The 144,179-nt window shown below is 45.1% G+C and overlaps 5 protein-coding genes and 1 long non-coding RNA gene across 9 annotated transcripts; 4 read left to right on the top strand and 2 right to left on the bottom strand.

The window, feature by feature from the left end:
- Positions 1-10,965: 10,965 nt before the first annotated feature.
- LOC134467245 (serine/threonine-protein kinase SBK1-like) lies at positions 10,966-27,954 on the bottom strand. The gene is made up of 4 exons (XM_063221153.1): positions 27,764-27,954; positions 19,556-19,835; positions 15,274-15,476; positions 10,966-13,720 (listed from the first exon to the last, which is right to left on the bottom strand). The coding sequence occupies exons 2-4, from the start codon at positions 19,734-19,736 to the stop codon at positions 12,770-12,772; spliced, it is 1,335 nt and encodes a 444-aa protein (XP_063077223.1). The 5' UTR covers positions 19,737-19,835; positions 27,764-27,954; the 3' UTR covers positions 10,966-12,769.
- Positions 27,955-41,821: 13,867 nt separating this feature from the next.
- On the top strand, positions 41,822-54,490 carry luc7l3 (LUC7-like 3 pre-mRNA splicing factor). 3 transcript variants are annotated; one of them, XR_010038487.1, is made up of 13 exons: positions 41,822-42,045; positions 43,403-43,469; positions 43,573-43,612; positions 45,869-46,013; positions 46,350-46,427; positions 47,564-47,668; positions 48,513-48,674; positions 49,328-49,680; positions 51,096-51,310; positions 51,662-51,861; positions 52,088-52,183; positions 52,747-52,829; positions 53,839-54,490. XR_010038487.1 is itself a non-coding variant. In XM_063221144.1 (11 exons), exons 1-10 carry the CDS (start codon positions 41,947-41,949, stop codon positions 51,826-51,828), a joined length of 1,431 nt encoding a protein of 476 aa, XP_063077214.1. In that variant the 5' UTR covers positions 41,822-41,946; the 3' UTR covers positions 51,829-51,861; positions 53,839-54,490. The 3 variants fall into 3 exon arrangements, 1 of the variants encoding a protein (XP_063077214.1); XR_010038484.1 differs by lacking the exon at positions 52,747-52,829; XM_063221144.1 differs by lacking the exons at positions 52,088-52,183; positions 52,747-52,829.
- A 1,207-nt stretch (positions 54,491-55,697) lies between these two features.
- On the top strand, positions 55,698-102,017 carry radil2a (Ras association and DIL domains 2a). Of its 2 annotated transcripts, none has more exons than XM_063221126.1 (16): positions 55,698-56,384; positions 57,463-57,795; positions 58,160-58,398; positions 61,049-61,467; positions 65,908-66,669; positions 66,877-66,914; positions 68,384-68,613; positions 69,204-69,316; positions 77,552-77,768; positions 80,642-80,814; positions 87,724-87,868; positions 90,271-90,437; positions 91,864-92,248; positions 98,065-98,201; positions 100,016-100,155; positions 100,586-102,017. In XM_063221126.1, the coding sequence occupies exons 1-16, from the start codon at positions 56,254-56,256 to the stop codon at positions 100,683-100,685; spliced, it is 3,729 nt and encodes a 1,242-aa protein (XP_063077196.1). In that variant the 5' UTR covers positions 55,698-56,253; the 3' UTR covers positions 100,686-102,017. The 2 variants fall into 2 exon arrangements, with proteins under 2 accessions (XP_063077196.1, XP_063077203.1); XM_063221133.1 differs by having other exon boundaries at positions 55,699-56,384; positions 98,068-98,201.
- Positions 102,018-108,567: 6,550 nt separating this feature from the next.
- On the bottom strand, positions 108,568-110,365 carry LOC134460439 (uncharacterized). Its single transcript, XR_010037104.1, has 3 exons — positions 110,327-110,365; positions 109,515-109,541; positions 108,568-108,917 (listed from the first exon to the last, which is right to left on the bottom strand). It is a non-coding gene; the product is annotated as an uncharacterized LOC134460439 (long non-coding RNA).
- A 2,223-nt stretch (positions 110,366-112,588) lies between these two features.
- On the top strand, positions 112,589-119,652 carry ankrd40 (ankyrin repeat domain 40). The gene is made up of 5 exons (XM_063221115.1): positions 112,589-113,123; positions 114,100-114,248; positions 114,364-115,080; positions 115,683-115,864; positions 118,403-119,652. Exons 1-5 carry the CDS (start codon positions 112,990-112,992, stop codon positions 118,541-118,543), a joined length of 1,323 nt encoding a protein of 440 aa, XP_063077185.1. The 5' UTR covers positions 112,589-112,989; the 3' UTR covers positions 118,544-119,652.
- Positions 119,653-130,378: 10,726 nt separating this feature from the next.
- Positions 130,379-133,224, top strand: wfikkn2a (info WAP, follistatin/kazal, immunoglobulin, kunitz and netrin domain containing 2a). The gene is made up of 2 exons (XM_063212842.1): positions 130,379-131,230; positions 131,627-133,224. Exons 1-2 carry the CDS (start codon positions 131,033-131,035, stop codon positions 133,172-133,174), a joined length of 1,746 nt encoding a protein of 581 aa, XP_063068912.1. The 5' UTR covers positions 130,379-131,032; the 3' UTR covers positions 133,175-133,224.
- The last annotated feature ends 10,955 nt before the right edge of the window (positions 133,225-144,179 follow it).

Genomic DNA, 144,179 nt, shown 5'->3' with positions numbered 1-144,179 from the left:
TATTATGAGAATATTTCTAAAGCATTTTTTAATGTAAAAAAGGTCCCCCATGTTTGTTTCAAAACAACATATTTGGATGCAACTAACATAGTTGAAAAATCAGGTCAGTAGCCTTCATATGCACTTTGCTTTGATGCTGCTACAGTTTCAAGAGGACCTCTTCCCTATTCATGAACAGACAAGAAGTGCTTGAACAAGATGAATGCTACTTGGCTTCTTGTATTTTAGTATATAGTTTGTGTGAGCAGTGATTTAGTGACCTAACATCTTGGAGGCTGAAGAGGAGTGGGCAAGATCTGTCATGTCTGAAAAAAATAAAATGGGTATTTGTTGAATATGTTAAAATGAGGAACTAGCAAGTTTTGCTTCTGAGATATTGGAAGGGAAATTAGGCCAACATTAACGTTTCAGTGTTTACCTGTTACATGAACATTATGAACCCAGAAACGTTTTTTTGTCTTTGAACAGTCCATGTGCCGACATGTAGTACAGTAAACAGCTCTGCATGAACATGAACCATTCTCTGTTGAGCACTTTGGTTCCAAACATGCGGTAACTGGTGTGGGCACCAGCACCGGTACAGTTCTTGTTGACATTAAAACAGTATGTGTCGTTGAAAGTTAGGCTTTGAGTATCCCAGTGGTGTCCCTGCGCTCACAGTACGCTACTGTACCTGTTCCCCACCAGGCCTCCCCTGCTGCTGCTGCTGCTGCTGCTGCTGGCCTAGATGTAATCTGATGTGATGTGATGATGAGGACCCTCATGCTACAACACTGCTATCCATCTCCTGCAAGGGTCGCACCCTGCCTCAGTTAACATTAATTACATGTGCCATATTATCATTTTTATCATTTAAAAATTCTCTCATGAGGAAGGGAGGGGGGGGGGTGGCTGCTGCTATTTTTACCTCTTTTGAGTTCTTCTGGGTAGTTTAGTTGTTGTCCACTGGGGGGCGTTAATGAGTTGGTGGTACTGCAGCCTCGTGGCCGTTTCACCTAAAAAGGCCTGAAATTTAACAGATGGCAATTTTTGTCAGATTTTCTACCCGAGGTCCAACCTTTTTTAGTAAGAGGGCTTGGCTAGGTAAGTCCACCTTACTGTCCTTGGTGAATCCTGATGATACCCTAACTCCTATCCAGTTCTCCCGCAGTTGGGAAATTTAAACATTTTATTTTGTAGTTAACAAAAAAGAAAATATTTTAGTAGAACTACTTTGTTCAGGACAAGAGGTAACAGACCCTTGTTGTTTTAGATGTCTACATTTATTGTTTCACACATGCAATTAGTATTGATTATAAGTGTAGGGCTTATGTGTGATCATTGTAGAATGGTCCCATTTCGAAAACTTCAAAATGATATTGGCATTCCAAGCACTGGTCATCTGTAGGTCTACACTGCACTCTGCTTACAATGACAAAGACAAGTGTCCACAAAAACACCCTTACTTTGGGCAAAATGTATCATACCCTTGTTCTCCTCTTGATGATACTGATGGTTTGTGAACTACCACAGTGCTTATCTTTGTAAGTCCATGCTTACTCTGATATGTCAGCAGCTCCTTTGCAACATTGATTGTGTAGACATTTCTTTGTTTTCCCTTCTCTTGTGGCAGTTTTCTTTTCCAGTTCTTGCATAACATAGAATGTGTGAATATCTCAGGTCTCCTCTCCTTGTATTGCCTTGCAGGGTTCGTTTGGTTTCAATTAATTCCTATTCTGCTTTACAATTGGTGTTTTTTGTCTTGGTTGACGACATTGGTGAATGGAGTTGATCTGTGAGCTGAATTGGTGGGATTGTATTGATGAGTTGAATTGGTATAGGAAATCTATTATATAAAGTGCCTCTCTGTCTGTTTGTCTGTCTCTGTCTCTGTCTCTGTCTCTGTCTCTGTCTCTCTCTCTCTCTCTCTCTCTCTCTCTCTCTCTCTCTCTCTCTCTCTCTCTCTCTCTCTCTCTCTCTCTCTCTCTGTCTCTCTCTCTGTCTCTCTCTCTCTCTCTCCCTCTCCCCATGAGGGAGAGGGGCTGTTTGGAGAGGAGAGCAGAAGGTGCCAGGATGCTCTCCTCAAATGGGGGCGCTAAAACAGTCGTCCCATCTGGGGCCGTGTGGCGTGGGGTGCGACATACTTTGGGAAGGAGACAAGTCCCCATATGCTCCTCTCCTAGCTCCCCAGCATGTTACTTGTATGTTAATCCTTTGTCAGTATTTTGTCTTCCTTTATGGACTTGTTAAGTTTATAGTGTTCATGAGGCATTTTATGACTTTTCACCACAGCTATGATATGCACAATATTGCTGTCAGTGTGGTGTTTTATTGCCCTTCAAAACCCCAAATACATGAGCTGTTTGATTCCTAAATCTCTAAGGTTTTTTTGTTTCTTTGTCATGCTGCTGTCCATATTTTAGCTCTACCCAGAGATTCATTAGTCGTTTCCTCCACTCTGAGAACTCTTAGTTGTTCACCCGCCTCCCCCACTTTGCCACCACCGTCTTCCATCGCTTTTTGCCTTATGACTCATAGAGACCCGTCCCGACCCCCAGGTTTTCATGCAGTGCGCTAAGGCTGCACGAAGGAGACTTTCCCTGCTATATCGAGCATGCAGGAGAAGAAATGGAGAGAGAGAAAGAGTGAAAGAGAGGGATGGAGAGACGTATAGAAGGAAAGATTTTTTTTTCTTAGCTGAGTGCAGCTGCATCAGGAGGAGAGTGATTGCCATTGACCTGTGGTGATTGCATACCCCCCTCCCTCTGTTCAATCTCTCTCTCTGCCTCCTTCCCTTCCAATCCCATTCTCCCTCCCTCCTTCTCTCAGCCTCTCCCCTGACATTCTCAAAGCAGCACAGACAACTGTTCTTGTTTGACTATTGAAGCTAACAAACCGTTATGTCATGTCTGCGAACATGTTCAGGATCCAGCTCTTGCTGTGTTGCATGCTTTTCATTGAAGCACGTTGCAGTTTCAATTATATTCTTTTTTCATTAGATTGCAGATGACGCGAAAGAAGAACACAATAACCATTTGTGTGGTCCTGATTTGTGTGTCTCCATAGGACCATAGCATCGTATGGGAAGTTGCAACACCAAGGGAGATTCCATATGTTCTCTGGGGGAAATAATATCCTCAATGAAGCAGTCACTTGTTTTGACCGCTTTTTCTCCACCAAGTGCTGCGATTTCAAAGGGGTTAATGTTAATTATATCTCTGTTTTTATGAATCTCCCTATGGGAAGCAATCTTCCCATTTTTCACCCCAGCAAGATTAATGTTCTGTTTAGAGGTAGTCATCGTCACCAAATTTAACCTTCGCCTCATACATCTTTTGAGATTAATTTCACAGTGTTAATTCTACACTCTGAGAGGTAGGACCAACAGTCTCTTGGCTAATTTTGACTCAGCGTGTTACATGAACACTGTGTGTAGGCTACACCCAAATGAGTGAACTAGCAGCACTGCTGCGTGCAGAAGCAGAAGCACTGAATATTCACAAATGTGTGCATGCATGACATTAAGTAATGCACGACTTTATCCATGCATACTCAAGCGAGTATAGGTGCACCGCTGTGACCTCCCCAATGCCCTACGAGCATAACAGCAGCCTTTCTTGTCTCTTAGGTAGACATGATTGTCTTGGGCTTTCATAAGGATGTGGAGTACACACATTTACACAAACACAAAGTACACAGTCTCAGGGGTGCATGAAAAGTAAATAGGCTACATAGAGACAATGACCTGTCCCTTACCCCTTTACCTACCACAATCTAAATTCTACCACCTCCAATACATTCCTCCACACGATATGGGCAGATGGGAGCTTGTGTGTTCTTGTGTGTGTGTGTGTGTGTGTGTGTGTGTGTGTGTGTGTGTGTGTGTGTGTGTGTGTGTGTGTGTGTGTGTGTGTGTGTGTGTGTGTGTGTGTGTGCTTGTCTTCAATCAGGGCTACTGCAGGCGAGTGGCATTTGCTTGTTCTGAGGACAGCGAGGCTGCAGCTCGTGGTGGAGGTTGGTTAGGTGGTTCTCAACCTTTTTTGAACGAACGGCCCCTTTTTTACCTCATCATAAGCCTCCCTTAGTATAAATAAGTAATTAGACTAATGCACCCCAAAGACAACTGACCACCCCCCACCTCAGGTGTATTCTTCTCGGGTTCCCCAACGTCCCCCCTGGTGGGCTGTATAGCCCCCTTTGAGAAACACTGGGCTAGTGGAGGAGAATGCCAGCAGCTCCAGCAGGTCCTGTGATCATCTCTGAGCGCTGGCTGGCTGGCTGGCTGGCTCTCAGGCGAGCGAGCTAGCGAGCCATTCTCCACGGACTGCGTTTGAAGTCCTTTCTATCTGGGGGCTTTTTTTTGTTGCACGGATGCTGCGATGAGTCACTGGCTGTGTTTTATGGTGAATGTTAACTGGGAGGGGAGGGTTGTTGTGTGCAGGGTTCTGGCTCCTGTAGCCGGCAGCAGTGTACACTACACTGCAGCATCCCTCATCTCATCTCATCTCATCTCATCTCCTAGCCATGGGCTTAATTGATCATTGTCACGGCTAAGGCTGGCAGTATTCCTGTGTGTGTGTGTGTGTGTGTGTGTGTGTGTGTGTGTGTGTGTGTGTGTGTGTGTGTGTGTGTGTGTGTGTGTGTGTGTGTGTGCGTGTGTGTGTGTGTGTGCGTGTGTGTGTGTGTGTGTGTGCGTGTGTGTGTGTGTGTGCGCGTGTGTGTGTGTGTGTCTGTCTCTGTGTCTGTGTGTCTGTGTGTCTGTGTCTGTGCATGTGTGTGCGTGCTTGTGTGTGTGACGCATACACACCACAGGAGTCACTAATATGATCAGTGTGCCTCAGTGGCCTCAGTGTTGTCGTGTCCCCCAGATTATTTTCTATATATCAAGCACACACACACACACACACACACACACACACACACACACACACACACACACACACACACACACACACACACACACACACACACACACACACACACACACACACACACACACAATAATAATAATAATAATAATAATAATAATAATAATGATAATAATAATACAATAATAGGCCTATATTATGGCATCTATTAGGAGACCTAAGGTGATACAAACAATGTAGGCTATATATAGCCAACAGTACATGTATAAAATGGTCTAATAACCTATAGGCCTATATAGACACATGGATGAGAAATCCTGCCTATGTGGCAGTGAATCACTTTGAAGTGCTCGCCATAGCGGATCACTACCATCCTAACCTTCTGGTGTCACAGGCCTAAGGTTAAGGTACTGAGAGAGACGGTTGTCTTTTCATTTGTTGTAGTGTCTGCACATAAGTAAAGTAGGCTATGTTTATGGTAGAGCTTGATGTTGCATTTTTTCATTACCAGTCTACACTGGATTTGAATCAGAGGGAAACAAAAGGGAAGACTTGGCTAAGCCAGAAGATGCATTTGCTCAGTGTATCCACCCCAGCGGTGTCACCGTTTCAGAGGGGCATGCTGCTGCTGCTGCTGCTGCTGCTATGGCTTGATGGATATCACTGCCTAATCAACACATTTCAACATGAAGACTTCAACAACCCCTCACCACATCCCAGACCACCTGCTCCAAGCAGGGACGGCACTAGCTGACTAGACGATCGCCTAGGGCACCAAATGTCATCAGGGCGCCATAGCAATGCCCAAAATTTAGCATAAACATACACGAAATAGGTTATATGCAGCTATTGTAGATCTCTGCTGGATCATATGCATGGGACTATGCTTACTCATGTCAATTTCTAAATGAACGAAAAGCCAAATTATTGCTTTGTATATTTACTGTCCATAAAAAAGGAGGCAAGGGTGCTCTTCTTGCGCACCAAGCTGATTAACCGGCACTGGCTCCAAGATCCGCCCGACAATGTGATGCCTTTGACATGGGTGTGAAGCTTCACCCGTGGCCATGGCCAATGACAGTCTATCAGTGTGAGGTGTGTTGCCTTGCCCAGTGGTTTTCTAAGTGGGGGCTGGGGATGCCTGGAGGGGGCGCGACGGGGTGTTAGGGGGGGCCGTGGCAGGTTGAAAGGAAAATTATAGCAAACCAAAATGGCCTCATTCATGCAACAGTGCACTCTGGAATAATTATTACATTTAATGGTGTAGTTGCATGGATTTAGGGGTGCACTTATGGACTTATGAAAGGGGGTGCATAGACAAAATATTGTGGCACAACCCATGTCAGGGGGGCCTTGGCTGGAATCTGGTATATGGGGGGCCTTGTCATGTTTAAGTTTGGGAACCCCTGGCCTAGCCTGTGTGTGTGACAAGTCATGCGATAATAACTATGCAGGGCAATCGCGCCTCAGCCTCTCTCTCCCCCTATACTTGCGCCTCATCGAGCACATTTCTCTCCTGCCTTGCCCAGATAAGCACTAGCTCTCTGAACCAGTGTCAGATACTGCACAATCTTCCTCTCACACATCCCAACATTTCCCTCTTCCCATCCCTTGTTCTGAATTCTTTGACTACCATTCAGGCCTTGGTGCACACTGCAATTGTCCACTAATATTCTTTACCAACAGCGATGGGTAGAATGGATTCCTTAGTTACAATCCAGTGCCACATATTCCAACATTGTTGACATTGTTTCACCCATAGATGTGTATATAAGACACGTCTATGGTTTCACCTGTCCAATTTAACCAGCTGATCATTCAACCAGCCAATCGCCTGGCTGAAATGGACAGGTAAAACAAAAGGTTATTTGGAATATATGGAACTAGATTTTAATGAATCTGTTTTGCCCATCACTGTTTACCAATGAACTGAAATCATTTTGCCAAAACCGTGGTCAACAGCATAGTAAATAGCAGTCAATATACTGTATAGTAAATAAGCAGTTGTTAAATCGGGGTATCACTTTGTTGAAAGGAGGTCTGGGTCTATCCTCCCGTCGTGTAGGCTAATCAAAGCCATTCAGGAGCCCAGGAGGATGATAATGCCTAGTTTACAGCCAGCCAGAACTGTCCACAAGCTGGGGGCTCTGTGCACCGCCCCCACACCTCCTCTCCACATTTCCTCTTTCTCGGCCGAGCAAGACTCCTACAGCCATTAGAACTATCAGTAGGCAAGTAGTAGACAGTCAATTATAATCTTCTGACTCGACAGCAGTATCCACATCTTCAAAGGTGGAAAATCTTAACAAACTCCCTTGAGCGATACTCCATTGAACTCCATTGAATGATTAGGCAGGGTGGCTCCTGGCTTCAAACCACCACTCTACCCTCACACACCTCAAGCTCTAGTAGTCATTAAGGTCAGCTGTTTCAACTTCCTTGGCTGTGCCATTCTTTAGAACTGAGTTACGCAGCCAAGCCTGAAATTAGGTAGAGCCAACAGAACACACCATTGAACTACATGCATCTTGCCCATATTCCAGTGGCCACTAATGACAATTGACTGTCATCATCACTTCTTAAGTGATGAGCGAGGTACACCAAAGTGCCTTCCTAGCAACTGTATTTCTATACTGTTGATATGGCTTTAATAAACTTGAACCTGAACTTGAACAAAGGCCTTTCAAGAGTCCCTTCCAATGACTGTGCAGCCCTAGCCTGATTATCATCGACTTTTAAATCTCTTCAAGACTTGGTCTGACCAAGAGCATATCAATTAACATTTTCAAAATGACATGGTTGACCCACCTCCCTTGGTTTGCTAATGGTTGTTCGCTTCCCGACAAAGTGGGAGGAGTTCCCGATTTTTCGGGTGCTCAGAAAGTACTTGCATTGCTCTTCACCTGACGAGTAGCAGCGCTGAAGGTGTTGCGTCACTAGGAGGGCACGGCCTGGCTAGTGCAGCCCGGTCAGCCATCTGATTATTATGATCATCACTGTGTCACATTGGGGAAGGTTAGGAAGCTTAGCCCACTTCTTAGCATACTGCCACTGTGATGCAACCAGATCTGGTCTGGTAATCTGGCATGCAGGGCGTTCCCCAGAGGGCCCAAGTTCCTCAGGGGCCGATGCGATTGGCTTTTTTGCATTTTCTCAGAGACCGGCCAATTTAGAGGGGTAAAGCAGAAATGTGCCTGGGCCCTTTTTATGGTCCTTGTCCTGTCCTGGATGCAACTAATGTCCACCACTCTGAATTTAAGCAACAGCCTGCCTGCTTATTCTCCAGCACCCTCCACCACCCCCTCTTTCCTACGCATTGCCACGGGAGATTTCTCACAAATCAAGAAGAGACAGAACAAATGCAGACAGAGGCTTGTGATTTCTTTTTTTCATCTTTAATGAGAGGAGAGGAAAGTCTTGGAGAGGAACATGTTGGCCATTGGATGGCTCTGCAGTATTAGACAAGAGGTCTGTAGTGACATACTTTGTAGTTTTTTTGTTGTTGTTGTTCTACACACTACTCCACACACCACACAACGGCACATGAAGAGTGGATGCATCAGAGAGAGAGAGAGAGAGAGAGAGAGAGAGAGAGAGAGAGAGAGAGAGAAGGAGGTTTCGTAACATTTTTAAATAGCACAGTACACCATGGCAGATTTCTCTTAAAACCATTTTTTGTTGTTTTTTTCTCCCTTTCTTTTTTGTCCCACAGGGACTGCTCTGGTACATGGTTTTAAAGAAAGAAGTGAGTTTTTTATGTCCATTTATTTTGAAAAGAGAGCTTTTGTGTGAGTCACTGGATTCCATTTACGATGACTATTGCACAAAGAGGTGGATCCACAGTCTGGAGCTGAAGGGTGAACTGAAAGGTTGAAGACGAAGCTGAAGAGAGGGGTGCTGGCTCTACCAATGCTACAATAAAAGACCTCACCACCTTTAGACAAGAAGTCTATGGATTTATTTTTCTACTGTCTTTTCTTTTCTTCAGAACAGTGTTTTTTTTTCAATTCATGCAGGTAGTAAAAACAAATACACAGTTTTTAATTTTAAAAAATGGTTCTTTAGACACCCGATAACAAGAAGAATAGCCATACTCCTAGCTTTTTTTTGTTTTTGAAGAGGTTCTCCACTCTTTTTAAATTTTATTTCCTAGTTTGTTTCAGTGTTCGTACATATCCATCCTTGTCACATTGGCTCAGCCTCAGATGTTTTCCTGGTAACTGAGGGCACAGATAGAGGTCCAGCAAAGGTCAAAGGTTATCCCGTCGCTTTGGTGGTTGAAACGGTGGCGTGGCATGACCTCCTTGCAGCAGGGAAGAAATGAAATATCGTCTTCTTCATTTTTTTGCGAGCCACCATCAACATGCTCGCTCTCTCTTTCAGTACAGTAAAAAAACAACACCAGCATACCAGGTAATAAATAACCAGTAAGCAACCCTCACATCCAAAACATTATATGGTGACACAAATGTTGTGCTACACAGCAACAAAATATCATCACATACTAAAACACCATAGGCATGAGTACGGCTCATTTTTAACCATGCAATTAAAAAAAAAAACGCTGTTGGTTTCACCACAACCACAGAAATCATAACCTCACTTAATCGTATAAAATAGCCAATGTGGACACATCGGAATGAGAAAGCAAATGAATGAAAAGGTGTCTGTCAGTTCCTTGGCTTTAAAGAATGTAGACTTTTCTTGGAAAAACAAGAGCCTCCCTCACTGAGACACGGAATAAACAGGGAAAATAATTGGTCAGTGCAAGAGTGATTAACTGCAGGTCTTTGGGCTGTATTTTTTGAGGGTAATGTAGTATTCACCTGTCAACAGGCTATACTGACCACGTGCCCAATGCTCCTGAAGTTAAAAGGAGAGTTTTTTAGGTGTCTAGCTATCATCAGTCTTCATTGGCTCGTGACAGCACCTAAGCCAATAAGAGGAATCTGGCCTCCAGCAGACTGCCATTGACAAAGTGTAGCACACTGCATATTAGCTTACTAGCCACCAGTTAATTTGATTTTCTTGAAGACAATTTAAGAACATGTTTCAATTTCCAACTCATGTCGATTATGGTTCAAGTCAACTTATTCGAGTCAATTAATTTGTTTAACCATCAATAATGATTTTATGTTAGGGTAGGGAATGTACCGAATCCAAAAATCAGGTTCGGACGGATTTCGCCTTGTTGACAGGTTTCGGATTCAGCTAAACCTTAAGCAGTGGATTTGGTATGTGGCAGAACTTTAAAAATAAGGATTCGGTACATCCCTAATATAGAGTTATATACACTGTTTCAACACTGTTGAATTCCAAGTGTGTTGCACTTCATTGAAAACAGACTGACCTGGCCTTGGACACTACAACATGACTAAACTTTTCAATTGGCTTGAGTTTACATTACTCTACAGTGTTGTTTCTTTAATGCCATTTCTTTTCCATTTGTTGATGCAATAATGACTCATATAATTTCCTTTGATGGCAACCTAACAGTAGCCTAAGAGGCTTCACAATATCATGCTGACTGCAAAGGGATATGGATGTCATCTAAGTCTACCATAGACAGATCAATAGACTCAATAGGGGCCCATGCATTTATTAAACAGTAATCATTTTCCAGAACAACTGTGTTGTATCGGAGTCTCATAAATGTTTAGAACGTTCAAACATTGCATTTCAAACCACCCCATCATCAGTAGTGATTTTTGGCCCGGTATACTCACAAGGCACTAAAAAAGTCCATTGAAGTTCATTTTCAAATGTTATTAGATGTTATTGGGGCTATTCACCAGCTGTGGAATTTGCCTACAAACAGGTTTGAAGGAACTGTAATGTTATCCAATCGTTTGTAATTTTGTTAGGGTGTTCTTGGGAGCGTTTGGCATTAGGTTAGGCTGCATTGACAGGGTTGTTACACTGGATGACATTAACTGATGAAAAGGGTCTCGATTAACTCTAGATTCATGCAATACATATTATTCAATATTATAACCTTTACATCAGTGTACAGAGATTCGCAGAGACTTTCATCCATGGGGGCAATATATGCACGTTTTCTTTTTCAACCCATTTGGTTGCAATTTTGACAAGGAAGGAGGAAATGTGCAGACAGAGAGAGAGAGAGAGAGAAAGAGAGAGAGAGCAGGAAACTGAAATAGCAGGATGCTTCGTACAATCATGAAGCCCAGAGCGAGAGAGCGAGGCAGAATAATAATGGCCCCTCTACTCAGCAGATGGATGGCATGGCCCTCCACAGGTGTCCTGCCAATCTGCACGTCTGTGACAGGCAGCATTTCCTCTCCGCCTGCTTCCTTGGCAAATGGCAACCCAACAGGCCTGCGTACAGTACACAGTTCTTATATAATTCTAAAATATGCATGGGTTAAGTTTGCGTTGAGTTTGGTGGCTTTTGTACATAAAATGGGACTGGGCCAGAAATGTAATCTTTGTACGTTTTGTTTTAGTTAATGGTGCGGTAATGAAAGAAAAGAAAAAAAAGAAGAGAAATGAAAGGCTTGGTGATATACCTGAGTAAAAAAAGTCAACTAAAAAACCCAAAATTAAAATTATCCAGTGTACTTGGTGGAGTACATCATCACACACATTAGTCCATGACACTCTGGCATTAGCAGCTATGAACGGCCCTCTCATGTCCTCAATGGCCCCAATGGTCATTGGCCGAACTCTGTGACATCTTAGAAAGAGGACTAATCTCAACACACTTTTCTGCATTAGCATAAATTCAAGGGGAGAAACACACCCTCTTGGTCTCCAATAAATATTGACCCTTTGTTTCCCCATATGACTGGTCAGTAGCCTACTAGTTATTTCTTTCCACAGCTGAGATATAGGAGGCGCTAATTCAGTATTGCACTTACGCGGTGGCCACACTCTAAGGGTATTAATTTCTTGCACAACACAGATCAAAATGCTTTCAACTTGGCGCTTCGAAAAAAAAAACTGTCACGGTGGTCACGAAGTTACAAAGGTTAGCTTTTAAAAACTCAGCGCTACTGCATACAAAATGAACTGGCCACAAATGAAGGCTGAGATTCCAAGTTTTGAATAAATAAATTATGCAAACCAAACCGAAACTAGTAACAAAACCACTTGCATGAGTTCTTATCCACAAACGCGCAAGTATAGAAACACAGTAGTACCACTGATCACACTGCATTTACAAATAAATGATAATCGAGCATAACTTAACAGTTGATTGAAAAGTATCCCCTAAGCACAGTTTTTTTCCTCTGTAGAAGTTTCTCCATTTTTCTTCCATTTTTGGCCCAATATCCGTTAAAAATGTTTGAAGGTCTGCCTGTTTGGTCTTGCCTGCACTGCACAATGTGTGTTTTGACATATTGCTTTAGAGTTATCGAGGTTCAGGCCAGATCAACAACACAATACGGTAGTGGGCAGCAGTCCAGTTAGTCCATCCAGTTGTAGTTTTTGAGGGGAATGCAATTTGGTCTCCATTATTTATTATTGCTATTATTATTATCATTATTATTATTTATTAGGTATCATTATTATTATTAGGATGTTAATTCCATTTCGTGGCCTCCTTTGCACATAGGGTGAATGAGCTGCGATTGTCTTCCTCTGTCTGTCCTTCATACCCTCATCACAGGGAGTTTGGTTGGAAAACAAAGTGAAATGTCTCCTCGGGTTTATCTACTGTAGTGTGTGTCACACATCCATCTGTGTCCATCATCATCATTTCTGAGTTCTTAGACACACCGTCTCATCTGTCTTTTTTTTCTTGTTATCACTACGCCTCCTTCTTCCGTTTGACCGCGGGAGTGGTCAGCTCGTCAGGCGTATACTACAGTAATCAGCATCTATCTGCTTCACAGCTTTCCTAAAGGACGAGGAAAAAAAACAAAATGGCCGCCAACCGAGACTTTCTGTAGTTTCTGTTACACGCAGATCTCGATGGGAGTGGTGACCAGGATTCGGCCACCGCTGCCACCGTTGCCGTTGTTGTCGCGAGCCGAGGAGCGCTCGTAGCCGCCGTTGGAGGCCGGCGAGCTATTGGCCGAGGAGGACGAGTAATGGGAGGAGCCTGAGACGCTCTCCATGACGACGCCCTTGTTGCTCACCATGGCCGACAGGTTCTGCTGCTTCAGACGCTCCACCAGCTCGTCCTCCTCTGACGACGAAGAGCAGCTGAGCTCAGCAGGGGGCCCGCTGCTGCCCCCCGCAGACGAACGGGGAGAGGAGGACGAGTGCTGCCCGCCGCCCATACCCGCCCCCACTGAGGACGCGGAGCACTGTGCCACCTGCGCGTTGGACGCGGTGACCGTCACCACGCTGGGCACCACATTGCCGTTCTCAGTGTCCAGCATCCAGTAGTGGTCGAAGTGCGCAAAGACGTCCTTGACAGAGCAGCGGCGCTCCTGCGGGATGGCGAGGAGGCGGCGGAACATGCGCAGCGCCTCGGGCGTGAAGCGCCGCCACTGCGAGGGCACCTGGGCCGAGCGGCCACGCTGCCATCGGGCAAACTCCTCGTAGAAGGCGTCCGAGGGCAGGGCCTTCTCCCAGGGGAAGTTGCCCGTGAGCATGCAGAAGAGGAGGACCCCGAAGGCCCAGACGTCGGTGCTGGGCTCCACCAGGAAGCCGTCTCGGCGCGAGGCGTCGCACAGCTCGGGGGCCGTGTAGGGGATGGTGCCGCTCACGCGCTTCACGGGCGAGCCGGCGCGCCGCGTCATGCCGAAGTCAGACAGCTTGACCTTGCGGCACTCGCGGTCGAAGATAAGCACGTTCTCCGGCTTGATGTCGCGGTGGACCAGCTTCCTGCCATGCAGGAAGTCCAGACCGATGGCCACCTGGTGCACACAGCGCTTAGCAACCGCCTCGGGAAGACCCACCTGCACATAGGCACAGCAGAAAAGCAGAAGAGTGGCAGTCAGGAAACGTAATCAGCATTGCATAGTTTTACACACTCAGTCAACTCAGTATAACTTTAATTTTAACACAGGGCTTTGTGACCGCCTCGGGCAGACCCACCTGGACATGGGAACGAAACAAAAGAGTGTCTGTCATGAAAGGTTGCATAACTTAATTCAAACACAAAAGAAAAGTGGAAGAGAAGCAGGCAGGAAAAAACAGCACTTTGATTTTAACACAGTTTAATCTGGACATGAGAACAAAACAGAGGAGGACTGTCAGTCAGGAAAAATAAATAAAATTGCATTACATTGCACTTAGCAGATGTTTCGGACCCCATTTTTAACGTCTCTACAAGGAAGCATGTGGCAAATGTTCACTTTTTTGTCCAAAAAAAAGAGGTTCATATCAGCCCACAGATGCATTATTTAGGGAGACCCCCTGGCAATGAGAATGAAACAAAAGAGTGGAAGAATGTCGGGAAAGATGAAATGATACATCTAAAAATATTTTGGGTCCCTCTGGGTCCACATATACATTATTTGCCATGTTTTTGAAATATTTAAGCACATATTATCTTAAATTTTACATTTTGATAAACAGAGCACATGGCGTACATGCACTGCCCTGTACAATGACAATAAAATAATTTGGACTGAGCTGAACTGTGTATACTGTATATTGTATATGGCCAGAAAGAGACCACGGAATAGTCAAAGAATCTAGCACAGAACAGACATTGTACTCCACTATTAAATTTTATTGTCACGGCATACAGGTATAGGGAAGCCACTGTATTTCAAAACCCACCCTAATCTAGGAGTGTGCCCCTGAAACATGTTTCATAAAAAGGGAAACTAACAGACTAGGTCTCTGAATTGATGGTATGACTAGATGATGTAACATCATCTACTTTTAGCAATTTCACCAGGAGCACGTACAATGGCACGACACCATTTCAGGCAAAAAAAGAAAGAACTCCTTTCCAGCCTAATTCTTTATACTTTTGACTGTTGAAGTTCTTGTCGTCTAGATATTGTATTGCACGCACGCACACACACACATACACACACACACACACACACACACACACACACGCACGCACGCACGCACGCACACACACACACACACACACACACACACTCACACACACACACGCACACACGCACACACACACACACACACACACACACACACACACACACACAGATTTTGACAGCCTGACATTAATAGAAACGGAAATTGCACAAGCTTCTGCTGATGTTCTCAGAGATAAACTCCTGGGGGGGGTCATAATATCAGAACCCCAATTTTATAACCTTCCAGCCTTTGAGTGATGGGGACTGTGACAATGTAAACTGTGAAATGTATGCTTGATTGAACTTACATAACAAATCACTCACACACCAACACATGCACAGACACACAAACGTGCACACGCACACACGCACACACACAAACGTGTGCATGCACACACTCATGCATGCACACATGCACACATGCACACACGCATGCACAGGGCTTACGTATTCACCTGAGGTGGGATGATGTCAAACAGGTCCCCTGCGGGCGCGTACTCCTGGGCGAAGATGTAGTAGTCCTCGGTCTCGAAGGCGATGCCGTACATGTTGATGATGTAGGGGCAGGGCGACAGGTACAGGGAGATGCTGTACTCACGCAGGAAGCTCTTCAGCTTGGTCGTCTTCTTACGCAGGTACTTCAGGGCCATCTTGGTGCCTGCCGAAATGAGACACACATTTATTTTATTTATTACTATTTATTACTACTATATAGCCCCTCAACACATACCGTTCCACCACTGGAAAGTTGTAATAGTCACAGAAAAAAACTCTACTACCATAGTCCTACACCACAGTGCACAGGACCTTTAGTAACACATTACAACTTAGTCATTGCCATTCTGATAACAGCTAATTTATAATAGGGGCCATGGGGTTAAACGAGATGTACGATTTCATATTGTGAAGATAGCATATTGCTCTGCAGTTCTGCTCCATAAATGCTTCAAATCAACTCATATCTGATGAGGTGGAAAGTCATTAAAATTAAAACGCGTGGTTTGCTTTGGGAAAAAAAACTAAATTTAAGGTCACTAGCTCCACTCTGACGGTAGAATCCCCTTGGGGTCTGGGAGGGTTGTAAAGCCAGTGCTCTGTTTTTAAGAGGCCAGCATTTAAGATCAGCTGGATAATGACTTCTCTACACTCACTGCTGCTGGTGAGTTCTCTCTCTCTCTCTCTCTCTCTCTCTCTCTCTCTCTCTCTCTCTCTCTCTCTCTCTCTCTCTCTCTCTCTCTCTCTCTCTCTCTCTCTGTCTCTCTGTTCATTTATTTATAATGTAAAGATGCCAGCAGCACAGGATGGAGTCCTGGAGCCACGCCAGGGAGCCTGAGCATCATGTAGTGGAAAGAACAATCCAGAACATCTCCTGACAACATGCTGTGTTTCCTCACTAAATGATGACAAAACCAAGGAACTGCGTAGATAGGATCTATTCCAGGGCTGCAACATTGGTTTAAAAATGACACTGGTAGAAAGCAGTGCTTCCATGTTTTGACTGTCTGCTTTCCCCACGAGTTTGATCACAAAACGCAAATCCCTGCTATAATGACGCTGCACCCTTCCTCCTTTCAATGGAGGGAAGGAGTTAGAAAGTGATTGTTTCCAGTGTTTCCAGCTCGGCCTTTGTTGTTCAGCTGTGAGGTACGGCACGGATGGTAAATCCAGTGCCGAGCTGAAGACAGGCGAGGTGTGCAAAGCAGGCAACAGCAGTCAGTCATGCTCTGAGCCACTTAGCACAGCGGAAAAAAACAGCCAGCCTAATGCAGACCCGTCAATCATTTTCCCTGTGGGGTGTCAACGCTTACAACGCTTAGTCATAAATGCATAATCATCCAAACATGTATACCGACACTGCCATTTTTCTTTGTGCAACAAAAGGCATTTCCATAGTATGATAGATTAATTACTAGTAGATGTTTGGCTCAAATTTGATAATTAGCTCAATCAAATTTTACTTGTATCTTGCTACTTCACAGCACTTCTATAACATACCTGAATTCATTATGTTACATTACACTACACTACATTTAGCAGGTGCTTTTCTCCAAATCACCTTACAAAAACAGGGCAGGAACAGCAATACAAAAAGTGTGCATGGGGAACAGGGTGGGAATACTGCGAAACAAGATAAGGAAAAATGCAGATTTGCACAAACACGAAGTTTTTTTCTGCAACGCCTGCCATTATAAAACTATTACACTAAACAGGGAGTGGGTTGCTAAATTGAACATGTAAATGTAAGTAAGCATTCAACATTTGTTTTATTACCAACTCCTCTCACAAAGCTATAATTTATGACACAGTATGGCCTCTATTATTACTATTACAGCACATTACACAGCATGAAGGATAGGGGTACATAACGAACATAGGCATTACTAAGACCATAAATACCCCTCAAGGATAAAATGTGAAAATGCACTCCATGCCTGAAATGTACATTATCCGGCCAATTCAAACCTACAGAAGGCAACGCAGTGGGGTGCTCAAGAAACAGAGGGCTTTGCTTCGAAAAAGCGGTGTGTCTTTGTGCGCTCGCTAAGTCGTAAACAAAAGGCTGCTCATTTGGTATTGGCAGCAGATGCTTAGCTCTCTCAGCGTTTACCAGAAAAAAAGGTGAAGAATAGACTATGGAAATTGCGTTCACTATTCGCTGCATCTTTAGGTTGCACGGCGGAGAGAGTGAGGGAGGGTTGTTTCAGCACATTCACGGACTACATAGCGCCTCTACAACAGGTCTCGCTCCAAAGACTTTAGGACAGATGGGCAAAGAATGAGGAATTTGCCTGCAGATCCCCAGCACCCTACTCAGGATCCTGGAGACTCAAGCGTGCTCATTCTGCAGTCTGAGCACGTCTGCACACTTGGATACATCCAACTGTCACAAAGTGCATGACAAATTCCCCTACATCCTCTTTTGCACACATGGGAGAGGAGAACTAAAAGATCAAAGCACAGTGCCCCACAACAAGTTACAGATGCCAAACACTATGCATTTGGAAAGACAAAATCTGCATACGTATGTGCTTTGAGTTTTCTGAACCCGATAGCCCACTCTAAATTGGCTCTGGTCCATTGCACTCAAGGTTGCAGTCTTCCCCAAAGGATCTTCATACAATACTTTTAATACACAGAGCCTCTGTTATAACCATATTGTCACCAAAATGGTAATTACCAAGTCGTAATTGGTTACTTAAGACTCTCTGCATTGTCGTAGCAACGTTGTTATGATGTAGTTGAGTTTTTTCAGCTAAGAGTGCATAGGCCCGTGGATGAGCCCATCTGTGGTAAGAGGCTACTGGACAGTTGCCTGATTATCATAGACTTGCAATCGAGATTCGATCTGAAGGTGTTGCGTCACTAGGAGGGCGCAGCCTGGCTAACTGGACAGTATTAAATAGTAAATACCACTATTATCCACCTGGTACAGTGCTACATATACCTCAGCATTCTTCACACTGAATGCCTAACATTCACCTACTGGTGTAGCAGGCTAATCCACCAATCAGTCCCCCAGGGCCAGGATGTGACTCAGCATTTTGCTCAGCAACACATCGACCCAACGAGGAGGAGGAGGTGGAATAAAACCCTCAATTCTTCCCATGGCTGAGTGACTGCTCTACCCCCTAATGTCTCCTCTGCTTCGTTTACCTGGCCAGGAGAAGTACAGATCAATCCTGCAATACTTCTTATTGGTGGCTGCCTCCCCAGCATCGCCACAGCAGAGGCACCACACACACGACCCTGCTCAACTTTGATCTTGGCAATCTTTACCTGTAGTGAATCAATTGGAACACACATCTAGTACTCTGTCTCTGGGCTTAATATAGACGGTTTCATGGAACGTTTGCTTGTTGCTTGGTGACATGATCTGGCCCGAAGTCTTTCCGGTCTGCTAATGTTTTGGTAGGCTGTAATCTGTCAGCACTGCCAGTATAATTATAAACTGTTTTAATATAGGTAAAAAAATTACTTAAGTTTGATTTTAATGGTATTGCGGTAGGATGCACCTTTACTTCTGGTACCAATCCGATGACAAACGTGACATGAATAATTAATGTAGGCCTACACGATGCGTCTGCACAGCTTACCAGAGAGGGTTCATAAGGAGTTTCTTCCGGAATCAATATGACGTAAGGGTTCTAAGCTGCCATATCTATGAGTTAACATGCCCCTCAAGAATGCCGTTCAATGGGGAAACATTTAAAGTCACAGAATTGATCCCACTTTGTTGCATTGCTGACACGTAGAAATATTTCTCTTCACTACCATATTGAGAATCTTTGGAGGCGCCACACACAAGCTCGCTCATCTTTGATATTCTCTACCAATAGGATTAGCTGGTTAAGTCAATCTATTGGAACACATATGTGGTAGGAAGACCTCATACTTACTGCACTTGGGATGTCTTCCTTCACATCTGTTCACCTCTGATCCACAGGTCCCACTCTGCCCCCCATCCCTACCCCCAGGGGCCCACTAACAGGTAACACAGTATACCTAAATTGGCTTTAAATCCCTCTCTGATCGGAACAAATACAGTATGTGGCAGGGCTTTATACCTTCTGAACCTGGGATGTCTGCCTTAACACTAGGAGCTACAGGCCACACAGGTCACACAGAACCCTCCCATCTCCATCCCATCTGACCAGGTAGCACAGAGGACCTAAATTAGTAAAAAAAAAAAAAAAAAACACAAAACGTTTCGTTCCTTGATCCATGCCTGCCACTCACCTCTGATCTTGTGGACGACGAGGTCCACCTTGCCATAGGTGCCCTTGCCCAGCTCGCGGATGACCTCGTAGTAGCGGTTGATCTCCAGCTTCTCCATGTTCTGCGCCGCGATCAGCTGCAGCTCCTCAAGGATGTCTGTGGAGCCACGCGAGGAGACGCGGGGAGAGGAGGACGAGCTCATGCTGACCGGCCTGCTGGAGGAGGTGGAGGAGGAGGAGGAGAGGGAGAGAGGGAGCAGGAGAGAACCGAGGCTGGCCGGGCAATCTGGAGGATTTGGTCACTAAAGGTGGAGAGGGAGAGAGAAAGAGAAGGGAAGAAAGTACGTGAAGTAAAGTATGTAAGTAAAAATTTATTTTTCTATTATTTTGTTCCTGTGGTTTCCAAATACATGTTGCTCCCTATCCTCATCCACATACTCACACAGTAGGCTACACACCCTCACACATAAACTCAGACATAGACACAGGCACACAGGAAAACACACACATACACACACGTACACACAGAGAGACCCTCTTATCAGAAAGATCAAAGTGACAATGACTGGAATTATCTGGGGCGAAAAGAAAAGTGAAAAAAAGACGTTATGTAACATTTTGCATCCTGTTCCACTTCCTACTCTGCGGAAACCCCTTTCAAGTCGAAAGATCACACGCGTTGTCGCTCCCTGACAGAAACAGAGGCACAACCCATGGAGAGAACACACGACCAGAGAAAGCGTTTGAAAAACAACAAGGCTGAGATTTCTAAAAAAAAAGGGGGGACAGGGCTAATCAGAAACCAACATTTTAGCATGACAAAAGCAACAGCAACAGCATCAGCAACAGCCCCGCTCCCTACGTCCCCGTCTCCTGTGCCTTTTTTGCACTTCATAATGCCCTCCCGCCTGTGCCTGCCTACACAGACGGACGCCATTGGCGTGTGCTGTGCCAACTTTTTTGGCACTTATGTAACAGCAATTAACATTTGCCCCCCAACCCTTCATAAGTCAGTCAATAAAGCGCTGTGGATGTGTGCCCAGCAGAGCGAGCAATGCTGAGCTATACACAGGCGCCCGGTGGGAAGGCTACACACACACTACCTCATGCTGCACGGAAGTGGCGCCGCAGGGGAGAGCAAAAGTGTGACTTGTTCTCAGATGCTCCCTGGGCGAAATCTGGTGGCAAAGCATAGGGGACGGGGAGTTTAATGACTGGGAGACTAAATGAATCATTTTGGACATTTCATTCCTTTTTTTCTTCATAATATTTGTTTGGGTGTTCTACTCATGTGTCTAACTCATGCAGGGAGATGGCATTTGTAAACGCTTAGAGATTCATTTATAGGCCTAACTCTTTTTAGATAAAGCCTTTTGCTAAACAGATAAGCCATAACACAAAGATCGTTATCTGCTTTTCCCCCCCCAAAGCTTCTTCTTCACCCCACAGTACTGTCTGACTAGCAGAAGAGATCTGGCTCAGATTAGGCCCGGATCTGGTGCGTCTCTGGCAGAATGCAATCAGAACACGTTTGGTAGTCAGCTGCCATCCGGCATGTGGCAACAGGAACTCGTTAGCATTCTGTGCTCTCAGGAGATGGAGCAGAATAAACCTCACACGTCTGGTAGATAGCGTTGTTGATGCATTGCCAGTTCTCACTTTAAAACAAGACAGGATGCATGGATGGCACATCCTGCCCTGACACACCGTCTGCCTGACTGTGAAGGTCCATAAATGTCTGTGTGCATAGGAGAGTGTCCATATGCACCATGCGCGATTACCCTGTCCAAGTACCCTGTCCGAGAAAAGGGAAGGAGGGCTGGGAGAGAACAAATGAGTGTGAGAGTGTGTATGTGTGTATACTCTGTAAGCGTGTGCATAATGTGAATGTGTGTATTTGTACAAATATGTGGATATTGTGTGTCTTGTATGTGTGTGTTTGTGTGGAAGAGTGAGAAAGGGAAGAATGGATGCGGCAGTTACAGAAGGTTGGCTATTGAGTGAGTGTACTGTATGTGTGTATTGTAAGATAAGAAGAGATCAGATAACATGAGCCTTTATGTATATATGAGTGCACATGTCCATGTGTGTGTTTTTCAATGAACAAATACAGTATGTGGGTGTGCTTTTGTGTTGTGTTATTTTCATGTCCATTCACGCACCCAGTTAAAAAAAAAAAACATTTCCCTCAGGGTCCTATCCGGTGAGGTCAATTAAACAAGTGAGAAGGTCAAGCGAAAACAAAAAAAAGATCTTTACGCATGCGTTGATTCACACACACACAAATTAACAGGCTGAGCGAATGCACCATCGCCGGCCATCACATCTAAGCCGAGCCGAAACATGAAAGGAACCGTGAGTTTTGGTCTCACAGCTCGAGGCACAATAATTAGACACACGGCTTCTCCTCTACTCCACTACTGCTGCTGCTGCTGCAACGCTGACGCAGCCTGTGCAAGCAAGCAGGCAAGCAAGCAAGAAGACACTCGTTCCTTCATTCGTTTGCCTCTTTTTTTTCCTTGCCTGGGATTATTATCGCTACTGTCCCCAGGAGGATCTTGTGGGAGTTAGAATTGAGCGAGCAGCTTATCACACATGGCTGTTTATCCTAATCGCCTGGCTGGTTTTATTGTCCTGCGAGAGAGAGAGAGAGAGAGAGAGAGAGAGAGAGAGAGAGAGAGAGGGAGAGAGATAGAGAGAGAGAGAAAGAGTGAGAGAGGGGGGGGTGCAGTGTTGTGCTTTTGTTTTGTGTTGTGTTGCATGAAGCTACTTTCTCAGCCACGGAGAGGAGAGAGCTGAGTGGTGCAGATGGAGACGTGCCACACGCAGACAGAGCCGTCCAATAGCTCTTCAGGACGCTCAGAGCCGTCCAATAGCTCTTCAGGACGCTTCTGCACAAGCAGTTCCCTGGCACCATGCAACGCACTATAGGGACCTGAAACACTGTTGAGCTGAGAGTTATATTGTTTTCGGCTACTGACACGGGCTGTATCTGATAAGGCCCAGGAGAGGGAAAGGAGATCTCTGGTGGTGAGAAGAAGGGTGCGGTGAGCGAATACACAGGCCTCACTTCCCACGCGTGCATACACAAAGATAGGCAAGCATGCAAACAAACACAAATGCACAACAACACTCACACACACACACACACACACACATGCACACACGCGCGCACACACACACACGCTGGCACGCACGCACACACACACACACGCTGGCACGCACGCACACACACACACACACACACACACACACACACACACACACACACACACACACACACACACACACACACACACACACACACACACACACACACACACACAGGCTAGATGTTGAAAAAGTCATCCATCTGATAGCGGAAGGAACCTGTTACAATAAAAAAGAGCCATGGACGACACAGCATCCCCTGGCAACCAATGCATCCAGCCAACTCTTGTCTGATGAAGCGTAGGCTACCCTACATAAATCTGCAGTTGGACGCACAAATCACTGTAATGAACACACTTTGCCACGTGGACAAGAATAACAACATAGCCGGCCGTGTGGTCAATATCACACATGAAAGACCCACACACAACAACAGCACTCTCCGATTTCAGCAAAGCATTCATCTTCACGAAAACCCGCTCTGCACGGCAGGCACGTGCAGACCATAGTTGCCCACGGTGCCCGAGCAACGGCCCTTTTGCCCACATTGGCTGATATTGCCCTTCCAAGGGAAGGTAAAATAATTTGGCAATTATAATTTCATATTTCAATATCATTTGATTTCTTTATAATTCATCATTTTGATTGAAGTTTTGTACAATAAAGACTTAAGTCAGTCATACAAATTCATCAGACCCGTCGAGAATGGGCACGAGCGATGTGAGGTAGGTAGGCTACGCAACAACTCCGGTGGGGAGGGAGAAGGCACGCAACAGGCGCTTTGAGCGCCTATAAGACACACGAAAGATTTTGAAGATACCTGGGTGTCGGCTAGAGCCCTACACACAGTCTACATATTAGGGTACAAAATATGCTCACAATCAACCTCTCTAATACAATGTTGAGTTTAGAACTTTTAGTTATCATACATCTGACAGCCAGCCAGCGCCACGTTTAGGTAGCAAAAAAAAAACCCGACAGCCAGCTGTAGATATGCCTCGGAAAAATAGGCTAAGATTTCATGTTTCAATTGATTTGCTTTGCAATTCGTATTTTTGATTGAAGCTTCCTAAATTAAGTTTTCAAATTCAGATTCACCTGCACCTCGAGAGATAGGCAAAGGGAGAGGCAGCATGCGCGATGCGGGGGGCACGCGCAGCTCTACTTGGGAACAATGCATGCGACCAGGGCAGAGACGCAAAATATGTCGAAGATGTCGTGGGAGTAGAGCGACTGCCCTGACGGCCTGAGGTGAGCTGGAAACACAGCAGACTACACAGTATTAAACTGCATGATCACAATTAATGTCTCTTAAAGCCGATCTCGAGTTTAGGACGTTTGATCCTAAATAATCTGACAGCCGGGGTGTGCCACGTTCAGATATTGGGGGAATACGACAGCCAGCTATCTTGCTTGCAGTCAAAGTTTTACATGGCTCAGGTTGTTTTGTGGAAGGCTAACCCAACTAAGAAACATGCAGATGACATGTCGTTTTATCAAGCAAGAGAGAACTTAAGGGGGTAGGCTAGCTAAAGGAAGCACATCTCTGCAGAGTTGGCTGCGAAAAAAATGAACAGGTGCAGGTGAGGCAGAGAATCTTTTTCAGGATTGTAGAGGTTTGATCTTGGTGAGACCGCTAGGCAAGTGCGTTTTCTTACGCTGATATAGCCTATTCTCCGACCCAAAGATAGGCTACTGTTTCCACTGTCAATGTCCATGTAATTGAAATAAATCCACTCCACGTGATAACTGACGTTTACTGTTCTTCTCAAGACATAGGCCTACAAAATGTGCATGAACTAACTAAAATATCTGTAATGAAAATAAAAGGTTACAAAGTCTGCGAGAAGCTCGGAGCTTCAGAGCAACATATGAGAACTGGTGCTCCCACGCCACGGTTCTTTGCAATCTGAAATGAAAGCCGGCTCGTCCATTCTTAAAGCGACAGTACACATTTTTAATATAGGCTACAAAAGACCCAACAAATGACCTAAACCTGTGAATTCTTATTGTTTTAGCTTTCCTATATAATATTCATCATTTTAATCATGGAATATGCCTATTAATTAAATTTCAAATTCCAATTAAATGATCTTTTTAAATTGTTTTAACTATTTCTATTTATTATAACTTAAAGTCTACTTTGGCTGCTACAAGGATTATAAAGATGACAGTGGGTTAATTGATTAAGCATCCTCATATTTAGCCTATTCATTTACTCATCATTTCATTTCATTTAAGATGAGGATGACTCAGAGCCACAGACCTCTGCACATATGGCAGGTAGGCATAAGACTGATCATCTCTGTGACTGATACAGGTTTAAAAACTGTCAAGGCTTTTTCCTCATAATTTCATTTTAATGTAGGGGCAGCCACATACCACACATGAGGAAATGTGGATCAGGAGACATTTAGGGCAGGTGGGCATAAGGCTGATCATCTCTGATATGATTAATAGGTAGGCCTACATGTTTAAAAACTAGCATGTTATATCATATGGTACGCATATTCAGGATACTATACAATAAAAAATATTAATAATTATGACAATAATATACTACTTCTACTAGGCCTACTACTACTAAAAATAATAATACCCATGGTGCAGTTTCCTAAAAATTCTGAAGGCCGCTCATTGTTGATGGGTTTTTTTTTTTTGGGGGGGGGGGGGTTGCCCTTTCTTCAGGTTAGAGCAACTGCCCTTTGAAATTCCTGTGCACGTCCCTGCTGCACGGTGTCCTTGAACTGAAAGAGAGAAAGAGAGAGAGAGATAGAGAGAGACACAGAGAGAGAGAGAGAGAGAGAGAGAGAGAGAGAGAGAGAGAGAGAGAGAGAGAGATCACCTGCAGGCTCTTAGCCCAAATGAAAGCCTGTATAGAGCCAAGTGAGTGTGTGTGGGTGTACAGTGCTGTGGCAGTTCTCCTCTATGGTTTTCGCTGCCTTTTTATTGCATTCTTTGCTTCCCTCTATGGCTACAGAAAAGGAGAGAGATCGACACACAGCCTGCTTTCCTTTTTCTCCTCAATCATCTAATCTCTCTCTCTCTCTCTCTCTCTCTCTCTCTCTCTCTCTCTCTCTCTCTCTCTCTCTCTCTCTCTCTCTGCACTTTAACAGCTTGCCTGTAATAAAAATGAAGAGTGAAATGATGAAGCCTTGTAATTAACCCAAAAATAAAATAAGTTCCCTCTCCTCTACCTTTACAGACACTGGTGGAACACAGAAGATAATGTTTCAGGACAATATATTTTAAAAAAAAAATCTGATGGTGAAGATGTTTCATGTCTCAGGTCCATTTTGAGGGCGGTTTGTGAGCTGCACGTGTCAAGTCGTGTGGTGTGTTTGATCTGACTTGTCTGCCAGCAGGTCATTCGTAAATGGCTTGGCACAGGGCTGGAAAATAGAAGATTATTTCGGGCAAAATATCTGAATGAAAAAGATCTGACTGTGATCTGACATGTCAGGCATTACGTGTGACTTGCACGTGTGGTGTAATGTGCTGTGTTGTTTCATTGTGACGTATTCTCTAACAGGTTATTTGTAACGGGCTCCTTGCCTCACCTGGAGGTACGATGGTGACTAATCAAATTTCAGCAGAAAAAAACCCTGAACTGCCATCTACAGTACACGGTCATGTGTCACAGCCATGCCCCTGCTAGAGTCAAGACTCGGGTTTGTCCATGGGGCACGACACCAGACCATGTCAGGTCTGAACCAGACCTGTGCCAAAGATGGACCGATTCAGCCAGGTCAGCCACTCACATATCTACCACAAGCAGCAGTGAAGTGAGTCATGTTGTGTCTGTGTCGGGGTGAGTCCCTGTCCAATCTATCTTGTTATTTGCTGCTATTTTTGCCAGGCTGGTTTCTGCTAGAGAGGTCCCTCTGACCTGTGTTGTATTTTTCTGTCGGGGTATATCCGTCTCAACACTCAGTCCAGAGCCTGTTGTTCTCTGAGAACTTGTTCCACAGTATGAGATGTCTGTCTCTGTCTAAAAACACTCTCAATTTCTGTCAACCTCTTTTCCTCTTTTATCCATTTAGGTCTGCCCCCCCCCCCTCTTTCTCACAGGTTTAAGTTCATCAAAGGGAAGCTGGCCACTAGACGTGCTCATGTTTGCCAACACTGCCATTGTGTGTGTGTGTGTGTGTGTGTGTGTGTGTGTGTGTGTGTGTGTGTGTGTGTGTGTGTGTGTGTGTGTGTGTGTGTGTGTGTGTGTGTGTGTGTGTTGGGCTTTGGAGAGCGATCAGTTGAGAGGCTCTCTCTCGGCCAGCTGACCACACTCCCCCCTCCTCTCGTTCCCTTTCAGCAAACAGAACACAGAGATAACTGTTCATCAGGTCTGATAGCCTACTGGAAGGGCATTTGGGCAGGGTCTGGAGAAATAGCCAATTGGGCCAGAGAAAAGACAGCGGAGGGAGAGACGGAGGGTGGCATAGAAAGAAAGAAGAAAGAAATAGTGAAAGAGCAGGAGTGGCAGCACTTCAGAAATAACGGCTGTATATAAAAAACAGAGCAAACACAGCATTTCACACACATGCAATACACCCAAATGGCATGTTCATGTGCACCAACACCCCTGCTATAACACTGGTATGTATATGTGTGTGGACCTTCAGTTTATTGAGGCATGCTTCAAGCATACATGTATATATACATATATCCACTCATACCTCAGAGAAAAACACCCCTTCTGTTGCACCAGTATAAATCGAACATCATTCTCTTGGTAGAAACAGAGTCTCTCTATTGCCTTGCGCATTCCTCTATACTGCCTTAAAAGGATGTACACCAAACCATAGATGCAATATTCCTATAAAATGCATGTCACATTAAAACCTGAATGACACGACTGGTTTATCTTAATTACTGAGGGAAAACAAACTGAATTGCCCAGGCGAGCGGCACATTCGTCCACGGCTTAATGAGGCACATACATTCTTCCTTGTTTACCACAACAACGGGCTATCTATTGTGAAAAAAATGATTGCAACCTACAACCACGCGAACGGCACACGCATAAATAATATTTAGCCTCGTCAGCCAATAAACCGCATATCATTACGTGGTAAATACTCACCTTCCGAGTGGATTATGGCGTGCGGGACATATTGCAGTCACTCCGTTTCGCAAAAAAGTGTTTCAGTCGGTGCGATGGATATCCTCGCGCTGCCTCTGGAGTGCACACGCTGCTTATTTATCCGCGTTGAAATGCTGATGAATTACTGCACGCCGTAAGACGTGTGTCACCTTGCACGGTGCTGTCGTTTCACTGCCTCAGCCAGGATTATTGCTGTTGCCCTATTGTCTCTAGTTTCTGGATGCCACTAATGACAGCAAGAGGAGAGGTTGAGCTCCTGCCCACCGCGCCTGCTAGCCAATTGGAGGTCCGACCGAGAGAGCACCAAAGCAACCAGTCTGTCGGGGAGGGGTCCTCTGTCTCTATACAGATTTTCCTGTTGTGCCTCTGCGCAAAAGGAATCTGCAAGATGCGGGACGCATCACATAAACACCGTGTTGGAAATTCGTTTTCCAAACATCCCCATTATTTCTAATTCGGAAACATACATTTCACCGCAAATAGATAGGCCTAACTGTTGTGGAGAAAGGGTTTTAAATAATGGCAACCAGGTAGGCCTAATCGTCCACTCGTAGAAATAATCATTACGTTTTCAAAAACACTCCCCACTTTTACGCAAGCAGTCACTATGTTGGAAAACCCACATCTACATAACTATCAACTTTGACAACGGACAAATTTCGAGGTTGAATAACCTACATTAGGTAGCCTACATCCATAGAGAGCCTCCACATATCCAGTGGATGAATGCAATGCCAGGCCAAACAAACATTGCGCGCAAGACTGATGACTGCCCTTATATCTTAGCCTGGACAGTCCCTGCCCACAAGATCAATATGGTTTTATCAACAGCTGCAAACATAACGCCTGATCACCATCCCCCATTGCAAAGATGAACTTTTTATGTAAGGTCCAGGTAGGGCACTGCAATGATGCAATGCAATGGATTAAAATGCGCATGAACCTTACAATTTTAAATTAGAAACATTTCTGAGAAGTAGTAGCCATACTGGTGTCATATAGAAGCCTATATTAATTCTTGAGATTATGTATGTTTGCAAATTGGTGTGGCAGCGCTTATTGTATGCTGCATTAAGAGCCTGCGTAATGAACTGTGCCACCGGGCTTGTCCTAAAAACCGTTCTGCGTGTGGGCATCGGCTAAATAAGGAAAGGATCATAACAAACATGTTTTGAGCAGTCATTTGGATTCAATATATACATATAAATAAACTCGACTCTTTTAAATCTCCTCTTCAAAGTCGGCACACTTTTTCCATGGGACACTCAATAGGATAGCCTGAAGATAAATTGGTATGATTCATCTTCGACCCGTTCTCTCCCCTCCCTCCGACGCAGGACCTACGTCACCGTGGCGAATTTGTATTCAGTCCGTAACAGGATTTTCCACGTGTTAACTGAATAGGACAGTTCTTCCAGAGATGCTGGACGCTGCGACAACCTCCAAAATTACATACAGCAGGCAAGCAATAGTGCGGTGGGATAACGTTCAGCGCACACAATGACGGGTGCGGGTTTTTGATGATGGGATTGGTGCATCTCTAAAACAATGGGCTGCTGATGCAATATAACACACTTTGTATAAATTATAAGTTGAAGTACTCATGTAATTACAACACTAATTGTTTCATATTACATGGTTTCAACGTTGTAATAGCCTAGGCCTATTACATATCAGTGTTGTACATCTGTAAGAGTACTTCTAGGCCTATACAACTATAATAACAGTGAATAAGTGAATAACAATAGTAACAGTGAATTATAGCCTCCAACCACATTGAACACTAGATATCACATTCTTCATTATGGATGGGGAGGGTTGTATGAAAAGCCCACATTTGTAAGTGTAGGGCAATTTGTGAAGGCCCCTGCACACATTGTAGATTAAGTAATCTTAGCTACAATGTATTTCCTTCACAACTCAATTGACACTGCACAGTAGTCATCCATGCCATTTGTGTAGGTCTATGTGAGTGTCTACATTTGAGATGATAACAACCCCACTCTAACAGACTCGTCATGTTAGTGATTTGAATTCTAAACATATCCATATACATCTACACAATGTCAAAGTAATCGCCTCCAAACTCTAAACTGAATGATATATCTGTAAAATGCATGTGTGTTACCTACCTGTAAATAAAATGCTCACGACTTATCAACATGGGAAGCTTCATCGTTGTTTGATCAATTCCCAAGAAGTCAGCATAATGAGCTCCCCTGGTCCTTTCTCAGAAAACACACATCAATCACCCATGGGGAATGGCAAGTGCACAAGCACACTTCTGAAGCTTCTGGTAAACACGCCTGCAAACACCATCACATCAGCTGTCTATATATGCCCACAAGCACAAACAAATTCACCGCTCCATTCGCATAAAGCACAAACAGCAGGAGACGTTCTTCGAACAGTCAAGTCACAAATTAATGGCTAATGACTGGATAAGTATTTTCCAGAAAAGAAAACGTTGGGCACATGCAAGGTCTTTGAAACTGAATTTAGAAGCAGTTATGGCAACTAGGCAACAAATGAACTCATTGCCTGTGCCGAGAGCCCATTAAACGGAAGCCATCAATTAAATTAGGAGGCCCATCTTTCCTTCTCTGGGATTCAATAAACCGTTTTTGTGATTTGAAGTTGCTGAACTGACACAAGAGTATACGTACTTCCTGGCTGCAATGGAGTTCACATCCCGGCATAGTTATGATGATGCATAATAAAGGGCATGGTTAAGCTACAGAGACACATAGCTGGTAAATTATATATAGATCCTAATCACACACACACACACACACACACACACACACACACACACACACACACACACACACACACACACACACACACACACACACACACACACACACACACACACACACACACACAATATAGGGCCTACAGGAACTGAATGCAGGAGAGAAAAAGGAGGAGTGCTCCTATAATTTGTTTATCTATGTGATTATTCCATAACTCAACAGGGCTTTTATTTGCAAGAAGTCATTACACTTAAACTGTAGCGGTTGTTTCCTTGAGGGGCTCTTAAGTTTTATAGTCTAGCATGTGTTCTTTTGCATGGAGCCTGCACACGCATCTGTTTGTGTGACAGCTGAAGAGCTCTGACTACAGCATCTAGATGCGTCAGATGTGGCAGCGCACTGACGTCAGACTTACAGGACATGTGAGCTCACTACTGGGTGGCTCTTCTTGTCTCTCTCTCTCTCACACACACACACTGTGTGTCTGCGCTTGTGTGTGTGTGTGTGTGTGTGTGTGTGTGTGTGTGTGTGTGTGTGTGTGTGTGTGTGTGTGTGTGTGTGTGTGTGTGTGTGCGTGTGTGCGTGCGTGTGTGTGTGTGTGTGTGTGTGTGTGTGTGTGTGTGTGTGTGTGTGTGTGTGTGTGTGTGTGTGTGTGTGTGAACAAGGTTGCATTGCATTTAAAAAAAACAGAGAGAGAGAGAGAGAGAGAGAGAGAGAGAGAGAGAGAGAGAGAGAGAGAGAGAGAGAGACAGAGAGACAGAGAGACAGACAGCTAAGGTGATCCATCATGGTGACTTGAGGCCTGCTGAGGGAGCAGAAGTAGGCCTGCTCCTCCATTTAAAGTACTGATTAATTAAAACTGCCACTTCTCCCCCAGGGCTGACTCTGTTGCAGGGATTCAATCTGCGCTGGTCACCTGTCAGTACAGCTTAAACTGCCAGGGGTCAAAGGTCAACACAGATACGTATCTATACTACAGCGGTCTTTCACTTAGACATACGTAGATGCCTTTATCAATAGACTAATACAGTGGTTCCCAAAGTTTTCCTTCTGGGACCCCCTTTTAGCCAGGGAAATCCTATGCTGCTTTGCACAATCAATCCGATCTGAAAGTCAGTATAGCTCCTATTTAAAAAAAAATGGTGGCCTGAGCCAAGGGCCCAATCAGAGAGTGGGGATTGGTGTAAAGACGGTGTGACGTGTTACTCTACAAACAGAAGCTTGCAGTTTGTTTGAATGCAACTGACACGATTGGCTATGGGTTATGTATGTATACACCAAATGATACATTAATGATGCACAATAAACGACCATGGGCAACTGTAAACCACACCTCCTTGACGGGAAATTCAGTAGGCGGTCCCCAGACCATACCTCACTTGTAATATGGTCTAGCGATAGCCAGATAAATAACCTTTGGGGCCTAAGAATATTTTCATAACCCCCAATTCCTATATTCCAAACAGCAATACGTGTATTTGTTGTCCCTGCTAAATTTGAATGTAAAAATGTATTACCCATACCAGTGAATATGATTAACAATTAAGGGAATTGTATTACGTCTATATGACTGCATATATCAAGTCATCAGGTATTTATACATATATCACGTTTTATGAAAATCTTGCTGTGCTGTTATGGCCAACTTGCTGTGACCCCCCAGGGGTCCCGGGTCCCACTTTGGGAACTACTATTAAGATATAGTGTAGCTTCATCTATAGATGTATCATCTGTTAGTAAGGGGGTTCCATTTTTTTCAGATTCATGTTCCTCACTGACAATGAGTCAAGGCCAGCGATTCTCAGTGTGAAAAAATAACAACTGATAGGCTACTATTTTTCTCATGCAAAAAACACCTGAAAACGTGTTAAAATGACCCGAACATCTTACAAGGGTTAACATACAGTAGCACTAACTCAAACCATATCCCTATTGTTTTGTAGCACAAATTGACGTTACGGCATTATGATATCGGTGGCTGTAGCAATCTTCACACTTGAAAGGTTGTCTCTTTTGGCTTCGTGCCGTTTAATGTATCACTCACACATAACAACCTAACATGTTCTAGCCCGTGGCTTGATCTGACTATCTTCTTCTAATATGTCCCCATAAGTAATGCATTAGTAGAGGTAGGTAGCTCCCCCTAGAGGTGTTAACCATAAATGTTAATAAATGTAGTCTGACTACTACAGGCATATTGACAAGACTGGGACCTACAAAACGGTGGGCTTGGATTACCAGCCCCTCAGTCACCACAACTTCAGAGTCCAGCATACTTCAAGCAGTAGTTCATTTCATGTGCTACCTTACGAGATACAGGAGTTAGCTACTAATTTCATTAGTTCACTCTCTGAAATTTGGATTAAGCATGTATGCATTGCATACATCTATGTACTCTCTGGAGAACGGACTGCTCGTGATCGTGCCGCTCTCACAGGAGAGTGGCTGTCCACGCGGTGGACTGATCATGGAAGTGCTTCACGGGGGCCGCAGGGACCACAGCACTCAAGAAGCTGAGATAGATTCCGTGGCATATTGGACAAGATCGCTGGCCGTGGTGCTGAAGTACTGCCACGGGCGAGAAATGTCTATACAGCAAATATTCTTGAGTTCGGGAGTACGGGGCGCCACTGAGAGCTCGGGCAGTATCTGCACCCGCAGATATGTGCGAACTCTGAGCGGACCCCCACGGCAGATGATGGTTGGAGAGCAATGGAGCGAGGTGAACTGGAAGGAAGTTAGGGCAAGACACCTGACAAATCGACCGAACAGAGGCGGAGGGTAGGTGAAAGGGGAGGTGGAGGGTGCAAGCGAGAAAGAAAATTTCTGACTGCAGACAGGTGAGCGGAGAATAAATGTATAGTTGTATAGCTGTATAGTTAATTAAGGGGCGTCCCAAATTCCAGTGCGCTGAAATTCCACCAAATGACGGCAGAGCGGAGAAGGAAATGCAGCTGGTTAAATAGGCATGCCTATATTTTCGCGCTGAATTCAAGCGAATGAAGGAATGCAGGTGGTAAAGGCATGCCAAATTTCATTACGCTTCTCTCGAACTTTTGTTTTTAACAAAACGTGCATTTAGAATCTCCTCTGAAAAGTTGTTAGCAGGATAACAACTTCCCCTTCAAGATCCGAAGCCCAGGCCTGTCTACTCTATAGATGTAGATATGAGGAATTCAGATGCAAAAGCCATTACAAAAATATGTAACATTTAATTTTAAATAGCATTTTTATCATATAATCTCAATCAAAAAGCCAATTAAACATTATTATCAAGTAGGCCTAAAAGTCCAACCCAAACAAAATTAGATGGACTGATTTTTGAAGTTTACTAAAAGTATAGAATTACAGCCTATTTTGTAAAGTCATCGAAAAAATGCACTTAGAGGGGTTTGCGTCTTTGTGCTTCATTATACAGTAGCTGTATATATACGACATAGGCCTATACGGATGCTACATTGGATGGTATGTGTACTATTGTAAATGTCTCTGCTCTTCCTCCTCTCTTCATCACCCACCCCTGCAAACGTAGGTTGACACTCAATCTCTCTGTTAAAGAGTTACCTGGGCACTTCTTTTGAATAAGAAGCATCGATATTGTTCATCATTAGATGAAAACTGGATTCCTGCTGCCCTGTACCCTGCACCTCTGTACACCTCTGAACACCCACACAGTCCGTGGTTTCAAAGCTAACATGTTCATTCCGCAACACACTCCAGTTCAAATCCACCACTTGACACTTTCCGCCTGTATAGTCGCACAGTAAGGGATGTGATAAAGGCCGATGGCGATACGTAGCTGTTCTGGTGATAATGAGTGTTGTTCATTGGCGGCGCTCGTATGAGCAGCGGCCCTGGGGTACATGTACAGTGTATTCTAAAACGCAATTTCGTTGTCAAATTTATTTGTCAATGACAATAAAAAGCTCTTGATTCTCTTGACACCGCAAGAGCGAGAGGTCAGCCACCCATGGGGCAGAAGAGACAATGCATGCCCAGACCAGACGAGCCCAGACCTGGGGCGCCACAGCAAGAACACACGTGCCAGTGTGAAGTGGCTGACGAGGTGCGGACTATTGCAGAGGGGACTATTGCGTGCAGGGCCTATGTCAGTAAGCGTGTGAGGACCAAAATTCTCACGCAGATCGCACCAAAATATAAGGGGAATTTTTATGTTTTAGGATTTATTCAGTTATAATTATGTAATATGCTACTGGTTGACGATAATCGATCAGACCCATTCCCTCACTCACCTGCTAACTGAAACTTGTGTGTCATTGCCTTAAAGGGTAACTTCAGCCAATTTCAACATGCAGTTGTAATGCTCACACTACCCTGGACTTCTCAGTACTTGAGTTTTTTTTTCCTTCTTCTTCAGACTTTTCTGAGATCCTGGTCATTGTAATAGGGGCAGGTGTTTGTTTACATTTCAAGAAAACATTTTTATTTATTCCCAAAAACATCCAAAAGGTTATACAACATCAGCAGACAACAAGCAAACAGTGATATCTTTTGGGAAAATATTTGGAGTAGGCCTATGTTAAGATTTAAAAAAATGTAAACTAAAGATGCCCCCATTAGAATAGCTCATATCTCGAAAAGGGCTGAGCCAAAAAATGCAGCATCACCGGGTACTGACAACTGAAGGGTAGCGTAACCAATACAACAGTATATTGAAATTGGCAGAAGTGGTCCTTTAAGCACACCCCATCGAGCCCTTGGAAATGCTCAAAATGTATTGGTCCCCTATCACATTTTAAATGTTTTAGAAAGTAAGCATGGCCAGACTAAAATGAGAATGTGAAACTTTGTGCAGCGACGAAGTTAGTATGGGCATTGCCCAGGGCAGCCATCCAGCATCCTTCTTAGACCGGATCATGTTGTCCCCTCTACTATATAAAGGTCCTGCAGGTCATATCTGGAATGTTCTTCCCTTGACAATTAGTGCTGAGGAAAACAATGAAGGACCCTTAAGACCCCCCGCTACACTGGACTCTGCTTTCCACAGGGGTGTCTGGAGAAACAGAATAACTCCATATTGTTCCACTAACTATGGCGTGGCGAAATTAAACCACCCCACCCCAGTACACAATGTGTGTTTCTGGGAACAGAGGAAACTCACTCGTTGGGATTACATAATGCATGCAGCCTAGTACACTACAGGCACACAGGGGGGATACAGTATGTGCTCATCACAGGCAGAGCGGACGTCTGTCTCGCTCTCCACACGCCATCTCATTGATCTGTGGTGGGTGCCGAGTGTTCCCACTCCACTGTGCTGCAGGGAACAGCTGAACAAGGTTGCATTGCATTAAAAAAAACAGAGAGAGAGAGAGAGAGAGAGAGAGAGAGAGAGAGAGAGAGAGAGAGAGAGAGAGAGAGAGAGAGAGAGAGAGAGAGAGAGGTTGTGAGAGAACGGTTGAGTTGGAGGGAAAACACACCAGTATGAAATGCAGTGAGGGTGATGATTGGCATAATAGCCACTATGTACTGTGTATACACTCCCAGCTGCTCATACCAAGGCCAGAGATGTTGCATGAAGAATAACTGAGAGCTGCTTCACGTGGACATGAGTGAATGGTGCAGCAACACAACACAGACACGTGTGCAGCTGTCTGGCTGTGGACAGGGTGCTAATTACCTAGTTGCTCTATACATGTTTCTGGCAGTTTGACCTTGGCCGCTTCACAGTCGTAATAGGCCTGCTGTATTGGCCATCACTCACATCACAGAGTTATGTCGTCGTTGTGGTCGCCTGATAGATGCCCTTTGACGACTCTGCGGACAGGAGATAGATACACCCTCAGACACGTGTGTGTGTGTGTGTGTGTGTGTGTGTGTGTGTGTGTGTGTGTGTGTGTGTGTGTGTGTGTGTGTGTGTGTGTGTGTGTGTGTGTGTGTGTGTGTGTGTGAGAGAGAGAGAGGAGGGAGAGAGGGAAAGAGGGAGAGAGAGAGTATGTTTGTGTGTGTGAGAGTGTGTAAGATACAGTTATTGTCTGGTGTTTGTGTGTGTACAGGTATGTGTGTGTGAGAGAGAGACAGAGACAGAGCACGAGCACGAGCATGAGCACATGTTTGTGCCCCTGTTTGTGCGTGTGTGTAACCGTGGGTCTCTATGACTGACTCAAAGGCTGGTGTGTTTCTCGCTCTACAGGTTCTGTCGATTTATAATCATCCGTTCCCAGGCTGGCTGCTGCATTGCCAGTGAGTCCTCAGTCAGAATATTAATGGCATCTTATCATCCCCAGGTTCACAAGCCCTCCCTCCCTCCCTGCCTCCCTCCCTGCCTGCCTGCCTCCCTTGCCTGCCTCCCTCCCTGCCTGCCTGCCTCCCTTGCCTGCCTGACTCCCTCTGCCTATGAGCGCTGCCTGGGTAGATGATGCTCGGGGCGGCTCTTTGTGAAGTATCACAGAGGTGGGAGGACAGAGACAGTGAGACAGACACAGGGAGAGACAAACACAAAGAAGATAGGGAGAAATGGAGAGTATAGAGAGCAAGAGTTAGAGGAGTCAAAAAACAAGTAAGCCATACGCATATAAAAAGGAGAGATGGAGAGGACTATGCTATAATGCAAATTACCATAGGCCTGCCTTGCCTTGCCTCGTCCATTGGCCATGCACAGATCTCTGTCTGGTACCTCTCAACGTTGTGTTGATGAGCTAAGAGGATGAGCGAACCCCCAGGGGAACAATGGCCGCCTGTCTAAGAGTGCGAGAGAGAGAGAGAGAGAGAGAGAGAGAGAGAGAGAGAGAGAGAGAGAGAGAGAGAGAGAGAGAGAGAGAGAGAGAGAGAGAGAAAGAGAGAGATGCTCTGCTGAGCACAGTAATCTTGAACGTCTGTGCTGTCTGACAGTGTGTGTGTGTGTGTGTGTGTGTGTGTGTGTGTGTGTGCGTGTGTGTGTGTGCGTGTGTGTGTGTGTGTGTGTGTGTGTGTGTGTGTGTGTGTGTGTGTGTGTGTGTGTGTGTGTGTGTGTGTGTGCGCGTGCATGCGTACTGAGGAGGTACACGTGAGAGTGATGCCACTCGTCCAGCGTCCCTCGTCCCCACCGATGTCATGCTCCGCACCCCCTCCGCATGTGCTGTACCATTCTGCTCCATGCCATATGCCCTGCCCTGCCCGAGACACACAATAGGCACAGAGGTGGGGCAGAGCAGAGCAGAGCAGCACAGTGGAGACATGGCCTTCCAGGGGGCTGAGAATAGCCTCCCCTGCTCCAGCACGTGCGCTCATGTGTGTCCTTGCACCATGCTGACAATGAGCAATAGAGATGTGCTGTGTTGATTCCTAGATGTGTTTTTCTTTATAACAGCAGCCAGGGCTACTGACAGCTTTGGCTGGGCCCGGGACAAATTCATCCAAAAGGGCCCCCATCCAATACGTACACTGTAATGAGGACCCAATTCTGGGCACCCTATCTCCCTGGGCCCGGGACAAGTGATCTGTTTGTCCACTCAGTCGGCTTCCCTGACAGTATATAATGGGATTGGTTACGGCGTTCGCTCTAACTGTTGTTTAATGACAGGCAATTATGCACCACTTGCAGTCCTGTGTGTTTTGCATTATATGTGCAATAACCCGGGGGATGGAATAACAGCATTATAACATGGGTGATCTCAGATCTCAGATGATCAAAACTCAGATGACGTCACTGCATCGCAATGGAAAACTGTTATGGTGGAGGTCTTCCCTCCCTTGTGGCCATATGGCTTGGAATTTGGCTGGTCGACACCAGCCCTCCTGAGCGGTGGGTGTTGGCATGGCCGAGGACATGGAATGCCATGGCTGGGATCTACTGGTCTGGGGAGTCATCTCAAGACTGGATAACTGACAGCCGTTTTTTTGGGGCATCAGGGTGTATCGCTTGCCAAACGACCAAGCAACCTGCTCACAAAAACAGCAACCTTATGCTCCATTTTGAGTGATGATGACTTATGGCTTGTGCGTGGATTCCGCAGGGGATGCCATATTCACATGCTGGTGCTGAGACCAAAATAAATGAATTTCCATGATTGCCTGATTTTAAAATAAGAGCCTAGCTGGGATCCACATCATTTGGGGTAAAGAGATTTTTTGAGCTTCTGGCTCCCTGCTGAAATAGAAACCCAAAATAGCACTTAATCGTGCTTGAGACACATTTAGTTCGTAACAAATGACTCATAATATCTTGCCTGAATGGTGAACACTTGCCACATGTGTGTCTTGCTAAATTACTGTCTCCGAAACCGAATCAGCTGGATGGAACAGAACAGAACAGAACAGAACAGAACAGATGTCGAGAGGACATGCAATTTCAGGCTTTTGTTTGGTGTACACGGTCATTTCTTTTCGCCAGTGGTGTGTCCTTGTATTGCCTCCATTCAGACTCTGATTTCCTCTGCTCTGGTTGGTTGGGGGTTGTGTATCAAGAGTGCTGCTGAGCAGGAAAATGCTTGCATGTGTACGCAGGCTTTTCAAACAAGGCCACTGCTCACTGAAAACTGAAAACACACACACACAGAGACCCTATCTCTCTCTCATATACACTGAGAGAGAGAGAGAGAAAGAGAGAGAGAGAGAGAGAGAGAGAGAGAGAGAGAGAGAGAGAGAGAGAGAGAGAGAGAGAGAAAGAGCCACGAGGCATGATCATTGCAGAAAACAGGATTATTATTGAAGGTGCCAGTAGGTGGCAGAAGCATGCCATGCTATACTGCCCACAGAGCTACAGCAACGTGCCCACTGGGGGGGGGGGGGAGAGAGAGAGAGAGAGAGAGAGAGAGAGAGAGAGAGAGAGAGAGAGAGAGAGAGAGAGAGAGAGAGAGAGCAGGGTCCCACCTTCACTTCCAGCTTCCTCATATCTTTCTCTGCCTGCCTTTGTTCCTCCGCCCGTATAGGGCAGAGCTTCAGTGCCATCTTCCACTATCTTCCTGACAAGGTGACACCACACACCACTTAAAACTGGACCCAACCATCCAACAACAACAAGAGTTGACACCAATAAAACTATTGCTGAGATGTGAGAAAATTGAGAAATTAAATGTTTTTTTTTTTTCAATTTGGCACTGCTCATCTCAAATGAGAGTGGAACACAGTGGAAGTGTTGGCAAGTATGCAACAATGGGGAGGACCATTATACCACACCGTGAACTATGAGGATCAAATGTGCAAGACTCACAACAAAGGACCTCACAGGTAAAGAAATGAAGCAGCTCCTTTTCTTCCACATGTCAGATGTTAAACTGATGGAGATCTCTTACGTTTGCACTAACCAAAAACAGTTGTGTATTATATTGGTCCGTATAGGCCACAGAACTAATATGTACAGGCCAGGCCTACACACAATATGTTATATAACAGAAACATTTCCACAGACATTTGGAAACCATTATCTTGAAAATATCAAAAGTCAAGCAGTCAAATATATATATATATATATATATATATATATATATATATATATATATATATATATATATATATATAACAAATATTATAGGCACCCTCCACCTGGTTGCAGAATGATCTCACACACCACAGTCCCTACAACCTATGCACAATACACGTTACACTACAAATACAAATTCATGGTATAAATTCCACTGCATGTCATACTTTCACTTCACAATATTTCTATGTAGGTGTGTATGTGATGTGTATGTGATGTGTATGTAGGCTATGTACTGTATGTACAGGTAGGCCTAGTATGTGACAAATACAAATCACAGCACAGCACAGTAGATACAGCACATTCCATGTGGCTGTGGCAGAGAGTGTGGAGAAACTGCTTCCTCTGCTGGTGAAATGTGTGCAGTGCAGTCGGCACAGAACGTGTGTGTGTGTGTGTGTGTGTGTGTGTGTGTGTGTGTGTGTGTGTGTGTGTGTGTGTGTGTGTGTGTGTGTGTGTGTGTGTGTGTGTGTGAGAGAGAGAGAGAGAGAGTGTGTGTGTGTGTGTGTGTGTGTGTGTGTGTGTGTGTGTGTGTGTGTGTGTGTGTGTGTGTGTGTGTGTGTGTGTGTGTGTGTGTGTGTGTGCGTGTGCGCGCGCACGAGCATGCGTGCGTGTTGCACAATGACATAGTCAATAGACCCTCTATGCTTTATATGTTGGATTCATTCAATGCATAACCTATGCTGCATTTTAGTTGACACTGGCAAGTGCATTTGACTTTACCATGAGAGGACATTAATTAGGCCTAATCCGGACTTCAACAATTCTATTGACCAGTGTTGTAGTGGGGATTTTTAAAGGGGGGCTACGCTATTTTTACGCCATCAAATTATTAGGCAACTTATCATGTCAAACCCCCAACTGTTCTTAATCTACCCACATTGCTTCTCCGCTTTTATCTGTTTGGTCAATCACCTGCAATACTGCTATGTGCTCATTCCTTTTTGTATTCAAACATGGGCAGAAGATTTTTTTTAAATCTCACTTCAGGAGATCAAACTTGAAACGTGACTACCCATTATGGTTGTGAGTTCGAATCTTGTGATGGAGAAACATGACATTTGGAACCATATGCACATATCGCCCTAGTTACACACATGAGAAGTCATAGCCTGTCACATAGCCTACTCAGGCCTACTTTGAATGTCAGAGCAACCAGTGTAATAGCAATAGAATTACAATTATTAATGTAGGCCTAAATCATAGTAGCCCAATAATTAATGTGCAATAGAATTAACTGCTGTGTCACTTGAATCATTCTTGTGATAGCTTTGAAGAATTAGAGCTCTAGTCTAGAAGAATTTGTCACCCAGCAGTGCACCTAGGGACTGACATGGTGTGTTCCATTATTCACCCTCTGTACTGTGTACCTTGTTTGAGTGCAGTGAAGTACCCTTTCCACCCTCCGCAATTCACAAGGCGAGTACATTCCGATTCCCGTTCTGTCTGATACACTTAACGGAAATGACGGTTGGTCGCGTGACATCCGAGTTTACCAACCGCCAATATGCAATTCAACACGGAAGGCACTGTTCCTTATGCTAACACTTTTTAAAGTTACCCCTGCCTCTAATACACATGGCGATTGTCTTTGGAATCAAAACTATGCTGTTATCACGGAGATTCAACCGTTTGACAGATCTGACACTCAACTACGTAACAAACATGGCGGCCGTTGAGTGCGAAAAGTGTACAGTAACTGCACACTTTAAAAAAATGCAGTTTTTGCTGCATTATCCGGATAGTTTATTGTACACTTCACCGTCATGATTAGAAATGGAACACCCTGTGTACCCAAGCACAGTGCGGAAAGGGCGGTAAGTATGAGTAATGACTCACGCATGCTCCAAAGGCATGCTGGGTAATAACCATGAAGTAGCTGCCTGCCATTTTGTTGCTGTTGTCGGAAGCGCTAAGTTACTGTGCTGAAGTTAAATGCTGTGAAAGGAGCTTTTTGCTTGAATAGCTGCTAAAATTCAGGCAAAATGCTTTCTGCAGCTCAGTTACTCGACGAGTTAATGGGCCGGGACAGAAATTTGGCCCCCGACGAGAAACGAAGCAATGTCCGTTGGGACCACGAGACTGTGAGTGAGGCACCGAACTTATTAGCTAACCTTAGCGGTTGTTGGGAATGGCATCCCCCCTGTGCTTATGTGCAGGCGATGAAATTGGCAATTAAGGCCGTTACACCGTACATTGTTTTCGGCGAGGGTTGTACCAAAGGGAAAATAATCGAAACAACCATTTGCTCGTATCAATGTTTCTGTTTGAGGGTTGTGTTCCTGAATGGCTTGCAGCTAGCAGCCACACTGCTATAGTTGCTAGCCAGCGTGTAGGCGTTACTGAAAAAGTAACCTTGTGCAGTTGGTTTAGCGGTAATATTATGGTAGCCACTAAACATTGCGCCATTGCTGTACTGTGCATTAAACTTTCCAAGTTGTGAAACTAAAGTTGTGAATGTTGTATGAATCGTTGAAAAGGGAAGTGTCTGTTAGCTTCTTGTGAACATTAACCAGCATCGGATTAGCTAGCTAGTTTGTAACGTTACCGCTGTTCACTGAACGGGGTTTGTTAGCAAACTGGCTGCACAGCAGCTGGGCTGCGAGGCGAATGAATGGGCGACCTAGTACTAGCAACTCTGTGTTGACTACCGGGGCTAGTGGTCTTCAATCCACTAAACTCTGCCATGGGTAGCAGACATTCCCGCCCATTGTGCGACCTTCGCTTATACATTGCCCATGTTATCCCTAACATAAGAGAAGAGGTGTTTTGTATGATGCTTTGCCAGCGTAGGCCATTAGATACATTTTATTTTACTACTGCTGCGTTTTATTGCCGACATCCGATAGCAGCGGGGTCCATGGGGTTTAGCACGTCAACGGGGCTGCCAATCCACTCCTCGGCCAGACATGATCCTACAAGCTAAAACCAGCGAGAGCTGATGGACGTTGTTGCTCCAACGTTGCCCAGTTAAACCTTGTGCAAGTGTAGCCGTGAAAACGTGATGTGTAATTCAACGATTTTGACAAGCTGAGTCCGATGCGTTTGTGTTTGTTGGCCTTTGTCATCATTGAGTTAATGCTAAGTTTGACCTTACCTGTTGTATTATGTAACAGGCTTGTTGTCTGTCACTTGCAGAACAACACATTACACGCCAAGGAAATTTCGTAGAAATAATCTTTGCTGTAGACAATAATGATGATTTTTTTTGTATAGTACTAGGCTAATAGTTAGTAGTACCTGCACCTTTGTTCTGTTCATTTTATTCTTTCATGGAGAATATAAACCCAACCTAATGTAGCAAAGGTCTCTGTCAAAGGCAGGATGCAAGCCCTTCCTGGTGAAATGAGTCGGGAAGAAAGGGCTGATGTATTCCAGTTGGTGGTGTTTAGGTCTTCACGCTCCTTGACTTGTGTTATGACAATTTTTTATTTCCTGCAGGTGTGCAAGTACTATCTGTGTGGATTCTGTCCTGCCGAGCTTTTCACAAACACCCGATCAGATTTGGGTATGTAAAGGATAACACTTCTGGCAAAGTATAACAAAATGCTAACAAAGCATGCCCTTATGAAATCGATGTTTGTCTCATGTTTGTCTATTGTAATTGGCAGGTCCATGTGAAAAGATCCACGATGAGAACCTTAGGAAATTGTAAGTATTGTGTGTGTGTCTGTGTTTGTGTCTCTGTGTGTATTTTGTAAAGGATTAATTGAATGCCAACCATTCTCGCACTGTGATTGAAATAACTAGAAAAAAGCACTTAATTGAAGGAAATGTCTATTACATACCTGCCGACCATTACGCATTTTGTGTAGCAGATACGGATTTTGACATCAAACTACGGCGCTGTCACTTCAAAATACGGGAAAAACCAATAGCAAAGTGTGTTCATGGGCCCTTATAAATAATGCTCTGTAGACTTGCAACCAGACAGAGCCGTAGAACTAGACATGGCTCTGCTTGCAATTGTCTCGCGCTGGCCTTTCCATTGGCCAGCAACGTGTGGGGGGGGAATATTGACCAATCAGAGCGCTAGTTTGGATGTCTTCGTTTGTTATGCTGCGCTCCTCTCGAGCCGAGGCATCAGCTGCGTGCCGACAGAAAGTTTGCTTCGAAATCACACAAGCAGAGAGACTGGTTTATGTAGCCTACTCCTATAATCTCTGAAACACGTGTCCTCCTCCTGTCATCATGTATTATCCATCTTGGTACTGTCGCTGTAGTTTTACAAGTGAGCACCGTCAAAATCACCGTTTCAAAGGTAAATGGACTTTGAGAAAGGTAGCCTGTATGGGAATAGTGAATTGCGTCCAGTTGCTAAATCCCTAAACTTATGAAAATAAATAAAGGCAGAGGTCTGTCGTAATGATTCACCCAATGTTTCGCCGTATTTGACGGCAATATGTTGTTGCTTGTTTTGATATTGGACCGAAACTAGATTACTTCCGAATGAGAAAATGTGTCGATGACCGCGCTATAAATTAGCTGATTAGCAGCAAACTAAATTCGGTTTCCCTTTGCGCCGGATCATTTTAACTCGGGAAAATAAAGCGATAGTTCTAACGGTTGTGCTCGGAGTAGGTCTACATCCGTAACCTACCATGACACCGTATAGGAATACTGTTCCCCCCTGAGTCATGGCCCATTCTGTGAACAGGTGTAACAGGTCGTGCGTCATACCAAATATGCATCACTCCACGACTACTATCCGTAATCACGTATGGCAACCTATTAATAAAATCAATTATCCTATCATCATATATGTGCCGAACAGTGAACAATAGCCAACTCATGACGGCAGATGAGGGTAGATAGGCCTACTATTATGCAGAGAAGTGAAAAAAAGAAGAGATGCCCCTCAAAAGTTACTGTGGAAGTTCCAATAGCATTGGCCATAGCCCCTGTCCCTCAGTAGAGCCACTACATGACGCATTTTGTACTGAATGAATGCTGAAAGTGTGATTTTGATGTTAGCCCCCAAGGTAATAATATTAACCTGATATTATCCTATCTTAGATAACACTTGTCTTTATCTTTTTCTCTACTGCTGATGCTTCTTCACAGTAGGTGACAACATCACCATTTATTAGTATTGGGGGAGATGATGTAAGAATCATTACAATTCAACTTTTTGTTCATAAAATTCACTGAAATGCCTCTGTATTTTATAATCAAATTATACATTTTCCTACATGTACCTTCTACAGCCAAAAAAATAATCTGCAAATGCTTCAATTTCATACTCAATTCCAGCTCCTTAACACCCCCCAAGTGACCAAATGCTCTGTTTGGCTAGTACATAGGATAACTTAATAGCCACTTAGGCCTACTAGCCAGACTGGTGGTATGTTTGACTAGCAATATTGGCTGGTGATCAGTAAAGTTAATTTAGAGGCCTGAATTCCAGCACACTATATCATAGCATTTTATTGGTGTTATGGTGTGAAACAAACAAACAAAAAATCTTTCATGAAAGTTTAATAAATTATGGTAGTTCAAAGTACTGTGAAGAGCAAGATAAACTATTTGCCAGATACACGGGATGTTAGGCTAAAATGCATTAAAATGCAGGAAATTGCATCTAAGAAAAGCATTTTTTTCTGGAGGAGGACCCCCCTGCCTGAATGAAGTGTCTATCTTCCCTGTTGACATTTGGCAACCCTAGGTGTAGGGCAGACTATGCAAAACAAAGTAGCCTCTCAGATGGGCCCGCCGACGACCCCGTTGCTTTGCCATGCCAAGTTGTTGCGCCGTGAATTGCCGCGCCGCGATAAGTTGCTACTCAATTTTTTTTTTAAAGGTTGGCAGGTATGCTATTATCCCATGAATGTGGTCCTTTTCACTCTACGTGGGGCAGTTTAATAATCAATCAATTAATAACCGCTATGATTTCTTTGTGTGTGTTAGGTATGAGAAGAGCTCACGGTTCATGAAGGTGGGCTATGAACGGGACTTCCTGCGCTACCTGCAGAGTCTGTTGGCGGAGGTGGAGAGGCGGATCCGCAGGGGCCATGCTAGGCTGGCACTCTCACAAGCACAGCAGGCCGCCGGAGTAAGTTACCAATCACATAGCACAGTGTTATAACACGATACAGCCATGTGTCAGCACAGAGCCATGTGTCCCCGCTCAAACGTCTCAGATCAATTCCGGTTCACACATTTGTCATCTGTAAAAGTCTTACTTTTTAGCCCCCAACTTCAAATACCTCTTGTCTTATTGCCATTTGGAGATTCTGCATTTGATGGCCCATTTGTTAGTGAAGTTGTTGTAGGGTTTTTTTGTTTGTTTGTTTGTTTGTTTGTTGGAATGTGCTTTTTGAGTCGGAGAGTGTTTTTTCATGTCAGTAGTATGTTGTGTAATAATGGAGACCATGCTTGATTATTTTAGCAGGGACCTGGCCCCTCCACCAAGAATGAAGAGAAGGCCTCGGTGCTGACGGAAAAGATTGAAGAGCTGGTCCTTCAGGTAAGCCGATGCAAAAGTGAAGTGAACGTCCACTTGGGAAACTCCAACTCTCATTGTTATAGTGACACAGCAGTCCCCAACACACAAGTGCACACTGTACACAACAAAATTGCATTTATGCCTTATCCGTGCAACGTGCGGCAGGACGGTACCATGCTCAGGGTACCTCAGTCATGGGGGAGAGCACTGGTCAATCCCCCCCGTCCCCGTCCGGTCGGGAGTCAAACTGGTAACCTTCGGGCTACAAGTCTGACGTTCTAACCGCTTACCCATGACTGCCCAGTCAGTGCAATGAGTGAATGGTGATGGTGAAGACGGTGTTAATGGGATGTCAGCGTAGTGCTGCTGTCAGCAGGAACACTGTAGAGCTACTCAGGTGTAGCCACTTTGCCCTTCATATCGTCCTGCTTCGAGTACACCTCACATGACTCATGGCTGTAATTAAAATGCTTTAGATGACGTTAGGTGTGTCCTGCCAGATAATATTGTACTGTGTAGATGACCGGGCAAATTCACACAGTGGAGATGATGGATTAACAGCAATAGTTAGGGATCCCTTCAGTGAGGAGGTGGAGAACCAGTGGAGATGACTATATTACATCTAATGTCTGATGTTTGGCATGGTGTGTGTGCGTGTGCACATGCCCAGGCGCATGTTTCATTCAATGTGTGTAAGGCTGCAACTGCTGGCTATTGTGATCAAACTTGAAAAAAATAGCAATGGTGAAGAGTGAGGAGTTGGGATCGGATGCAGCGGCAGTTGTTTTTAGTGTGTGTGTGTGTGTGTGTGTGTGTGTGTGTGTGTGTGTGTGTGTGTGTGTGTGTGTGTGTGTGTGTGTGTGTGTGTGTGTGTGTGTGTGTGTGTGTGTGTGTGTGTGTGTGTGTGGCATAATGTGTGCATGCAAAGGAGCTGAATATAATTGTGTGTGTGCTCATGGCTAAGTCAAGATAAAAAATAAAAGCCATCATGTTTTCGGCCATACCGGTCTTCATCAGGGCTTAGTCAGACTACCGGTAACTCGATTTAGCCATGAGTTAATAAAGGCTTTTTAATTCATTTCCTCTTTTGTTTTCCTCCTCCTTTTGAGCTACCAGCCATCTTTTGTAAAAAAAAAAAAATAACTGTGTGTGTGCAGATAGAGGAGCTGGGTTCTGAGGGCCGCGTGGAGGAGGCGCAGGGTATGATGAAGCTGGTGGAGCAGCTGAAGGAAGAGAGGGAGCAGCTCAGCGCCAACCCTTCAGTGAGTCTCTCTCTCTCTCTCTCTCTCTCTCTCTCTCTCTCTCTCTCTCTCTCTCTCTCTCTCTCTCTCTCTCTCTCCTCTCTCTCTCTCTCTCTCTCTCTCTCTCTCTCTCTCTCTCTCTCTCTCTCTCTCTCTCTCTCTCTCTCTCTCTCTCTTTCTCTTTCTTTTTTTCTCTCTCTCTCTTTCTTTCTTTCTCTTTCTTTTTTTCTTTTTTTCTTTACTTTATTATACTTTACAGCTGTCAACCAACATGTTACAGATTCGTTTTTAGTGAGTTTTTTTTTTCCCCACGTCACAGCTGCACACTATTAATTTGTCTTCCCACTGTACTATTAAGTGTTTTAGGATATTTTCTGCAGTTTCATATTGTCGTGTTTTAACATGTTTACCTCAAAAACTGCCACTGTGAAGCACTTTTAAAGGTGCACTGTGTATAATATTTTCAGTATTTCATTTTCAGAATTCATGCTGCCCATTCACAAATGTTACCTAAAACAAATGCTTAGCACTACCATCAAATTAAGTATTCATGAGTGGGAAAATTGCACTTTTCATACATGTAAAGGGGATCCCTTTCATGGTCTGCCATTTTGAATTTCCAGAAACAGACATTTTTAGCTGCAAAACATACTGTACTTTGGTTATACTTGTAAATATTGGTTTATTATTTGGTAAATATTCATGAAAAGATCAATCTTGTCTATAGGCAGCATAGTTTCAATGAGCAGCATAGTTCCAGTACCCATTCTGGCCACCATTCTACACAGTGCACCTTTTTAAGTGTTAAAAATTAATTTTGCTTCCTTACCCCGGCTCTGATGATGTGTCTGCAACCCCCCTGTAGACGATTGAGAGCTTTGCGGCTCAGGAGAAACAGATGGAGGTGTGTGAGGTGTGCGGAGCCTTCCTCATCGTCGGAGATGCACAGTCCCGTGTGGATGACCACCTCATGGGCAAACAGCACATGGGCTACGCCAAGATCAAGACTACTGTGGAGGAGCTCAAGGTCGGTGTGGAAGTGGCCTGGCACTGCCCTGCTAACTTGCCAGTCTTTTTGATCGCCCTTGCTTATTCCTGCACTTGCACTTAGCCAAGCATGGCTCTAATTTTAGGCGTGGATGGTGGAGACGTGTCCATACTACTATTGAGATAAATCTAGCTTGTCCCCACCTTTTTTCACAAACATAATGCAAAAAATGCATACGCTGACAATTTGACATACCGATATTAATGTCCCCACCACTTTTCAAGCCAAACTTCCACCTTGTAGCCAAGTGTGGATGATTTAAGATCACCGGCACAGTGTCTCTGGCTGTGGTGTTTCAATTGGGGGGCCAGGTGATTGATCACTTGTAATAGGGGTCAATCTTGATGATCAGCCTGGGCTATATTAATCAGGCGTTGCTCAAGGTTCTTCCCTGTTGCTGATGTAATGATCCGAGTCACATGGGCTGAAAAATATTTTGCTACCACTATGACTTTTTTCGATAGAGGATTTGATCATTCAAAAACAAATTGTCTGCATTTAAAGTAATATCCAGGATAATGTAATTAAATCAATATCAGACAGTGTTGTACATCACTTCATATTCTTCGGATCTCAGAGGCCCAAACGGCAACTGTAGAAGACGTCACCACTAACCAACTTTGTTTCCTCAGGAGAAACTGCGGCGGCGCTCAGAGGATCCCGAGCCGGACCCCAAGGTAAAGGAGCAGGAGACTCGTGAACGGGAACGAGAAGAGCGGGAGAAGAAACGCAAAGAGGAGGAGGAGGCGCGTGAGAAGGAACGCGAGAAGGAGAAGGAAAAAGAACGGGAGCGTGAGCGAGAGAGGGACCGGGAGCGCGAGAGGGAAAGGGACCGGGAGCGCGAGAGGGAACGGGACCGGGACAGACGAAGCAGACGCAGCAGCTCCAACAGCCGCCACTCAAGCCGGGCGTCCGACCGCAGGAGGAGTCGCTCACGAGAACGCAAACGCTCCCGCAGCAAGGACCGCGACCGCAAGCGCAGCAGGTACTCCATGGCTACTGGTTAATTAGGAAAGGCTGTACTCTGAATGTGTGAATCATATGATCACGGTTTTATTGGGAAGCATGACAGGCAAAACCTTCTGCCTTAGCCATCTTCAGTCTTTGGAATATCCCATTTTCACGCTCCTACTACTCCTGTCAAAAATCTGAAACTCGCACTGAAGCATGTCACTCATGCAACAACTACAAATATAGGAGACTTGAAAATAAATGTGAAGCTTCAAGACAGAATGTTGGCTTAAAAATTGGTTGGCAAGAAATTCATCTCGAGAACCAATATAATAATGTTCTTTTGGCCCATGTTCAGTATATATTTAGTGCAGCAAACTGCACCAGAGTAAGGATTAGGACATTAACCATTGCAGATAGCACCACACAAACATGCTGTTTAAAAAGCCGTTTTAAGTTTCAAAGTATGAAAGTCAAGTCAAGTAGCTTTGTTTGTCCCAGCTTTGGCTGACACTTTGTTGTCATCACAAATCAAAGAGTGTTAAGATGATTCTGTTAGCGTTGATGTTGTTCAATCAGTCCTTTCACAGATGTGTAATGGCTCAATTTGTTGTACTTTGTTCTTGCAAATTTGCATGTCAATTGCTGCCTTATCTTGTGATGTTACTTGCATTTGTTGTAAAATGATCTAAAAGCAGCATTGTGAACATCCCCACAATTTCAGGACTTAGAGAGGTGTTGACGGAAGTGTTAAGGGGTTCTTTTGCTGTTGTGTGAGCAATACACTCTGCACAATTGATGTGAAGTGTTGGGAAAACCGAATAGTAATGGTGGGGTGGCGTCCGCGCCAATGTCTTATCCTGTGCATATCGCTCGGTGCGTAATTCCAAGAGCAGTATAATGAAAAGGAAGAAAGGAGTCGCACACTGGCGCTGAATGCAAAATCAAAAACTGTATTAAACAAAGCCGAAAAAAGTAAATAAAACCGACAGACGGGGGACAAACGTTTCGTCCCCTGTCTGTCGGTTTTATTTACTTTTTTCGGCTTTGTTTAATACAGTTTTTGATTTTGCATTCAGCTCCAGTGTGCGACTCCTTTCTTCCTTTTCAGTGTTGGGAAAACCAAAATAAAAAGTCTACACCTTTGTTTTCAGTGTTTGACTAAAGATATGATTTCGACCTCTGTTTGAAAGCAAGTCAAACATGTTTTCTAGTTCTTGAAAGTTTGTAAATGATGTAGGTGTTTTATGATGCCTCCACTTACCCAAGCTGTCTTAGGCATGTTGTTGGTTGTTGTCCATCGGTCACAGATTTTTGTATACGTCAACTTTTGACAAATTTTGTTGAATACACTGAAAGGTACATTAACTGAAACCTTAGCCACCACTTTTAATTTTAATTTAATTTTCCTCAGCTAAATTGATGTCATCATTTCTGTGTTATCTGCAGGAGTCGCGACAGAGAGAGGAGGCGAAGCAGGGAGCGTTCGGACCGCAAGAGGCGTTCTCGCAGCCGCGAGAGGAAGAGGTCCCGCAGCTCGGAGCGCAAGTCCCACCGGCACCGCAGCCGTAGCAGGGACCGCGACAGAGACCGAGAGAGGGACCGGGACAGGGAGCGCGAGAGGGACAGGGACCGTGACAAGGACAGATCCTCCAAAGACAAAGGTCTGCATCATCAGTACACTTCCTGTCCTTCGGTATCACATGATTTAGTTTGACTGCTCCATTGCATTTATCTCGATTCCATTAAACCTTTTCTCCGTTCCATTAGCTATACATTTTCCCATACCTCTCTCTACCTTACATTTTGGGCCACAATTAGATGTCGTTTGTAAATGTGTTATGTATTATTCAGTAAAAGGTATGCATTGTCGTCCTATGATGCTTCATTGGCTACAGGGCCCTCTGGATCTTTTATTAAATGCCCATGAAGTATCTATATCGGTGTATTCGCCCCTGTGTATTTGCAGTGGGATTAACACTGGTAGGTAATGCATGTCGTCTTTGCCTTGCCAGACCACAAGGACGGTGAGAAGCGCAGCAGCAAAAGGGCGTCCTCAGGCGATGAGAAGGCCAGCGAGCTCCCCAAAGGAGAGTCCATGGAGGTAGACGATGCCCCCAAAGCCGAGCTCAATGGCACCCGCGAAAACATCCAATCTGAAGGTGACACTCAGTCCAATTAAAACTGATCTGATAGGACCTCAGATCAGGCCCAGGTAAGTGCAGACTCCCCCTCCAGCTTGGCTCTTTATCCCCCTCCCTCCTCCCCTCCCTCCCTCCCTCTTCCCCCTTCCTCCCCTCCCTCTAATCCTCCTTTACCCCCTTCCCCACTCCCCCAACCTCTTTCCAACTGCCTCCCTTATTTTACCCCCTACCCCACTCCTCCTCTTTACTTTCAGTTATGTCTTTTGATTTGTCTTCCTGTTTTTTTTTTTTGGCTAGTGCATCGTAAGTATGCACTGAAGATGGAAGAAGGTAGACAGAATCTCAAAGCCAGAGGGAAAAGCCAGTGTAGCCCTGAGAAACACATACTCGGAGGTACTTCGTTTTGTATCGGTCATAATATATATGTCTCTCTAGACCAGTTTCTCTTCCAAATTTCTATTTGGAAATTTATAATTTGATTATGACATTTTTTTGTGGCCATTGCTTTGTGCTGTCTAAAGCTGAACTGCTAATGACAAACAATCAATGTTGACAGTTAAACAGTAGTGGAATAAGTGACATGAGCCATATAATCAAGCAAAATGGATTGTGTGTCTATACATGCAAAAAGTAATGTATAAGCACACAGCATTTTTAAGTCCCTTCTCCCATATTGGTGTTTTCAGACTCTCAGCTTAAGTTTTATTGTCTTTGTAAGGTGTATCTGACAACAAGTCTTAAATAGAAAAGAAAAAGCTAATGATTCATTCATGAAAATGCAGTTACGCCTCTCTTTCCTGCCAGTGACCAAAGGATTTGTGTGTCGTCTTTTTGTGCCTCATTGCCTTGCATTTTAACGCAGTGTTCTTAAACTGGACAAGCCAGATAGCAATGTGGGAATGGAAGGTATAGGGCTAATGAATATTGCCAGCTGACTTCCATACCTCATACCACAGCGTTGGTGTTGTGAGCGACTCTTCCCCCCCTCTCATGAAAAAGCCAAATTAAAAATCACAAGGATACTGTCAAACTCACTCAGGTACTCACCCAAGGTACTCCTTTCTTTACCCACATCCATATTTTTTATTCTGAATGCTGTTGCCTGTGAACGTGTTTTTTACGGAAGCTTGATGTACATCTATCTATTTTCTGTTTTCTTCTGTTGTACTATTTTTTTGGTTAAAACCTTTTATATTTTGATGTTGACACAGTAAACATCCTCAGTTGTGATATTGTGTTCAGGGAAGACTGTCGACCAGAAAAAACACAATTGGAAAAGAGCAAATCAGTTTGAATTAACCCCATTTATTGCCCCCAAGTCTCCCACTTGTGCCTCCTCCTGCTTTGTTAAAGCAAGGTGCTACAGTTTGTGTTTTTTGGCTGAGCTCCAAGGGCTATTTAATCACAGTATAGTAAGCCATGTTTCATGATGCGCTGTTCTATCCCCATGTGTGGTATAAAAGCTTGTAATCTAAATTAGACTTTTCCGAATCGCCCTCAACTGCCAAAGCAGAAAACTTAGCACTGTCCAGCTTTGAGGAGGCGCCATGGTGAGACTGGTGTCTGCATGCTGACGGTTATGGGGGAAGTTAAAACAGGCCAGTCCTACCTGCAGGTTCACACTCCACCTTTAGAACCTCAGGCCCTCAACTCAGACTTGTGCTTTCCCCAAATATTTTTAATGTGGTGTGTCTCTCGTCCATACTTCATTCTCTGTTTAGTTACTTCTCACCCTTTGAGAATCTACTAAGAGCATAATTAAAAGGGTTTTGTGAAATAGTTCATGATGGCAGTTTCCCATCATGTCCTCTAATGCAGTCAGTTTTGTCCTCTGTTCTCTTGGATAATGGGTCATGCTGACCTCCCTGCTGTCTTTGCAACGAAGACTAAAAAAAATGGCCGTTGCTTATGAGCGCATTTCCTTTTTATTTTCTTGGTTTGAATTATCAAGTGTTGTGTTGTTGTATAGCAGGTCTGCTGTCTTGACGTGAGCATGTGGTGTCTCCCGTACTAATCTCTGTGTTTCTCTGAACGTTTGTGCACGTCAGGAGCCCTATTGGAAGGCCACGAAAGGACAACACAAGAACAGAAGACCTCCCTGACCAGAATACGCAACTCTGCTGCTTAAAACAAGGTGAACAACAGATGTAGTGGCCTGTTGAAACAAAACCATTTTTTAAATTAAAATAAAAAAAATAAAACCAATTACAGCCAATTTAAAATTGTTTGAAGAGAGGTTGCCCGTTTTTGCAGCATTTGACAGGACCTGTAGTGGTTCATTTCTGTTGATGCCCTTTCTTTCTTAACTACTGCTATGAATTTAAACGTACACATAAAACGGTAGAGGAGAAATATGTTTTAAGGTATACACTTTGTTCACAGCATTCAGGATAACAGAATAAAAGCTGTACCCGTGGCATGTTTCTTCTTTTCTTTTTTCTTCTTTTTTTGCAGTTTGTAAAGTAATGGTGTCATTGTCACGGCATTTGCCATTCAGTCTCGGTTTTAAGCAATTGTACAGTGTTTAGAATTGGAAAGTAAGAAGGCTTTCCCTCTTCTCCCTCTGTAAGACATACCCAATTCAAATCAGCCCACCTTTTAGGTTTCAGAAGTGAATTATTTCTTTTTTTTTGTTTCATTTTTCATTCTTGTTTGAATCTTAAAACATGTATTTGTCTCAAATAAAATGTTAGAAAATCATCTGCCTTTTGTCTTGTGGCTTTTTAAGTTGCAGTGTTTTACCTTAAACTTGATGAATGCAGGTGTGCACAGATGAGGTACTGATGGCATGCATGCGTTTGCTTGATGGTGTTTCCTTCCCATAGACCAAGGAGTCCTGTCGGTAGGCTGTCTGAATTCTGAATTGAAGAATTTCGTTTGAGTATTGTTTTTACAGGAGGCATCCACGGAACTCTGCATCAGTGTTAGTTAGCAGTTGTATAGCTGCCTTTGCACCAATGCATTTTGTAGGGGAACTTGTTGTTAAGGGTTGAGTTTGGTCCTATATGGTTTTCATTACCAATCAATGGAAGAGGTAAACGTAGCCACGCCTGCAACACTTGATCAAATTAAACAATAATTCAAAAGACCGCCAGGGGGAGTGATTTCTCCATAGGACGCAGAGCCGTTTACAGCAGTCCTATTCAGCCAGCCATCGATATAGGCTAAGCATTAATCACTAAAGCTCACAATAAACAAATCGTTCACGGCTAGTTTGGCGGTGTTTTTTATTTAAAAAAAATAATAATTTTGAGTAGTCTGTGGACTGCACAGTACCCAATCCTCGACGTCCTACTGCACTTTCTCACACCGGGCAAAGGAAATCCTCTCCCACCCTTTCCCTTTCCTCAAGCTCTGCTCTGTTTGCTCCCTATACCCAGGGTGAGAGAATAGTTTAGGCATTGAATAATGCAAGAGTTAATTCGACGTACAGAATGATAGTTCTGCTGTCTAGTGTATCACATGTCAAATGTAGGCCCACCATGGGAGTTGGACCTACTTCTATTCGCTTTATGGAATGTTTACAATAAACCATGATGCATAAGCAATAGATTAACCATGAACCTCAGTTTGTTTTCACCAAATGTTGAGGCACTGAATATTCTAGAAATTAATTCGACGTGCAGAATGGTGATGGTTCTGATTTCTAGTGTAAATGCATCTTTTTTACGAGTTCCACACCGCTTGTCAAATGAATAGGAGTTGGACCTACTTCTATTCTCAATGGGATGTTTGCAATAAACCATGATATGCATAAGCAATAGATTAACCCGGAATCTCAGTTTGTTTTCACCAAATGTGTTCAAATACGCGTTAAGTCAGTTCAACATTAACACTGCCCACAACACAACTTCCCAATGACTGAGCTGCCTCCTCCCGTTCTGGAATGACGTCAGAGACTTGACCCGCTAGACACAACTTTTCAAAAGCATCCCACATTGAGCACGTCGAGAAGATGGACTGTTGACGCTGGAAGAACGGGATCTATGGCAGGTGGAATAACATGTCAAATGTGAATTTCTTGTTCTTGTGTTGAAAAGGCCAGGATAACTTTTTAAAACTATTTTCGCATTTTCTTGTTGAATATAATTATTCGTCGTAAAGCCTGTCCTCGCTAACGTTATCCTGCTCAATCACGAGGAAGAAGTCGCACTCGTCAAAACTTTCGGTTCTTCTGGATGTTGTATTTTTGAAGTTTGACCAGACAAAACGTCGTTTTGTACACACTATTATCTGTCCTGTGCAGACTGGAATTACCAAGGATTAAAACGGCACAAATTTTGAACTCGACTGTTCATTCAGTTTTCGAATGGGAATATTAGGTTGGGTCAACTATGATTCTTCGGCAAAGTTGTACGCTGTGTTGTAAGCGTTCCGTCAGCATTTTCCCCTCAGACACAGTGTTTATGTCTTGAAACAAAGCAAAAAGTACGGAACGCATCAAGTCACAGCACCGAGTAAAGATGATTTCAGAAGAACGAAGTACTAACCACATCGCCAAGCAAGCCCTCAGTTTCCCCGTGGGTTTGTTAATCCGCTCCCCTAAAAGACGCCTGGCAAAGCTGGGAAGAAAGCCAAGCAATGGGTCCTTACAGTAAGTTATTATTTGTCACTTTTGTGTATGATGACTAGTTTGTGTTTTACTAGGGAACACTGATATAGAAATGCAGGCCTTGTCATCCTCAGTGACTGTCAGTCATGGATGCTGAGGACGAGAGTAGGATCAGTGGGTTCAAATGCAAAAGGGAACCCAACCAGTCCTTTATAGTGGGTACATTGGTACATAACTGGAGACGTCTAGGCTAACTCAACGCAGATTTTTCTGTAATTGTAAAGTTTATCCTTTATGTGTCAATAGTCTAGTGGGATTTTCCCTTCCTGCTCCAAATAAACTTTTCTGACTTCACAGCACGTGTAGCCTATGTCATGAATATTGTCAAGTAAATGATCTAACTGGCAATTTGGGTAATTTAATTTTATGGACAGGAAAGATTTATGAGCAACATTTCCAACATGTTTTGCAACGAGCGCTGTTGATGGGCTCCTGTGACTGGTGTCTCTGTTGTGGTCATAAATGGTAATTTATGCACATGGGGTCTGATGGGTTTGTGTTATTGTGTAAAGCGCCATCATCTCCCATTATGGAATGCTTTTAGGATGAGATGGACATAGATGATGCAAAAGTTCCTGGCACAACAGTGCAGGACTCACATTTGCTGTCTGTCTCTCCTCTTTCCACAACCCCTTCCTCCTCCCCTTTTTGCCATCTTTTCATGAACTCCCCTCTGGCCACTTGTAAAAGGTTTTAACACGCATTGATGTATAATAGAACTGGGTAATAAGGCTTCACATATTTATCATATATTCATGCCTATTACCGGTACTGTCTGTGTAAGTGATTATAAGACATGTGTTCAACAAAATCTAGTAATAAAGGCCTTACTAGCAACAAACAAGGTATACACATCTAATAAATGATTGACATTGCTGATAAGTCATTTATACACAGGTATGCGTTAGGGGATTGACATGCGAACCCTACTCTGAAGTGTTAACGAAAACATGGACATAATGTTGACATGACTATGCAAGTAATAATTAATAGCCCTAGTGTTCAAGTGGAAACAAGCCAAACAAAGAAGCATTCCTTCTGCGTCTTATTTCTCTCCCAGGTCCAACACCTCAGACAGCACCACACGTTCGGTGGAGAGCTCCACGGGCGTGCGGCAGCCGGCCAAGAGCAAGATCCGGCGCCACAACAACCGGCTGTCCACCGTGTTCAACCGCAGCCCGCTGCTGCGGGATGGGGGCAGCCGTAGCCTGGGCGGGCTCGGAGACCGGCCCGCATCTGCCACCGACGACCCGGCAGAGCTCTCCAGCCAGATGTCGGCCCCCGGCATCCTAAAGATCTTTGGCAGCGACATCTGCCAGGGCGCCAACTACAAGAGCGTGCTGGCCACCACCCGTTCCAGTGCCAAGGAGCTGGTCAAGGAGGCCCTGGAGAGGTGAGAGAGAGAGAAGTGTATAGGGTTGTACTTGGGTGTCTTTAGTTTGGGGTGGTTGACAGGTCAAACTGGTGCTGACCGTGTAGCTGACTGGCAGACTGTGACGTGTTCTGACATTCCATCTGGAAGGATCCAAAGTTGTTGTTTTTTGTTATGTGTTATGTGTTGTATGGTGCAGCAGCTTTGTGATCGTCCAAGACACATTTCCTGCAGGACAAATAATCTTGAATCTTGAGTAACTACGTCTTCAACAAAGGTTGCATTACATTTTACTACACCTCGGCCTCAGAATGTCCCTGATCCCTAAGTGCTCTCGTCCATATCATGTCAAACCTGGTCTTCTTGCATCTCCCCCTGCGTGTAGATACTGCCTGGAGAAGGAGGACGCATCCGAATACGTGCTGTGCGACGTGATTGGGCAGACGGGCGGTGCGGACCACCAGTGGAAGACGGAGTGCTTCCGGGTGGTGGGCGACCACGAGCGTCCTCTCATGCTGCAGGCGCTCTGGAAGCCCAAGCAGGGCCTGGCCAGGCGCTTCGAGATCCAGAGGAGGGCCGCGGTGGAGGAACGCAGCGCCCGGGACACAGACACTGTCACTGCGGGTGAGAACTTCATGGGTTTAGCAGAGTCCATGTGGTTTTGTCCCATCTGTGGTTCATGTTCTACCTCGCCGTGTTCATCAAAAGAGAAACAGTTAAATGTTTGTGGTGTCTTGTACACTGCCGTGTATAACAAAAGATGTAGGTATCTCTACTTCAGCTGCACAATTTAAAAAGCAGTACTTTTATTGCTCAGGAGCACAGTGCCTGACCAGCATGCACATAGTCACTGTGTAGGTGTTTATTGGTGCAGGGAATGGACCTCTGGTCTTGGACATCAGAACATGTTGGACTCCTTAGAAGAGCTGCACACTGTACAGAACGCGTTGCAGCATTGATATGGTATGCATAGCATTTGTCTCATTGTGCACTTTCACAAAAATCAGGCTTTTGATTCCGCAGCTTATTTCGATTCATAAGGTCACTGTGGCATTCAGCCACACTATCGCGAACTCCCATGTTTTCCTCAAATTGTGCTGTGGTGTGTTTTTACACACTGACCCTGACCGCTGTTGGCGGGCCCGCTCAGTAGATTGTGACACCTTCTCGTCCCTTTTCTGTCATTGTCCCCTTCAATTGGGCACTTAAGGAAGTCAGCGCCCCCGCCATAATTGCAGTTTATTGGTCTGCCCTGTCAGGTATTTCCCACTGGACTGAAGTGTGTGTGTGTGTGTGTGTGTGTGTGTGTGTGTGTGTGTGTGTGTGTGTGTGTGTGTGTGCGTGTGCGTGTGTGTGCGTGCGCGTGCGTGCGCGTGCGCGCAAGCTTTAATGTGTCCCACGATAGTTTGTTTATCTTTCCACTGGTGCGTGTTTCCTGTGGCCGGGAGAATGTGTGGTGGTCGTGTTGCCTTTGGCTCGGCGCATGGCGTTGTTGTAATCTGCGTGTGTGTGTGCTTGTGCGTGTGTTCGTGTGACTCAACATTTCGAGGGAAAACTGAGTGCCCTCATTGCAGATTTAAACAATGCAGATCGAGACAAACGCCCACTTCCAACACTGATAACACCACCCCTCCACCACCACCACACCACAACACCCTCTCACATCACATTCCCGGGGGCCGGTGGCGAGACCTCTTTGGCCTCTTGGCACTCCCGGCACCCTTGCTGTTCCCCGGCCCTGGAGGTGCACACAGGGAGTGTTGCATCAGGCTGGTAGTAAACTCCTGCGCATGGGAGATAAAGAGCGAGAGAGTTGAGAGAGCACATAAGCTCCAGCTCTCTTACTCAGGATTTCCTCTTCTCTCTCTTTTTTTCCCTCTTCTGTTCTTTTTCTTCTGTTCCGCCATGTGGATGGCGCAGGCACTGATGGAGTTCCAACTCTCTTGTTTGTTTTAGGAGGTGTTATCAGGTCACGCATCCCCCTCCCCCCTCTCTCTCTCTCTCTCTCTCTCTCTCTCTCTCCCCCCCCCTACCCCCATGTGCCCTCTCTTTCTACATTTTATCCCTCAGTGAGTGTTTTGCATTGTTCACACCAGTCTGAGTGACATTAGTCTCTGTGGCTTTGTAGTGATGAGTGTGGGAACCTAGGCCTTCAGATCTCTGGCTGGGTGGGAGGCCTTTCTCACTCTGGGTGTGAGGCGGGAGGCCTGGGGTGGGGGTGTTATATTATGTTATCATTCTATCTTGACCAGCTTAACCTGATCGCCATGGCTTTAATCACTCCCAGTTTAATGTATGATCAGCTGGCCATTGTTGTTCTGGAGGCCTCCCATGCCTATGGTAACATATAGAGTGAATGTTCTCAGGTGTGCTGGGCTGGTTTTCCCAGGCTGTGTTGGTTTTGGTCTGCTTAACTGTGTCATGTTATGACCTTCTTGATAGTCACTGTCCTCATTTCTCTTCAGTCCTCCTTATCTCCAGTTAGGACCATAACCTTAACACCATGGACCCATTAAATGAATGTATATTGGTCATTAACCCTACAGTCTATCTTCTTAGCTATACTGTCTTATGCTATAACTTAAATGTTATGGGACAGTTTTTTTCCTTTCATGCAGTCAGGGTAAAGTAAAGTTGGAATGATTAACAGACCGGTGGAAGACCTTATTTTGTTGTGTTGACTTTGCAGATATGTCAGTGCCTCTTATGGTTGTTGTAAGCCCACCCTTGACTTAGTACTTTAGATGCCTAAATGACCTCGGGCCAGTGTAGCAGTCGAGTCCCCAGCCGTTTGAGCCAGGGCTGGACCAGGACTCCAGTCACTTGAAGAAATGTTAATTTCTAGTGTTGAAATCATGATTTTCTTTGCGGTTCTTTGTCACATCACCCTTTTCAACTCAACTCATCTTCTCCTCCCCTCTCTACCCTTCTATTGCAGCCCTCAGACGTATTGCTCCCCACCATAGCTGTAAAAAAATGGAATAACACATTTCCCTATTGTTGTGTCTTATGTTGTTTCCAAGACACTGGTTAAGTGATAAACCAGGCTAGTTAACCTACAGTGTGTGGTAAGTCTACTAATAGATAGCACACAGGTGCTGCTCAGTTAAGAACATGAGGCCACCAGTCTCTTCTATTAGATGATTTACCACAGAACCCCAGGGTTAATTTGACCTGATTAACTGCCAAGCCAGTTTCTTGGCGTGCTCCCCAGTATCTACCTAGCCATCAAAGCGTAACCCACTCCCCTGTCCTTGTGTCATGTGTGTCCCAGGCCTGAATGCGCAGGTGCGTAAGCTGACGCGGGGCCGGCACCGCGTCACCTCCCTGTTTGTGGACGGCAGCAGTGAGGGTAGCGAGGCGGACGGCCCTCCCATCTGGCGGAGCCTGAGCGACATGGACGTGTCGGCCATGGGCCAGGAGGCGCGCCGCACCCAGCTGGCCCTCGGCAGCAGCAGCAGCAGGGGAGGAGACCCCTATAGCACCACCTCCTCCTCCTCAGCCCCCACCACCCCCGCCACGCCGCCGGCCAGCCCGCCGGGCATGGCGGCCCCCGACAGCCCCGAGGCGGACAGCCTGCGCACGGAGAAGGAGGAGACGGAGAGCAGCGACGACAACAGCACGCAGTACTCCATCCACCCGCCATTCGACTTCCCGTACTTCCTACTGCTGCAGGGATACAACTACCGACAGGTGAGGGCCAATTACTCACTCCTTATTATTCCTTATTATGTGTTTAGTATGTCTGTCTGCTTCTCGGGAACTTTGTGTAGGCTGCCATTTTGATCAGGACTCCCTGGCAGAAGAGACACATACCTTGTGTCTCAGATTGTGCGCTTGTGCACTTCGGGCACATGTTTTGGTGCGTATTTACTACGCTATGCGTACTGACGGATGAAGACTGAAGTCCACAAGTGCACCATTTGAGATCCAGCATTAGTCTCCATGGGAGTGGGACAATCCTAGCTAAATAAAGGATAATAAAGAAACAATACTCTCTTGTGCCTACGGGGCCACATGCACATATTGAGAGATGTGCGGGGTGCAGATGTTGTGAAGTAGGCAGGTACAAAGTTAAACATCTCAACTTCCATGGGTCCCTCCACTACTCACCTGGGGTGCATTTCTCAAGAGAAGTTGTTAGCCTGTTAGCAACTTTGGTAGTTGCCAATGGGAAAATGCGTTGAAAACAACAAAATAGCTAATGTTGTAGGCAACTTTGGTTTTGAGAAATGCACCCCTGGTCTGTATACAATGAGGAACCTGATTGCAACCAAAGAAATTCCATGTTGCGTGAGTGAGTGTAAATGTGTGAACTAATCTCAACTAAGGACACGAGACACCATAATCACAGTTCTTTCATTTGTGATCGTTTGTCGGCAAAGACTTTGCAGGAGTCGATGAAACATTTGTGGCGTTATCGTGGCACACGTCAGACTCAGATTTCAAATTGAACTCATCTCAACTTAGCTGTGACGGGCAGCATTTGTCCCTTAATTTCTCATCCAATTTTCTGAACGCCACGTGTTCGATAACTCCTTGACTAGGATGAAGTGTAAAGGAATGGTCATCTGCTCTTAGGAGACATCTCATTAACAAATTAAAGATCCCCGATGAAGGTTCTCTGAAGATTGACGCCGTAACCTTTGACAGGCTTGAAGGTGTGTGTGATCTGGGCACTGGTTATTTTGGCACAGGCTTTGCTATTGGATTGGCCTATGTCTATGTTTAAGTCTGTGAAGAACGTCTCCTGGCAGTGGCGCCGCTAAGCCTTGGGCGCCTTGGCAGGTGTTGAGACCAGGGCTAAGGGGAGGCATGTAGGAGATTATAGTGGGCAGTGAGGGTGAAGCTTGTCAGCACAGGCTTTTTGTCATTGGTGTCATAGGTAGTGAAGGAGAAACTCTGTCTGTGTGTAACCTACTGACATGTCTCCATGTAGACTAGTGGTTCTCAACCTTTTCTGAACAAGCGCCCCTTGACCCCATCATAAGCCTCCCCACGCCCCCTTGACATCAACATAAGCCTACCAACGCCCCCCTTAGTATTGAAAAATAGAATGGACTAATGCCCCCCAATAGGAACCAAGCCCCATCCCCACTCAGCTGTATCCTCCTCAATGCCCCCTTAGGGCTCCCTGGCTGCTCCCTGGGACGACTGTAGCGCCCCGTTGAGAAACACTAATGTAGACTCAATCCCAACTTTAAAAATTCCACTGGCCCAAAAATCTGTGCTGAGGTCGGGTGGGTGAGTATTTGCATGTGTTTTTTTTTTTTGCTTGTTAGCATTGGCTTTTGAAGTATCATACGGGTAGGTAGTGACTGGCACCCCTTGAAGATTGTGTGTGTGCCTGTGTGTGTGTGTGACCTACCCACATGTGTACGTGTGGAATCCTAACTCAAAATTCCTCTGGCCCAAAACTCTGTGCTGTGTATGCGTGTGTGGGTGGTTTCGGCAGACACAAAGCCATGTGATGTGGTAGTAGCAGCCAGGTGACTTGTGTCCCCAGACGGTTCCCCCTGTACTTGTACTGTAGGAGCTCTCCGCATGCCCACTGGAGTGGAAGGAAGGAAGCAGGCAAGGGTGCAAAACACCCTCTCTGGCTGAACGTAGCACCCTCTCAGGCTGCCACAGTACACCACAAAACCATCCGCTAGCTAGCACATGAAGGAATGTTCAGTTCAGTCCCCTGTGCTGTGTTGTGGTGGTGAAACTTAGCACACACACACGCACACACACACACAGACACACACACACACACACACACACACAGACAGACACACACACATATACAGTAGTGATTAAAGACCAGCAGCTCTGGAGGAGGGACTCATGAGAACCCACACTGACACCCACACACGGTACTCTTTCTTTTTGTTCTTTCGGTCTTTTTTTTTGCGGTTTTGATTTCCTCACTGTTTTCTGTCTTTATCGCGTGCCTGGCTGTCTGCAAACACACACAGGCACAAACATATAAAACCCACAACATCAGCAGTTTCAAAATATCATTCTTTCTTCTCTCCCCTGGCTTCCACCTCTGCTGTGCTGCTGAGCTGAGCCATATCTGAGTAAAAACAGGGCCTTTTCTTTTTCGCTCACCTTACCAGAATCACCGCATGTTGACGCTCTGGGCAACTCTGTGATGAAGTGGTTTACTCAGCGCTTTCCTGCTGTGCCAGTGATATGGCAGTGAGGGCTTCTGACATGCCTGCTGAGGCGGCCTGGGCCTGGCCGGGACAAATGAGGTGTACGTGTGCCGGGGGGGGCTGTGGATAGGGTGACAGGACAAGATGGGGTCAGGAAGGACAAGACTTGGTTAGGGGGTTTGGTGGTAGTGTGCGTGTGGGGCGGGGTGTTTCACTGCATTCTAGGGGCCCAGCTTTGCCAGTGTATTAGATTGCTATTAATACACAAGGGGCTTGAAATGTTTTTCAAGGCGCCCCCAACACTTCCAGCAGTGCACGTTGGGGAGGTAGAGTGTCTGTCTGAGTATCTGTCCATCACAGCTATTATGCCTCTCTGTATGCACTTGGACTTAGCAGGGCCACGTGCGGTGCAGTGCAGTGCATACACACAGTGTTGACAGACAGTGCAGAGGATTTTAATGAAGAATCGGTCATTGTTGTAGTGGGCCTCATCCGGCCAAGGTTGCCAGTCCTGTCCCACAGGTACACCCTCTACCCGCTCCCCCACCCCAGACCTCCTCTCCTCCACCATGTACTGTCCCACATTAGAGCCAATGATGTGTCCGGCTGTTACTGAATAACCTGTTGTTCCTCCTAATTAGCCTCCCGGCTGTTTGTTGTCCTTGAGCCGAGTGCGGCGTTGTCAGTCAGGGCCTGTGATGTGATGTACATACAGTGGGCCGCATACCAGAGGAGTGAGACAAGGCCGTTTCGGCAGGGGCCTGTAATTTGAGCCCAGCTCACTCAGGTTTGGGACACGTGCAAGACAGTACATCAGGCAGGCGGCAATGAGTCAGAGCGACACCGTTGTTGTTGGGCAATAATGAAGCAATAACGACACCACTTTATGACTGGGTCACCTGAGGGGTGATGCGGGTGTTTGTGTGTGGGTTTCTCTCACTGTCACACTGTCTGTCTGTCAGTCTGTCTGTCTGTCCCTCTCTCTCTCTGTCTCTGTCTCTGTCTCTCTCTCTGTCTCTGTCTCTGTCTCTGTCTCTCTCTCTCTCTCTCTGCCCGCCCCCCTCTCTGTGTGGTCTTAAGGGGAAAAAGAAGCATTTTCTCATGTCAACAAGCTACTGTCACTACGTTTGTCATGTAGTTAGTTAGGTAGGCCTACGCCTGCCATAGAATGTCCCTCTTTACTTTAGTCTGTTGAGCCGTTTAATAATTGATTTCACAGGTAATTTTTACAGGTTGCCCGTTACCATGAGTCAGGCCATCATAGTTAACGCAACAACAATGACGCCTCTTTATGACTCTTGTCACCTGAGGCGTGATGTGTGTGTGTGTGTGTGTGTGTGTGTGTGTGTGTGTGTGTGTGTGTGGGCTGGTTTCTGTGTGTGTGTTCTTGATCCTTGTAGGAAAGAAACAACAAAATCAAGAATTTGTTCAATTTGTTCATGTCAACAACCGCTTTTGTCATGTAGGTACCATAAAATGTTCAATATCCGTTCAGTTAATAATTGATTACATAGGTAAAAGTTTCAGGTTGCTCGTTACCTAGTCTCAGGAAAGCGTTAAACATTATGGTCCAGTTTTCCACTGCATGATTTGGCCTAGTCCTGACTTGAGCCTAGTCTTTTTGCTGAAAAAGTTTTTGTCAAGGACTTGGTTTGATGCATGGATGACGGAATACTTTTGTCATTTCCAACAACTCCACAAAGATTCATGCAAATCCGTTCATAACTTTTTGAATTACCCCCCGGACAGACAGACAGACAAATCAGCGCGACTGAAAACATACCTCCTTGGCGGAGGTAATGCCAACATAACGCAAACGTCATTATGTACTGCAATGAATATGCTTCTTGGATAATCCACAAAAAAAATCCATATAATTGTGGCATTAGCTGTGATAGCACCACCTTGACGTGTGCTAGTACACATACTACTACTATAAAATGTCATTGACCTGACCAACTCCCCCTTCCCTTCTCCACCCTAACCTCAGGACTTTGTGATCTACCTGCTGAGCGGTAGCAGCTGTGTGTTTGGCTGCTGGTCCGAGCACCGCCAGGGGGAGGACGAGGAGCGGCTGAAGGTAGACGTGTTGCTGTTCGCCCCCGACGTGCTGCCCCAGCACTGCCGTGTACGCCGCCAAGACGCCAACATCAGCGAGTACAGCGACGGTGAGGGGAAACACAGCAGTGGCGGCGGCGGCGTTGTCACCCTTCTGGAACCGTTCCAAGGGGCCGTGGTGACCCACAACGGGGTCCCCGTGAAGCACGAGGCGGCCCTCAGCCCAGGCGACCTGGTGGGCCTGGGCCAGCACTACCTCTTCATGTTCAAGGACCCCACGGCCACCGCTGCCAGCCAGCTGCCACCCAACTGGGTCACCTGGATGAGCCCAGCGCCCGGCGAAGAGGCCCCTGAGGGACGCGGGAGAGCCGCCTGGATCGTGGGTACTGGAGGCAAAAACGTTAGTGGTGGTGTTGGGGTTGGGGGGCGCAGGAGGTTTGGGAGGCCCATCCTGGCGTGGAGGGACCTGGAGGGCCGGGAGCTGTGCCTGCCGTACGAGCTGCCCCAGGAGGACCGGCTCCTGGAGGAGATCCTGGCGGCGGTGGACCCGGCGGCCGGCGGAGCGGAGCAGCCCAAGCTGACGCCCGCCTTCCTGCTCTGCCTCTGCATCCAGCACTCGGCCGCCCACTTCAAGATGGCCAACCTGCGCCGGCTGCTGCTGCGCCTCGCCAGCCAGATACAGCTGGCCATGTGGGTGAGTTGGACACACGCTATTGGCTACCTCTACTGATGTAGCCATCTCATCAACTGGCTGCTCCAATTCCTTTAGAATTTTCTGGATTTGTTATTTTCCATTTTTTATATGATAATATCTTCTGCCAAGTCATGCAAGTTGAGTGCTTTAGAAATTGATGTGTAGTATCTTTCGTTATTATGCATTTCATTCCTTGTTTTCTTACAGGAGAGAACCAAAGAGTTAGCAGTCATCCAGCCAGACAGGTATGAAGTCTTCCATGTCTCCATTTTCATGCTTTATGCTTGCATGTCTCCATTTTCTCAAAATTCTGATGTCTCCAAATGCTGATATTACTGCAGAATAGGAATTGCCATGTAGTGTAACCTGCATGGTTTAGTGAAATGTGGTGCTCCTTTGAAGCAGGTGGTATTGTTGAATTCCATGGCTCCTTTGAGTGGTTAATGTTCTACCATAGTATCTACTGGGCTTATCTTAACTGCCCAGTGCAGCTATGACTGCTACTCATGATGTCATCCTCTCATTTCCTCTTCCTTGAGATGGGAACAATTTGTCAATACAGGAACTCCTCAATCTATTTTTGTCCCTCATCATGTGACATGACATCAACAACATGTGATGTCAATCAACAGGTCGATTGAGTGCCAAACACTGGTCACGTTTCTGGGTGTATGTGTGAGTGTGTGTGAGTGCGTGTGTGTGTGCTTGTGTGCGGGCGTGTATTGCACCACAGTCCTCATCTGTGGGGCTGGTGTGTCTGTGTGTTCCCAGTCGTGTTGATTAAAACATGGCCCCTAAGGTCTCCAGTGCCCTTTCCTTTGGTGGGAGGGGAGACATTTCCACCAGCAGCAAGAGGAACACAGCTGCTCTTCCTGTACACTCCACTGACTTGCAAACTCGGAAATGTTTTCTGGGACAAACCCATGTGATTTCTAGGATAATGTTGCCAAACTAAAACAAAACATAAGGCAGAGCTGTAACTTGTACTTGTGGCGTTGTTGTTGGGCAAAATTTTGCACAGCGTTGTAAAGCTTCACTGTTTTAATGGAGTGTTTGGGAATCAAAAGCTACCCTCTATGCTTCACTACACAGGCCTATCGATTTGAAACTGCACTAAACCGTGCCATTACATTTCACTTGGAAGCCACCTTTCTTCAAAATGGCTTGCACCCAAAGATCATTAATGAAGTTAAAGTATGCAAAGAGGATTTGGTGGAATTGCTGTCAAGTACCGCAAAGGCAAGATTTAAAGAAAAAAATCTGCTGCTTTGATCATTCTAGGAATCCCACTACAGTGTACTAAAGCGACTTAATCCACACGTAGCACAATCTGTGCTGGTGTTTGTATAAACCCAGGGCTGAGGAGTCAGCGCTACTTGATCCTACAGACAGCAAAGCGGAATGTATTGTCATGAAGTGCTGTGCATGCGCAGTTCATAATTAGCTGCAAGGAGAACCATGTTTTACGGTGCATGTATACGGTCAATCTTAGATAGCGATACACAAATCATATGGCTGGAATCGTGATGTAAACCATATTATAATGGCCAAGTTCTCCCACAGTCTGTATCTCATGTTTTCCCACTCATTCTGAGATGCCCTGGTCTTTCTAATGAAATAGCCGCCCTGATCCGTCACCAAGATGGCTGCCAAGTGGGAGGACTTGTGCGACTTAAGCAACAACTTCCTTCCTTCCTTGCCCATGTGTCTGCAGGAGCTGTGCTGTGGAGCCAGAGGAGCCAGAGGAGCTAGAAGAGCCAGAGGAGCTGGAGGTGCGTCCTCTCAGCATGGCCCAGCTGGTGCCGGGTCTGCAGCCGCTGGTGCTGTGGATGGCCAACTCTGTGGAGCTGCTGCACTTCATCCAGCACGAGGTGCCCCTGCTGCTGCCCTGGGGCCAGAGCAGCGGCACACAGCAGGGGGAGGAGGAGGACCAGCACAGCACAGGTACCCACAACAAGGACTAACCAACCAGGGAGACTAACCGCACGGGGCCTCTTTTATTTTAAAGATGTGTCAGCAAACGTCCCAGACCGGAATCAAACCCAGGTCACCAGTGTAGCAGTGCAGTGTCCTGCCGTTTGAGCCACATCAGGGCCAAAGGGGGCCCGGATATGACTGCCTTACAGTCCTTGAGACATAGGTTCCCCACCCCTGACGCTTTGACTGACTTACTTCTACTGACTCCCCCACCCCTTATGCTTCTACTGACTTAGTAGTTCTGTTTTGGGTTGGCATGTGTGGTATGTGTGTGTTGACATGCCTCATTAGTCATCTAGGATGTGAAGTGGTGATGGCTCCCCTGCTCCTGTCTCCCTTCTAACCCCTGACACTGTCTCCTCTTTCTTTGCTCTCCTCCATTCTCCACTCTCCACTCTCCACTCTCCTCTCCCCTCTCCTCTCCTCTCCTCTCCTCTCCTCTCCTCTCCTCTCCTCTCCTCTCCTCTCCTCTCCTCTCCTCTCCTCTCCTCTCCTCTCCTCTCCCCTCCCCTCTACTCTACTCTACCCTCTCCTCTCCTCTCCTCTCCTCTCCTCAGGCCTGAATGACTCCCAGATCCTCTCCACTCGTGTGGCCAGTGAGGAGGCCATGACGGTGCTGGAGGAGGTCATCATGTTCACCTTCCAGCAGTGTGTCTATTACCTCACCAAGGTAGGCAGCACTTCTTAGCAATACACACACACACACACACACACACACACACACACACACACACACACACACACACACACACACACACACACACACACACACACACACACACACACACACACACACACACACACACACACACACACACACCTGTGCTCTCTTTTACTCTCTCCTTCTCTCTATCACACATACACATTCTTCTAGCCATTCCTTCTGTCTAAAAACAGGTCAATTTGTTCCTTTATCCCTCCAGCCATTAAAGCAATAAACGAGGTGAACTTTTAACCAGAAGTCATCCAGCCTTGCTGTGTAGCGTGTGCTATGAGTAGTAATGTTCTGCGTTTTTTTTTTTTTTTGCTGTTTGTTGCTGCCTGTTATGCCTGTCTGTGTCTTGTGCCTGGTGCCAGCATTTGTACTGCAAACACAATTGCCCCTTGGGGACAAGAAAGTTCCACTACTACCATACAAACTCACCCATTGCATGGTGGCATTTACAGGAATCCAGTGGTTTGGTTCGCTCACTCATTTACATTGAGCCATTTCATTCCCTTACAAGGTGTGAAAAACCTTTGGGTAGATACGGCAATTGGAGCGACAGGACCAGGGTACTTCTGTAAACACCATTCTTTCTAGCATGCACTGACTGGTGCCAGTACCAAAACAGAAAAGGCTGAACAAGCCAGTGGAAACAGACATTTTTTTCCATGCCGCTTTTAGCCTAAAATCTGTGTGCATGTGTACGAGAGAGAGAGATGGCGCAAGGAAGACAGAGAGAGAGAGACAGAGACAGAGACAGAGACAGAGAGCTGTAAAAAACGGTATGTGTGTTTGTTTTTGCAAAACATACCATCTCAAACTCTGCTCAACTTTCTTTGGGGTTTAGGCGATTTCACAATCAAGCTTTTGCTTCATCGTGGCACCTCAGGGTCTGAGGCGGCGAGAGTGTTCTCTGGACATTGTGTGTCCTGAGTAATCAGTGGCTCCTTTTTGTCCTCTTATTGTATATTTTGAAAGAATTCTTGATGAGAGTAATGCATGGTTCTTAAAATGGAATGTTTTTTAGACACTATAAACAATAGGAGGCATTCAGGTTTCACAATAAGGGAGAGGGGAAAGAAGGCGCCTGGTCCTGGATAGTCACTACCTATCCAGTATAGAGTAGACCACAGGACATGGAACCTCTCTCTCTCTCTCTCTCTCTCTCTCTCTCTCTCTCTCTCTCTCTCTCTCTCTCGCTCTCTCTCGCTCTCTCTCTCTCGCTCTCTCTCGCTCTCTCTCTCTCTCTCTCTCTCTTCCTCCTCCTCTTTCATCATCCTCCTATATTCCCTTTAATTTCTCCCTGGCTCTGGCTTTCATTCTTCCCCTCTCTGTGACCACAGAGTTGTAGCCTTTTTCAGTGTGTTCATTTTCTTCTTTCCATTCTTCTTCCACCCATAACACTTGTCTGCAGTAGCAGTGGGCTGCTGGCTTTGGGTGGAGCTGCTGCGGTGGCCCTGTTGCCGTGGCAACTGTGGGCCTCGACCGACCCCGGCTGCCTGTTCTGTTGTGTTGTGTTCTGTTGTAGGTGGAGTCGTGTGTCCCGCGCCGTGCTGAGATTCTGTTTGTTTTATTCTGTAGTCGCTCGCTGTCCCGCTGCTGGAGTCGAGAGAGGCCAACCGCTAACGCTGCTTGTCACCTCTGTTAAACCCCCCACCCCTACCCCACTAACACTTACCATTAGTGCATCATGAGTTGTGTGGTGATGACAACTCATGTCCGTGCGCTTCGATCGATCGACTGTCCGGCTGTTCTGTTCTGGGCGTAGTCATGTGTCCCCCCTCGCCGACACTCTGTTTGTTTTGTTTTTTTGTTCTGTTGTTGGTCCCATAGCTGGAGTGGAGAGAGGCCAGCCGGTCACTCTGCCTGTCAGCTTAGTTAAACCCCCTGGCCCCATGTACTGCTTTGGCAAGCTCACTCATAGTGAGTTGTGGTGGTAATGACAAGTACTGTACGTGGTGCTACGCCAGACCTGAGGAGAGTAAACCTCCACCCCCACCCCCACCCATACTCTCCCTCCTTCAGCAAGCTCATAGTGAGTGGTGGAGGTGATGACAGGTCATCTGCGAGGTGCTACGCCTGACCTGAAGAGATTAGACAGCTGTCACTTGATGTGTGTCACACCACTAACACACAATGCTAAGCCCTCTAGACAGACAGGCTGGCTGGCTGGCTGGCTGGCTGGCAAGCTGGTTGACTATCTTGACTGGCTGGGCACAGTGGCGGCCCTACAATGAATTGCGTCCCAGGCGAAGCCCCCTACGATGCCCCGTCCCTTTTGTGGTGGCCGCACTACCCTGGGCTTGTCAGTAGCTTTTTTTTTCAACTTTTTTTGAGATCCTGATCATTGTAATGGGGGCAGGTGTTTGTTTACATTTACAAAAAACATCTTGATTTATTCCCAATAACATCCAAAAGGTTATGCAACATCAGCAGACATCTAGCAAACAGCGATACCTTTTGGGATATATTTGGAGTAGGCCTATGTTAAAGTTTTTATTGTAAACAAAGTCTGCCCCCATTAGAATAGCTGAGACCTCGGGAAGGGCAGAGTCGAAAAATGCAGCATCACCGGGTACTGATAAGTCAAGGGTAGCGTGAGCAATGCAACAGCATATTGAAATTGGCAGAAGTTATCCTTTAATAGAGATTTTCGCAATGTCATTTAGGGGCGTCCACCACCACGTCACACTGTGGGGAGAAGCTCGTCTCTGGTCGTGGCGCCGGAGCTCAGGGAAACAGCTGTAGCCTGCTCTGCATCACTCAGCCCAGACTGCTGCTGCCCTGTACTGGACCTTGCTTCCTGCCCAGGAAAAGAACAGTCACCTTCCATAGTTATAGGAAAGAGAGAGACAGAGAGGGGGGGCGGGGGGTGCCATGAGCAAAAGAGACCAAGAAGGTGTGAGGGCTGTAATGGCAATGCAGGTATAGAAGGACGCACGTACGTATTAGAAAAGGATGCACAGTGTGTAATTGAAAAGGAATCCACTACGCACAAATTCTTTGAGTTTGGCTAGCGGAAACTGAACTCTCTTTGACCGGCGATGAGGTAATGGCCTGTGCTGTGCGGCGCAGACAATAACGGGCGTTAGACGCTGCCTTCACCCGGGGTCAGAACTCAATGGATGGCCACCATCCCCCATGGGGGTGGGGCTCTTTGTCTCTTCCCAGCAACCGCTGCCCCGTGCCAGCCAGCCCGCCAGCCAGACCACCTCAGAGCAGTCTGTTGAATGGGGGTGAGCTGGTACGACGGTTGGCCACCGGCTGGTCAAGACTGAATGGGCTCAAAGGAGGTTTTTTCCTCTATCCAGAAAGGATGCTGCCTACAGGGATTCAGTTCCTTCTGTGTGTGATCTCACGGACACGTACCGACACACACATGCTGTACACAACTTCACACTTCCACATAGTAGGATAAGGGAACTAATGTCTCATGGAAAACTGTAAAGAAAAAAAAAAACATTGTGGGTGTGAGAGAGAGAGAGAGAGAGAGAGAGAGAGAGAGAGAGAGAGAGAGAGAGAGAGAGAGAGAGAGAGAGAGAGAGAGAGAGAGAGAGAGAGAACTGGAGCTACGGCCTAGGACCTGGGAATATGTTTAATCTGAAGTTAGATTTCAAAGCTGAAGCCAATCTTATGTTTTGTACATTTGTTCAGTGTTTTGTCGCTGGAAATTGGTAGTGTTGTTGAAGGAGTGGGATGACTCGAGCTTTTGCCCTGTTTCATGTCTCCCACTTGTATTTGTCTCAGTGCTACTCACTGTGTCAGGTTTGTGTATGTGTGTTTGTGTGTGAACGCCTGTGCGTGTGTGTATATAGGGAGGTGGGGAGGGAATTTCCTGCTTTGTTTTCCGGTACAGTCTGTGAAATCTCCCCCAACACTTAAGACACACACACACACACACACACACACACACACACACACACACACACACACACACACGCAGGGTCACACACCAGGATCAAATCTCATTGTAATGATCCCAGAGGCAGTCTTGGTGTTCTGACTTTAAGTCAGGGTCTCCAGTACATTTCATGGCTTCCCACCGCTGGGACAAACAGAGGGATTAGGTTTGCACTGCTGCCGGCCTTCAGCTTCTATCGCCCCTTTCATCTTCCATTGTCCCCAGAATTAGCCTACCTGAAATGCCTCGGAAAGCAGAGCCTTGGAATTGTGTGTGTGTGTGTGTGTGTGTGTGTGTGTGTGTGTGTGTGTGTGTGTGTGTGTGTGTGTGTGCGTGTGTGTGTGTGTGTGTGTTTGAAGAGTAAGTGCTTCTTAAGAAGGCCCTTATCTTCCTTTGTTCCCGTCGGTCTCACTTTTCCTATAGGGGTCTCCAGGTATCATGGGAGTGCTTGAGTCGGGAGTGATAGGTGTGGAATCTGGCTTTGAAGGGGCGGGGTGAGATATAGGGTATGCCATGCTATGCAGTGGGATGGGAGACTATTTCCATGCCGCTGCCCCCTCCTGTTCCTCTCTCCCATCAGGCTGCATTCTTAAGAATGACTGCGCATTAGCCCTTCCTGTGTAAAGAGTGACAAAGCAGAGAGCGGGTACAGGAAGAGAAAGCAAGCAATGGTGAGTGAGTGAGTGAAAGAAAGGACAAATGTGCGAGAGCGGTGAAAAAGAGGTGTTTAATTGAGTGAAAGGGGATGAGTGCGCTCAAGAGAGAGAGTGATCGCAAGAGAACGTCATCTGGTCCAGCAGTGGACCGGTCAGGCTTAGGTTCCGACATTCCTGAGCTGTGATTATAATGCCTGCTCCGCTTTGTTGCCATGGTTATGTTGTGAGGAGATGTGTCATCCTGTCTGATGTGACCCCAGGGGTGTGGCAGCTCCCGAGACGTTCTGAAATGAACGATGGGAAGGAGGTGGGGGTCCACTGTTCTTCGTTCGACCAAACGTGCGTCTGGCCGTCACAAATGTTTGTTTTTAGCAATGACTTAACGTGTGGACAGAATTTGGCCATATGTTGTGTATAAAATGTAAGAACTGATAAAAGAAAATGTATGAAGCCAGTGCTTTCAAGATGGCTACCAAGGCATCAGAATTGTTGCTTTAAGATATTTTACAGTTGGCTTCCACTCATTTTCATAATTCCTGAAAGAGATGATAAATTATCCCTCTACTCTAACCCAAGTTGGGCATTGGGTACTTTAGGTCAGGTCATTACATCTGTCAAACCTTTGTGGTCCTGCACAAAAGAGACATGTGTATTCATTTAGTCCAGTTATGTTATTGAAACAAATGGACTTGAGGGTTGGGTCATCTGATCTCATAATGGCTTCAAGGTAGTTGCGGCGAAGCAGGTCCAGAAGGAACATGGTTATAGTGTGATAAATGATGTAGTTGGGTTTCTGCTGGCTGGGAAATTGGGTTGTGGTTGCTGTGTCAGGTCATCGAGAATGTAGGGATACACCGATACCACTTTTTTAAAAACCGATACACGTACGAGTACATTAATGTGTGTACTTGCCGATACAGAGTAGAGATACATTTTACCACCAAAATACAATGAAAATAAATGCATGGCACAAGATAGGACTCTTTGCAGATGATGTGGTGGCCTACTTGACACACCCCAGTAAGTCTTTTCCTGCACTGATGAATCAACTGGAGGAATACGGTTATTATTCAGGATACAAACTTAATGTTGACAAAACTCAGATATTGGCCATGTACTATGCCCCAACCCCAGAGTTAAAAGATAAATACAAAATTAAATGGAACTCAGAAACAATTAAATATTTGGGAGTGAACATTACAAAGGGAGTGGAAAAGCTGTACACTGCAAATTATACTCAGATTAATGAAGAACTCAGGCGGGACATAGCTAGATGGTCAATGTTACAGTTGGATCTTAGTTCAAGGATAGAAATAATTAAAATGAATGTATTACCAAGATTGCTCTACTTATTCCAAACTTTGCCAGTAATGATCCCACAAAAACAGTTTATTGAATGGGATAGACAGATTTCCAGGTTCATCTGGGCAGGCAGGAGGCCACGGATTAGATATCGCACCATGCAGCTTCCTAAAGTCAAAGGGGGCATGGCAGTACCAAAACTACAAGACTACTTCTATGCAGCACAACTCAGGGCAGTATTTTACTGGTGCAATGGAAAATATATAGCCAGATGGAAAGATATAGAAATGAAAGAACAGGCTAGCCCACTACAAGTACTAATAACTGATAGGGAACTATTCAAGCGAGAAGAGACCATGTTGGGATCAATAAGCAAATTCACATTGGAGATCTGGCACCTGGTAATAAACAAATATAATCTACAAACAGAAGCAAAGATTTTGAGATGGCTATCCCATGATAAGAGGTTTAAACCAGGGGTAAATGATCAGGGCTTTGAGAGTTGGGCACAAAGGGGTATTACAGCCATGTGCACATTGCTTGAGAGGGGGGAGCTGCAGAGCTTTCAAGCTTTAAGAGAGAAATTTGGACTGGATGCAAGGGAACTTTATAGATACTTCCAGGTAAGAGATTACTATATAAAGAAAATTAAATTAAAAGAACCAAGAGAACAAAATGGGATCTGTAAAGTAATAATAAATGCATATGAAGGAAGAACGTGCAGAGTCATTTCTGCTCTATACCAAGCCCTGGGAGCCAGTGGAGGTTATTCAACCACATATGTAAAAGAAAAATGGGAAAAAGAGCTGGACATAGAAATAACGGAAGAAAACTGGAATAATGTGTGTAAAGCGCAACAGTCAGCTACGGGTTCAAGAATATGTCGTGAATTTGGGTGGAAGACTATCATAAGGTTTTTCATAACACCAAAGATAACAGGAAGATACACACAAAAGCTCATGTTGGAGGCTATGTGGTCAAAAGGAGGCAGACCATGCACATGTATTCTGGCAATGTCAAAAAATAGAGGATTACTGGGAGGGAGTTTGGAAAAAGTTGAAAGAAATACTGGGGTATGAAATTCAAAAAACACCTCTGGTATTATATTTAGGATATATACCAGAAGACGAGGTTCAAGGAGAAGATACATACTTGCTTAAGGTACTACTTGCAGCTAGCCGAAAAGCAGTTACAAGAGCATGGCTTAAGGTAGACCCCCCAACTCAAGAAGACTGGCTTAGTACAGTGGAAGAGATATATAGCATGGAAAAGTTCTCACATTGTTTGAAAATGCGGGAGGAACTATTTGGAAGGAAATGGGTGAAATGGCTCTGGTACAAAAACAAAGATGATGCCACTGAACAAATTATAGATGAATAGACTGGATTGTTTGCATTTATATATTAAAAAATGAAGACGATGAACCCATAAGCTGTTATACTATGTTTTTGTTTTTGTTTTTTATTATTGTGTTGTTTTGTCTTTTTTTCATGCTTGTAACTTGATATCTGGATGTAAATAATTAATAAAAAAGAAAGTTAAAAAAAAAAAAGAAAATAAATGCATGGCCTTGTTTTTTTTCCACCTGTGTTATTTGCATTGTCCATTTCCATGTAGATTTAAATGTTATTAAATGTATGAGGTGGCACTTTTTTCCCAGGCTGCTTTCAAGTCCACAGAACGTGACTAGATTTCGCATTGTTTTGTGTAATAGCAGTATCGTTACTGGTATCGGCAAGTGCTTGACGAGTACGAGTACGAGCATAATGAGCAGTATCGGCAGGCGATACTGATACCAGTATCGGTGCATCCCTACAAGAAGGAGAAACATGGTGCTGAATATAGTGAAAGATTTTCCCCTGGTGTTGAGTGGATGTAGCATGTCTGGTTTAAGTGGTAATCATACAATAATTCAAAAGCAAATGTCAACGATATAATTAAAAGATTGTCTCCCTTCTCACTCAATCACCCCGCTACCCCCCTCCCCCTCCCCCCCCCACACACACACACATTTTTCTATCTTCTCACTCTTTCTCAATTCTCTTACTTCTCTCCCCCCTCCTCTCCAGACCATGTGCAACCCCCTCCATGCTTTTACACTCCATTCAGTGTGTGTATATGTTTCTATGTTCTGTCCTAGATAAGAAGAAAAGTCATGAAACGACGTCACGAAAAAATAAAAAAGAGCGGGGGCAGAAAAATCCTGGTTGAAGCGGACTTTTTTCTTTCTATCAGATTATTTGGTTGTCCTGCTCCCAGGTCAGACGTTTAGATGAGATGCCTAGGCTTTAACCTACTCCTGCACTGTTCTGTTCTGTTCTCTCCCTCCCTCCTCCACAGAGCATGTATGCGGTGCTGCCGGGGCTGCTGGACAGTAACCCGTTCTGGGAGAGCGAGCTGCGTGTGCCGGCGGGCGTGAGCGCGGTGCTGGAGGTCCTGCAGGGGGCGCTACAGTTGCTGCAGGCCTTTCAGGTACACACGCAGATCTCCTCCCAGCTGCTCGCATACCTCTTCTTCTTCACCAACGCCTCGCTCTTCAACACGCTCATGGAGAGAGGTGAGTGAGGATGGAACCCCCCTTTTTTCCGCAATTACGTTAGACAACCTCTGTTTTGAAGTGAATCAGGTATGAAATGGCTATCGGTTTCTATTGAAAACAGCGGCGTGTAAGTTTACGTCCATGCCACCGGATGTTACTTATACCTGCTTCAAATCCATTGAATGGAAGGTGTCTGACGTCACATGGAAAAAGCCATTTGGCCAATGAATAATGCAAATAAAGCAACAAAAAAAATTAATAAATAAAGCAAAAAAGACTTGGCACACCAGACAGTTAGCTAGGCAGATTTCATTGGCGTGCAGCCACTGAACACAACTGTACAACAGGTGATTATCCAGATGTGAGAACCACAGTTATTGATCAGAAGTAATTTTAAGTCATTAGAAGACATTTACTTCCTTTTTCCTGACCTCTCAGAGTAGGCTTTGACATCTGGGAGCCAGATAGCTTGTAACACCAGCTATGCGGAATGAATGATTGGGATAATTTTATTAGAGTTTGGCAATTCACATCAGAATAGCTACAATGGAATCTGTAGCGGAGAACTAAGAAATGGATGGCGGCATTCATATCTAAACTGTGTTGAACTAGACTGCCTGTGCAGTCGCCTTCGACTGCTTAAGGTATATCCCCGAAACGCGACGCTTCCAGTCCCCCATCAGTCCTACTACTCCCGTCCACCATTTCGTAAACGTATATGATACATACAGACGTGACATGACGTGCATAGGCTTAAAACCAAACGACTATTGTGAAAATGAAGCAAAAAATGGGGCAAATGGTAATACTATTTTAATGGTTCAGTGGATATACCACATTAGGTACAGTGTAATAACCAGTGTAACAATATTTAATACAATTTATTATATGGTGTGACGTCATCGGTCGAATGCTCCATTCATTTCAACCGGGCTCCCCAACGTTCGCACGTCTGTTATTTTTCGATAACGGACGGGTTGGTCTATAACAGACCGCTGTCAATGGCAACAAGACTTTTCACTGCTAAAGCGACTTTTCAACAAGACTCTAATCAGATGCTGTGATAGACAACACCTGTTGTCCTGGCTACCTGTTACCGGTACCTGCTAGCTGTTGCCTAGCGGTGTTCCACAACGGCACTGTTTTGTTTTGCGCAGCAACAATCTTTTGACATTAAAAACTATAATAGACTTAACATTAAATAGGGCTAAAGAAATGTCCCCGCCATGTGTGAATCATTTAAGTATATCCATATAATAAGCGGGTTAACTTTCGGCGAGTCGGTCGCTTTGTGGAATAGCAGCACTTCAGAGAGAACAAGACCCCTCCGCTCCGCGTCGGGGTCTAAAGATTCTCTCTGTCGTGCTGCTATTCCACGGTAGCGACCTTCTCGCCGAACGTTAACCCTTACGTAATACCAGTGTAACACCGCCATTTTTTTACTTACATCATGTGTTTGTGCGTAAGTGGTATTACATGGTATTGCATATTGTTACACTGGTATTACACTATATTACATGGTATTGCATACTGTTACACTCGTTATTATACTGTACCTGATATTGCATATTGTTACACTGGTATTACACTAGTATTACATGGTATTAAATATTGTTACATTGGTTATTATACTGTACCTAATATGGTAGATTCACTGAAATGGTGAACCATTAAAATAAGGTGTTACCGGGCAAATCAATCCACCCAGTCAGAAGTTATGGGCCAAATGAAAATTCCGCCATTTTGAAAGTGTTGTCTTCCGAACTCGAATCAGTTCATGAACCTACCCTATAGCATTCACACACAAAATCTGGGACAAATCCATCCAACTGGTCAGAAGTTAAGGGCCAAACAAAAATTCAGCCATTTTCAATTCGGCCATCTTGAAAGTGTTGACCTCCAAACTCGAATCAGTTCATGAGCCTACCCAGAGCATTCACACACCAAATCTGGGACAAATCCATCCACCCGGACAGAAGTTATGGACCAAACAAAAATTTGGCCATCTTGAATTCGGCCATCTTGAAAGTGTTGACCTCCAAACTCGAATCAGTTCATGAACCTACCCTAGAGCATTCACACACCAAATCTGGGACAAATCCATCCACCCGGTCAGAAGTTATGGACCAAACAAAAATTCGGCCATCTTGAATTCAGCCATCTTGAAAGTGTTGACCTCCAAACTCGAATCAGTTTATGAACCTGCCCTAGAGCATTCACCCAAAAAATCTGGGACAAATCCAAACATCCGTTCAAAAGTTATCGCGTTAACACGAAAGACCTTACGCGACGCTCCGCGTTTCGGGGATATAATAACTGGTCAGACTGATACAGCTAGGCATCTGGTCAGAGCCGAGACGAGAGACGAGTCAGAGCTGGGCCGAATTAACAATTCATAATATGCAGTTAATTGATATCCATTTCAAAAGAATGGCATGATTTTTCCCCACAAGAATTTCACCTTCCATTCTTTTAAGTTTGTATATAAAGTATTGTAACTTATGGTAATAGGCTATTTATTGCATAATCTGTAATATTTGTTTTTATCTTTTCATTTTCAAGTCACACATGTGTACTCTTTAAGATGGTGTGGTTGCCTTCTGTAAAGCTCTGCCCAGCTCTGTGGCTCTTGACTGGAGCTGAGAAGGGGAATGCTTGGCTAATGCTTGCCTGATGCTTGGCTGCCTCCGCGCTCCCACCCCTTGAGCTCATGTCTTTTAAGGACTCATTCAGATTGGCTTACATAATGATGCAGTCAGGGCTTCAAAGCGGAACATGTGGGGGTTTTATCTGCATTCTTTTAAAGGGGGAGAGTTTTAGTGGGAATGCATGCATGATTGGCTTGACTGTTTGTCTGAACTGAACCCCCCCTCCCCGTCTTGATTCTCCAGGTTCTGGAGGCGGTTTCTACCAGTGGTCTCGTGGGGTCCAGATCCGGGCCAACCTGGACCTGCTCATGGACTGGATCCAGGGTATCGGGCTGGCGGACCTCGCTGGCGAATTCTTCCAGAAGCTTTCCTGTGCCGTCAACCTGCTGGCCACGCCCAAGGAGAACTTGCTGCAGGTCAGACATGTCCCATCGAACACACGCGCACACACACTCACACACACACACACACACACACTCACACACACACACACACACACACAAACACGTGCACACACAGATAGACACACACACACACACACACACATACAAATACAATATTTTTAAAAGGGCCTGCTGCTTGGACTGATCGAAGGCCTGGGGGGAACTTTCTGTGGGTCAAGTGAGTTGCTCAAATTAATCCTTGGCCCCTCAATCCCTCCAAACACTCAAAAGCACGCACGCACGCACGCACGCACGCACGCACGCACGCACACACACACACACACACACACACACCTTACAAGACCTTGCTCTAGGTTAAGTTGCTCTTGGGCAGGGGTTCCCATTTTTTCCAACTTGGGGCCCGCTTAAAATGTTCACAAATGCTCGGGGCCCACGTCTGCCCAATATGCAATACAACTCAAATGAAGAGTCAACAAGCAACAAATGTTATTTCGATTTTTAGGAAAGGATTTCAGGACCCAGTTGGATTACCTTTCGCGGCCCACCAATAGGTCCCTGCCTACAGTTTGAGAATCCCTGCTCTACTGTGATTCTTGGCCCCTCTGAGCACACACACACACACTACTCCATGCATATGTATGTTACATAGCCCTGCTTAGGCTGACCAGCCATGAAGCATTAAGTTAAATCTCAAACCCCAGCACAGAGCTGAGGGCGTTTCAAACAACCCAGACAACTGACGAAGACCTTGCAGGGCGAAACGTTTTTCATTAAATCACGACAAGAGAGCTTTTGTGGTGTGCGGATATTTTTTCCTTTTTCTTCCACTGTAATGACCCTCTTCCATTGCATCATGGAGTAACTCCTTTCTGGTTACTGTTGCGTGTCTGAGTAGGAGCTAGGACGTGCTCTGTCTTCACACTTAAGCAGTGGCAGTTCATCAGAAACATGGGCATCGTCTTGACGATATGGGCGGAAGGCTCAGGGCAAAACGGTGTGTGAGTCACTGAGATTGTGTCAGCTGGATGAGTGATAAGGAAGTCGGAAGCGGAGTGTGTGTGTGCGTGTGCGTGCGTGCGTGCGTGCGTGCGTGCGTGCGTGTGCATTTGCCTATGCCTATGCCTCTGTGCGTGCACGTGTGTGTGCGTGTGTGTGTGTCTTGGTTTTGTCTGCCTCCTGTCTGTCAGAAATGGAAATCGTCCCTCCGCCTCAGGCCACTCTGTTCTCTCTATTCTCTCTATTCTCTCTCTCTCTCTCTCTCTCTCTCTCTCTCTCTCTCTCTCTCTCTCTCTCTCTCTCCCCCTACGCACATGCGCCAGGATACCAGGTGTCTGTTTCATCTTAAATCAGACTTCACGGCACGCCCACCTGTGACCTAATGGAATCCCGCTGTCAGGGTAGCCAACTGCCTTGCTATTTTCACGGTTACATTTCTCACATGATTTGCAGATTTACAAAGTTCTCTGTGCCTTATCTTGAATGCTATGACCTTTGTTATACTTAGCAATTAACATGTCAGTTTTTATTTTACACCGAAATTTACCTTTGAATCGGACTTCACGCTCACATGTGACCTAATGGAATCCTGCGGTCAGGTCGACCAGCCTATTTTCTTCCTACTTTTAGCACCTACGTACGTGTCTCTTGTCCAGACCCCATGTTACCAGGGCACACCTTCAATAAAATAAACCGTCGATGGTCTGGCTGGGTGGGATGAGAGCGGGTGGTGGGGGTGCTCGGAGCTGCAGTCTGGTGGAGGAATGGAGAACAGAGGCTGCCCAGCCTAACATCTGTTTTATGGCCACTGGCTACTTCAGAGGGTCCTTGTAAAACTCCAGTGAGAGTCAGGAAAGCACACACACACCAATCTCCTGGTTTGCTTATTAAACACCTCTACACTTCACAGCACACTAGGAAGGCAGCAAGGTTGCCAGAGTGGGCGGTTTCCCGCTGTTCAGGATGGCCGTATGCAGGTTACAAAAAAACTATTGGCAGGTAGACTTGTGGCCATAGAAATCAATAGAATTTAGCTGAAATTGGACGGGATTTATTGTTTTTTGTGCATTAATCGGGCTGGAAATCATCATCTGACAACCCCGGTCAACAGCTACTTGGCCGTCACTAGTTGTGCTGTACAGGAGCTGTGTTGTGAAGGCTGTTCTGTCGTGTTAGTGGAAGGGCTTTGGACTGGAGAGACCTGGGCAGTTTAAAGTTAATCCCCCTTAAGAGCAGAGTTTGTGCCATAATCCAATCAGAGAAGCCACTCTTATTTACTCTCTCCTTTCATTCACTCACTCATTCTCTTTCCCTCTCTCCATCTCTCGCCTTCCTCTCTCCCTGTCTATCTCTCTTTCTCTATCTGTCTTTCACCTTCTCTCTGTCTCTCCCTCCCTCTCTCCTCTGTCCTTTTCCCTCCTCCTGTCCTCCACTATCCTTGTTTGACTTGTGTAAAGTGGAGGTCTGGGTAACTTCACTGAAACACTTAAAGCCTTAAAGTCCTTGACACTCTTGACTTGACAGACACTGCTACTGTCCTCAGCTCCCGCCAGAAGGGGAACAAAGGAGCCTCCCAGCAGACCAAACGCCAGGCTCTCTATTTTCCCGAGATACAAGGAGATGAGAGGGAGACACACAACAGCAGCTGTTTCCCCAGCAGAGAGGGAAGCCAGTGATAAGGAGAGCTGAGCAGGTGTAGGGAGGTTGTCTTCTAGATAAAGACTGTCTGCCTGCAGAGATGTTTTGAGAGGAGAGATTCATTTGGCAAATGATAAGTGAATTCCATTCACAACTAAAACTGCTGATTTGGTCGTTTGCCCTTCGGTCATTTTCCTGTAGGTTTCCTTTTGGTGATTTTCCTACTTGTCTGTCCTTTCTTCTCTATTGTTCCCAAAGCTGAAGTCATGTGTTATTCTTGGATGTGTCATACACTACTGATGTTGTCAGCTCTGCTGAAGGCACACACTGTTTTCAATTCAGGTACACTTCATGTTGAAGTCATTCACCAGATCAAAGAGGCTTTGTCTATGTTGTGCTACGCTATGTTGTTTTTCTTTTCTCCTTCCAAGGAGCTCTGACTTTTAATTCCCTGTGAACCCATTACGGATGTCACAGTAATTCCATGCCACCTGTTGCGAGCTTTCCATTTCAAAAGCAGGGGTCTGTAAAAGTCGGGATCAAGGAATCAAGAGAGAAGCCTGTCTAGGCAAGGCAGACCAGAGTGTAGCAGAGGGAGTGAGGAAGAGATAAGAGAAAGGAACAGAGAATCAGGGTAAGCAGAAAACGGGTGTTTCCCAGAAGCTAGAAAAAGACTCCTTGTTCCCATCCCATGGCTCAGCTGTGAGCACTACTGACTCATCCATTCACCACCACCACATCCCTTTTTTCATTCTTTATTTCTTTGTTCCTTCTTTTAAATCCAACACGAAAGTGAGACATAATAGAAACTAAAGCAAGTAAGGTGACAGAATAGAAAGCAGAACAGAAAGGACCAAAGCATGTGTGACGTCAACTGACAAAAACGCAAAGCAAAAAAACGCTTCCTCTGTCAGCATCTTTTCCTCTGATTCATTCGGGACTGAAAGTTTGTGTGTGGGGGAATAAGCAACCTGCTGCGCGTCAGCTATGTTGAGAGCGGGGAGGGCAGGAGGGCTGCCTGTCTGTATCAAGCAGCAGGAGATTCTCCCAAGCTGGCTCCACTCGGCTACCCCTGTGGCGTTCCTGGGTCCTACTTAGTGGCTTTCCTTCCCTCCGCCCCGCCCTTTTTTTTATTCTGTTAAATCCGTCGTCGCGCAGTCCCGGCTCTCGTCTAGTTATTTATTTTTACGTTTCTCTTCCTGAATGTTGGTTACACAAAGCAGGGGTGGCCTGGCCTGGCCTGGCAGCCGCAGCCTGACACTGGTTGGACTCTCGTGTGTGTGAGTGCTGAGGGTTTCAGCTCATGGTTGTGTTGTCATTACCCATACACACAGTCGTAACGTAATCTGTAATCTATGGGCTCCAGGGTTGTCTGGATGCCCTCCAACTGAGCAGAGATGCCATCAAAGTGCCACGCTGGGCTCCTGTAGTGCGCTGAGGTCAGCTGACAGACAAAACCCCCCACTCCCCCTCTCGTCACCTCATGTAATCACAGCGTGTCTTGTCCCGTTATTTTTTGCTTAACACTCCTCATTTCCACAGCTTGTTTGCATTGCGTGGCACTGTTAAACATGGGAAACTACAACCGTTGCTAAAATGCTGCCATGTACTGAAATATTAGATTTTGGCTACAAGGTCAATGAGGACCAAGCTTCAGTAAATGTTTTTTTTTTATCCATAAAATTATGAAAAATGTTCAGATTTTTCATCCACTTGTGAAAGACACATCTGAATTTGCCCTCCACATCTCCTTTGGTATTTAAAGTTAACCTTTTCACGTGGGTTGAATGTTGGCAATTGAAACAGAAAGATGTAAAAGTAAAACGTACTACTTGATGTTGCTTAAAAAAAAAAAAAAATCCAGTGGAAGTCAAGTGGTGACATGAGTTTCCGGCCTCCGGTTATGATGATGATGATGATGATGATGATGGGTTGTTACATTCAGGCAGGATGTGGTAGCATGCCATTTTTACTACTGGAAAAAATAGTTTGCTGTGCAGAGCATTGCAGCCCTCTCGTCATTCAGTTCTTTACACTGGGCTACACTGGATGCATTAAGGTGCGGGTTACACGTATGTCGATATTTTTTTTAGAATACGTTTAGGTGTAAACATGACGTGGATAAAAGTAAAAAAACTCCTTTCATTTCTGACAGGTTCGTTTTAGCGCCCTGAATGGGATATTGAATGAATGTGTATTCTAACTCATGCGTCTTCAAAAATATCCATACGTGTCACCGACTTTTTAGTCAAAGACTCATCTGCCAATTAGCTTCCACTGTAATCAATAGAGCAGGCTCCATCAGGCACAGCAGCACAGTAAACATTCTAAACAAAATAGCCCATTCTTTTTTAATGTATTTTTGTCTGAAACTTGACTTAACGTAATGTAAAACTATGTGTTTACCAAGCGCAATCTACACTACGCTTATTGCATCTGGTGTAGCCCCAGTTAAACGACAGTCTAGCAGTTGAGATTTGGCCTCAGTGTGGAAGTGAGCCACCTTGAGGACCAGAGTTCAATTCACACAGGTTAAGATCAGCCAGAGTTCAGCCGTCGATCTGTTGACTTTTAAATCCCTTTTTCCTCCCCCTCTACTCCGACAGCTCCTCCACACCATAGGCACCACCAGAAGGGGCTCTCCTGTGTGTGTGTGCCCTGTGACTTTCTCTGTGTGTAGGATATTGTTATTGGGATGTGTTTTTAGGGATTATGTGTACGTTGTCAAGGTTGGGATGAAAGTTTGTGTGTCTGTTTGTCGTGCGTGTGTGTTTGCGTTTAAGAGTGTTATTGAGTGGGGGTTGTGTGTGTGTGTGTGTGTGTGTGTGTGTGTGTGTGTGTGTGTGTGTGTGTGTGTGTGTGTGTGCGTGTGCGTGTGTAGGAGTCCTCTGGCTGGCCCCTGGGCTGCTGGCTCTGTGGCGTGCCAAGGCAGTGCAGTCAGAGCTCAAATTCTCCATTATCTTACCCAAACGCTACTGCAAACACTATAATGACAGGCTGTGCGCTTACATAGGTGCCTATCAAAGAGGCTGTGTGTGCATGTGTGTGTGTGTGATGAAGAAATGCAGGGGTGATCATCTTGCCTCACTCAGTGTGTGTGTCTGTACTCATGTGTGGGTACGTGCGTGCATACATGCGTTTGTTCATGTCCTAACATACAGGAAGAGATAGAGTATAGGAAAGGGGGACATGGAGAGGCTCTCAGAGGATACTATTGCCCAGACGATACTATGGTTGCGGCCATTACTGCACAGACTCTTCTTTCCCAGCCCCTTTATCATCCCATCATCCCACGCAACGAATGAACGGAAGAAAGGAGGCCTCCAATTACAGATATCAGGAGATATTTTAAGCACAAGAGGCCTGGAGTGCAAGTGATCCCATTGGTAGAAAATTGCTCCCCATTTCTGCCTGTTTCTCTGGCAGTGGAAGAAAGTCTGGAAGAGTCAAGGAGCCATGTATAGAAATGTCTGGCATGGCGCATTGCCAGTTAGGGCTGTCTTGCTAAGCTAGACTAGACAAGACTGTCTGTGGGTATCATTACCAGTGTGCACTGGGTCACCTTTGCGGGATACTGTGTGTGTGTCTGTCTGTCTGTCTGTCTGTCTGACTGTCTGTCTGCTTGAAGTTGTTTGTGTGCCCACTTGTGTAGTGTTTTTTGTTTAATGTTTATATTTGAAGGTTTGTGTATGTGTGTGAGAGAGAGAAGCTTATAAATCACATCAGCAACTTATCCCTAAAATATTTGGATCATATTTTCTTGTTATGTCCAAAGAAGACCAATTAAGAGTGTGCATGCGTGCGTGCGTGCATGTTTTATTCACAATTATTTCACTTGGAATTGTAAAAATCATGTCAGGAACTCTACCAAAATATTTGGATCATGCTGTCTTAATGAACACTAATCATACTTTGTAAATAAGACCAGTTAATTCATACGCATTGGACTTTTTAATAAGCAACAATGCTTTAACAAGATGTCCCATTGGCTCATCATACAAAATTGAGGTCTTCACATTTCTTTTGTATGTTTTGAATTATTGACATCATGTATCTCTTAAGTCATGACATGTGCCTTGTGTTTTGTTTATATGTCTATATTGGTTTATATGCATCAGCCCCCCAAATGCAACTCCCCACCCCCTATATTTAGTTTTCTTAACATTGCAATGCTGTTTGGTATACAGTATGTTCACGTATTAACTACAATGTATATATTTTAATGTAACTGTAACAAAACTAATTAAATGTTTATGTGTGTGTGTGTGTGTATGTGTGTGATGTCAGGCGTCCTGGTCGTCTCTGAGGGCGGAGTTCCTGCACTTGACGCCTGCCCAGCTGCACCACATGCTGCGGGAGTACAACCCCGGCAGAGCCTGCCCCTCCAGCTGGAGCCCCACGCCAGAGGATGCTGACGCAGCGCTCAGAACCAGTAAGGACACACACACACACACACACACACACACACACACACACACACACACACACACACACACACACACACACACACACACACACACACACACACATACACTCAACTAAAGTACACTGTGTGTTCACCCAACAGCAAATGATGCTGCGCTCAGAACCAGTAAACACAGTTTATACACACACATCCTGGGCCTGGATCATGCTGAGATTACGGACAGAACCATAAAGACTACACTTACACAAACTGAATCACGTTCTATTAGGAACATAGACGGATACCAAGAGACCCTACTGAACATATTACCAGACAAACAGAATCTGGCAGTTTGTTTGTGGATCATTCGTGGTGACAACAGATATTAAGCTATCAGTCAAGCCTTCAACAATGTTCTCAATAGTTAAGATTGAAAGGTTTTTAGGAAGAACAGTGTTATTATGCGTAGTTAATGGACTGTAGCGATTCAAAGCTAGATGTAGTGCTCATTAATCGGCTGTACACAAACGTATCATAATATACACCTCTCCTAAGTGTTAAGAGATGGTTCCCATACAAAATCTCACTAGAGATTAAGGCTGGCGATAGCCACACTAGTTTTGTATGAGCAAACACTCACACACACATATTCCCAGGCACTTCTCAATTAGCACAGATATGCCTACTTTATGTGATGACTACGTAATCTTTCTCTCTGCTGTTCAAATATCAAGCATTTATACTCAGAACACCCACACATGCATAATCAGACACCTTTACATGATTATCCAACACACCCACACATTTCAGTGCTGTATCAATATTGATATGTATCCACTTTCACCTGCTAAAACCTATAAAGAAAATAAATGCTTTCATATCAACATTCACACCCGGAGAAAAAACTGTTCAGTCTCAGCCAAACACTCCCTCTCACTCTCCCCTCACAGTCTGGTACAGTCTAAGTGGGCAGGCACATAGTAAGTCTTTAATTACGTAATTGTTTACTTAGTATGTGCTTAGTACTCGTGTTTACTTAGTGCTCTCGATTACATAACAATAGCTAGAAAAGGCATTGATTGGCATATTATTGCCGAGGATATACCATGCTGCCCGGGGCACCATGGAAAGGAGATTTATATAATGGGAGTAGCATGTTAATCCATGTCGGCTAGCAGCTCTCTGATGTTGCTATATGGTAGAGGGTGTATTGGTTCAGACCCCTCCTCAGTCTGGTGTATCGGTCACGGCTTATGCAGGAGCTTGAGGTCCCTGCCTGCTGCACCCGAGGGCTCTGGCTGAGTGGAGGTGTTTGTGAGGGAGGGCTCCAATCTTGGCTGCTCCGGATATCCCCAATGGCCAGATTGGCACTAGCTCTATCAGGTCCCTGTCACTCTCCCTCTCTGGACACTGGCCTTGTCTGGTTGTCTCTTTTGTTTCTTTCTTTGTGGTCATCTGTCCCTCTGTCCTCTTGCTCCCTTTCTCGCATTTCTCTCTTGCTCTCCGTCTGTCACATCTTTCACATCCCTCTATTTTCTTTCTCTCTGCATTTTTTGGCATCTTTTCTTAAACCTTTCTCTTTGCATGTGTATTTCTTTCTCTCTGCAAGTGTATTTCTTCCCCCCCCCCCCTCTCTCTCTCTCTCTCTCTCTCTCTCTCTCTCTCTCTCTCTCTCTCTCTCTCTCTCTCTCTCTCTCTCTCTCTCTCGTGGGTTGGCATGTGCCCGTGTTGTTTTTCTGTGTGCTGTTGTAGTGCCGTACTACCTTGAATAAACCTCCCTGTCTGTGTTGTTCCGTGTCAGCTGGGCCTTGGCTGACCCGGCCACTGGCTTTTGTCAGCGGGAGTGGAGAGTGGTGATCCCCAGCAGGACATTGCAGATTGGTGGCTGATAACGCGGCCCTGACCTCGGCCGCGAACCGACGACCGCTGTCATCGTAACACTCCTTCCTCCCGATCGGGTTACCGAGCTCAGTATAGCCTCTGGCCCACTCAAAAGAAGGCCCTTTTCATTGAAGTGGTCTTGAAAACGTTGTCGCTCTCGAGTCCCGTCCAAGTTCATGTGGTGCTGAAAGCTCCTGTGTGTTTATGCAGTGCGTGTCGTGACCCCTGAGGAACCTCCATGTTCCTAAGGCCTCTCACTGTATTGTCTGTGGAACTATTGTGTATTTACAGACATGCAGGATAAACTTAAGGATAGGCATTGACCTATGTGGTTTAGGAATTAGGATACAGTGAACTTGAAAGCAAGACCGATATGGCAAAGGGAAATATGTGATGGCATAATTAATTTTATAGGCAGAAGAAATTATGGATGGAAAAATATGATGATATTATGTATGACGTGTACATATGAATACATGATCGAATGGATCTTTTAGAATGACCTGGTTGACCTCATGCTTAAGTTTCTTGAATGCTCCCTGTTGCAGGCGACATCCTGGAGAGTTTTGACAACCACCCGCCGCTCATCCTGCCCAGCCACACTTTCCACCTGGAGCTGGGCAAGCCCGTGGTGGACTCGGGGCTCTTCCGCCAGCTCCAGAAGATGCAGGAGTTCCTACGCAACCTCCCTGTCACAGACCCCACCATCTCCCAGGTAAGGTTAGATGGAATCAGGGCTTTGAACCGTTATTTTTTTCCAAACGTTCCGTTCCGAACAGAAACAGAATTATAACGTTTCTGGTTATGAGTTCCACCAATAAATTGACGTTCCTGAACCGGTTAGAACAATAAAATATTGTTCCCGGAACGGTTAATTTCGTTCCTGTCAGCTGATTACTCCCCATAGGCCTAACTGACGTTAATTAACCAAGAAAGACGGAAGTGCAAATGAGCCAAACAGTTTATTCAAGCGGATGAAATGAAAATCCTCAAGAATTTTGTCATTCAGGGACGACCTAAGCGGAGAAGCGGAGAATAAACCTCAATGATGAAAATGCGCGCTCCACCCTGACATGGGTCACGGGGAGCGCTATGGTGGACATTGTGAGTTTGTGATTTGAAGCGCCATGGATGCCCAATAACGTAGAACATTCTCGGTGCGCTTTACACGCACTTCTCTGCAATGTCTTACAATGATGCAATGGAAACTCTGTCCTTTTGTATGACAGTGTTTTCTCTTATTTAAGATGTGGAGTGGAGACTTTGTAATCCACAGCTCTCTCTCCATTCAGTCAGAGAATGTCTGATGTCGCACAGGACGTGAATCTCAGCCGTCATGATAACGTGCGCAGGAAAATAATTACATTTTTTGTTGTTTGAAGAACGGTATTAACCGGTATTAACCGGTTACCATTAATTTTAAATATGTGTTCCTGTTCCAGAACATAAAAAATAATAAAGTTTCCGGTTTCGTTTCTGTTCCCTGTAAAATACAAAAAGTTCCTGGTTTTCGTTTTCGTTCCTTGAACCGGTTCAAAGCCCTGGATGGAATTATTCGACCCCCATTCCCCGAGGGTAGGTCTGTCAGACATGCTAGTTAGGATTTTGGTTTGAAGTGATGAGATGAAGATGAAGTTTCTCATAAAGTTTTTAACTGACGTCTGGAAGAAAAACCCCAGGAAACGATGCCTAGTCTCCGCAATACGGTTCAGCTGTCTTCAGCTGGTGGTGTGGGTCTTTTTCACTCGAAATGGTCTTCAAGGTTAATAAATCCAGTGCTAACCTTGTATGGCCCCCCACCAGCCCCCAAATGCAAGTGAGTTTTATGGCCTGGTAGTCTTGGATAGACGAATTCAGCCTGGACTACCCCCACCTCTCCAGACTGTGGACAAGCACCAGTCACTGACCTCCCCCTCCATCAGCCAGTTGCAGACACTTCATTTCTCAATACGTCTTTAATACATTGCATAACCTGTTTTTTTCATTGCTTGTATTGCCACATAAAAGTTTACATAGCTAAAATAAAATGGGATGCTGATGTGATAATTTTTTTAAAATGGGGACACCACTGGTTACATTTGGTACAATACAGTTCAGGTCATAAGGTGAATCTTCAGCCTTGCTCTGCTCCCCCTCTGCAGACTCCAGACGAGCACCAATGCCTGACGTCCCCCTCCACCAGCGAGTCCCAGACCATCCCCTCCATCCCCTCCTCGCCCATGTCCTGGTCGGAGGCCCACCGCCGCCGCAGCGCCGCCTCCACCCGCGACACGCCCGACTCCACGCAGACGCGCGGCTCCGACAGCGAGCTGAGCTCCTGCGAGGCCGGCCTGCTGACCCAGAAGCTGGAGAGCCTGGCGCTGCAGAGCAGCCTGCCCGGAGACGCCGGCCTGGGCATCCACAAGAGCCTGGCCCTGGACCCCTCCTGCCTGCTCACGCCGCCCAACACGCCCCAGAGCATGGAGCAGGCAGAGCTGGAGGCCAGCCTGCAGGAGGGGGCGCAGCACAACGCACGACACCGCAAAGGTACAGTACGGCAACGCCCATTGGTTAGCCCCTACGCATAATATGTGCTTGAACAAAGTGCTAAAACAAAGACCACTACTCCTGTGCACCACCATTGGTTAGTTCCGCCCTACAGGCTGTGTCAATCTACCAAATTCCTTGCTAGAGCATTCTTGATGACCATTTCTTAACTGACCATTTATAAATTGTCTGAAATAAGCATTGGTGTTGCTCATCAGTACTTATAACTGAAGGCACTGCTGAAAAAACACAGGGAGAATCTCTGCACTTACTGCACCCCTGTGTGTCCAGCGGTATGTCACTGAGGCTAGGGGCCAGTAATGGAAACTGGCGGCAGACACTGACAGAATGTGGCTGAAATATGGAAGTGACTAGTAAATGTCAGACAACGTCATGATTGACTGTTGAGTGGCTACTAAAAAATGTTGCCATTTATTGTGTCGGTGGCTGGTAAGGGTTTGCATTTTGTGAAGTTCATTTCCACCCCTTGGATGGAGGCGGGTAAACGATGGCTTCTCTGATGCTAGCATTTTGGTTTCTGGTTACAAACGAGCCCCAGTCTGTCTCCCAGGCCTGACTCCATTCTTAACTGCTCGCTAAGTCTGTCTTGTTTTAAATGTTGGGGCTCCCTCATAAAATGTCATACATTGCACATGTGACCCTCCTGTACCCCAATAAATCTGATTTCATACAGGCTGCAATTTGGAGCTCGCCGTAAACAACACCAGAATGTATGCTTGAGGGATGTAGTTGCCCACTAGTATTGTATTCAGTGTTTCATTTCGGCCTACAATATTTCCACATAGCTTTTACCCTCAGGAGAGTGCTGTCATAGCTATTCGGCATGGCTTTGCATTCAGTCCGGTTTACCTGCAATGCTGAATCAAGGGTTTTTAGTTGGAAAGGAGGTGGTGTGTTGAAACTGCTGTCTGTCTGTCTGTGCGTGTGCGTGTGTGTGTGTGTGTGTGTGCGTGTGTGTGTGTGTGTGTGTGTGTGTATCTACGCAGCAGGAGATTTTTTTGTTTCCCACACGGATGTGATTAAGCGATCCTAATAAGAGTGTGTGTCCTGCTGTGCATGCAGGAGCCAGCACCAATCACCGCGGGGCCCCTGGTATCCCCGCCTGCCCTTCCTCAGGCTGGCCGGCCCTCATTTATTGCCCTGCCTGCCTCTGGGCACTTTGATTATTGCCTCAGTGGACGGGCTTGGGGGTTGGGGTGGGGTGTAACAGGGGGTAGTAGTCTGTCTGCCTTACATCACTCCAAATCCAGCAGCTAAAGATATGTTCACATCTATGACATCTATCTATGCAGGGCTCTAAATAAACTTTTTTCGTCACCAGCCAAAATGGTTTGTCGATGTTAATCACACTAGCCAAGCGCACATTCACTATTATATCAGTCAAAGTGGCTAGTAAGTTTTCTGTTATACTAGCCAAACTGAAATTTCACCAGCATTTGGCTGGTGTTAATTTAGAGCCCTGAATATATGTATAAAGATAACTACAACTCTTTAAAAAATTATGTCATCTCTAGTAAGATTGTCATATCAGCCATCATAACAGCATAATTGAAAGATATCGCTGGATCTCGTTCAGAGCGATTTTATGAACTATAGCAGCAACATCAGCCAATTAGAGTTCATATGAGGAATGTAGTGTCATATGCTCTGCTCTTGAATGTTCACAAAACATTCTTGCCAGCCAGTGTAAATCAAAGCAGCATCATAATTATTAGTATTTTTAGCAAACATCTTTAGCAAATATCCTTTTTTAGCAAACATTGTAGGTCTGAACAGCCTTTCAGAAGGGGGGAAGGAAGCAAACGTTACAGATGAAGATGCTCTGGACTTATCTCCTATTCCTCCTCCTCTTATTACTCATCCACTCCTCCCCACCCTCCCTCTTCCTATTACTCATCACCCTTTCCATTTTACTTACTCTGTCCTTTGTCTTGTTTCTATTCCCGTCTTCTTCCTTGGCCTTTTCCTAAGGTTCATCATCTCCAGATCTATCCTCCTAAACAATACTTGACTCTTTTGCCCTCGCTCTGTCTTTCTTTCCCTGTCCTTTTCATCTTTATTCTTTTATTTTATCTTGTGACGGAGAGGTCTCTCCAACGCCCATCTCTTTTTTTCTCTTAACCCTTCCCTCCATATCTCTTTTATTTCTCTGTCGCTCTATTTTTGCATTTTCATCTGTGTCCATGTGTCTTGAGACGGGGCTGCTGAGGTCAAGAGAGTAGCTTCTGAGTGTGTCTTGGCTGTGTCTCATCAGCGGGGTGTTTCCAGGTTCAAAGCCTTAGGATACTTCTTCCACAGGGCCTCTTTTATTTTCTTCTCTTCTCTTCTCTTCTCTTCTCTTCTCTTCTCTTCTCTTCTCTTCTCTTCTCTCCTCTCCTCTCCTCTCCTCTCCTCTCCTCTCCGCTCCTCTCCTCCTCTCCTCTCCTCTCCTCTCCTCTCCTCTCCTCTCCTCTCCTTGCATACATACACACACATGCACATAAGCCCTGTTTTCATCTACATGAGGATTCACTTTAATGTGGTGTGCATCAAGAAGTTATCGCGACACGTGATGGAAAAAACTTGATATCGCTCTAACGCCGGTTTTGTCACACAGAGTTCATTCGCTATAAAGAGATGGTTTTGTGGAAAGTCGTATCGTTACAAGTTGATGGAAAAGGTTTTAATGAGATACAGAATAGTCACGTAGGTGCAGAAGTTACGAGTGGACCTGGCTTGAGTTCCTACACTTGCTCGAACACCTGGTGATGCATCTCATGCAGGATATTCTCTCTTTCGTACATTTCTAATCACAAACTCTGAATTTTATTTCTCTAAAATGTTGATGAAAATCACCTGCAGAGTCAGAAAACGTCATCATCAACCGTGTTGATGCTCATTTTTATTTCACTAGAATCGTCCTCTTGATTGAAAACCAAGCGGCAGCATTTAACAACATGATGCGCTTTAAATTTGAATTTGTTTCAGGATGTAATGGAAAAGGGGCTATAGTCAATCGCATATTTACGCAAACAACCACCACTGTCACATGCACAAATGTACAAGACCATTACACGTGCGTGCAAAGACACTTGATTGCTCAACATGTACACACACACACACACACACACACACACACACACACACACACACACACACACACACACACACACACACACACACACACACACACACACACACACACACACACACACAGCTTTCTGGGACTAGTGGTTTGCCTTCTCCATAGCCAATGTGTCTTCAGGGGGTTAAGGGGCTGTAAGAAGGGAAAGGAGTGCAGATGATGAGAAGGAGAGATGGTGAGGAAGAGAGGGGGAGAGCGCGAATGGAGGCTGGGAGGTGCCATAGCGATGGATGGGGAGCTGTTTTTGTGTTTAAACACTTCTGCAGTAGGAGGCAGCTTAGGGGCGCTGAAAATTAGGTGTATTACGTCGGCCAGTAGCTGAAGTAATGAATTCTTCTCACCCAGACAGAGGCTTATACCCTTCTTACTCTCGCTTACTCTTTCTCGCGCTCTCGCTCTCTCTCTCTCTCTCTCTCTCTCTCTCTCTCTCTCTCTCTCTCTCTCTCTCTCTCTCTCTCTCTCTCTCTCTCTCTCTCTCTCTCCCCATCTCTCTCACACACACACACACACACACACACACACACACACACACACACACACACACACACACACACACACACACACACACACACACACACCTCACATTAGTCCTCCCATTCCAACCACATGATTCACTTTGGTCTCGGCTTTGCATAGTCTAGTTTTTAACTTTAAGACTTTAAGCACTCTGGAAACAGTTATTTTCTTAGACTGGTTTCACAAGGGATTAACGACCCTTTTTTTTCTTTAATTACCAGTGTGACCACCAAGACACCGTTTGAGTTTGAGGGGGACCTGGGGACAAAAACATTGCTGGACAAAATTAAGCATATCTATGCACTTAACATGTAGTACACCCCACGAGCAGTCCCGTTTTATCTGGCCCCCGATATAATTTTAATGTTATGCAGCTTCACATGAAATATGAAATCTTTTGTAAAGGAATTTTTGAAATGACACTTTTAATACAATTAAGTTATATTCAGGGGACCTAGAGAAGGTGGGGTCTGTTTTAATGGTGCACTGTCTGCCTTCAATAGAGGCCTAAAGTGCAGGGGGAAATCCTGGTTTGTTTGTGTTCATATATGGCCCTCAGAGCACTTTTACGGCCCTTGGAGGAATTTGAAGTGGCCCCTCGAATGAAAAGGGTTCTCCACCCCTGCCGTACATTGACCAGAACTGATGAAGTACCTTGGGTGAGGAGTAACGTGTCTTTCAAATTCAAAAATAGGAGTATATTTGCTTCCAACTAAACTCTTTGCATATCCCCAGAACACACACACACACACACATCCCACACTTGGGCACGTTTTAACACTTACACACACACTTCCATAGGCACACACATGTGGGGTACCCGGACGGTTGCTACTTAACATATAAACATATATGCACATACTCATATTCCAAAACACACACACACACACGCGCACACACACACGCTCATATACACACACACACAGAGAAGGGAGTCCGCAGCCAAACAGGGTCCCAGCAGCACAGCCAGATCCTGGTTGGACCCCGGCGGGTTGGTGGGCCCGCAGCCTCTGAAAGGTGTGACGCTATTTTGGTAGCTGGGGACGCTAATCCCCGTAATCTCGAGCCGGGCCTTTCCAAGCGAGGTGGTGATGTGATGTCAGGAAAGAAAAGAGTGGCGGATGAAGCGTCATGGGAATTTACAGTCCGCTTGGCGCGCGGAATCTTAATCGCCCAGCCGGCCGGGCCCGCCATTGTTTGGGGCTGACTGCACCCCAACACACACACACACACACACACACACACACACACACACACACACACACACACACACACACACACACACATACAACAGGAGGACCAGGACCAGGGGGTAGCCATGTGGGGGGCGCCGGGTCAAGAGCTAAACAGTGTTTTGGGTTGGACTGCATGGATCAGACTGGGGATGAGGGAAGGGTGTGGATGTGTGGCTTTCTGGAGGCTTCCTGCGCATGGTTTTGTGTTGGTTCTTTGGGTTTATGGTTGAGCAAGACCCACAGGTGTGTGGCAGACCACATCCCCGCTGTGGCTGGTCCAGCCAAATGTGTGACTGTGCCCTGTGTCTGTGTGTTTCGAGACAGTGACCTGTGTGTCTGTCTGTCTGTCTGTCTGTCTCTCTGTGTATGTTCTTACAAGTATAGTGCAGTTTGTTTAACTACATAATTCATTTCTAATTACCATTTTATGGTTGTCTTTTATCGCTTGATAAAGAATGTCAGAAAAGCCCCCCATCGTCCCCTTGCTTTGCGTCTTTCTTGTCAAGTCCTTCCTTCCGCCCCCTTACACACAGACTGCAGCCGATCTTCCCAAACCCCATCCACTCCACTGACACTCCACTCTACTCATGATGACCCAAATCTCCTCTGAAGGGGAACCAAAAGCCACAGTGTCCTCTGGGAAGAGCCTCCCTACTCTGACTAAGAGAAGACTTCCTCACTCACCAGACCACAAGTCAAGAGATGTTCAGAGCCACATGTGCAGGAGAAACTCATGCGATAATATGCATGTGATAATGTGCGTGTGTGTGTGCGCGCCAGCGTGCCTGCATGCGTGTGTGCGCGTGCAAGTGTGCCGGCGTGCGCGTGTGTAAATTACTGTTTTGGTTTTGTGTGTGATGGTGTGTTGTTGTGCTGGAGGTCTGTCCTGACTGACCTGTCCTTTCTGTCCCCTTCCCCAGCAGGTGCTGCAGAGCAGCGTAAGATGAGCAGGGAGGAAGAGGAGGATGACGAGGATGAAGAGGAGAGGGAGGAGGTGTTTACTGTGGAGCTGAAGAGGGGCCCGCACGGCCTAGGACTCGCCCTGGTGGACGGCATGGTAAGAGAGTGTGTGTGAGAATGAGAGTGTGTGTGTGTGTGTGGACAAGGGCTTGCATGTGTGTGTGTATTCAGGGGTGGGTGGTCTGGGTACCATACTGCCTGTTTCATTTAAAAACGTTTTCCCATCTCATTGTTATTTGATTTACTCCTTTTCTCATTTGTTGCCACTGTTTGGTTCTACTCATCGGTAAAGTGACAACAGTGAAGACATTCGTGTTTAAAGTCATGAAGTGTTTAAAATACTGTCGCATTTTGAGGTTTGGATTACCATTTCAATGCCATTATTATTTCTACCCTCCTCGGAGAATGTTGCCTCTCCATATTCATTCCTCACCAAGTTTTGTTTCCATAGTTACAAAAGATATCCATCAACAGGGGGTGTATGACATTAGTAAGATGAGTCAAACCTCTCTATGGTATCACACAGTTTACCATCTGAAAAAACAGATGTCATGGCGGACTGAATTAAAAACAGTTCCCGTGGAAATGTGTCTGTCTGGTAGGCGGGTGCGGGGTTGAGTCAGAGAAACAGAGAGGTCTTTGGGTTTATCTTCATCATGAGGGACTTCATATCTCATGCCTTAAGAAATCCAGCCATTCCAGGGGACTTTAAAAATTCCATATTAAAGAAACTCAACCGCTTCTCCTCTCTCTCTCTCTCTCTCTGACTCACATCTGTGCAGGTGTTCTCTGTTTTGATATGATTTGTCTTTAATGTAGTCTGTGCTTTATCGGAGCGCTCACCACTGAGTGTGTGGGGGGGGCCTTGTGCAACATCAAGATTTGTTGTTTAGAGAGTCGGCCTCTTTTCTCAGTCCCCAGAGTGGTCTCAGGTCCTCTAATGGTGTTTTTGCTGCTTAAGTACGTTTGTCCGCATGTGGCGTTTTGGAGGTAGGGGGTTATTATTTTGAAACGGTGTTTGAGAGAATGTGCAAAGTGTGTGTGTTTGTGTGTGGGGGGGTGTGTGTTATGGGGTGCTGCAACACCTTGACCTCAAGCAGGGCCCTTGTGAAAGACACATACATAAAAGGCCACATGTGTGGAGCATGCATATTCAGATGAGGTGCATTCCTGCTCCCCTGTCCTCTCCTCTGCCCTTCTCTCCCCCACCTTCCTCTCTTCTCCTCTTTTCTTCTCTTCTGGTCTATCTTCTCCTCTGCCATCCTCTCCTTTCCTCTCCTCTTTTTTCTTACATATTAGTTTCTTCTCCTCTCTCCTCCTCACCTCAACTGCCTCTACTCTCCCTTCTTCCCCTTTCCTCTTTTCACCTATCCTTTCCACTGCCCTCCTCTCCTCTCCTCTTCTCTCCCCCCCCCCCCGAGCATCTCCCAGCAGTGAGACAGGAAGCATGAGGACAGATGACTGAGAACACATAAACATGACACACTCGTATGGTTCACTGTCAGTTCAGGGTTTACATTCCATCGCTAAGGTTGTGTTTTTTGCTTTTTGTTGTTGTTGGCTAGTTTCTTTCCTTGTTTACAAATGGGCCTTTTTTGCACCATTGTCACGAAAGACATTGGAAAAGTTACAGCTCTATGGCCAACTTAAAACTGAGGTCCTTAAGACTTTGTTTCTCCGGTAGAGAAAATCATACGTTTCAATAAGACATCAAAACCAAACAAATGGCCACGACAAAACCCCTTTTCCTTTTTCCTTGCTTCCTTCCTTCGTTCCTTCCTCTCTGGTTAGAAATTTGGCCACCAGCACATCCTCCAGGTCAGCGAGAGGTTTGGATCGTTTCGTGATACCTTAGTCAGATCTAGACACTTACTGCCTGCTTTGCTTCTGTTTTATTTTGTCCAATGCTAGAAAACTCCCCTGAAGATGACTGGCATCTACATCAAGTCTGTGGTGCCCGAATCGCCAGCCGCCCGCAGCCAGAAGCTGAGGCTTGGCGACCGCATCCTGGCCGTCAACGGAGTCAGCCTGGTGGGCATGGACTACCACACGTAAGTCACAAGCATTTACACATTTGAACTGTCGCACAAGGAGAAAGCGTTAAATGCACACACACACACCAGCACATTGTGTAAGGTAGCCAAGCCTGGCTAGCATGCACACATACAAACACATGTGCACACATACATAACACATAGACACACAAATAAATGTTAAATATCTATTTGGCAGCAATAATGCCATTTTAAACAGTTACTTTAAACAGGTTACTACAGCCATAAGTGGCATACCTGTATGTACTCCATGCTTATACATGCAGTACAGCAGTAGTAACCCTGGCACTGTGAAGCACTTTATGATTGTTTTTTTTTTTGTCTATGAAAAGCTCTCTTAATAAACGTTAACTTGCTTACTGTTCACTGTTTATTGTTCATGGACCTGAACCTGTGTCTGTTTTTCCATGTGTTGTGATGTCTGCAGTGGCCGAGAGCTGATTAGGACGGCTGGTGACTCTCTGCGGCTGCTGGTGGCCAAGACAGAAGCTCGATGCAGCGGCAGGAGCTCCGTGACCAAGTGCTGAACCAACAAAATATGGCAATCACACACACACACACACAGACACACACAGCAGTGAACATTATGGATGCTACAAACCAAATGGAGCTCAGTTCTGGGAAAGCTGGTCACACACACAGTGGTGGAGGTCCCCTGGAATAGCTGGATTTCTTGAGGGCTGAGATATAAAGTCCCTTAAGATGAAGAGAACCCCAAATACCTCTCTGTTTCTCTGACCCAACCCTGCAGCCCCTACCAGACAGACATGCACAGACACACATTTCCATGAGAAATATGACTGTTCTTAATTCAGGTCACACAGGAGTCGTGAAACACACAGGTTACATCCACAACTGTGGATACAAGGGACTCTACAGGCCTGCGAGGCTTTTCTCCACTGACTCTCTGGCAGAAATACAGAATTGGGCAGAAACATAGAGGCTGTGAATGCAGGAGAAGAAAAGAGACAATTGAAACAGAGACTGGCCTTTTCCTTCTCCCTACGTTTCTGTGAGTTCACCTGTTCTTTCATGATCAACACCAACAAACAACACATCACACCCAATCAACACCCTATCTATGTCATCTATGGTTGTGCAAGAGCGGGTGTATTCCGTGGTCCGTACCAAAGAAAACATCCTCACCAATTTGAAACCTACACTTGCCCAAACCTGAGCCCAGAAGAGCTCTGGCCTCACTACTGTGCTTACAGGGGATTTTCGGAGGCGTTTGGGACTATTTCAGGTTGTGTTGTGTTGTGAGGTCTAAAGCACATTTGACCATCCCATGTAATTCTGCTGGTCCTGGGCTAGAGGACTGCGGTGAACAGATGCCTTGGCTCTGCAAAGCTATTTATACACTTGGCCAAGGTCACTTCCACTCCAGCCGCCCGGCAAACAGAACCACACAGAACCCACGCTTCCCCCGCGTGTCCCTTAATAGCCCAGAGGCATATCCGTATACATACATGTACCAAATATTACCGAGGGGCACAACACAGTTGTGAGACTTTTCAGTGTGCCAGCCATCTCAACACTTGGTGTTGTCATTGCTTTGAAAAAAAAAAGTATTTTCTCTATTTCCTCTGTGGCTTTTAAAAATGTTGTAAAAGTTGCGTTTGCATCAGTGACTGAGATGTGTGGATGCTGGATCTATGACCTCTGAGACGCTCTTGGATAATGGCCGTGTTTGTTTTTTAAAATGCCTTGATGATGTCAACACCCCCTCCTATACCAGTTCAGCAGTGTTATTGTTCCTGATTTTTACAATCGACAAAGAATTTTTTTGTAATATTTCTATATGTTAAAATTGTCATATATATTATATATTTAATAAATATTTGGAAATGAAAATGTGAAAAAAAGCTGTCTTCTTGCCTGAACGTAACATGGTCTGAAAGACACAAACAGCTTTTATGTTTGACAGATGTGTCTTTGATTTTGTTTATGAATGTGAAACACACACATGGCTTTGGATACACTGTCGTCTTCCTCCATCTGTATTTTGTGCGTGCGTGCGTGCGTGCGTGCGTGCGTGTGCACGTAATTAGAACTCCAGCTGCTGGACAACCGCTGAGCTTTAACGGGGAGAAGCGGCAGGGCTCTCTGGGTGTGGCCCCCGGGGGGGAATGCAGTGGCGGGCAGGACTGGGGACGTTTATAGCAGCCTGCGGTTTTCCACCAGCCAGCCTCCCTCCGCTACTCTGCTTTGTCTGTGTATTTCACCCACCACTGGCTGCTGCTGCATGTTGCACCATCCGCCGCGCTTCTCAAACACTGTCGGGCTCCTCCATCTTTTAATGGGAAAGTTTTTAAAGGGTATTCTACTTTTGCAGATGGCAGTAAAAAACAGAAGACACTAGACGGGCCAACGTCTGGCCATACCTGCTGACATTGCCATGAGCCTTTCTAGGCTGCTTGGCTATGCACTTGTGCTTCCTGTGTGTGTGTGCGTGTGTGAAAGAGAGAGAGTGGCTGAGATGCCACGAGTACATCTCAAGTCAAATCAGGCCCCTGTAGATTTAGTAAGCTCAAGTGGGGTGGAGTGATACTGTACTTTACCAAGTCAGGTACATAATGCTGTTCAAACAACTGGACCGTGGGAATATCCTACTCGAGGCACGGTTGAATCAGGCCGGTCTGAATGCACACACAGCTTGCATTGTGTTTAGAACTCCTCGTCTCATTGTCCGTGACATGTGTAACTTTCTATTTTGCGACAGAAATAGAATGAGAATCATTGCGCTGCTTGCCGCCTGCATCTCTCACTCTTAATCACAAAGCAGCACTGCTCTTTAAAAAACAAACAAAATAAGTAAAAAAAGAGGGCCCCATGAGAGGATTCTGTCCCTTTTTTCCAGTGTCTGGCAACGTACGTAGTTGCGCTTGCGACACGGCGGGCAGCCCTGTATGTATTTACTGTCCATGTGTTTGTTCCAAGTTTGACCGCGAGGGCTGGAGAAACAATTCCCCCCCTCTCCTCTCCTCTCCTCTCCTACCCCCTCTTCTTTTCAACATACAGTACATGGCTGGATGCATCATGCTGCCTCTCTCCCTGTTTTCTTTGCAAATGCAGCACTTTCCATCTGCCCTGTATTTTCCTCATTTTGAAAAGCGGTAACAGGCCTTCACACTAACATGTACTCTACTGGAAAGGGGAGTTCAGCTGTATTATACTCTGTAGTGCTGCAGTGGATCTATAGGACTCCAATGCATGCATTTCAGAAAAGGACAACTGGGAAGCGTCCTACAAAGAACGATAAACAAACAACCCACTCAATTAAACCCCAGTAGTAGCTACTGTACACACCTGTTCATAGAAGTGCACAGGACTTCATTCTCTTTGAATAGACTAATGACAGTTGAGTCTTTACCTAACAACCTTTGTTGTTTGTGTCAGCTCTCCAAAATGGCACACTAACCAAATCAAATCACAGTGTTGAGTTCGTCCTATTCCTATCCTTTTGTGAAAACCAACGCCTTTTCCTCTTAATCTGAGTGATGAAATGGAATAAATGCTATCTCATGGAAGACTAGAGAGGGGGAGAAGAGCAGAGAGCAGGAAGCTTTATTAGCCTTCCAGGAAATGAACAAGGGCCTGCTGTGGTTTGATTCAGACCCCAAGGACTCTGTGTGAGCGAGCCGGGGTGCCTTTATTTACAACTGGCCTCGTGGTAGTGCTACTGTATGTCAAAATCATGGGTGAGTCATTTTCAGTAAGCTGATCCTCATGGCCCACTTCTGCACTTGGGTCTTTTGGGGGCACGATGCAGGCTGCTTGCCCCACTTCTAGCATGTTAAGTGGAGGGGAATGAGGTTTCTATACTTGCACACCAAAGCCACAAAGATTGCTCATATCTGTGTCATGCCCTGTCTGTCCATGTCAATCACTCCAGGAGTGGGTGAAGGGAAGACTCCTCCAGACACAGGAAATCCAGTCTGGAGACTAAGGCAAGTCCGAATCTGGCCAGGCTGCCGTGTGTGTGTGTGTGTGTGTGTGTGTGTGTGTGTGTGTGTCTGCGTGTGTGTGTCTGCGTGTGTGTGTGTGTGTGTGTGTCTGCGTGTGTGTGTGTGTCTGCGTGTGTGTGTGTCTGCGTGTGTGTGTGTCTGCGTGTGTGTGTCTGCGTGTGTGTGTGTGTGTGTGTGTCTGCGTGTGTGTGTGTCTGCGTGTGTGTGTCTGCGTGTGTGTGTGTGTGCGTGCGCGTGCACACATGCCGAGTTTTATAAAGCAATCCTACAAATGCAATTACAACTAGTGGTATACCATTACATGGTGTCAACTTTGTAATATTATACTACTAGCATTGTAATTACATATGTAAGGTAAGAGTACTTCTACTTTATACAAGTGTGTGTGTGTGTGTGTGTCAGGGATGGAAATAAGCACCCGTCCACCTGCCAATGACGGGTAAATTTCAGTGGTGACTGGTAAATTTTTCAACCCACCAGTCACTTTAACTGGTAAAAACAGTGAGTGACTGGTAGATTTTGAAATCTACCTGCCACCGTGACTGGTGGGAAAAAAACTCCTGGTGTGTGTGTGTGTGTGTGTGTGTGTGTGTGTGTGTGTGTGTGTGTGTGTGTGTGTGTGTTTAGAGAGAGAGTGTGTGTCTTTTTTGTGCCCATGTGTGTGAGTTTTGTGCCCATGTGGGTATCTGTTTAGATGCCGTCAGGACTATTCACTGATTCCCAATCAGAGCCTCAATTCATTCCTCTGGGGTGAGAAAGTAACGAATGGCCACAGCAGCTGTCCAGTCACGCATGCAGGACAGAGCATTCAGCAGCCGGAAATGGACTTAAGCAGGAGAAATGTCATGTTGATAAAGAATGCAATTTATTTTTATCTTGTAAGACTTACGATGTACAGTAAGTGATACAGCTCTTTTCAACTGAGACACCAAAATAGCCAGGAAATGTTCTGGATGTTAGACAATTGCCAGAGAGAACAGAAATGGTCTTGTTTTGAAGATCTCTAAAATATGTGGTGGGAGTCATTATTTCTAATGAACATGAAAAGCACCAGCCAATTTGTCATCTTGACACATGGCATTCGAAGTTGATGGTGGTGAAAATGAAGTGCTAATAGAACATAGTTTTCCGTTTTCAGATAAGACAAGTTGTGCGATAAGCAAAACATTCATCTGGCCATGAATACATTCCTTAGATTACTGATTAATCTAAATTGCCTGGTTGAGGTTTGACATGCAGGGTAGAATGCCCTAATGTGGGACAATTTTTGTCACTTCAACTTTGGTGGTTTATTGAAATTTAATGACAACATTTCAATACAAACAAATTACACCCTTTTCATCCTCTAGGTATGCTCTAATCAAAGGAAACCTTTAAAAACATGTTAAGTGTTTCTAATTCGAATAATTTGGATATTAATGTAAGTTGGTCAAAAACCATGGTTATCCCTAAAGTGGCACAATTGGTTTCCTAATGTGGGACAGTGTATATTAAAAGGTCTCTAAAACATGTTTGTGTAAAATATTAATTCAAAATGTGATCTGCCACTCTTTAAGACATATCAGCTACACATTCAGAGCATGTTTTCTGAAATATTTTTACTTTCTTTTATTGGTAAATATGACTCAGACTGTTTGAACCCATTGCACACAATTGGTCACTTCAACATGGCAGCTCTATTTGAGGAAAGAACTTCCGGTTTTTGGACCCAAATGTTGTGTTGATAGCTGTGCTCCAGTAGATTAGGCCAGAAAGACTGAAATACATCTATGATATAGATTTAAATATCCATTTTCTTATGTGGACATGGTGTTTGACTTCATAGTAATTGTTTGACTTATTAAATTACTACTTTTATAACTGTCCCACATTAGGAAAATCTTGTGTCCCACTTTAGGACGCACCTATCCTAAAGTGGGACACATAATATGGTTTAAAAATAAAATATTACATTATTTTATATACACCACACATTATTTTCTGATGAACATATACCTACCCAACATATTTATCAAAAAATTGACAATGTTGTTTTGATTGGAATTGATTTATACCCTAAGGACAAATTTGGCCAAATGCTATGTAATTTGTCATTTGATGGACTTCACCCAGGGTCCTTCTTCTTAATTGTAACCCCTCCCTGGAGTATTACTATACATTTACTAAATCATGATATTATGATAACAGGATGATAGGGCAATTATTTGGTTATAGTTTTGTAAACATTTACCAACTTGGGGCAAAACGACACCCCTTAAACCTTAAGGTGTCCCACATTAGGCATCGTCCCACTTTAGGGCATTCTACTATGATTGTGAGCCTAAAATGATGTGTCCGATTAATTAGCTCCACTTTCAGAATTTTTCCAAAATATTTTTTTCTGATCATTTTCATTGATATTTTAGGCTACTGATTTGTTTGCCAGTTCCTATCAGGCAGAAGTGATGACATCCCCTGACATTAGATTTGTGTGAGTGTGCGTGTGCGTGCGTGCGCATTGTCATTTTGCAAAGCCCAATATTCATTGTAGCCTGGCTCTCGCGAGACCCCGAGTGCTTCGTGCATCTTCGTTACACTTCGTGAGCTCACACAGGGGTCTGGTTCAGCCTTGTCGAGCCCGAAGTCCTCGAGTAGAAAATAAACGTGCCCCGACCATTGGATAATGTCAATGTCAATCATCGTGGAGTGAGGTGACGGGTATGACGTAGCATCTTGCGCGACAACACTGTAGTGCTGCTAGCACACCCCACAGTCAGTGGCTAGCACAACAACGGCGGCCTGCATATTGTATGAACTCCGCGATTTCAAGTGTTATCAAAACTACCAAACATTCATTATTTGAAAGAGGAACAGAAAACAAGGAATTAGTTGGTGGCAAGAACGTTCTCGCTCTTCTTCCAATGATCCACTGAAGGATAATGAGCAGAGCGCAGCGATGTTCAGTCCTCAACTGTTTACAAGACCAACTTTAAGTGGGGATTTTAGTCGAGAGGTCCATGCCACATATAAATGGTGAGTGAAAACCTCTTGGTTGTTTCTAACGTGTTTTTGATGTGTGTGAAACAATGACTGACTTGTATTGTACAAGCCTCATTTCCAGACCTCGCATGCTATGGTGACTGAGTGCTGTTGATCATAATAGTATGCCAAGATGTCACATTCAGACCAATTTGTTTATGCTAAGTTCGTGTTAAATTAAATGTACTATCCCCGTGATCGCTGCCAATGCAGCATGTCCCAAAACGTCGGCATGTGAGAGATGGAATGTTTATTTCACGACGACATTCTGACTTCAAACTCACCAGGATGGCTTCCCCACAGACCTATACATATTGATATAGGTCTGTGGGCTTCCCCTTTTCACTTTCTGCCCTAGTTGTTAACCTGTTTCGATGGTAAAGACTAAAGTAATCACAGATTTTGCATGGTTAAGAGACCTACTTCGTGTGGAAACAGAATTTACACAAGAGGGTACTGGAATAAAAACAGGGTGAGGCCTGTCACTCACCAGCTACTGGCAAGGACCCCAAGTCTCCCTTTCGGTCAGCAGTAAATTTAAAAACTAAGTAATAGTAGCCTACTGCTGTTCAGGTCTTAGCCTTAAATAGGTATGAATTAAAATGCAGATACTAGGCCTATAGAGTCTTTAGAAATTACAGTTGCCTTGTTTGCCGATTCTATTTTAACATTGTGTGTTGTTTTCAGGTAGGCAAGTCATGGCGTTGGCAGCGTCTGCTGGGATTGTCATCACAGACCGGGTCATCCAGCTGCTACACATGTACAGTGGAAATTGAATTAGGCTCTTCCCTCACTTGTACTGTTGTAAAACCATCAAATGAACACTCTAGGTAGACAAGACAGTGAGTTCAGTAATGGCTGGCGAAGAGCATGCGCACCACAAGTTTGGAGCCAGCCAGGTCATACGTGTTGCACTACCACAATTCCATTTCTTTGGTCTTCTGTGTTGAGCCTGTTTCAAATGTGCCTGTACAACCACATGTGTATAGAATCTACACTACACTACCCCACCAAGATCTAGACATTACTGAAGAGTTGGAAATGTTATCATGGTCTGCTGACAGCTGTACAGAACATGTGTACTTAAATACCAGATGTGCCACTTTCATTAACGAGACTGTCTGCTCTGGGTTTGGGACAAAGCCTAATGAGGCAGCAGTCAACAACAGTCCTTACATTTAACATCAGTACAAAACCACCTATGGTTTTAAGGTACTTCATGCTACTGGTTGTGAGCGAGGCTTTTTGTGACTGGACTCTCACCTAATGACAGATTTCATAGACATAATGGAACATGTAACACGGCATTAGTTCAGAATCTAACCATCATCCATTAGGAACAAAGAAGTGGAATCTTGTCACAATATCGAATCGAATATTGAACAAATGGTGTAAATAATGGTGTACACAAGTAATTGGAACATATGTAAATACAATTTTATTGTGAAAAGAAAACACTGTCTATTTTTTTTCAATGTACAGTAATGAAAGTGTAAATAATGACAAATAAGATATCAATTTATATATACACATTCTTTTTTCTTTTAAATATTGGTTACTGGCAATGCAAGAAAACATAGCTTACAAAATGTAGCGTTCTTGGTGTTAGGTGATGTATTGTACAAAATGAAAACCCAAATGGTGACGCACTCCTGAAATGTTGCAAGTTCTTTAAGGAAAATGCCTTGAAATCTTGTTCTAATATTTTGAAAGGCATGGAATCTGTGAGGGGATGTGCTGGGTCCTCTATGCTGTCGTTTCTTCATACACCTCCTGGCGTCAGACACAGACAAAGGAAGTATAGAAGTATATTAGACAAACATTTCAGAAGGTTATGTGTGACAATTGTGGCTACATACAAGGTTTTGAACAAAAACAACACGGGAATTGATTGCAACACATTTTAAAATATTTCTAGGTGACTTAAAGTTCATTAACAACAGTGTATGCTACTTACTCTGTGTACAGAGTATTTTCCACCCACATTTTGCATTACTGCCCTTGTACATCACTTTGATCAAAAGCGTCTGTCAACTGTAATGTTATGAGGAGTACAGTCTCTTGAGAAATTAATGTAGGTTTAGGTGGATAGTGGTGCAGGACAGCACATATACTTTTCAGTTACTCTTACTAAGAATTCAAACCTGTAACATTGGATACCTTCCGAGGGCACAGGTACAGGTGAGGTCAGCAAGGGTCCTATTTACCTTGATAATAGGTTCTCAGTCATTTCACATCCCCACCCCGATGAAAAAAAAACGAATTGTTTACACAAATGGGTTTTACACCCCTTAACAATACGGCTTTGCTTGCTTCAGTAATGTACTCTTTGCCTCTGACCTAGCAATGGATGTAATAAATCAGACATACCTTATATAACCGTGGGTCTTGGGTCACCTAATAATGGAGAGAGAGAGAGAGAAAAGACATCACCATTGATCAATTAACAATGGCACAGCGTGTGTGTGTGTGTCCCAGCTTATGACGGTGAGCACGATTAACTTTGGGTCGTCCGATCAACTAGGGATGGTCACCTACAACTTATCGAAGTGCTTAGCACACTCACGAATCGACTATTTGAATTGACCACAGCTGAAGTGTTTGAGAATACAATCGCGCACAATAACAACGGCAAAAGTGCGACGGCATGCTCCTCTCGTCGAACCGTAATGCAGTTTCCAAAGTGTATAATAGAACTCAAGACGCCCCATCCTGTCTCGTCTGACGTGAACAGCTCTTTATGCCATCCAAGTTAATCAGACCCGAAGTTAATCGTGCACACCGGGAGTAGTTAATGCAATCCTGGTGTATATTTCTCTCATGGTAGGATATACAAAACGTATGGGACTGTAAACGGTTTACTGTATTATCATAGGTAAATTGGCATGCCTAATGGTGACCAGAACACAACCAATAATGCTAGTAGCAACTGCATGCTGTTGAGGCTGCATTGTTTTCATATGGCTGGCAATTTTGTCTGAATAACATTTTATCGCTGGTCAATCATTTTCAGCGAAATACACATACTTGATTAAGTTTTATTCATCAATATATGTCACATTGGTGGCAAGCAGACGTCCATTTTGTCTGCAATATGTATCACCCCGTCAGAAACGGACAAACCCATGCCCATGATGTGTTCACTAAAAGAAAATATAGCCATTTCAAGACATCTAACTTACCATATCTTTGTTGTGATTTATCTGATGCAAACGATGCTGGCTAGTGATGGGCCAAGGAAGCTTTGTTGAAGCTCTGAACCATTAGGCACATTGCTTCAAAAAAATGGGTTAGTACTTGAAGCTTCAGTAACAGGGCCCTCTCCTGGTGAAAAGTCATGATTGCAATTAAACGGACTCAATTCGATAAGATGAGATGTTGTGTCCTCATCATCTGCGACATTACCCCCAATATTGGACTGCTCTCATACTTTTGCACACACTAACTTCCAGCAGACATTTGACATTTTGGGCTACTGATGAGGCAGTTGAGGTAGACGACATTACAAAGGCTACGATGCCACATTTATTTATTTATTAATTTATTATTAGGCTAGGCTATTTTTTGGGCGATCAGAATAAAATGTTGCTGAACATGAATGTCTTCTCCTTATTGTGTTCATAACGTATGATGATGTTGTCTACTTGTCTATCAAGTGGGACTTATAAACCTAATGGCAGTCAATAAAATAGGCTATCTATTCTCGCCACTGCAACCTAGCAGACGGCTCTGCAACAGTCCAAACACATTTGCGCGCGCCTGCTGGTTCGTGTGGCAGCGCGAAACACTGCAGCTTCTTTCGGAAAACTGAACCAGTTTACTCTGAGATATATTCTAGTAAGGGGAGATAGAACAGGTACATAGAAATTAACGGTGAAGATTCGTAACGCAAATATGGCGTCTACCCGCCTTTCTGGTAACAAGAGCCAATGTGCCTGCTGAGCTGCGTTGACAGTGATCCAATCATCTGGCTGCATCGGCGCACGCGAAATTATGCACATGCTCAGTTGTGAAAAGCCGTTGCTCTCGTGCCGTTATGGAACTACTGCGCCTGCGCTCTGTCAAAAAAACCGTGAGAAAAGTGGCTCAAAAAGCTTTATTTTGACTCGTATGACACAACCAAGTAGTCTAGGTTGATCAGTTTTTCACGGTCGTTCCAACCATATGGTTTTCATAACCGCTGGGTTCCCCTCCGTCCTATACTCAGTTTCCCCATTCATTTTTCCCATTGACTCTCAGATCTGGTCTACTTAATCGCGAAATAGCACCCCGGAGGCGTCACCAAGATGGCCGCCATATGTCCCCTCTCATTCTAGAATCTCTCTGGTTTACTGTTTCATACGTCATATGTCACGTGGTTTTTCCGTACTGAAGCAAACTTCGGAACAGTGGTTTAATGGTTTTCACAGTTGACGGTTTGAAACACGTTCCGGCGCGTTTTTGCCAGATTACCATCACTAATGCTGGCACCAAATGAGTAGGCGGTCCTCCTCCATTGGTAGCATGTAACCTGGCTCTCACGCAGATGGATTGTCAGGTAGCATGCCGCTGTTTGGACCCTGCAGAGTACTCGTGCACTATGTCGGATTGCCAACCAAAATCCACCGATGCCTTGTGTGTTTTGTAACCGTCAGTGGTCTGATGTCGGACACAGGTGGCATACCACAGGCGGCTTGCCGTTCAAACGCCAGCAATGATCCACTATACACATGCTAGCTGGGCTGGAACTACTGTCAACATGCTAACTGCTCTGTTGTGGCTTCTATCTCGCGTCGCTGAAAACTACGTCACGGGCCGCTTCGATGTGACTGGTTGAAGTAGTACGTCACTGTCTCCAATCACGTTCGAGCTTTTTTTGAATACACCACGGGCTAGAACAGCAAGGTTACCATCATAATTCCAGATGGATGACAATCCATCTGAGTGAGAGCCAGGTTAAGTTCATTGTAGCTGATGGGAAAAGGTTGCCTACTTCACTACAATTAGTTTTCCTTTTTTTCTGAAAGTAGGCTATAACAACAACTTAAAACAAAACGCATAGTATGCTGCAGTCTCAGGGCACAATTATGAGCACTGATGTTTACTTGCATGACATAGCCAGGCTCAAAAGCGTCCAGCAGTTGCTCTGCCAGCAGTCAGAGCCAGCAGTTGTATTGTAGCGCCACCTAGAGGCGAAGAATTGCAGCAGGCCTAGAGTCATTTAAATGTCAACTATCTTCAAACGTGAGATGCAGTGAGTGACAGACCAAAATAATTGTAATGTCTGCACATTAATAGAAAAAATATGTTGAAGTTACACCATGGTGAATAGACCGTCTATTCTATCACTTTGGCAATTTAGGATACATATTCAAGTGTTTGATATAGGCTAATTGGTGAATAAATAGCAATTTCGGAGCTTTCGGTGCCTTGTTTGACTGGGTTGAAATTATTGAACAAATTCATCTTTCACATTCAACAGGGGACAGTCCCCAGGGCAGGAACAGATCACAGTAGGAACGTAAAGCACGGTCCAACGTTGTCACTCTCAAAACTGCTCCCCAACATGGGAGGAGTAGTTCAAGCCAGCCAACGGGGGACTTTGATAACCGGGTAAAAGTGCAAATGTTTATATTATATTGTTGTACGCAGTAGATACACGGTTATCCCCATTGTCCAGTTTATCTCTTCCATCAATGATATTTCATGCTAAGCCTGTAAACAAAGCGGCATCTTGACATTTGATCTCACCGAAAATTGAGGAGTCGAACGTTATTTATAGTTAGCCTCACGTCACTGCGTTGTAAGATTAGCAAGCGTGCTAAATTGGGAATTCATATGAGGCGTCACACAAATTAAGAGAAATATGTCAACAACATCGTTGGATAAAGGATTGCAAGAAGGTTTGCGAGAGGCAAGTGCCATCGGAGACATTGACGAAGTGCGGAGGCTGGTCGAGAGCGGAGTAAATGTCAACTCTCAGAATGAAATCAACGGCTGGTAAGTTTAAGATTTGTTACCACAGATAATTTGGGAGCAATGGTAGTACACATTTCATAATTCATTTTTATGAGTAAGTTTTGAAATGAAGCAACAGGAGCAGTGTCGCTGAGAAGTCTACCTTGATATGCTAGCTTTATTGGTTTTGTTGGCTAGCTAGCATGCTAGGTAGCAATTTGACAACTACGAATTTAACCACCTCCACGACCAGAGCAATGTGTGCAAAGTGGCCATTTATCCCGCTAGTTGGCCCATACAAGGCTGAAGGGCCTAATGAAGAAGCGGGCAGTTCTTGCCAGGCGTGCAATTAATGGACAAACAATTTGCGAGTGAGTGCTGGCCCACGTTACGCCCTTAAAGTGGGTTAACATTGGACAGAGCCCATGGCACAATGATGAATGCCATTCCATTCCATGGCATGGCACGGCACACGAATTACATTGGCATTCTTTGTCAGTCAGAATTTACACTTATCCTTTGAGTATGGCTCAACGTAATTAAATGGTGAGCTTGCGATTTACAGTAGTTGTTTGCAATATAAAGTGTGTCTTCTTCTTGACGCACGTGCATCAGAATGTCAGAACACCACGCATGGAGGGCGTCGCCTTTACCTGAGCGGCTTCCCTGGATGAATTTACTGTTGTCAATAAAACGGCAATAACCAACAATATATACCCATTTATTTTGATACATGTTGACTATTTTTTTATTCGGCTGCTTATCAACAACATGCCAACCAAACATCTTATGCATTCCCTGCCTTATTAAATGTGTGAAAGTCTGTAGCCACGTCAAAATACAAGATTGTGACAAGTGTAACAGACAATATCTTTTTTTTATTATCGTATCTTATCTTATCTTATCTCATCTTATCTTATGTTATCTTATCTTCTCTTAATGTCTTATACTGCCACACTGTGGCGTCCTTCTCTTCCCTCAGCTGAAGCTCAACTTGTCTTGTGATCTTCTCCTCTAGGACGTGTTTGCATTGGGCATGCAAACGAAACCACAAACACGTAGTGGCATATCTACTGAACTCAGGAGCTGATCAGAATATTGTGACGGCGAAACAGGAGTTGGCAGTACAGCTGACATCCAAACCTGAGATTAGAAGACTGCTTGGAGGTAAATGGCTGTTAAGTCCCAGCTGAAACTGTCAACATCCTAAGTGAGTTGTTTTGTGTTTCTGAAGTGGCATGATGAAAATTGATTCCAATACCTTTTCTATTATGTTCTCCAGTGGAAGAGGAGGAAGTGCCTGAGGTGAAGGAGCCGGAGTTGCCAATCATTCCCAGCTACATGTCCAACCCACCCTTCCTGTTCAGCAAGCTAGATGCAGACAACGGCTTGATGTTAGCACAAAACGGCAGCCAGAATGGCTCCAGCGACCATCAACTTACAGATGACCCAGACAGTGAGCCGGCCACCCTCTCCCCGACCACCCTCTCCCCGACCCAGGAGCACCCTCCTCCCTCCTCACAGCCCCCGCCCCCGCAGCAGCCATCCCAGCCATCCTCGCTCTCACCAATGTCTCCACCATCGCATCCCATCACCTCACCTCACACCGCACCCTCTCCGCTCCAGCTACATCAAGCACAATCTCATCCGCCCTCGTCGCTGCCCAGCCCCAGAGACGGTGGGCTCATCCCGGTGTCAGAGCAGAACGGCGTGGCCTCCTCCACTCCCACGCCCACCATGAACGGTGGCCTGCCCATCGAGATCTCCGAGACCCACCACCCACACATGCGGTCGCAGAGCACTAGCAGCAGCAGCAGCAGTGGTGGAGGTGGTGGAGGAGGAGGGCACAATGGGGCCCACAGCGCCCTGAGCAGACAGCAGTCCATCCCTCAGCAGTCCCTCCCCCAGCAGCTCAACGGGCCCCAGACCATCACCCCCGGCTCCATGCCTGCCTTCCAGCCTTTCTTCTTCACCAGCACCTTCCCCGTCAGCTGTCGAGGTGAGTGATGCAGGTCACCTCATCTGTCAAGTGAACACTACAACTCATTCTTGCATAGCAATTAATAGCATAACAATTAACATTTCCCAAACGGCATAGTTGACCCGCCTCTCTTGGTTTGCTTATGGTTGTTTGCTTACCCACAAAGTGGGATGAGTTCCAGTATTTTCGGGAACTCAGAATTCTGCTTGTATTGCTCTTGACCTGACTAGTTGCAACGCTGAAAGTGTTGCGTCACTAGGAGGGCACAGCCTGGCTACTGAGTCATAGCTCATTACCATAATATTAGCTGACTTTTGATCGCTAAAATTCGCTCTAGTAGTCGCCCAGGTTGCTTCACTCCCGGCGAATTTGCTTTGGTTGCTTTATTTGCCAACCCTCCATAGAGATGGCTGACCGTCCATGTAGAGTAGGTAGCTTTTGGTGTACACGCACAGTTAGGTGAATGTCACCACCTTTGACTGTCAGCCTGATGTTGCACTACAGCAGTTTTCCTACACACACTTTATTTACTGTTTGAGGACCTTGACAAATTCTTACAAGATGTGTGATAAGTGAAACTTGAATCCTTAATCTTATGTCTGTCTGGTTGGTCTCCTCAGAGCTGGTCCTGAAGGTGCGTATCCAGAACCCCAACGCCCGTGAGAACGACTTCATCGAGGTGGAGCTGGACCGGCAGGAGCTTACGTACCGCTCTCTGCTGCGCGTCTGCTGCCGGGAGCTGGACATCAGCGCCGAGCACGTGGAGAAGATACGCAAGCTTCCCAACACCATGCTCAGAAAGGTACACTCTTTGCTTCTCTAATACACACAGACCCACAACACCATGCTCAGAAAAGTACTACTCATCACTGATTGATACACGCTGTGCCACGCTGTGTTTGGAATTTTGGCAGTAGAGTGCCAGCAATATATAGATAGTGTTTGACTTTTTTTTTAACAGCCACAGAATATTTTGTGTTAGACCCACTGACGCTTAAAAGGGCTCTTGTAAAAGCTTTATGGAGGTGCAGTGTTTCCCATACATTGAGGAAACTATGGCGCACTGCCATAGTTTAAATTTGGCCGCCATAGTTTCCAAAAATGTTGTAAAAATGTTTTAACTTTTTTTTTTTTTTTTTTAAACGATTTCTGTTTTTTAAAAGCGGTTTGAGAAACGATTTCCTTCGCATTTTCCTCCTGGAGTAGACACATCCTATAGAGAAAACCATGAGTGCTTGAAAGACAGAGGGATCAAAAGCCTAAGTTTTCATCAAGACACTCCCCAGGCTTTGTTTTACAGTTGTATGACGCAGCAGAGGAGACAAGGGGCTGCATATAGACAATCAATTTTGAGCTGGAAGGCCAAAATATGTTAAAAGAAAAAATTGAATGATTGGAATAGTTAAACGACTGGGCCATGAATCTACAATCCATGACAATTTAACATTATTGATGGAATTATGGAAATAAATCAACTTTTTCATGCTATTCTAATAGTGGCCTGGAGCTGTATAGCTGCTACACCAAACCCATGGGCTCTCTGAGAATACCATGACTGTGTCACCAGAAATAAGGAGCGTGCTCCATTTGCAATACATGGTCATATTCCACCCGGAAACACAGTTTGACACAGCACAGATTGCTGTTAAGTGAGTGGTATGCAAAAAAAATATATTATATATGTTTTGCAGTGGTAGGTGATTTTTTTGTGTCCAGGTGATCAGTTGTGCAGTTAGGGTGTGGTGGTCCATAGAGCTACTTGTAACTTGTAACTTGTAGTCCAGTTATCAATGAAAGGACACACAATGTACCTTTTTTATGAAGCGGTGCTGCTAAAATGACCTATTCCTGCCAGCCTGGCCAATGTCGTTAAAAACAACTGAAGCAAACCAAGCTATATCTAAACCCGCTGTACAAATGGAATGCATTTATGTATTTCGTTTTCGACGTCACCTGTTATGGTCTCCAAGTCAAATGGAACACTGCATTAGCCCAGCCCTAGCAAAACAACCCCACCTCTTGCAGAATGTCATCATGACTGCTCACTTGCACGTGCACAAAGCAAGGGATTGGTAGACCTGTTGTGGAAGAGCTTGAACCACTGCCCAACGCAGAGCTTTGGCCTAAACCCTTTAAACACCTTGCAGAAAAAAATAGAGTAAACCCTAGAGAGGAAGTTGTGAACAGTAGCAGGGGTGGGGACCATCTCCACAACAATGACTATGATGTAACAGGGAATGTCCTCTAAAGTTCCTGTGCAGTGGTAGCACATGCTAAGAGGTTTTTATGTGTCTGTGTGGCAAGCAGCGTAACACTTCACTTAACGGCAAAGATAATTGGGTAGAGTGGGCATGTAATTGCCAGTGAACATTTGCAGGGTCAATGGTGATTTTACATGTATTACATTTTAACTTCAAAACTGTGCACTTAGTGTTGGGTCTCTAGACCATGGGCCGTGTTATCCGGCCCCTAATTTTAATGTTATGGAGTTTCACATGAAATGTGACATGATTTGTAAAAAAAAAATATTATATATATATATATATATACATCTCAAAATATATATTATTTAATTTATTTATAAAAAATGAATTACATTTGCAGTACAATTAAGTTATATTTTCTGTTGTAAAGGTGGCCACCTTCAATATAGGCCTAAAGCAAGGGCCTAAGCAGGAAATCCTTAAATGTGTTCATAGTACAGCCCTTGGAGGACTTAATACTATTTTCAGTGCCCCCTCGAATGAAAAAGGTTCCCCACCCCTGCTCTAAACAGACAAAAATGTCCTGATTCCTGTGTCAATGGATGTGTTTTAGATGTCATTCTTAGTACTTTCCTTGATTAAGTGAGTTTTAACCAAATTTCTATTAGAAGTAAATTCACGTAGCCACACACTGAAAGTGTTTGAATGGCTAATGTAGTTTGTCTCTGCGTGCAGCCTGTGTAAGCGTTAAATTGTTGTGGATGAGGATTGTTTATATTAAATGCTATCTTGTTTATCTTAGTCAGTGTTGTTAGCACATGGCACACTCAGTCTGTACAGCTGTGCCATCGAGGAAACGTACTTTGAATTTGATGTTACATGATAAGTTGTTGCAGCCTTGGTCATCATTTGCCCGCCTCTTTTGGTGTTTTGTGTTTGCATTTTTTACTGTCTGGCTTTTGCATGTGGTTCCTCCACATGGCACATTGGCGTTATTCATAAGGCTTCTCTCTCTCTCTCTCTCTCTCTCTCTCTCTCTCTCTCTCTCTCTCTCTCCCTCTCCCTCTCCCTCTCCCTCTCCCTCTCCCTCTCTCTCTCTCTCTCTCTCTCTCTCTCTCTCGTGTGTGTGTGTGCAGGATAAGGACGTGGCGCGGCTTCAGGATTTCCAGGAGCTGGAGGTGGTGCTGGAGAAGGCTGAGGGGCTGTCCCTCTTCACGGGCTCCGGCCTGGCCGACCGGCCCTGCTACAACATGAAGGCCTCGCGCCTCACCTACTAATCTGCCCCACTTCCACCTCCCCACCCTGCCTACAGGGGGCCCCCTGGCGCCACTCCATCTGACGCCATCCCACCTCATCGTTTGGGTTCTTCTTTTGTTATTTTGGGTAAAGTTCTTTTGCGATGTGTCATATCAACCACCATCAACAAACTTAAATAACCAAGCAGAATCAGACCCTGGAAGGTTTCGGTTCCTTTCGCGGGTCTCTACCATCATGATATGACTTGATTCCTCATTGGTAACATCATGATGCTAAAATGTCTCAGACCCATTGTGTCTCCCCCTTAGTGATTTAGCCAAGCATGGATCCTTTGGTGGATAGCCAGATAGTCGTTAGCTCTGGGTACCTCTGTTGTCACTTGTTTATTTGTTCCTTTACATACCGTCCCCATCAAACACACATACGCAAACACATACGCAGTATCGTTCCTCGGAGGACAAGTCATCCTGCAACTTGCTGTCATCACTGTCTGTCTTCGCCTCTCTCTGTTGTAGGAAAGACGAGAGAGGAAAGGAGACTAGCTGCCTACACTACACTACAGTACTTTGTTCCATTCCTCCACCATGGCTCTGTGTCACCAATGTTAACTAGTGTCCTTATTAGTGCTCTTCGGTGTGCCATGGAAAAGCTACAATGTAGCGACCAGCGCTAGCTAGCGCGCTAATGCTAACCACTTATGTACCCTGGTTCTTTTTTGGGGGGAGCTGTTTTTCGAGGCTGTTAGAGCATATTTTTGGGGTTTTAGCTGCTTGTCTGCAAATGCTGTGTGGGAAATCTTTCATTAAACAGTATGCGAGGACACTTGATAAAAAAAATCCCTGGCTGCAAAGTATGGTTATGTATGTGTTTTTAACTTTTTTTATTTCTTTCTTTTTCTGGTTTTCGTAAGAACCCATGAGCACTTTACTGAGTTGGCACCCCATCATATGTGATACTTGAGAAGTTTGTTTGTTTCTGTTCTCCTCCTTCGCGTCGTTTGAGTGAATTTTTGTCAATAGCTGTGTTACATCTAAAACCAAATACTTATAAATAACCATTTTAGTAAGTCTACTGAGAGTCAAAACGGTTGAAGTATAACTTTGTATTAATAAAACGCTTGAGAAAACCAGTTGTTTGTATGTGAGGGAGAAAGTAAGGGATGTAGCAGAAAGATGTTGTCTAGTTGAGAGGCGGACTAGAGTTTAGTTTTAGAGAGGAACAAAATACTGAAAGAGCTTCCACAAAACATTTAACTTCCTTTTGCAAAAATCCCTTCAATAGACAGGAGGGATGAAATTCAATCTGTGGGCATCAGTCTTTTTTTGACCTTCAAACAAAGCCTTAAGCCTTTTCCTTTTTAAAATTTTTTAAGAAATAATTGGATATTTGACTAGTTTTTGTCGCTGTGTGCCGCTGTCAGTTGAAGCTCATGGCTCCTACAGCTGTCATTCAAGTTATCCTCTCCCAAGCAATTGGTTATTGTGTCTCGACTTAACTGTCAAGTGAATTTACGTTTACTCAAATATGCACACACCATCTCTCGCATGCATATTAGTGAAAAGGGGTTCAGGGGTGCACTATGTTTTAGGAAGAGTACACCACTCGCAAAAAGGGTTTTAACTGGTTCATGGGTGGCTGTTCAAAATAGTTCTCTAGTGGGGAAAAAAATACAAAGAGCCCTTATTATTTCCTTAAATATTATTATATCTGTTTTGTTTGTTTTAACATTGAGTGCCCTAAAACCTGTGATTTTACTATTAAAATGTTTATAACACCCAATTTGTTTGTGTACAGCGCTAATCCACTTAATATTTTTATTTACTGTTTTTGGGAATACGTGTTTTATTTTGAACCAAGGAAAAGACGACTAAGAAGGCATGAGCCCACTCAACTGGTATGTTGCAAACTCCACCCTGCAGACGAGCATTTAGTCATCACTATAAAATGGTGATGGAGGCAGCAGTGCTAGAGGGTATTATTTTGAAAGCAGGGGGTATGGTTAGGATGTTGGATGACGTTCCATTTCATGACGCGCTCACACTATCGCCCAATAATTCACAGTTTTTAACTAGATGCTGGCTCACATAAAACATGGATGAATAATGGAAGTGAAAGGCAGCCCAGTGGCGTCTGCAGTGGGTGTGAGTTTAGTTAGTGAGGATGTTGAGTGCTTTGAAATAAAACGCTGGCCCTGTGAAAGGCACATGGTGGAACAGGAGCTGGAGTGTGTGATTGGTTGCCACTTCACTGTAAATGAACAGTTTAAGGGCTTCTTTTGCCCTTAGTCTGCTCATTGGATTCTAGCAGATGCCCTGACCAGGAAAATCCTCAGTGGTAACAAGTTTAAAGGTGCAAAATCAGTGTTGAAAATGCAGTTTTCATCTCTCAGAATATTAATACAGTCATACAGTATGCTGCAAAGTTGAAGACACAAGAGATGCAGATGACCTATCAAATGGTCAAATCAATTAAATTGTATCTCTATTGTATGTTTAGCAGAGCAGTATTTGACCCAAAGTGCTTTACAAAACTAAAATAAGAAGCTAACATTAACATTCGACAAAAAAGAAAGATTGACTCAAAATTATATATTATGTACTATTGCATTGTACAGTGTATCATACACCAACAGATCAAAAAAGTATAAACAGTTGCGAGATGGGGGAGGGGTTGGTTTATGTTGTGCAGGATATGAGTCTAAATTAGATTAGATGTTAAGTCATCCTCTGTTGTGGAGGCAGTATTCCAGTATATAGCAGTGAAGAGTGTGGAGTTCTCTTGTACCAAAACAAACCACTAGAGGGAGTAATCGAATCAATATTGACCTGAAAAGGAAACGCTGCTCCAGAGAAGGGGCTTGTCCTACTATCAGTTTGCCATTGCTCTGCCCCTCCCAACAAGACTTGTACTTAGTATTAACTTGGTATATTTGATGCAAAATAGGGAGTGAAGGATAGCTAACTTTCTTTGTCAAACCATGTTTTCAACAAATAAACTCCCACATCAAGTGATCAAGGACATTATAGGAGTGTTGTATTAGTATGTTGGGAACATATATTTGAGGTAGTGAAAAGTATCATAATGCCTTTCAAAGTCATGTACAGTGAGACTGTAGCACCTCACTCCCCAGTGCAACATACGGTAATATATTTTCCACACTTATTATGTGCAAATAAGAGGACAAAATTAAAAAATTAAAAAAATATAGCACAGATATCCTAAATGTTTAGAACGTCCTTACCTGTACATTAACAATAGCTGGCAGTAATATTGGCTCATTACTTACTGGTATAACGACCATGCTTGTAGACTATACCAGGTCTACACACCATTTCAGCATTGGATTTAGGTCATTTTTTTGATTTGTGATGGCCACTCCAAATCATTGACACTGTCCTCAAGCCATTTTTATTGTATGCTCTGGGTCACTGTCCATTTGGAAGACCCATTGACCGCCAAGGACCATCCTGGCCATGGGCGTAACCATAGGTTCAGCAGCTGTTGTAGCACCTGGGTCCGTGACCTCCAGTGGCCTGTCACCATCCCCTAAATGAAAACTTAATTAAACTCTGATTTAGTTGTGAAAAGAACTGGCCTGTCTCAGTTATGGTAAGTTATCAAAACTGCATTACATTTCCTCAATGAAAGTCAACCTTGATGTTCATGTGTTAGAGATGAAATATCCTAAAACCACTGAGAGCACATGCAGATATTCGCTCCATGGCCAATGACTGACTTGCGCCCCTAATCCTGGCAGATGATGTCTTCTTCTGCCATCTGTAAAGCGTGCCGCTTCCTCCAGCAGATGAACAACCCCCACAACATGATGTCACATTCGTGTTTTAAAGGTAGTTATGCTGTCAAACTGGCAAGCATCCTCCTTATACTTCTGGTTTCAACTGTAGATATACATTAGCCTATATAGTCCTCCTCCTGTCTTTTTCTCTCAATTATCATGGAATGCTATACACATCAAAGCATCTTTTAAAAAAATATTTTGGGGGTTTTTTCAAGCCTTTTTTTATTATTATTATTATCAAACAGGACAGTGGAGGAGAGACAGGAAGTGAGTTGGAGAGAGAGACGGGGAAGGGCCGGCAAAGGACCCAGGCCGGGAATCAAACCCAGGTTAGCCGCATAGTAGACAAGTGCCCTACCATTAGGGCCACTGTAGGGCTTAAAGTAAAGCATCTTACCTCACATTTCTCTAGGTGAACTGTTCCTGTAACTAATTTACTGATCCTGATGGAAATGGTGTGTAATGCATCAACGAAGGTTAACAGTACATTAAAAAAAGGATAGCAGTACATCTCTCACTCGGCCCCAAAACAGATGGGATCAAAGTGATATAATGTCCAGTCAAAAGCATCTCGTGTTTCTAGTACAGCAACAATCACAAACTGGATCATCAGTAGACACAACATGCCCCCCTCTGCTCTAGCTGTGACCCTTCATCCTGACCTGAGCTCATTTTGTTTTAGTTGGCAAGATGCTCGCTCGGTCACTCGCGTAAACACCAACTTGGCCTCTGATGATCCATTGGCGTTGCTATCAGACAGTCCGGCTGTCAGCCAGCCATTCACACTCTACACAAGACCGTGCAGATAGTCCCATCTGCTGTAAGAGTGCAGACAAGTTTTAGTGTTTGATGCTTTTGTTTGGACACATCATCATACTCAAATGACATGATCCATAACAATCCAATAGTCTACAGATAAGAATTCATCCATTAACCCATTGTGTCCTGGAGCGACATATACGCTGCATTAAGGTTCTTGAGATTTGAGCTGTTTTATTGAAAATGTGGGTATGTCAGAGCTGAATGAACACATTCTAGGAAAATGAAGGTTCTAGCTTTTACATGCAACTTATTTCATGTTTTTATGTGCTTCAGAAGCTGAGATATTTAGGTTTTAATAGGGAGAGGGCACCTTTTCCCTAAAAGGGCTTAGGCTAAAATGGGTTAATAGAGCTTGGGAAGTGTTTGGGTGTTCCATCAGTTGGAGACCATATTGTGTGGCCAGCTAGCTTACACCTTTCCATTGGGGGTTTGGAACAAACTAATGGAGGACCAACCATGAGCCCTTCTGGATATAAGTCTAAATAATGTACACCCTTGTTGAAAAGCAACAGTTTGAACAATATTTCAATAAGCGCACAAGTTATTTCCTAAATGTGCATAGTGTAAGTTTAGTGCATCTGTCACTCTTACAACAGAAATGTGAGATCAAAAGTATAACTTATATTACATATTTTTCATTTTTTTGTGAAATTATGCTGGTACAAAAGTGAGTACCCCATGTCAAACTTTAATATAGAGGATCATGATTTGCTTCAGAAGTCGCAGTACATGTTGACAAGTGCGTTTCTTTTGATGCAATTCAGCTTCCTACTGTTGATGGCATCCACACAGCCGCAAGCCATGTCACTCCCACTACCATGCTTGAATTTAAGCATGGGGCACTTCTTTGTACAAATCATTTTTTACCACAACACATGCTTGACACCATCTAAAGCAAATTTGTTTATCTTGGTGTCATTAGATCACAGGACGTGGTTCCAGTACCCAGAGGTGGGCAAACTCAGGCCTGGGAGCCACATGCGGCCCGCAGAGCCTTTACAAGACAGACAAATTGTAAAAAACAAAGTGATACTCTCATCACCATTCTTAAATCGGCTACCCAAAAGAAGGCTGTGACCTTGAGATTTCCAAAGTACAAAGGCTATTGTATTCTTCTTCATCAATTTCATTAGCCTACATTGTGCAGGAATTAAATGCCAAAGTATGTTATGTCAGCATACTACATTTCTTGTTATTGACACGGGCAAGTTGCTCACGCCAGCTTGCCCTCTGGTTAACATTTAAAACCCAGTGTGGCCCTCGGGCTGAAATAATTGTTCACCCCTGCAGTAACCCATATCCTTAGTTTGTTTGTCTCTGATGAGACCATGATAAACAAATTTGCTTTAGATGGTGTCAAGCATGAGTTGTGGTAAAAAAGAGATTTGTACAACATACATTTGAAATAACTTGTGTGCTTATTGAAATATATTTCAAAATGTTTCTTTTCAACTGGGGTGTACTCATTATTGTTGTGCACTGTGTGTATCTATGTGTGTATGTATGTATATAGAGAGACAGGGGAGGACCTGGAAATCACCCGGCGTAGCAGTGCCCTACCATTTGAGCCATGGCAGGGCCGGATATACAGTAAGTATTTTCTGAGCTGTGTGTAAATCATCGAGCAACTCATTAGTGATAACACAGGCAGAAGCAATATGGCTCAATTAAGGTGTACTCTAGGCTCTACTATAAAGTACAGGCACTCTATGTCACCTTTTCGTTGGAAGTCAAATGGTGCTAAAACGAGTCATTAGTAGGTAAGTCACTTTGTGTGGCATTAGAGAAATGCAAAGTAAAATTACATTTGTGCATCTTAACCATGATAAATAGCCAATCATGAGGTTGCCTGGCAACATTGCTCAAAAAGTTGCCCTGTGTATCATTGCCTTTACGTTCCAAAGAAGGCATGGCAACAGACATGTAGTCCGATAGATTGCCCTCCATTTTATATGCACAGGGAAACCGAATCCAGGGTCCAACCTGTACTGTACTGTGCTGTACTGTACTGTACTGCATCCTGTCTGTCCAACCAGCCACTTTTGGTTCCTGTATCAAGCCTTGTGACATTGATTAGCGAGAGAGGGTTGCTGGGTTGGAGAGCAGGGAAGCTGAATTTGGGACAGACGTGTCAGTTGTCCTGGGCCCAGGGAGAGAGAGGGCGCCCAGAATTGGCCTCTTATTATATGATATATATTGAGTGTGGGGACCTTTCAGATGTCCTCGGCCCAGTCAAAGCTGTCAGCAGCCCTGTGTGAGAGTGAGCGTGGGCTAAAGCTTTGGCCTGTGCCTCTTGGCGTCAGCAGGACCATCAGTAAGCCTATCAACTATTTCCCAGTTATGTGGGGGTGACAGGCAGAGGAGGGTGGTGGCAGCGGAGGAGGTGAGGTGAGCTCTCCACCCTGCACCATGTCCCCATGTCCCCATGAGCCCGAGCAGCGAGCCACCACCCGACGCAAGCCACCGCACTAATCCAAACCCCAGACTGCCTCGGAAGATCTTCTCATGAGCGCCAGTCGATGCTAGCCACTTTTTTCGCCACTTGATTAGGATTTGCAATCAAAAAAATGTGCTAATTGCTCTCATAGCCCTCAAGGCAAGTCATGGCCGGCAGTTTACACTGGAAAAGCTGTGTGGGAAATCCACATGCAGAAGCAATCCTAAGCAACAGGTCTGGATGCCTTTGCTGTGGTGCCAGCATGTCCTGATTTCCTCTCTGACCAGTCACAATTCGGGAGAGGCTAGATTGTAGCTTGCCACATTGTGACCCAGGGCAACAAAGTATTACTTGTGTCCTTGGAAACCTCTGTTGTCTGTTGCCAAATGTATCAGGCCCTTTGAAGTAAAAGACAAATGTATCCTATTGTTCAACATTGTGAATTGTTTAAGATAAAAAGAGGTAAAAGAATGGAGAGGAATAGTGGGAAATATTTTTAAGACTGGCATCTATGTAAGCAAAGCTGGATTGTATGTGCCATCACATACAGATTATAAAAAAGCTACTGAGACTCAGACCTTTTCAACTACTATATCCTGCTCTCAGGCCAGATGCGGCCCATTTAAAACGAACCGCGGCCCAGCGACTTCATGGTTTGTGTTTCTTATTTTACATAGCACCCCAAAAATACATTGTTTTTCTATTCCACCCCCTTGCTACCAAAGTTTAAAATGCATTGATGTGCATTTGATCTTTTCTTGAATATTTACTTAATAATAAACTAATATTTTCTAGTGTGACCAAAGCACAGTACATTTTGCAGCTAAAATGCCAGATTTTCAAAATGGCGGACATGGAGAAGATCGACCTTTTGATGTATGAATAGGGCAAGTCATAACGAATAATTAGAATTTGATGGTGGTGGTAAGTATTTGTGAAAAAGGCAACATTTGTGAATGGGCAGCATGAATTCTGGAAATACAGGTAAATTACAAAAATATTACACAGTGCACCCTTAAGAAGTTGCAGAACTTTTGTATTTTCTACAGGCTGTTATTCTAAAGTGCTACCAATGTTTATTGTTGTAGGGGGGGAATTGTGAAAATGGGCCATGATACTGCCACTGTGACCTCAACATTTATTTTCTCAATAGTTGTTGTTATTGTAAATCTCTTCCATTAAAATGCGTCCTGACATACCACAACATGGGTAAGCGGTTAGGGCGTCAGACGTATAGCCCAAAGGTTGTCGGTTTGACTCCCCACATGCCAGGTTTGTGGGGAAGTAATTAACCACAGCTCTCCCCCATCCTCCTCCATGTCTGAGGTACCCTGAGCATGGTACCATCTCCCAAGGCTGTCCCCTTGCACGGGTGAGGCATAAATGCAATTTTGTTGTTTGCAGTGTGCACTTGTGTGCTGTGGAGTACAATCACGATGACAAAGGCAGTTGGAGTTTCCCAGTTGGGCTTTCACTTGACTTTCACTTTTTTTTCCAGGATCAAATGTTCCCTTTTAAATCTTGGATGGCACTAGATGAATGTTTGTAAACACTGTGCTCAAGCTTTTCACTTTTCACAAAGTCTTTGAAGTATTCGTTTACAGTAATGAGCATCTAAATGGTTAAATTCAGATGCTGTATTCAGATGTTATAAAGACCACATACAGTGTCTTTCTTGTTTAAAATGTAAATTCTACATCATGCAATTTTAGTCTTCAATTTTATTACACACAAACAAAATATTGAATGGGTGACTAAACAATTAAACTATGTGGAAAAATAACCCCTACACCTACGTGGCACACGTAAGCGCAAAGAAATTAAGAGGAGGAAAAAATTACATTTGAGAAGCTTTTTGGGAATACATGCTTTTGCAGGGCATGTATCGGTGAAAAGGTCTGACCACAAGGAAACAATGGCTGGATAAGAAGAGAGAACACTTTAGCAACAAGCCGTCTGTGCCACTCAGCTACCCCACTCCACCATGACATACATGGTACCATACCGAATTGGCTTAGACAAGCCTAAAAGTGCATTTCAAATAAGGTAAAGTCTATAAGTCTATGAAATAAAGTCTGTAAAATATTCCACCACGGAAGTGCTTTGGCATTTTACCCCTTGGCCGCTTTGCTAAGGGTATTGGGTTCATTGTGGAGTGCCAGTACTACATGCATCAGTTCTGTTAATTTCTTTTATGATACACTTTTGTTGATAACATTTCATTTGTGGTCTATATAAGGGTGTCATGTAACCATCAAATGGATGACATGATGCGTCATGGACATGAATGACTCATTACTTTTGTTTTTATGACTTGTCTTAATGTGTCATTCTGTTTTTGGAATGTCCTGTTGACATTGTTTGGGTCATAAACATCAATAGTGTGTCAATAATGTCCTGTGTCATCTTTGTACGATGGTTACAGGACACCCTGCTTGTCACATAAAGTCTTCACCACTTGTCTTGTGTTGTGTTCACAACTCCTGCAGCTTTTCAACCAGGTCCAGCGTGACAATTGAGAACATGGGTCATCCATTTACAGAAGTCGTTAAACATCTGTCAATCAATTACTCTGATTAGAGGCAAACGCGTTGGAGCTGATCACTTGGAATCGTGGCAAGTGTGTGGTGCATGATATAAGAAATCTCAAACCTCTCTCACGCTGCATTTGTTTTGTAAGCTGACATGCTTGACAGAGCCCATTCACGCAGGATGTGTCCCAGGACAATGGCTGCAAGTGCAACCCCCTTACGCAAAAAACTAGAGCTCTTCTGCTTTTAGTATGATCACAACTTAAAGAAAAAAGGCTTTTTATCTAAGAACTACAACCAAAAACGCATTTAGGCCTGTGAAGATTATGAAGTGTTTGTGAAGTGTTTGTTTGTCATATTATCCCCTCACAGACTGGGCTGGTAACATTTCTCAACTGAAAGAACTGCAGCTGCAACAAAATCCCAGGTGACCCATACTATAGCTCAAACATAGCAATTGTATTTAAAAGCCCATTCCAACATAGCACAGCACAATCAGCTTAGAAAGATAATTTGATAAAATAAGATGATAATGATAAAATACAAAAATGAAAATGGACATGACAGGGACGTTTGAAGAATTAGAAGTAGAATCTGGATTTGAACAGCAGGGGAGAGCCAATCTTACAGTGAGAGAGAGAGAGAGTAAGGGAGAGTCTTCATTCATATGAGGAATTTGCCATGTCAAAAGTATCCAAACTTGATTGCTATTGAAAAGAGCAGCCATAGCCAGAACAGAGGGAGAGTGGAATACCATGGAGCTGCCAGGGCAGCAGCGGTGCCTATCATGATGCAATAAGACAGAGTGCCTTAGTCTTTTCTGCCCACGGCTCCTCTTTAATTGTGATGCAGAGGGACAAGGTCAAAGTCAAGGTCTGCTGCCAGACAATACATATGGCCGGAGCCAGCTCAATGTCAAGGCGGGCGGGCGGGCGGGCAGGCAGGGGGGTTGAGCGGAGCACTGCAGCCGCCGTCGTTGTTGTTGTGTTGCCTGACGTGCATTCATGGCAGCCACAGCCGTGCAGCGTGAGAATGTGTGAGGTGACTGTGGCCCCGGCATGGGGTTGACGTGGGGCCAGGATGTGGATGTGGACTGGTAGTGGTACTAGCTGGTAGCAGTACTGTTGTGAAACGCAAACATTCACTTTCTGTGTGTGTTTGTGTGTGTGTGTGTGTGTGTGTGTGTGTGTGTGTGTGTGTGTGTGTGTGTGTGTGTGTGTGTGTGTGTGTGTGTGTGTGTGTGTGTGTTTCTATCTTTCTCTTTCACTCACTTATTCAATCACTCAATTACTCACTCACTCGTGCACTCTCTTACGCGTGCACACACACACTAACACATGCACATACTCACACATAAACCATGCTCTCTTAAGCTCAGCTGGTTAAATGAGGGCAGTCATGCTGTTTCCATGTTGGTAAAACCTGCACTTGATGACCCTTTTCCTTGTCCAGTCTGAGGTGTGTGTGTGTGTGTGTCTGTGTGTGTGTGCGCCTGCGTGCGTGCGTGCCTGCCTGCCTGCCTGCCTGCCTGCTTGCGTGCGTGCGTGCGCGCGTGTGCGTACATGTGTGTTATTTTGTGTGTGTGTGTGTGTGTGTCTGCGCACATAAGTGAAGATTGTTTCGGGGACTGTAGGGCCTCATCAGCCCAGCAGGAGTATTCTTGGGAAGGAAGGCAGTATGTGTGTGATAAAAGACATATACACTACAATGGCTCAGCACACACTTTCCCACGCTTTTTTTTTTTTACCACATTCTCAACTTGCAAAGATGCAGGACGCTGTGATCCCTCAAAGTTGCATCTTTATACTTCAGATATTTTTTTCTCCTTTTGACACTTTTGTTAATATTTCACATCTAAAGTGACGTGACACAAAAGGGACTGAAACTATTGTTACTCTGTCATTGTTCACTTCCCGGAGATTGTTTCATGTATTTGATGTATTGTCAGACAACACCACAACTTCAGACCACATGTTATTATTATCAAACTCGTGGACTGATGCAAAATGAAAACCTTAACCAATTGCAGTTTGTGATGCTTTATTAAATCTTCTCTACTAAGCCTATTCTTTACATGTTACACTTTTTCTTTCACTCAGTGGGGTTGCATGATGTGCTTTTGACCCATGTGGAGTCATCTGCCACGCTACATCGCCCCCTGGTGGTAGCTAAAACTCCCTTGGGATGCCTATATTTCCAACGCACCACACAGCATCATGCACAGTCATGTCCAGAGACGCACGCCACTCATGTAACTATCGGATTACAGAAATAAGCAGCGTTCATCAAAACATCTCGATGCCTAACAGGACAGTTTTATCCACGGGACGTGCCTTGACCAACATGTTTAGTTTTCAGGAAAACAGGTAATAAAAGGTCATCAATAGATGGGACATGTGCTAAATGGAAACAACTACCTTTCACAGCCAAGAATACAGGGTACCACTTTTCTCATCAGCTCTTCGTCTGATTTGCCTATTGATGATGTCAATAATAAGCTTTCTTTTTTGCAGTGAAAGGGTTAAACGGTGTTTTGGTGCTTGTTCGGGTAGCCTGCAGGGTCAGATTTGATATTAAACTTGTTGGTCTTTGTGTTTAATCAGCATGCTTAGCGCAATAGTCACTAATCTTGAGGGGGAAGAAATCGCCTAATTCAATGGCATTAGATGCCATGTAATAGGGTTGTAAATACCGCTACCTAATCTCATTGCACTATTAAAAGTGGCGAAGTGCATCGAGGTCCTCACTCCGGCAACTCTTCGGACTGGCCAGACGTCCTCCCGCTGACTGTAGACCTAGTTTTACGCGCCACCTGTTGCTGCAGTCGCGCACATCAGAACCAAGGGAAAGTCGGCGGAACTTGTCCTGTTTTGACCATTCTCACTTTTCCTCATCGCGCTTCGACACTTTGCACTTGGACATGTGGTGGATGCTGTACCCACGATGGATTTGGTTTCTGGTCGGACATCTCTGCTTCTTGCGGCTGGACTCGCTTGTCAGGGCGATGGCGGTGCCAAAACTGGTCTACTCACATGCGGGAATGTGTCCCAATGAGATGAATCCCAACCTGTGGGTGGATGCCATGAGTACCTGCGAGAGGGAGTGCGAGTCTGATCGGGTGAGCTTTCCTGAGCCCTTATTCCCCTTTTAACACAAAGTTCAATTTCAGGGAAACTGTTTGATTTATGACGCGGTTCTTATTGTAGAATAACGGCACGCACCATTAGCATGAGCATAAGGGATAATGAGATGCAAATTGGGGAATTGATGCAAAATAATTCAAGCCATGAGATACCCTCACCATGACGGCTGTTCTTTTAGATTTAAATATGAATTGAACAACAAGTGAGGCATTGTTATCCCCAATCAAATAGGCTAAATCTAGTTTTGGGAATGATACACTTTGTTTTTGTATTTAGATTAGGCCTATGTTAACCGAATGCTTCACAAAATATAATTCTTGTCAGCCTATATTTTAGTAAACTTTGTTTTGTCTGTTTTTTTTTGTCTCAAGGATTGTGAAACGTTTGAGAAATGCTGCAACAATGTTTGCGGACTCAAGAGCTGTGTCGCGTCTCGGTACTACGACATAAAAGGCAAGAAGGGGCCCGTGGGCATGCCGAAGGAGGCCACTTGCAAGGAGTTCATGTGCAGCCAGCAGGGCTCCGAGTGCGACATCTGGGACGGCCAGCCCGTCTGCAAGTGCCGCGACCGCTGCGAGAGGGAGCCCCACTTCACCTGCGCCTCCGACGGCATGACCTACTACAACAAGTGCTACATGGACGCCGAAGCCTGCTCCAAGGCCATCACCATCACCGAGGTCTCCTGCCGCTACCAGCTGCCCTGGTTCAACACCAGCCCCTTGCCCGAGGAGACCACGCTCAACCCCACGACAGCCCAGTTGACCACCCCCATGGATCTCCAGCTGCCCACCATGACCAACAAGCCCATCCACCAGTCGGTGTTCGTCGGGGAGACGGCCAGTTTCCTGTGCGAGGTGGTGGGCCGGCCCAAGCCCGAGATCACCTGGGAGAAGCAGCTGGTGGGCCGTGATAACCTGGTGATGCGGCCCAATCATGTGCAGGGCAACGTGGTGGTTACCAACATCGGGCAGCTGGTCATATACAACGCCCAGCTGCAGGACGCCGGCATCTACACCTGCACCGCCAGGAATATCGGCGGCTCGCTGCAGGCCCACTTCCCCCTGTCTGTGGTGAAGCGCGAGCGGGTGGCCGGGGGGGTCGACGGCCAGACGAAGGGCAACAGCTCCAGCAGCAGCGGTGGCGGAGGTGGCAGCGGTGGTCGTCTCCCTGCAGAGGAGTGCCTGAAGGCTCCAGACCTGGGCAACTGCGGCGAGGAGAGCATCAGCTGGTACTACGAGGCCAAGAGGAACAACTGCTTCAGCTTCACCTACAGCCAGTGCAACAAGAACCGCAACCATTTCGACAGCTACCAGGCATGCATGCTCTCCTGTGGGGCTGAGCTCTCGGCACCGTGCTCTCTGCCCCCCAACCAGGGCCCCTGCAAGGCCTATGAGCCACGCTGGGCGTACAACCAGGCCACCAAGCAGTGCCAGTCCTTCGTCTTCGGCGGATGCGGGGGCAACGAGAACAACTTTGACAGCCGGGAGGCCTGCGAGGAAGCCTGCCCCTACCCCAAGGGCAACCACTGCAAGGGCTGCAAGCCCAAGCAGAAGATGGTGCCCAGTTTCTGCCGAGCGGACTTTGTGATCCTGGGCCGCGTGACGGAGCTGACGGAGGACCAGGACTCGGGTCACGCGCTGGTGACGGTGGAGGAGATCCTGAAGGACGAGAAGATGGGCCTCAAGTTCTTCGGCAAGGAGCCTCTGGAGGTGACCCTGCTCAACGTGGACTGGAGCTGCCCCTGCCCCAACGTCACGCGCGGCACCTCCGAGCAGCAGCTGGTCGTCATGGGCGACGTGCACAACGGCATGGCCGTGCTGCAGCCCGACAGCTACGTCAGCGCCTCCTCGGCGCGGCGCGTGCGCAAACTGCGGGAGATCATCAGCAAGAAGACCTGTGACGTGCTGAAGGACTTTTAGCAGCGCCCAGATGTGAGGTGTGTGTGTGTGTGTGTGTGTGTGTGTGTGTGTGTGTGTGTGTGTGTGTGTGTGTGTGTGTGTGTGTGTGTGTGTGTGTGTGTGTGTGTGTGTGTGTGCGTGTGCGTGTGTGTTTGAGAGAGAGGGTGTGTGTTGGGGGTATCTATGCCCATCATAAATGTGATGTGAACTTCTCTGACTGGCAGCATCTGGACACCTCCATTGAGTCCTTAATATTTCAAGCCTTTCCAGGTGGAATGAAGAATTTGATATCAAATACGAGTTTATCAGAGTAGTAAAAATCATATATATATATTATACATATATCATGTATCTAACAGATGTGTAACTGATTATTTCATCAGATTTTGTCTTGTGTATCCATTATGAACCTAGCTTTGAGCAGAAACTTATCTTTCCTTTCAAGCACTTATCCTGTAAAAGGCATAGGTATGAATATTTTAGTGCAACTAAAATTGTTCTCAAATGTCGTGGTTTAAAATGAACTTCTTGTCAGAAGTGCAGTATGCGTATGCCTACGGGGCAATAATTGAATGAAGAATTCATAGCATGGTTATTTTCAGTGAAGGGGCTTTCCGAGTAGCAACATGCAGTAAACATTGAACTTGTGTTCTGAGTCAGTTCTCAGCTGATGACCATTTAAAAAAAGTCTATTTGGAATATCGAATCAATATACGATAACATGTAATGTTTATGTTCTTTGCACCTTGTAGTTGTACTTTATGAGAGTATATACCTAATATACTCTTTAAATATATATTTCTTCCTGTATATTTATTTGATCCACATGTATTTTCATTTCAAACTATGATTATTAACATTTGTAGTAGTTGCTTTTCAATTGCCATTTCAAAATCTGGAGAAAAAAAAAGATCCTTGTTAAAAATTGTACATAACTTGAATGGGACTCCTGCCTTGTGTAAAAGATTAAAGCAACTCTCAATGAACCCCTCTCGAATCGACCTCATTGTCAGGATGGCTAACTCTGTTCTACCTCGAAAGCTGCCGCAGCTTTGTTCTACTTCTACCTTGCTTGTCTGGCATCAGGATACTTTATGATAGAGCATTCCCGAGCTCTAGCCATAGTCGGCCAACCTGCACATTAATTCTGGCGCGGGTCACATTCTTGCTCAGCTCTGTAGTGGTAGGGGGGAAGGCAGCAGCAGCAGCAGCAGCAGCAGCAGCCCTCCAGCCCCCTCTCCCTCTCTCCTGCACCCCCTCTACCCTCACTGCCCCCCCACCCCACACCATGTGTTGTGTCTGCATCTGAGTGTCTCCCACACTCTGCATTGCGTAGACCTTTCATGTGCAAGAGAGCTGAGGCTGAGGGGGCCCCAAGAGTCTTCCAGCTTGGGGCGTCCCGCCGGCCTCTACCCCTCCTACCCCCCACGCCCCCCAAACCCCCACTCCTACCCATGTCCGTCTCCCCCCTCTCTTCTCACCCCCCATCGCCTCCACACTCCTCCGCTCCTCATCTGGACTAGCTCCAGCCAGCAGCCATGGAATGATCGCGTCGGAAGAGGGGGGGGGGAGGGGGGTTGTAGAAGCACAGATAGAGTTCTGTTTTAAAGGCAGCCTTTGAACTTTTGACTTGGCGGTGGGCTGCACCGGACGGGTGTTTTGCAGTGGTGGTGGTGGTGGCGGAGGCATCGAGGGATGTGTAGGGGGAGGGGGCGGACACATGGCTTTTTCCCAGGGGGGGGCCTCAGCCGTCTACGACCCCAGGGCCTGCGCACAGAGCGCAACCCATGACCCCGTAAGCCGCTCATGAAAGGAGTACAGAGGGGGGGGTGGTGGAGAGAGAGAGAAGGGGGAATCGAGAGAGAGAGAGAGAGAGAGAGATGGGGAGAGAAGAGGGCTGTTTCATTAAAACCTGTTGACAAGTGTCAAGTGTGGCTGTGCAGCTCAAGTTCAGCTGAGCTGTGGCTGGCCCCTCGGAACACAACAACAGCAACAAAAGTACCCCCACCCCCACTGCACCCCTTCCAATTCTCCCCCCAGCCCAATCCCAAACTCCCTTCCCTTCCCCAACCCAAGCATCGCATTCCATCACAAAAGAAATGACCACCATTCATTCACCACTGGTGGTCGAGCCGTTTGTTTACATGGCAAAGCTAAAAACATATGCTTGCATATCCTCGTCATGATGACGAACATTTTTAACGCATGTAGAACATCTCAGTTGCAGGAAGCGCTGAAGCATAACCAAATACAATTCAGACCTGGATCTAAGCAAAAGCATTTTGTGGTGGCATATCTTCTTCAGATACAGAAGCACAGCAAGACTCTGTGGTGTGTATACGTGCGGAAGAGCAGACTCGCCAGCTTCTCATTCACACGTGATACTAATTAGAAGAAGAAACAACATAATCGCAAAAAAATGTGTTTCGGCCACATGCATTTCAAACTCAGCGGGCCGTGTCAAGCAGGCTCTGACTCCTGCCAGCTCTGCTGAAGGAGCAAAAAATCTTTCTAATTTCTTTTTTCTGGTGTCATTGACTTTGATGAACCTTTTCAGATTCCTTTCATGCTCCATAATGAAAACAAATCACCAGAAAATCACAAGTAATCATGTTTGAAATCTTTAGTTTGTGCATTTATACAGGCATTAAACAGCTGTCAACAAATGTTCTGTTGGTTTTCATTCGGATGTTGATTTCTGTGAACAATCCATTATATAATAATATAATCACTGGTAGACCAGTACACTGGCTATGAAGACAAAGCCTGAAAATCTGACGGAAACATATTGTGCTACTGTATAAGATAGTGGTCATTATTTTTTTGCCCAGAAACCTAAGACTGTCACATAGTTTGCTTGTCCTGTCTGAGACTCAAACCATTTTAAGTAAAGAGATGATTCTGCCAATTTGAGGTATGCACATTACTTGAAACAATTTCCTATTCATCATGAGGTGTTTTCTCCAAATGAGCGTCAAAAGTTAAGAACAACAACAACATAAACAGGCTTTTATGGGATCTGAGTGAATGCAGGCCTATTTCTTGCCACATATCACTTTTGCATCAAAACTCATTCCAGTGGGCTGTGATCATGCAAAGCATATGTCAATGTAAAACACAATGTCCCCCCTTTTATCACCCCTTTGAAGGACGTTTTACTCTTAATTGTGTTTTATATCGCTGCTGTGCTCTTTCCTCTTCCTGAAAATTCAATAAACACAGCAGCATAACTTTGCATCAAAGTCAACCGAGTCTTTGTGACTGCCCACTACACTATTGGTTTAATGGCAGCCCATCACTGGACCATCTGTGCAGCTTTGTTTTACCCTCAAAAAATGCAGCAGACCTGAGTCATGGGGCACTTTCAATCCATCTTGAGAGCAGACCAGAACGAGTTTTAAAATCACGATATAAAAACGGAGCAACAAACAACAAACTTGCTAGCCACAAACACTAACTGGCCGGACCGTGCAGAATAAAGTTTAAATGAAGATGATCGTCTTGCCACTGATGACCTCTGCATTCCTGCGTGCAGGTGATCTGTTCCCTATTACTAATGCAAGCTGCCCTCTCTTCCCAGATTTTGACCTCATGCGTAGATCTTTGTGCAGATGTTCGGAAGGATTTAGACCTGAGCTTACGGGTGGCCACTTCTAGACTACACCCCCTGTGTTTTGCCTTGACTCACTCCCCGGCTGGAAATATCTGTGTGCTTTTTGATTCAAGATCTTAATTTTGTGACAAACCTGGTAGATTTTCTTCCTTAGCTAAATACATTCCCAGCCCTAAAATACATAATAATGCATCGTGGAACACGACAACACTGAATTGTGTAGTACACATTCATATAAACCACAGATGATTTCGCACTATGTCAATGAAATACTGAGATCACCACATGTTCCTGGGTACAGACAGACAAAAAGAAAACAATGCTGACATTTATGACAGATTTGGTGTTCCATCATTCCAAAAGACATTGAGTCTCCACAGTGGTCATTTGGCCTGAAGGCAGAGGTCTGCTGCACTTAATTCTTTGTGGATACTGAACCTCTGCAGGCAGCCAGCTGTCATGAAGCTGGCCCAGCCATTTATCTCTGAGAGGGCCAAGGAGGCATCTCCATATTTTATAATCTTCACATAGATGCTAACAGCCCACAGAGCCACAATGATTCGACTGATTGCCGAAGTCCCTTGAACCCCGTGCACTGTCTTTGTGGACAAGAAGTTCTTCTCTCTTTTGTTTTTCTACAAACAAGGAGTGTGCTTTTGCAGAAACACAATCTGCCCACAAAGCATTCCTTCTGAAATTACTGTGACATTGGGCTGCTTTTTGGCTTCGCTCATCACACTTTTAAGTTCTTTCTCTGACGGTCTCGTTTCACCAACACAACTCTGGTGCTTTGAGCTGACAAGGGATGGGTTGTGCAAGCACAGGATGTGGATTAGGTTCATCCATAAACTTAATGATTGACTGTCTTGTTCTCTCAACCATTCAACTTGCAGACTGTAACTTTGTATTATTGTGATCCCGATGTGAGATTTGTTTCCCAGGAACTTTGTTCTGGCTGCTGACCATGGCTCAGACGGTCGCGACACAAAGTTTTCATCCCGGCACCATGCAGCTCCTAACACACCTTGATATAGTACATTGTTTTTGGAAGGTGAAATTTTTTTTCCTTCCAACACAGGTAATTAGTCTGAGTAAAAAGTAGACCTGTTTACTTTGTACTGTGTCACACCATCAGCTGAGTTTGCACTGGTTGGATCAAGTTTGTGGTGGGTTCTGTTTTTCAGTAACAACACAGTGTAGCTGCCTCATTAGGAACATTGGAGCAAATGATGTAACAGCTATGTAATATCATGTGTTTGTGTTTTACTTACACCATGAATTTACTTTTACTTTTGTCTGTCTTTTAAAGGTACACACCATACTGGTGGCCAGCGTAGGTATTGCAATTATGCTGCTCAAGAAACTGTGCTGTTGCCTATTGCCAAATTTCACCCAAGAGTAAGTTTTGCAGCTAAAAATGTCTATTTCTGGAGATTCTAAATGGCGGACATGGAGATCCATGTAACTTGGTGTGACCGTCAGGGTTGTGGGTGTTCTGTGACTTCCACACCAGCAAGCCTTATCCAAAGCCGAGAGGGCCAACACTGTTACAAGCTAACACACGGAAATTGGTCTAACCTAACCATAATAAGTATTAAGTATTCCTTTGTCCCCACAGTTCTCAAAAATGTTCTTTATGCTCATCAAATGATGTTCCAATTTTTAAAGTCCAAGTCGCAAGATAGACATCAATACGTTATGCCTGGAGCACATGTAGCTGAAGTGTTCACACACATTCCGCCCCTTCGGGGTCTCGAGCTCACCACCTGTGGTGGTAGCTCAGGTGGTGCGGTGGTAGCTCAGGTGGTAGAGGAGCCGTTCGGCAACCCAAAGGCTGCAGGTTCGAGCCCCGCTCGGTCTGACTCCATCGTTGTGTCCTTGAGCAAGATACTTAACCCCAAGTTGCTCCTGGTGGCAGGGTGGTACCCTGCGTGGCAGCCATGGCCACTGGTGTGTGAATGGGTGAATGTGAGGCACAATGTAAAGCGCTTTGAGTGTTCGAAGGAGTGGAAAGGCGCTATATAAATGCAGTCCATTTACCATTTACCTCCTAGTCAACGCATCGGCTTGGGTATGGGAGACAAAGCTTGTTACCGCTGAGCTAAAGGACCAGGCAGATACTATATGAGACTTCGGGAGGGAGCTTTACATTCTATGCTACACTCTGATAGTTGGCCTCCATAACACATGGAATGGAGAGTGTGACTATTCGATGAAGTAAAACATCCATAGTCCAATGCCTGACAATCAAAAAAGCAGACAAGGGTTTTTAAGTCTGGACAACACATATCTGCTTCTTGAAATCTGCATATTTAGGCAGCTACTGGAAATTGTTGTGCTTTTGATTTGATATTTGATATATAAGGAATGCAGGACTTCTTTTTGACCAGCCATTTACAGCCAAAGTCGCAGGTTTGGTGTTGCAAGTGTAGTGTTAGAGGCTTTCCATGGGGTGGCAGCAGTCGACTGTTCCTACAGAGGGTTGTTGGCTGTTCTTTGTCAGATTGGTTTGCTTGTTCTAGGCTACAGTGGGCCTATGGTATGATGTGCCATGCATGGAAAGCATGCTTACTGTATAGTGTTTTGGGCTTGCGACTAATGTAGCTTCATAATGGGCACCGGTCTGCCAGTGGAACACTGTAATAGTTGTTGAAGAGACTTCACTAGTTGAAAAGACTTGAAAAGACTACTACACTACTCTGTTAAAGAAATTGACAATAAAACCAACTTGAACTTGTTATGAATTCTGGTAAGAGCCAATTAATAACAGGGGCCATGTCCAGAGTTACCTCACTGATAGTGAGTTTGCATAACAAAAGGCCATCGATTTATGGACATCATGTAGGCCGCAATAAGTTAAGATTACATTCAATTTACAGTAGTAGTAAGATTAATCATTAAAGAATCTTTGTTTAGGTTTAGTGTCGGACTTGAATTAAAGACGTGAGCTGACAGCATGGGAGCTTTATGCTGTAGACGTGAGAAGCCCAGATCCCTGCTGCCTGTCTGCTGCACTTGTTGGTTGCTGTGGCAACTCCAAAGGAGGACATGGAGCCTCAGTAGTGAGTGAGTCAGTGTTACTCTGAGCAGAGTACATGCAATTATGTGGATCACATGGAGACGTTTTTTTTAAATAGAAAACCTGAATTTCTCGTCACCAGACACCAGATCACGGAACATTTCCTTATCAGGCAATGGTGACATAAAAACCAGAGACACATATTAAGATGTCTGGGAAGGAGTGAAGGAGAGATAGGTGACTGTACTGAAAACAACTGCAGTGTTTGGCCCATGCAGACAATTGTGCAAGCTGTCCATTAGCCTGTATCCGACACAGACACTGACCTTGACTGGGTGAAAGTGCCCTGACCTGCTCAATGTAACAGACGCCCTGAGACAGCAGCCTCTCTTGACTCTGCATGGTCATGAAAGTATGTCCACAAGCACTGCATTAGATGCCCTATCCTGCCTATACACTACATGGTTGCTGTGAGGTGGATTTACAGCACGGTACATGCTTGCTGTTTGTATTTTGTATATAGGCTATTTTTAATATTTTAATGTGATATATTTTTCTTTTATATATTTTACACTTTTTATATTATACATTTTTATATTTTGTATATTGGGATTTGTATTGGGTATATATCCACCACCTCATCGTGTCTTAGTTAATTAAATGTCAACTTGGCCTTCGCTGTATCCCCACATAGTCACCCCAAATACCCGAGTATTATCGCCAATGTCACCTCTCTCTCGCCAGTCTCTGCTCTACCACTCTACTAGACTGTGAACAACTCTGTGTTGTGTTTATTTACTAGCCCTCCCCCTCCCCAGAAAATGTGCAAGTGTAACGGAGGGCAACTAGCAGAGTGTGGCATGGAACGCTAGTAAACCTCCCTCCCGATGCATCATATGGTGCCGGTAGCACTGAGCTATCAGACTGGTCCTTAAGCTCAGCGGTATTGTGCTGTGCATCCCATACCCGAACCGATGGGTTGACTAGGAGGTGGCGGGTTCGAGACTCGAGGGGAAGGGCGGACTGCTTAGGAACACCTCAGTTACACACGCACTCGCACACACACAGGCATACACATGCACGCACACGCACACACACACACAGGTGTGTCAAAACAGGGGGCTAAATGGGGACTAAGTCAACAGGTCATACAAGGAATCATACCAAAATGAGATCGACACCCCTGATCTACATTTCTCTGTGGGAGATGCAAAGGGTGAATTTGGCCCGTTCATAAAATGCCTCCATATGCTACTGGTTGAAGCTTCAACCAATTACACCACCCATTCCCTCTCCCACCTGTTAATTGAACTGCTGTAGCCTCTTACTGCAGATGGGCCAGTCGACAGGCCTATTCACTCTTTGCTGAAATCACTCAACTACATCATAACAACATTGACAATGCAGACGATTTTGGTGAAAATGCACATTTTGTTAAAAACGAAAGTTCGAGAGAAGCGAAATGAAATTTGGCATGCCTAATTTACCACCTGCATTCTGTTCTCCATTCAACTGTCATTCGCCTGAATTCAGCGCGAAAAGATAGGCACGCCTATTTAACCAGCTGCATCTCATTCTCCGCTCTGCCGTCATTTGGTGGAATTTCAGCGCACTGGAATTTGGAACACCCCTTAATTAACTATGCAGCATTTATTCTCCGCTCACCTGTCTCCAGGTCAGAAATTTTCTTTCTCGTTCCCACCCACCACCTCCCCTTTCGCCTCCCTTCCGCCGCTGTTCGATCGATTCATCAGGTGTCTTGCCCTAGCTTCCTTCCAGTCCACCTCGCTCCTTTGCTCTCCAACCATCATCTGCTGGAGGGGTGTCAGCTCAGAGTTCGCGCATATCTGCGGGCGCAGATACTGTCTGAGCTCTCAGTGGCACCCCATACTCCCAAGCTCGAGAATGTTTGCTGCATAGATATTTCTCGGCCGTGGCAGTACTTCAGCACCACGGCCAGCGATCTTGCCCAATACGCCACGTTATCTATCTCAGCTTCTTGAGTGCAGTGGTCCCTGCAGACCCCGTGAATCACTTTGATGATCAGTCCACCGCGTGGACAGCACAATCACGAGAAGTCTGTTCTCCAGCAAGAACGAGGATGTACCTGTATGCATCCATGCTTAATCCAAATTTCAGAGAGTGAACTAATGAAATAAGGTTATAATAGATATATAACAGAGTTTCTACTTTAAGGGTTTTTTGCATGACCCATCAAGCAGTTGGAAATGCTCAAAATGTAGGCTATTGGTTCAATTTTTTCTGAGGAATTTCAAATATTTTAAAGTGTTTGCCTGCCGGACTTAAGATAGCCAGACTAAATTACTCCCTCCCTTAAATAGGCCTACCTGAGGAATTTAGCATAAGACTTTGGATAGATTAATTATGTGGAGCAGGGGAGAATTGCCTAACAACTGATTTATCAACAAGAGAATCATAAAGTCATAGGCCTACTTCAGATGCATTGCATTGTATATAGCCATCTGATTAGTTGATTAGTTGATGGGTTCTCAAGCAGGAATATTGGGTTTTGAAGTCTGTTACTTCTTCTCTGCTACTACTTTTACTTGTGGCCGCGTGTTGGTAAGCCTGTAATGTAGCCTATTTCTCTGGATGATGAGGAACACTCTCACTGATGATAACAAACCAAAATCAGGCCATTGCGTGTAATGCATGTGGGCCTGTTCTCTTGTTCTTCCACCTGCGCGGTGTCTATACGGGCAAGCAAGCAACAACGCTGCCGGGTTGTTTCTTGTTGAACAGGACATCTCAGAAACATTTCCACCGTTATTTTCCACAAGAGAACAGCTCTCTCACACCACCCACCCCCTCTCTCACACTGGGAACACCGTCACGAGCAATTAGCCAGATGGCGTTTTGAAATCGCGCCGCACACTGACGATGCTGCATTGGCGATGAATCACTCACTCTCGCCTTACTGCTGTTGCCGCTGCCACTCAACACAAAGCCTATCTGCTGAGCACACGCGTATAGAAATCGTTGCCTACATACCCCGACCCCCACCAGCAAATTTTGTCGTTTGTCAGTTGAGGGGAAAAAAACTTTTACAAGAGTCTGCAGCACTGCGTCACATGCGTGATTAGCGAGCCTAATCCATCGCTATCATTTGTCGTTTGATGTCTGTGTGAGCGTCGCTTACATATCCTGAAGGAGTGCGTTGGGGCGTCATCACTGAAAATACATTAAAGGAGAGAGAGAGAGAGAGAGAGAGAGAGAGAGAGAGAGAGAGAGAGAGAGAGAGAGAGAGAGAGAGACGCGTCTAAATATCTGCCCTCACCCACTCAGCCTAGAGCATCCAGCCTTTTAAGATAAACCTGACAAGTTGACAACAAACATTACAGCACACAATGCAGCCCATAGCTTTGTGAAGACATGCGCCTGCGGACACACACACACACACACACACACACACACACACACACACACACACACACACACACACACACACACACACACACACACACACACACACACACAATGATAGAGTGCCATGTGGCCAGCGGTAGGCGCGAGGTGATTAATAGTTGTTTTTGCATTTAGATTGAATTTGAGCAGTGCCCTAGTAGTGTATGAACATTTTCTGTTACACACACACACACACACCACTTGTTTATCTCCCTGCGCACAGATCTTACATAAGGCAATTTCAGTAATGCATCCCGGGTTAAGATTTAAGAGACACGGAGAGGAGCGGGGAATGGAAGTGGTCGGGGGTGTCTGAGAAGCAGCAGAATGAGGCGTGTGTGCCTGTGCCTGTGCCTGTGCTTGTGCATGTGCGCATGCGCGTGTGTGTGTGGTGACTAGGAGTGGTGGGGTGAAATGTGTCCGTGTTTATGTACATGTTTAATGACCACATATTCGTTCAGACTGGGGCAAGGATAGTGGGAGTTGAGAAGGAGAGGATGGGACACTGTGCGTGCGTGAGTGCGTGTGTGTGTGTTGTGTGTCTGTGGAAAAGGGGGCAGTTTGAAAAATGATTTGGCAGAAAGGTCAGCCTCCCATAATGAGACTGTAAATTGCACAGAACGGTCATGCTGCTGTTGACTCAAGCCTTTTCTTCTCTCTCTCTCTCTCTCTCTCTTTCTCTCTCTCTCGCTCTCTCTCCCTCTATCCTGTCTCTCCCCCCGTCTCTCTCTCTTGTTTCTCTCGTGGGGAGCGACTTCGCCCTCGCCTCACGTGTTTTGACTGGTTTGGCACAAGACCTTTTCGGAGGCCAGCCACCTGACTCTCCTCTCGCTGACTCTCACTTTGACAGGAAATTACAAATGGAGGAATTATGTCCACACACCAACCCCATCACCTTCAACCTCAAGCCCCCCCCAAAAATGCTTGCACGCACACACACGCAAGCACACACGCATGCAAGCACACAC

This window comes from Engraulis encrasicolus, chromosome 2, assembly GCF_034702125.1.
Source record: "Engraulis encrasicolus isolate BLACKSEA-1 chromosome 2, IST_EnEncr_1.0, whole genome shotgun sequence".
Classification (NCBI taxonomy): Eukaryota; Metazoa; Chordata; class Actinopteri; order Clupeiformes; family Engraulidae; genus Engraulis; species Engraulis encrasicolus.
This window is presented reverse-complemented; position numbering and strand designations above follow the sequence as displayed.

Excerpts from the sequence above, each read along its gene's own strand:
- radil2a (XM_063221126.1), top strand. The coding sequence starts at position 56,254 with ATGATTTCAGAAGAACGAAGTACTAACCACATCGCCAAGCAAGCCCTC. Across the intron at positions 57,796-58,159 it reads GTCAAGGAGGCCCTGGAGAG|ATACTGCCTGGAGAAGGAGG; the intron begins GTGAGAGAGAGA and ends CCCTGCGTGTAG. Across the intron at positions 100,156-100,585 it reads GTGGGCATGGACTACCACAC|TGGCCGAGAGCTGATTAGGA; the intron begins GTAAGTCACAAG and ends TGATGTCTGCAG.
- LOC134467245 (XM_063221153.1), bottom strand. The coding sequence starts at position 19,736 with ATGAGCTCGTCCTCCTCTCCCCGCGTCTCCTCGCGTGGCTCCACAGAC. Across the intron at positions 15,477-19,555 it reads CGTCGTCCACAAGATCAGAG|GCACCAAGATGGCCCTGAAG; the intron begins GTGAGTGGCAGG and ends TCATTTCGGCAG. Across the intron at positions 13,721-15,273 it reads TTGACATCATCCCACCTCAG|GTGGGTCTTCCCGAGGCGGT; the intron begins GTGAATACGTAA and ends GCCTATGTGCAG.
- luc7l3 (XM_063221144.1), top strand. The coding sequence starts at position 41,947 with ATGCTTTCTGCAGCTCAGTTACTCGACGAGTTAATGGGCCGGGACAGA. Across the intron at positions 46,014-46,349 it reads AAGCACAGCAGGCCGCCGGA|CAGGGACCTGGCCCCTCCAC; the intron begins GTAAGTTACCAA and ends TGATTATTTTAG. Across the intron at positions 47,669-48,512 it reads AGCTCAGCGCCAACCCTTCA|ACGATTGAGAGCTTTGCGGC; the intron begins GTGAGTCTCTCT and ends ACCCCCCTGTAG.
- ankrd40 (XM_063221115.1), top strand. The coding sequence starts at position 112,990 with ATGTCAACAACATCGTTGGATAAAGGATTGCAAGAAGGTTTGCGAGAG. Across the intron at positions 113,124-114,099 it reads CAGAATGAAATCAACGGCTG|GACGTGTTTGCATTGGGCAT; the intron begins GTAAGTTTAAGA and ends CTTCTCCTCTAG. Across the intron at positions 114,249-114,363 it reads GATTAGAAGACTGCTTGGAG|TGGAAGAGGAGGAAGTGCCT; the intron begins GTAAATGGCTGT and ends TATGTTCTCCAG.
- wfikkn2a (XM_063212842.1), top strand. The coding sequence starts at position 131,033 with ATGTGGTGGATGCTGTACCCACGATGGATTTGGTTTCTGGTCGGACAT. Across the intron at positions 131,231-131,626 it reads GGGAGTGCGAGTCTGATCGG|GATTGTGAAACGTTTGAGAA; the intron begins GTGAGCTTTCCT and ends TTTTGTCTCAAG.